Source organism: Phodopus roborovskii, unplaced genomic scaffold (assembly GCF_943737965.1).
Source record: "Phodopus roborovskii unplaced genomic scaffold, PHOROB, whole genome shotgun sequence".
Lineage (NCBI taxonomy): Eukaryota > Metazoa > Chordata > Mammalia > Rodentia > Cricetidae > Phodopus > Phodopus roborovskii.
In genome coordinates this window covers 23,318,057-23,462,235 of record NW_026126469.1, presented here as the reverse complement: position 1 = coordinate 23,462,235, position 144,179 = coordinate 23,318,057, and the positions used below count along the sequence as shown (strand labels likewise).

At 41.2% G+C, this 144,179-nt stretch overlaps 1 protein-coding gene and 1 non-coding gene across 3 annotated transcripts; both read right to left on the bottom strand.

Moving 5' to 3' along the window:
- Positions 1-29,128: 29,128 nt before the first annotated feature.
- Igsf11 (immunoglobulin superfamily member 11) lies at positions 29,129-141,531 on the bottom strand. Of its 2 annotated transcripts, none has more exons than XM_051191470.1 (7): positions 141,264-141,531; positions 47,447-47,610; positions 45,719-45,926; positions 43,700-43,855; positions 32,307-32,429; positions 31,449-31,515; positions 29,129-29,786 (listed from the first exon to the last, which is right to left on the bottom strand). In XM_051191470.1, the coding sequence occupies exons 1-7, from the start codon at positions 141,313-141,315 to the stop codon at positions 29,354-29,356; spliced, it is 1,203 nt and encodes a 400-aa protein (XP_051047427.1). In that variant the 5' UTR covers positions 141,316-141,531; the 3' UTR covers positions 29,129-29,353. The 2 variants fall into 2 exon arrangements, with proteins under 2 accessions (XP_051047427.1, XP_051047425.1); XM_051191468.1 differs by having other exon boundaries at positions 31,449-31,599; positions 141,264-141,529.
- Positions 120,056-120,159, bottom strand: LOC127227283 (U6 spliceosomal RNA). Its single transcript, XR_007834968.1, has one exon. It is a non-coding gene; the product is annotated as a U6 spliceosomal RNA (small nuclear RNA).
- Positions 141,532-144,179: the final 2,648 nt, after the last annotated feature.

Here is a 144,179-nt window from a genome sequence, read left to right as displayed (position 1 = left end):
GCAATTGGAAGGGGGTAGATGGTTTAGGAGGCAGAACCTAGTAAAATGAGGTAGAACACTGGGAAAGAAGTGAGTTAGAAAAGCCTTGGAAGAGCGACTGAGAGCTAGACAGCACCCCATCCCACCCCACACTTCCCATTGATGTAAGCAGTTTCTCTCCACCACAAGCTCTCTACCATAATATTCTACCTTACCACAGCCCCAAAAGTGATGGAGCCCGTGAACTACACACAGAAACTATGAGCCAAAGTAAGTGTTCCATCTTCTCAAGTCAGTGGTTCTCAACCTATGGGTCATGACCCCTTTGAGGAACACATATCAGACATCCTGCATATTAGGTATTTACATTATGTTCCATAATAGTAGCAAAATTATAGTTACGAAGTAGCAATGAAAATAATCTTATAGTTGGGGGTCACCACAACATGAGGAACTGTATTAAAGGGTCACAGTGTGAGGAAGGTGGAGAACCACTGCTCTAAGTTATATTTTGGTACAGCAATAAAACAGGTGGTTGATAGAGACCTGGTAAGACTTTGCCTAGCAGCCACGTGTGTTGGCAGCAACCATACTGGTCAACATAGATCTAACTCACCAAAATGGGTGGAGCCAGGAATCAAACTGGGCAATGTGGATGCTCTCCCTTTGGTTTTATCTTTGTGTCTTGGGACCATCCTTTTGAAAAGAACAGATATAACTTCATTTGTCAGGGAATATGCCCCACCCCCATAATCTAAATTATATTGTGCTTATCATTCACAGTCAGAGGGAAAAGGGCTGGTGGCTGTAATTGGTCGTGATGATGTCACATGATCCCCTTGAGTCACACCCTCAGACTAGGAGAATGGTGTCAACCGCAACCCACACGTGTTCACTAGTGCTAATAAACAAAGTCCAGGTTTGGTCACGGGTTCTCTCTATATGTGGGAATTGATCAGTCCCAGCTGAGACACATGATCCAGGCAAGTGGTTTTCAAAGGAATAGATGCAGCAGGAATCACACATATTCATTTAACTACCACTTACAGGTGTAAACAGCCCCTGCACCCTGGACTCCACACAGCCCGGTGTCCTGCAGTTTAGAAAGGTCACTGTTAACAGCTGCCCACCCTGTCAGATCTCAAGCTGCCCACCACTCCTTTTCTGCCTACACTATCATCTTTGTGTTACAGGACTCAAACTCCCATTGGGTTTCCACTCTCGAATCTGCAAGGGCCAGGTCTCCCCAATACCGACAACCTGCTGGTGTAAGACCATCTAACACTCTGCTGCCACCAGGCCTCTTGGGTTTGACTCTGTTTTTGTTTGTTTGTTTGTTTGTGAGGGTTGTTTCCCATGCAGTCTAAAGCACATATATGCTGGAGGCTCGGGACCAGGACACTCTGACTCTGCAGTTCTGTTCCACTAGTATTTTCTTTGAGGAGTAATTTCAGTCTATAGCTTTCTCCTGATGTGAACCCCCAATAGCGATAGCATTGAAAGAGCAACCAGCAGAGAATACAGAGTCTAAGAGTAAAGGCTCTTGGGCCATCCTGAAGCCAGAGTTCAAATCCCACCTCTGCCACTTAGTCACTCTGATGCTAGGCAACTAAAAGGACCTTTCTATGTATTGATTTCAACATATTCAAACTATGGACCTATTTATCAGGCACACGGTATAAATTACACATATAAATATTTATAAAATACTTTGTGGGCTGGAGGGATAGCTCAGCTGTTAAAGGCTAGGCTCACAACCATAAATATAAAATACTTTGTGAGGTTTATATTATGGAAGGGAGGGATGGGGGAGGCAGAGCCATTACAACTATTATGGAATTAGATTTTCTATGCAGAGTCCAGACTTAAGCTATCTGTGCAGACCTTATGCAAGTGTGAGGAAGCTGGTAAGCACCAGTCTGCAAAGGGACACATAGTGCTAGAAAGGATGCTACTGATCAAGGACCACAAAGGAGAAGTGACTGAGAAGTACTTCCTCCATATCTGCTGGCAGCTGGAGTGCTGGGTCAGAAGAGCATGCAGTGGGAAGAGCAGCAAAGTGGCCCAAGGCAGAAAGCAAAGAAAACTGCAAGTCACAACAGTCTCTCCTGGTTTAACACCCATTGCTGGTGACCCCACAAAAGAAGCTAGGGTCTTCACAGAGAGGCACACATGCCTGACCCAAGATCTGAAGAGGTTGATGAGGTATAATGGGGTCAGAACAGATCGATGGTCTGGTAACTGCTGAACTCCCCCAAAGTCAAAGCAGATAAGCAGGCCTAAAGGTAATTGTAACCTCAGCACTCAGGAAGCTGAGACCCAAGGGTTGTGAGTTTGAGGTCAGCTTGGGTTACATGGTGGACCTATCTTTTTTAAAATATTAGAAAGAGATAACCAACAGCAGAAAACGCCATAGTGGCCCCAGAGTTCCACACACCAGCTTTCTGAGCAAAAGGAGTTTTGTTATTTTAACTAGATCCACCACCACAAAAAAAAAAAAAAAAGATAGAAGCCTGAAAGAAATAACCAGTTTAAAACCATTCTGGGTATTACTATTGCTAACACCATTTTGTGTGTGTGTGTGTGTGTGTGTGTGTGTGTGTGTTCTGAAGATATTATTTATTACTGATATTACACGCACTTAGCCAAGCTGCCTAAGGTCAAGAAAGTGTTATGAAGCTGCAGCTCAGTGCAGCTCAGTTGGTTCCCTGACTTATCCCACTTCATGGCACCGGATTCTGCTAAACCCCTCCTGTGCCACATGGTGGCAGCATAGTTAACCGTGTGGGCTGCTCAACAATAATTACTAACTAACTGGGTTTGTGTCAATAACAAGAATTGATGTTCTGTGGTTCTCATGGAAAGCCTGTGAGATCAGTCATTTATTAACAGCCACACTTCATTGGCCCATAAAAAAACAAATGAATTTTTAGAGCTACTCTAGAGCTACTGAATTAATGTAGTGACCAACATCTGAACAAAAGAGTAAAAATACAATATAATGTATATATTGTATATATTGTATATAATGTATATATTGTATATAACATCTTAACAATAGACAAAAAATACAAAAGGGAGAAATCCATTCCAGTACAGATAGCTGCTGTTAAAGTGTTTCTCTATATCATATATCTTTGACTGTCCATCAGTAAGGAAGTATATTTGGAGCAGCAGCTATATGGCAATCCCAGGGGAATGGCAGATCACTGATGGCAGGCACTGTTCTGTCCTATTTTAACAACTCCTTAGACCTTAAGAGTAATGCTGCTTACGATCATCCCAAGGCAATGTTGTCCGTCCCTAATAGCACACTCTCCTTTTCCTGCCTGCTTTGCTCTTCTCAGAATCGCAGGCACAGTGAGTCCAGTTTGGTTTGGATAAGTGACTTTTAGATCTCTACAGGAGAACATGCTACAGTCATTACATATTTGTCACTCGTCTGTTTCATAAAATTTTCCAAACATGTAACTCACTTGAAAGTGAGTAGAGCAGATGCCATCATGCTCACTCTAGAAGAGTGGAATAGGGGTAGCTCTGGCAATCCTCCAAGGTTACCTGCCTGATGGGTGGAAAGACTAAGTCGCTCGACTCTACACCTCTTGACTCTAGGCAGTAGACATCCAAAGCAGCATGCTCTTCCGTTGTGTTTATTGCATATGGCACATCTCATCGTCCCATTTTCTATTTCCAAGCTCTGTTGGGTTCTAGTTTTTAAACAACAAAACCTGAAATTTTAAGTTTGTGGAAAACCTTAGAATCCCAACCACAGACATCTTCTGAAGCTGTGCGTGCATCATGCTAACTGCCATTGCTCAAGGTAGTAAGTGTCTTCAAATCAGAATCCGCACACACTGGGCTTCCACCTGGAATATGCCTCCTTCTTCCAATGCCTGATGATATTTGTGAGCCAGAGCTCAATTCTGAAACTTCACCCTAGTGCACCACACAGTGCTGCTAGTGCTACACTCATTTAATCATGGCCAAAAAGAAATCTAGTACAGTGCTTCCCCAGAAAGATGGACTGTACCAAACAAAACTCCAAAAAAAAAAAAATTACACACAGAAGTCCACTACTGTGCCCCTTAGAACAGTAAAGACTGTATGGGACCTAATTGTCCTCCATGATGAGTTTCTAAAACAGCTTTTATTTAGTCAAAAAGAAATATAAAGTGTATTATAGCATAATCTACATACCAAACACACACAAGTGTGTTTAGATGATAGGTAAATAAAAGACTTGTAAAGCTTACCCCCCCTCTCTCTCACTCTGTGTGTGTGTGTGTGCACATGTGCAATGTGTGGATATATTCAAGTTCACAGTTGTCAACATATGTATTATGCAGATGAGTCAGTGTGTGTCAGAGGTGTACAAGTCTTCCACCATAACTCTATATCTTATTCCTTGAGGCAGGGTCTCTCAGTTGAACCCTGAGCTCACTGATATGGCTAGCTTGCTCTAGCAATCCTGTCTCTACCTTCTGACCTCTGGAATTACAAGTGGACTGCAGTTGCCACCCAGCATGTCTGTAGGTCCTGGAAATCTGAACTCGGTTATTGTACCTGGGTAGTAAAGCTTACTCATTAAGTCACTTCACAAGCCCCATTTTATTTTTTAAAGTAGTGACTTGTCACCCACTAAAACCCTCCTATGTAGTAGTAAAAACCACTAGATAACTCTTGTAAGCCACAATTTGGGGGAGAAAGCCAATTTAAGCTATAGTTACAATACAATGAAATATTCCTTAGCTATAAAAATATTTGTAATAGTAATTCCATGGAATATTTATGTATAATTGTAATAACCAAGATACTAATTATCTCTAAAGCCTGCTTTTAGTGCTCTTTAAATTGGGATAGCATTCTGAGGTCATTCTAAATAGTTGTTTCCGTGTACATATATATATGTGTGTGTGTGTGTGTGTGTGTGTGTGTGTGTGTGTGTGTGTGTGTATGTGTGTGTGTATGTATGTATATATATTACATCTGGGGCCTCAGTACCCCCCACTCCTCTCAATCCCTCCCTTTCACCTCTGTTCCCACCCCCAATCCACTCCTCCTCCATTTCTGTTTAGAAAAGGGTAGGTAACCCATGAGTATCAATAAACCATTTTATTACAGGGAGCAGATGAGAAAGAGGCTAAGATGTAGACAGTCTAAGAGTCCTATGTAGTCTTAGATTGATTGTATATTCACTTATACATTGATTGGCAATAAATACTATGTTCTCAGTGCTCAACACACAAAAAAAGTGACCCCAACTTATCAGGAGAAGGCAAGCAGCTTAACAAAGTAATATACCCACCTTGCAGATGATGGGACACAGGATGTACTATGGGATGAGATGGGAGGGGAGAAAGTTCTGCTAGAAGGGGGATTTCCCAAACTGAGATTAGGAATGTGTTCACTCAAGATGTCAAGGAGGGAAAGAACTTTCCTGATGGGAATGGTGGGGCACAGGCAAGGAGTGATGAGTGCAGGGCCAAGTAGAAGGTCCTGGTAGATTGGAATAAAGGGCAGGGTGGTGGTGGGGTTGAGCAGTGAGGCTGGAAGACTGAGCATGGGTGAAATCATAGAGGGCTTCTTGTTCATGCCCAAAAGCCTAAACTCTGGGTCCAGATTCTTAAGACACATTGTGCAGCTCTAAAAGTTACAATGTCCATCACCCATACATCCCACCCAGTAACACTGATTAGTTAGCCTTTGGCAAGAACCACTACATTTATTTATTTATTTATTTATTTATTTATTTATTTATTTATTTATTCGTTCATTCATTCATTCATTTATTTTACCCAACTTCTTTTTGTAGGCACCAGGGGCCAGTTATAAAGCGCAATAAGCAAAGGTGTAATAACATGTCTTCAATCAGTGTGTGTGGAGTGGAAGAGATTAAAGGTAGGGAGTGCAATTGAAGAGCACACAGAGATTGTGCAGGTGAAGAGGGCAGATGCAAAAGCCAAAAGGAAAGCAGCCAGGATGGAGGAAGGAAGCTACCAAAATGTCAGCACAGTACAGCTGGCATCTATATGTGTTGATAGGCAGTGTTGATAAATAAACAGGTGAAGTAAAAGTACAGATTTCTGTACTAATGGAATCCCAATGGATGGATAATAATACTCCATCCTCCCTGGTCCTATTCCAGGAGATGACTTCTCAGTAATTTCTCCTTCTGGACCCACAATCATATATGGGCACAAAAAAGTAACATGGAGTTGGAGGTTATCTAAGAGTGGCTGCCAGTCCCACACCTTATGGATGCAAAGCAGGAGGAAGTAGATGATGTATGGACCACCTAGCACAGGGCAGGTCCTGGAGTACTCATTTCCTTTTGAAGCAAGGGAAGACTGAAGCCAAACCCTTCCTACTTGCTTCTGTCCCCTTTCATAAACATATTCATAAGCACTCTAGTAAAAGATTAATATGGCAGGTTTGCACTTTCTTTTATGGACAAGATAAAGGAATTTTTCCTCCTCATGTAGGATAATTAAGGTCAGTGCTGGGTGAAGAATTTCTCCCTTTGGGCTGTGTTCCATTAACTGAGAAGAAACTCACTTGCCTGCTAATCTTCCCTGAAATTTAACTTTCTTTTCAACCTTAATGGAGGGTAGTGGTAAGTGCTAACAGCAACACATCTGAAGATTCCTTGGACCCATCTAAAAGTTAATTCCTCTTCAGTGCCTTGCAAGGAACTGAAAACACTAGACTTTACAGAAAGGAAAAGGCTGCCGAGGCCTCCATTAAAGCTGTTCTTTTTAGAAAAGTGCAGTCACAGATCAATGGGTTGTTAATGAGTTTCCCTCCACCAGCATTGGGAGCAATGCTGGGACTTGAGATGCCCTCATGACTTCGGGGCTAACAAAGGGGGCTTTCAGCTTCAGCTCCCTCCTTCAGAAGGGCCTTGTGAAGCAGCCAGATGAGTGAACCAGCCTTCCCTCTTGTTAGGAAGGGTGAGCATAGAGCCAGATTGTTCCCAGACACATCTAAATCTTAAGCTGATCAGAATTGCACCTTTCCCTCTTCTGGAAGCTCATCCAGCAAGGAGCATGGCACTGCATGAGGAAAAGACCCATGCTGTCTCTACCTGAATCTGCATCCTACCTTTGTCTCCACTAGTTTAATTTAAGTTCTTGAAACTGTGTCCTTGTCTATAAATCACAGAATCATAGCATCTTCCACAGAGTTGGCAGACTGACTTTAGACAGAAAGTTCTTTCAACAGTGCCCCAGCACACAGCATACAATGCTAAGAGAAAAGCTTCTGGCTAGATCAATAGAAAGAGCTCTGTGCTATAAAATCATCTTTAAAAACTGGTTCACAGGCCAAGGAAAGCATAGATACACATACACAATTATTGCTAAGAAAAGTGAGCTTGTTTATTTTAGCTCATTTCCTACACAAGCAATTTATGAAATATTCAAATCAGTATCTTCAGTTTCTCTCAGATTCAAGGGACCTGACCATACTGGACCACATTGGCCCATACTAGATATACTGGACCATACTGAAACATATGGCAGCAGCTAAGTAGCTACTGAATTCTTTGAAGGAAGCATACTGCCTACCCAGCCCAGTTCTCTCACTTTACCTCTCTAAATTCTGAGGGCTGTGACTTTGACACCAATGGGGACTCAGAAAGTTACAGTTTATTGCTACATCTGTGTAAAGGAATGGCACTGGCCAAGTATGGCGGCATGTGGCTGTAACTTAAGCACTCAGGAGGCTAAGGCAATAGGATTTTGACGTCAAGTCCAGCCTGGGATACATAGAGAGACTCTTTTTCCAACAAACAAAATATAATAGTTCTTTGAAGTTGGCAAGGTGACCTGGTCCTTGACTTCTGACTTCCTGGGGTATGGAGAAGTGGAAAGATTCAAGACTGATTAAACGAAACTAGAGATTGTTTTTCCCAATAAAATTTAAACATATAAGGTAAGTAAATTACAGCTATAGGCGATAACAGCTACTGCTACTTATGTTCCTTTGTGTCAGTAAAAAGCAAATTTAAAAGGGAGGTTGGCCAGTGAGGTGGCTCTGCCTGAAGACCTAAGTTTGATTCCCAGCCCCCATCTGATGGCAGAAGAGAAACAACAGCCACAAGTTGTTCCAACCATACTTACCCCATCCCTACCTCTGGACACAATAAGTAAAATAAGGCTTTTAATGAGTGATTCTAAGAAAGGCCACAAGAGTTTGGTTCAGAAATGCACCAATTGCTTCTCTGTCTTTTGTGTAAGATTGAGGGCACAAGGGTAGCAAGGTGGAAAACAGACGCAACACCAGACTAGATCAGATCTCTAAGGTCTGGCTTGGAAGAAGACAGCTCAGGCAGGGTTCTGTTGCAAAAGTAACAGCAAAAACAAAGGCATGCTCTGGTGAGAACAGACACTGATGGAGTGTTGGGAGAATCCCCAAAAATTCATCCAGGAATAATAATTACCTTTGCTGTCATTGAGAAGAAGTGAGGAAAGGCAGACCTACTAGTTATCTCAAGAAGGTTAAGTAACAGACACTACCTTCTGTGTCACACAATAGCTATGTCGTATGCTATGATGTGTGTAATTCATCTGATCTCATACTCCAGAATTCAGATCACGAATGACCAATAGAACTCTTAGGTGGATAGTCCTGTTTTAAATAAGACTGACCTATAACTAATAATGATATTTTTTTTAAAAAAAAATAGCAACTTACATTCAGTAAATAAATCAATTTTCACTTTCTAAAGATATTATTGGGTTTAGTAATGCCCCATCATTTTCAAAGACATAGAAAGGCATTTCAAAATAGGAGATTGGTTTTATAGATCTGGTTATATTGAAGTCTGTCTTAGGGTTTCTGTTCTATGAAGAGAAACCATGACCACAGAAACTCTTATAAAGGAAACATTTCATTGGGGTTGGCTTACAATTCAGAGGTTCAATCCATTGTCATCACAGTGGCAAGCATAGCATCATGCAGACAGACAAGGTGCTGGAGAGGTGGTTGAGAGTTCTACAGCCAGATCAGTGGGCAGCAGGAAGAGACAGTCAGCCTCTAGGTCTGGATCGAACATCTGAGACCTCAAATCCCACCTTCAGTGACATACTTCCTCCAACAAAGCCACACCTACTCCAACCTTCTAAACGTGCCACTCCCTGTGGAATGATGCAGTTCATTTTCATTCAAACCACAAGGTCCTAGGGAAAAATGCTTTCTCTGCCTCAGAATCAAGCAAGACATGGCTATGTTTCTATTAGTATTCATGAGGCAATGCATAAAGAAAGTAAATCTATTTTATGATTTTGGTTTGGAATGTGGCAATTTAACTAGAATTCCCTGTATGCAAAATGCTGCCATTTACTTGTAGAAAAGTGTTTCCATGTGGTTTATGTCTAGCATCAAATAAATATCTCTGAGTTCATATGCTTTCAAAAGCTACTGTGATGGATTTAATAGAAAGCTACACCTTACTTTTGGGTTAGTTACTGAAGAAGCCAGACTAAGTTATTCATTTAAGGTTGTCTCTAATCAGTTTTTCAGAGCACACACAACAGTGGAACTATTGCAGGTGTAGTTGGTAATGGTGGTTTTGTTAGCTACTAAGTAGAACTAAAATAGAGGAGAGGACATGTAAACTATAGGACCAGAAGAGTTAAAAAATATCTAGAGATAAAGAATAAAAAATTAGGCCATTTTACATCTATGATATAGATATCATTCCCCCATTATCAAGCTTTGGAGAGTTCTGAAAAGCTTGCCTATCAGGGAGTAGGAATTGATGGATTTGGCACTAATGCTTGGGTCCAGCCTCCATCAAGGGAGCACTTTCTTTCCCACTTGCCACAAGCATTTGCAGACCTTTTCCCTCTAAAACTCCCTGCCTAGGTGAACATGCAAATTCACCCTCCTGGGTCTCTATTTCTGACTACAGTTCTGTGGACACAGCTCTCTGCAGAGCTGAAGATGGGGAGGGGATTTAGTGTTTTATGTAAATTGCAGATGCCCTGAGAAAGAATTAAAAGGCTGTGAGACTCCCTAATGTGTGCAACCTTAAAAAGACAGACTCAAAATGCTTGAGTGCATGGGAAAAAAATTACTCCAATGGTCTAGTTGGAAATGGAAATTTTCTTCAATCATTTTTTTTAAGTGGGTAAAGAATAACTAGAATGAATCACAGTTCTGCCCATGCCATGCCTTTAATGTTAGCTTTCTTAAAGTAGTGCTTGCTTCTGATGTCAGAGGGCCATTAGATACCTGGCTTTATAACCTACAAACTCTGTGAGCTTTACTTGAGCCAATTTAAGCCTGTTTTCTCATATGTAAAGTTAGCATATTGAATTTGGATGCCATAAGGATTAAATATTTTGCACACAGTGATGGCTATGCCTTCTGCCATTTAGTGGGTCTATGTAAATATCAGTGTTCTTCTACCCTCAAACTCTCCTTAGTGATTTAAAGTAGTCGTGATCAGAATATGAATGTGCTATCCTGAAATAAAATGTGAATGGGAAAAAGATAACAAAGGACTATTTGGGCAGACAGATAATTACCAAGTCCTCTCTCTTCTTAACAGAGTCCCAAAGTGCTCCTTATATGCAGTAGCAGTCAAATAGTACCTCTGGCCAGAATGCTGAATAGGCATAAATGATTTGGCAACTGCCTGGGAGTTTAGTTTCTCAGTGATTACTAACAATAAAGAATGGCCACACAACAAGTTCTTCATTTTGTATGCAGTATTTTATTTAGTCTGCATAGCCCCAATGGTATCTACCATTGCCTTTATTTGTAAATGGCAGTAAGAGGTAAAGAAGTGTGCAATCTAGCCACTCTGCTTAGAAAGCCTTGAAACTCTGGCAATAACTAGTGAGTTCTCGCTGGCTCTTGAGAACTTCGTAACTTGTCCAATACAACAGGGCTATGAGATCCAATATAATGTAAATGAAAGTGATGTTTTTCCTAAGTTTCCAATGCAGACGCAATATCTCTTGAACTTGGGGACCAACTGATGAATGGAAAGGAATGTGAACTCATGAGAAATTACTTCAGGGAAATGACCTAGCCTTCACAACTGGCCACTTTAACATTGCTTGATGATTGCCTCTTGTGATACTGTCTTCTGATGAAGCCAGAATTCTGTGCCCTGCCTTTACCTAGCACAGAGCAGTAATATTCCCTTGAAAAGGGAGATGTGAGAAACTATAAACAGTCAAATACACACAGAAGCTACAAGTCACTTTCTCTCTGCATTGTGTTTAGCATCTTGACTATGCTGGGGACTATGTGACATAAGTTAAATGCAGTGTCCAAAAGAGTGCTATTAGAAGGTAAAACAGCAAGGATCCCAGAGCTTTATTTTGAGTGATTTTTCAGTCTGGTAGGAATGGCTATTGGGCAAAAACCATCAGTAAGCTTACTAGTTTAGGCAAATCATCTCACTGTTCAGTTTTGTAAAATTTAAGTGATTACACTTTCAGGTAGGAATCTGAAAAGGTTAAATGAGTTAGTACCTGACACATTCTCTTAAAAATGTCTTTCATGTAAGCACAAAATGATATATACTATTTTTAAATAAAACACTTCATAATTACTTAACACAGGATTCTTCTGAACCACTGTACTCAGTATGTTATCCCTATAGATTTCCCAAAGGGTACTAACTAATGTCACACCAAGGGCCATCAAGAGAACTGACACCATTACTGGACACCTGTGTAAACAATTCTAATGTGGCCTTGCTTTGAAAATTTTCTCATATTTTAATCCTATTTAACACACATTTATGACATATTTCACTTTCGAGAATTTAGCACAGCCTTTAAGTCCTTTCCTTGAATTAAACAGTATGTGAAGTGTCACAGCCATAACCAAGATATAGAGTCTGTCTTGTCTCCTCCAACATCTGCCTGTATAATGACTTACAGTAACTGCTCACAGGTCTGTCGCCCTCTTGCAATATGAACTTGGTGACAAAGATCACAGATCATGCTCCAGTTTTATCTCCTAGAATGGTATTTCTTTCACAAGAGTTAGACAATTTTTTTTTTTTTGCAGAATAACTCAACCTACAGTTCAATAGTGTACACGAGAGACAGGGATGTAACAGACACTGTGATGATTCCCTCAGAGGTGTTACATGCTAGAGACGGTAAGCGGCAGCAGTCACTTCTTGCTCCAATGGAAAGGCCCAGACTCACAGAGGACATATTATTTGGATTTGACTTTTAGATGGTGATGACATGTGGGAGGTACAGGAAAAAGAGAAGGTGAAGAGGGCATGGAAAGAGATGGAAGGGAAACAGGTTTTAGGGAGAAGTCAGTTCCAAGGAGGTGGAGTTGTTTTCATTTAGAGTATTGGAAGTCAAAAGTGGAAAGCCGCCATTTATGGAAGGAACTGAGCAAGTCCAGCCAGGAGGAAGATGTTTATTTAACATACATATCTACAAACTTCCAGATAGAATCCTACCAGATTTGTGTCACTGATGCTAACTTTGTAGCAATGATCGTGAAGTTCTAGCTTCAACAAAGATGTAATAGTTCCATCGCAGACTCCATTGTAAGACAGTCTTCTCACAGGGAGAAAAAAAAAAAAAATCAATGAACAAACAACAAAAGTTCTGGACATCACATAGTAAGAAATCATAGGAAGACCCTAACAAGGGAAAGAAGGTAGTTTTACTGGGACCCTGGGATTCTCTCATTGGGGAGCTGAGCTCCCATTCAAGGTCAATGAGGCAGGAAAAGGTAGTGCCTGCAGGATTGCTAGCATAGTGCTTCTCTCTTCCCTTTGTTAAGAAGATAAACATCCATTCTCTCCTAATGTCAACAAGCCTCAATGAGGTAGGACTCCACCTCTTCCCCCAGCTCTCTCTGATGTCAATAGAGAAGCTGGGAACTAAGTTTCTAGACCAAACAAGTGTCATCACAACACAGCTGATTTCACACTTGGAAGCAAGGTGGTGCAAAGTGGTACTGCACATCTACCAAAAAGGTGCAAGCAAGTACCAGGGTGATGAGCACTCCTTCACTCTACTCCTTCACAGAAGGCAGTGTGAAGACGACTTTCCACAGGGAACTACCAGTGAGGCCCAGTGCAAAACTACATATATACCCACCTGGCTCTAATGTCATACCTTATGAAGGGGGTACTTATGTATCATACAAATAATAATTTGAGCAACTGGTAGATGGCTCAATAGTCAAGGGCACATATCAGTCTTGCAGAGGACTTGAGTTTAGCTCTTAGCAACTACTTTGGGTACCTCAGAAATGCCTGTGACTCTAACTGAAGGGGATCCGGTGCCCTTCATGAGTCCCTTAGCTCATTTGCACATATTCCCACACACATATTTTTAAAAATATAAAACATAATATATTTGAAAAATAATTTGAGAAAATACAGTTTCATAATACTCAAAATGTCCAAGTGAAATAGTAACTCACTCATTACTCAACATCCTAAGAACCAGGAAAACTACCACTTAAATGGGAAAAGACAGTACATGTCAACACTAAGATGAATTCAATGCTACAAATACCTGAAAGTATTTTTAAACATCCATACTTTAAAAAAAAACAGCTTCAAAAGCACTTACCAATTCTCTTAAAAATAATTTAAAAACTAGAAAACATTAGGAAACAGAAATAAATAATACATGACATGTATGAACCTAAAAATCATTGCAAGAAAACTAATCTACTTATACATAAAACCCCACAGATTATGTGTGATAAAGCATTTAAAGGAAATTCTAGAAGAAAAATGTCTATAAAAACAGACTATACTGATTGGGGCTAAAGATGGGGTAAAGTAAGAATGACTGTCAGTGTAGGCTTCTCTTCCAGATAATAAAAAATCTAAAAGTATACAATAGTGATGTTTATTCAACTCCAAAAGCATATCAAAATTAATGCACACTTAACATGAGTAAACTTCTGTCCTGCAAACTGTATCTCAGGATACCTGACTCTGTATTACCTGAAATTTGTTTGTTTTGGTTTTAAAAAAATATGTATTTACTTTTTTCAAGACAGGATTTCTCTGTGTAGCCCTGACTGTTCTGGAACTTGAACTCATGGAGATCCACCTACTTCTGCCTCCCAAGCACCGGGATTAAGGGCTTGTTTTAAAAAATGAATCAAAATTAAAAAATAATACAATAGACCCCCATCGCCAAACCTCTGCTAAAGAGGCCTCAGCTGGAGAGTATCAGGCCCCAGCTAGATCCACAGCCTAGTCTTTGACCCCCATCATCTTTGACCCCCATTGCCAGGCCTCTGCTAGAGGTGAGTCTGGAACCAATTCAGGTGGAATCCCCCCACACCCTTCCCTGGGAACTCCCTGGATTGGCCCCTGATCTTGCTCCCCTGTGTCCTGTCCCCATTCAGAACGCTCCTGGTGCTGATACACACCCACCCACCCTTACCAAGAGCCTTCCCTCCCCCTACCCTGTGCCCTACCCTGCCCACTGTCCCACTGCTCTGGTTGAGCACTGGGACAGAGGGTGGAGCCAACAATCCTACCACCTTCGTGGAACTTCCTGGAGCTGTTCTGAGCACACTAGACCTGCCTATCCATGCAGAACCACCCGAAATCCCCACCTGCTTGGTCTCTGACCCACACCGCCAGTCCTCTACTGGAGTTCTGGGCCCCTCCCAGAGTTCTGCCTATCCACATAAGGCCAGTCTCAGTCCCTGCTGGCTAGATCATTGACCCCCATCACCTGGCCTCTGCTAAAGAGGCCTCAGCTGGAGAGTGCCAGGCCCAGGCTAGATCTGCCCAGGCTAGATGATGGGAGATGCCATTATGTATATATGTTTCTCATACTGTTTAATAATAAAGCACTGTTGGCCAATAGGAAAGGAAGATAGGAGGGACTAGGAGACAAGGAAATAGGAAGGAGGAAGGAGGAGTCAAGATGGAGGGTCTGGAGAGAGCAGTACGCAGCAGCCGGCTCCGGGTAAGAAGACCACATGGAAATACATAGATTAACACAAATGGGTTAATACTTAAGACAGAGCTAGCCGATAAGAAAGTAGTAACTAGCCAACAGTATAATATCAAATACAGAGTCTCTGTGTGTTATTTGGGGCTGGCGCGGCAGCAGGACAAGTTACTGGGGAAAAGGATTTCTATTTTTGTTTCCACAGAAAATAAAAAGCTGTGGATTCCTTCCAGACTAATGTGATTTGAGCAAGCCAGACCCCCTAAAACAATGTTCCTGGTGATCCAACATTCAAAACAGCTAGAACAAGGCAGCCTTATAGACTACAGCCAGGATTTCTGCATCTTCTTAGGATCCCCAATGATAGCGTCCCCTGTCAGCAGGAAGTAGTTTGAAAAGAACGACGCCCAAATTCCAAAATATTGTTTATAAATGTTTGTTTTCATTTAAATGGGGTTAGTTATAAATGGTTAATGACTACAACCAATCTCTTTTTAAAGGTAAAAAGGAAATTATGGTATAGCTATGAATACTTTATTTTGGAATGGATTTTCATTTATTGATATAAATTTAAGGTCAATTTTGTAATTAAGTATATGTCTCCTCTTGTTTAGGTATTGTGTTTATATAACTCATTTAGAAATGTAATGTATAATGTAGTACAGATTTTAGTTACCTATAATAGTAAAAACTTATAGCTAGGTGAGTTAGGTTTTCTAGATATGCAGAGATGTATTTGAGATAGATAGGCATTCTTCAAACCTTTCAAAGACCTACAGAATATGGCATTTAAAATGGTTTAGGGTTTTTCTCGACAATGAGACATAAATGCTCCTGACAACACCACCTGAGTCAGAAAGAAAGATGAAGATGAACATTGAAGAAACTCGTTATGGAGTTTACTTCCAATATGGCAAGACTAGCCATTTGGACAAGATACTGCTCTTGTCTGAACTGTTTGACTTTATGCTATATAAACTGGACATGCAGGGCCCACAGAAAAGTGACTGCTGATTCAAGATGGACATTGCTACAGAGTTCCTGCTTCATGAAAGAGTCTGCCAGACAGTCTTCAGGACACAGAGAAAAGTGACTGACAAACTGCCAATACAAGAAGACAGTTTAAAGTTTCCTGCTTTGCTGAAGAGTCTGCCAGACACACTATGGCCTATGGACTGAATATGGAAGATTACAGAAGAACTTCAGGTGACTGACAAGGCAAGATGTCTCTGTCATTTCTAGAGTTTATATATTAACCTTTTGTGGTCTTTGATGGAGTTGAAGACAAATAGTCATGGTTATAGTTTTCCTTAGTTAGGTTTAAAGATAAGTTACATATAGGACTTTAGATTTACAATATAGGATAGATGATAGAATAGTTTCTTTTAGTCTTGCTAAATGTTAATGGACTAAATATTGTTAACTGTGATTCTTACTTGATAACTGTTATGTGATATATTCTGCTATGTTAAGGTTAAAACCCTTCTTTTTATTAAAGACAGAAAAGAGGAGATGATGGGAGATGTCATTCTGTATATGTTTCTCATACTGGTTAATGAATAAAGCACTGTTGGCCAATAGGAAAGGAAGATAGGAGGGACTAGGAGAGAAGGAGGAAATAGGAAGGAGGAAGGAGGAGTCAGGATGGAGAGTCTGGAGAGAGCAGTATGCAGCAGCCAGCTCCGGGTAAGAAGACCACATGGAAATACATAGATTAACACAAATGGGTTAATACTTAAGACAGAGCTAGCCGATAAGAAAGTAGTAACTAGCCAACAGTATAATATCAAATACAGAGTCTCTGTGTGTTATTTGGGGCTGGCACGGCGGCAGGACAAGACCAGGAGGCGGGTGGAAAAACCATACTTTTTACAGCTAGATCTGCCTAATCAGCTCACAGAACATCCTGAGTCCTAGCCTTTAGGATCTTTGACCCCCATCGAGGGTCTTCTGCTGGAGCCTGATCTTTGAATTCCATTGCTGGCCCCTACCTGAGGAGAGACCTCCTAGAGAGCTTGGGCCACCCAGAGCTACAGACATTCAACCTCTGACCCACCTAAGCCCACCTGGGGAAATACCATAGAGAGGGAGAGACCCCCCCCCACCTACATCTACTGGAAGAAGCGATGGGAAGACTACAATACAAGAAAACACCTAACAATAGAAAGGTAAGCATAACACCACCAGAATCTACACCAACTAGACCTGAACACTCCAAAGCAGATGAAGCAGAAGAGAACTACTTAAAAATTATCATCATAAAAATGATACAGGCCCTCAAAGACTATGTGAGAAAATCCCTTAAAGAAATGGAAGAAAAACCAGATGAAAAAATTGGAAGAAATGAGCAAATTTCTTAAAGAAAGTACAGGAAAAAAAAAAAAAAAAAGTAAATGGGTGAAGGACTCTATTTCAAGACTTGAAAACTGAAATAGAGAAAATAAAAATAAAACACAAACTTAAATAGAGAAGTGGGCAAAAGATCGGGAACTACAGACATAAGGATAACTAACAGAATATAAGAGATGGAAAACAGAATCTCAGGCACTGAAGGTAAACTAGAGGAGATAGACTCATCGACCAAAAAAAATCGTAAATCCAACAAATCCTTAACACAAAACATCCAGGAAATATGGGACACCGTGAAGAGGCAAAACCTAAGAATAATAGGCATAGAGGAAGGTGAGGAAGCCCAGCTCAAAGGTGCAGAAAACATATTCAACAAAATCATTGAGTAAAACTTTCCCAATATGAAGAAGGACATGCCCATGAAAGTACAAAAGCATACCAAACACCAAATGGACTGGACCAAAGAAAAAAGACCCCTCGACACATAATTATCAAAACACCTAACATACAGAATAAAGAAAGAACATTAAGAACAGTGAAGGAAAAAGGCCAGGTAACATATAAAGGCAGACCTATCAAAATTACACCTGACTTCTCCATGGAAACTCTCAAGGCCAGAAGGTCCTGGATAGATGTTCTACAAGTACTAAGAGTTCACAAATGCCATCCCAGGCTACTATAGCCAGCAAAATGCTCAATCACTATAGACAGAGAAAACAAGATATTTAATGACAAAGCCAGATTTTCACAATACTTATCTACAAATCCAGCCCTACAGAAAGTTCTGGAAGGAAAACTCCAACCCAAGGAAGTTAACTATGCTCACAAAGACATAGGCAATAGATAATCCCACTTCTCCAGAACCCAAAAGTAAAGCAGGACAAATATATTCACAATACCACTGCCAACAACAAATCTAAACAAGTATTAACAATCAATGGTCCTTACTCTCCCTCAACATTAATGGTCTTAACTTGCCTATAAAAAGACACAGGCTAACAGAATGGATATGAAGAGAGAATCCATCCTTCTGCTGCATATAAGAAACACATCTAAGCTTCAAAGATAGACATTACCTCAGGGTAAAGGGCTGGGAAAAGATTTTCCAATCAAATGGACCCAAGAAGCAAGCAGGTATGGCTATCCTAATATCTAACAAGTTAGACTTCAAGCCAAAATCAATCAAAAGAGATGAAGACAGTCATTTTGGATTCATCATAGGAGAAACCCATCAGCACAAAGTCTCAATTCTGAACATCTATGCCCCAAATTCAAAGGCACACACATTCGTAGAAGAAATGCTATTAAAATTCAAAGCTCACATAAAACCTCACACACTTATAGTAGGAAACTTCAACACGCCACTCTCACCACTAGACAGGACCACCAGTCAGAAGCTTAAGAAACAAAAAACAAAAAACAAAAAACAAAAAAAAAAAAAAAACTAACAGAAGTTATGTCTCAAGTGGGTCTCACAGACATCTATAGAACATTTCATCCGAACACCTTCTCGAAAATCGACCACATACTAAGCAACATAACAAACCTCAACAGATACAAAAAAAAAAAAAAAAAAAAAAAAAAAAAAACCTGGAATAGTCCCCTGTATCTTATCAGACCACCATGCTTTAAAATTGGAATTCAACCCTACAAACTCATGGAACCTGAAAAATGTGCAATTGCACCATACCTGGGTCAAAGAAGAAAGAAAGAAAGAAATTAAGGACTTCCTAAAATTCAACGAGAATGAGGACACAACATATCCAAACTTATGGGACACCTTGAAAGCAGTGTTAGAAGGGAAGTTCATTGCATTATGCACCCATATGAAGAAAACAGAGGATAATCACCTTAGAGAATTAACACCACAACCGAAAGCCTAAGGACAAAAAGAAGTAAACTCACCCCAGAGGAGTAGACGACAGGAAATGATCAATTTGAGGGCTGAAATCAACAAAATAGGAAAACAATACACAAAAAAAATCAATGCAACAAAGAGTTGGTTTTTCGAGAAAATCAACAAGATAGACAAATCTTTATCTAAACTAACTAAAAAGCAGAGAAAGAGCATGCAAATAAAATCAGAAACGAAAAGGGGGACATAACAATGGACACAAAGGAAATGCAGACAATTTTCAGGTCACACTTTGAAAACCTATACTCCACAAATTTGAAAATTCAAAGGAAATGGACAAATTTCTAGATAACTATCACTTACCAAAATTAAATCAAGAACAGACAAACAACTTAAATAGACCTATAACCCCCTAACAAAATAGAAACAGTCATCGAAAGCCTCCCAACCAAAAAAGCCCAGGGCCAGGTGGCTTCAGTGCAGAATTCTACCAGAAAATCAAGGAAGAACTAATACCAATACTCCTCAAACTGTTCCACACAACAGAAACAGAAGGTTCATTACTAAACTCTTTTTACAAGGCCACAATCACCTTGGTACCAAAGACACACAAAGACACAACTAAGAAAGAAAACTATAAACCAATATCCCTGAATGAATATTGATGCAAAAAATACTCAATAAAATACTGGCAAATTGAACCCAAGAATACATCAGAGAAATCATCCGCTATGACCAAGTAGGCTTCATTCCTGGATTGCAGGGATGGTTTAACATACGAAAATCTATCAACGTGGTCCACTATATAAATAACCTGAAAAAGAAAAACCATATGATCATCTCCCTAGATGCTGAAAAAGCCTTCGACAAAATTCAACACCCTTTCATGATAAAGGTCTTGGAGAGATCAGGTATAATGGAACATACCTAAACATAATCAGAACAATATACAGTAAACCAACAGCCAAAATCAAATTGAATGGAGAGAAGCTTAAGGTGATTCCTCTAAAATCAGGAACAAGACAAGGCTGCCCTCTCTCTCCATATCTCTTCAATATTGTACTTGAAGTTCTAGCTAAAGTAATAATACAACAAAAGGAGATCGAGGGGATCCAAACTGGAAAGGAAGAAGTCAAACTTTCTCTATTTGCAGATGATATGATAGTTTACATAAGTGACCCAAAAACCTCTACCAGGGAATTCCTACAACTGATAAACACCTTCAGCAAACTAGCAAGATACAAGGTAAACTCAAAAAAATCAGTAGCCCTACTTTATTGAGATGACAAAGGGGCGGAGAAAGAAATCAGAGAAACAGCACCTTTTACAATAGCCACAAACAACATAAAGTATCTAGGGGCAACACTTACCAAACAAGTGAAAAACCTATATAATAAGAACTGTGTGTCTTTAAAGAAAGAAATTAAAGAAGATACCAGAAAATGGAAAGATCTTCCATGCTCTCAGATAGGTAGGATAAACATAGTAAAAATGGCATTCTTGCCAAAAGCAATCTACAGATTCAGTGCAATCCCCATTAAAATCCCACCACAATTCTTCACTGACCTTGAAAGGATAATACTCAACTTTATATGGAAAAACAAAAGACCCAGGATAGCCAAAACAACCTTGTACAATCAAAGAACTTCAGGAGGCATCACCATTCCCGACTTTAAACTCTACTACAGAGCTATAGTCCTGAAAATAGCCTGGTATTGGCACAAAAATAGACAAGTAGGCCAGTGGAATTGAATCGAAAATCCTGATATTAACCCACACACCTATGAACACCTGATTTTTGACAAAACAGCTAAAAGTATACAATGGGGGAAAAAGCATCTTCAACAAATGGTGCTGGCACAACTGGATGATGGTGTGTAGAAGACTGCATATCGACCCATGTCTATCACCACACACAAAACTCAAGTCCAAATGGATCAAAGACCTGAACATAAATCCAGCCACACTGAACCTCTTAGAAAAGAAAATGGGAGGTACCCTTGAATAAATTGTTATAGGAGATCACTTTCTGAACATAACTCCAGTAGCACAAACACTGAGATCGACAATTAATAAATGGGACCTCCTCAAACTTAGAAGTTCTGTAAGGCAAAGGACACAGTCAACAAGACAAAATGGCAGCCCACAGACTGGGAAAAGATTTTTCACTAATCCTATACCCGACAAAGGGCTGATCTCCAAAATATACAAAGAACTCAAGAAACTAGTCAACAAAACACCAACTAACCACATTAAAAAATGGGGTACAGAAATGAAGAAAGAATTATCAATATAGGAAATCAAAAAGGCTGAAAGGCACTTAAGTGCTCCACATCTTTAGCTAACAGGGAAATGCAAATCAAAACAACTTTGAGATACCATATTACCCCTGCCAGAATGGCTAAAATTAGAAACACCAATGACTACTTGTGCTGGAGAGGATGTGGAGAAAGGGGAACACTCCTCCACTGCTGGTGGGAGTGCAAACTTGTACAGCCATTTTGGAGATCAGATGGCAGTTTCTCAGGAAAATGGGAATTAGTTTACCACAGAACCCAGTAATCCCCCTCCTGGGCATATACCCAAATGATCCACATCCATGCAACAAAGACATCTGCTCAACTATATTCATAGCAGCATTATTTGTAATAGCAAGAACCTGGAAGGAACCTAGATGCCCCTCAACTGAAGAATGGATAAAGAAGATGTGGCACATCTACACTATGGAATACTACTCTGCAGAAAAAAAAAATGGAATCTTGAAATTCACAGGCAAGTGGATGGCACTTGAAGAAACCATCCTGAATAAGATAACCAGGTCACAAAAAGAGGAACATGGTATGTACTTGCTCATATATGGTTTTTAGACCTAGAGCAAAGGGTTACCAGCCTATAATTCACACCGCCAGAAGAACTAGGATACAAAGTGGATTCTAAGATATTCATATAAGGTCCCTCACAGAAGGGGGAAGGGACAAGTTCTTCAGAGCACATGGGGAGTGGGGGGCAGTGAGTGTAGATGGAAGTAGGAGAAAGAGAAGGGGAAGAGAGGAAAGCATGTGGGACTAGGAATATTGAGTCAGGGGAGGAATAGAAGACAGAAAATAGAGATGGAGAGAGAGAGATGGAGAGAGAGAGAAGATTGAGTCAGGGAGGAATAGAAGACAGAAAAGAGAGATGGAGAGAGAGATAGAGAGAGAGAGAGGTGGAGAGAGAGAACATAAAAAGGGGGCCATTATAGGAATGAAGAGAAAACTGTACCTAAAGAAATGTCCAGAGACCTACAAGACTGACTCCAACTAACAATTTGAGCAAAAGTGGAAAAGCTACCATAAATGCCCTTCCCTGGTAATGAGATCGACGACTAACTTATCCACCATCATGGAGCCATCACCTATTACCTGTTGGAAACAGAAACAAACACCCAAAACTAAACACTGAGTCAAACTAGAATCCAGATGCAGAGAGAGGACAAGACCAGGCTGCAGAAACACAGAGACAGCAGATCTGAACAAGGAGGACCTAACGGGCCCCCAGACTGATAGCTGGGAATCCAGCATAGGACTGACTCAGACCCCCTGAACATGGATCTCAGCTAGAAAGCCTGAGCAGTCTAAGGGACCTCAGACAGTGGAACCAGGATGCATTCCTGGTGCACAAAAGGACCTTGCAGGCACATCTGCCATGGAGGGATACTCCCTTAACCTAAAGACACGAGAGAAGTCCTAGTCCCTACTTCAAATGACTTGACAGATTTAGATGACCCCTCCTGGATGGGATCACGCTATATGTGGAGTGGGGTCAGGGTGCATGTGGGGGGGGGAAGAGAGAAAGAGAAAGGGAAGGAGGGAGAAAGAGAGGAAGAGGGAACTGGGATTGATATGTAAAATAAAAAGAAATAAAGAAAAAAAGTAATACAATAACTGAAAGCAAAGCTTGCTGCAGAACTGCAATCATGGAGAACTGTCCAAGACAACAAAGATCAGAAAACCAGATCAGCAGGATTTATACAGACAGGAAAATCCATCAGGATCAACTGCAGTTCTCGTCCTCTGAGTTCGAGGAAGACACAGGAGAGAGGATAAGTTAAGAATGATTCTGAGAGTCAATGGCTCAACACTTCTGACATTTTTCAGGTGTAGAATTGTCAATGTGACATCGAGTGGGGATTGGATGGAGAACAAAGACATTTTAGACAAAGAAAACCTAATAAGAATTTGGTCATACTTTAAGATATAATCTGAAGACTAGCTAAGGGAGTTTTTCAAAGAAATGAAATTATTTTTAAAAGTAACTTGGACCATGCAAGGAAGAAATTACCAAAAAGGAAAAAGAAAAAAAAAAAAAAAAAAAAAAAAAGCAATAGTATGAGCATGTACAATGACTTTTCCTGAGTTTTATAAATCATTTTTAATTTTTCATTATTGAAACTAGTATACAACAATCACACCCAAGAGGAGATAAGTAGATATAAATAAAATAGTTTCTATAATCAAATTGCTAAAATGTTGGTATAAATAGATTGTGGTATGTTTTATATTAAGTATTTAACACCTAAAGCAAGAAAACTATACAAAGCATTATACTGGGAAGCACTGCAAATAAGTGAAGATGAGACACTTTTTAAAAAGCATAAGGAAAAAAAAAGCAAGAAGGGGAAAACAAATTATAAGAAACTGAGAGTGGGGTGATAGTGAAAATAAAACTAGCAATTCGTCAATTACCTTAAATGTCAGTGCTCAAAAATGTAGCAATTAGTAGATAATAACAGGGTAGATATAAAATGTTGTCACACAGTATGCTGCCTACAAGAAACTCATTCAAAATATGGTAAGAATAAGAAGGCAAAGATAATAATGATAATAAATTATCATCCAACTTCAGTGGTGTCAAAGTTGGAAAATTAGCATCAGGTAAATTAGACTCCAGTGCCCTTATTAATAGAAATAGCAACATTATATTATAATGAAGGGATCCATCTGCCAGGATGCCAGGAAGACAGACAGACAGACAGACAGACACACACACACACACACACACACACACACACACACACACACATTCTCAAGGTACTCAAAGCAAAAACTGAAAGATAAAGAACAAATCTAAAATTATGAATTGGGGTTCAGTACCCCAGTTCCTGCAGTTGAATTACTAGATAGAAAAGTGTTAAAAGACCGGACACCATCTAACATGTCTCTCTAAGATGATATACTTAGCATCTACGCATGACAGCAGCAGAAACTGTCCCTCCCTCCCTCCCTCTCTCCCACCCTTCCTTCCCCCTCTCTCTCCACTCTCTCATTTTTGTTTTTGTAGCTTTGGAGTCTATCCTGGAATTGGCTCTGTAGACCAGGCTGGACTAGAACACACAGAGATCTGCCTGTCTCCGTCTCCCAAGTGTTGGGATTAAAAGAGTGTGTCACCAACACCTGGCTCAGAATCAAGTTCACAGAACATGGACTAACACAGACCTTTTCCCAGAACAGCCATGAACAATCACTTAAAATCATAGAGTGTGCTTTATCATCACAGTTACACCAACCTAAACAGGGTGGAGAACCAACATAGCCACCAATCTAACCAAAGGGGACATTTCAAGTGAAATGCACACCAATGTATGGAAACTAAAACAGTGCATGCCAAAATATGTGCCGAGCAGTGAAAACAGTTCTAAGGGAGAAATTACAGCTATAGATACACATTAGATAACAACTAAAGTTTCACATCAATAATCTGTTTCCTCACTCCCAAAACAATAATGAAAATGAGATCAATGTAAATTCAATGCAATCTGAAGGGAATAAATAACAAAGACTGTCCAACAAACTAAAACACCATTCTTGTAGAAAAAAAAAAAAAAAGGTCAGAAAAACCAACAAATTCCTAGTAAGACAAACAAATATGTGAAAGCATAAAGCAATTTAGGAAAAAAAATGCTAAAAGTATTTAGGACCTGGATCTAAACATTGAGTTTAGATATAATGCAAAAAGCAGACCATAAAAGGAAAAACATGCCAGCGTGATAGCTCAGCTGGGAAAGTGCTTGCCACCAACCCTGATGACCTGAGTTCAATTCTTATAGGCCCTGTCACATGTATGTATTGCATACACACACACACACACACACACACACACACTAAATAAAACAATATTTTAAAAAGGAAAAACTGGTGATCATTTGGACTTCATCTAATCTGGGTTTCAGAAGGTTCTTACATCTCTTGAATCACTTCTCTGAATTTTGACTAAGGAAGAATAAGAGTATGACTGTCCTACCTGGCCTGAGAGCTTGCAATACTCTTGCCTCAGACATTGGAGTAGCTGGCATTACAGGGCATAGGGACTGCACCCAGTAAGACCCTATTATAGTTAAAACTTGTTCTGGGAAAAGATTCCATGCAGAAAATTTAAAAGTAACCGACAGATTAGAGAAACTCCGCAAATATCAACAAAAACTTTATATATACAATAGAGAGCTCTCTAGAGCCAACAATAAAAACAACAAAAAGCACCCCCAAAACAGACAGAACACTGGAACAGACATTTCCCTGAAGAAAATATAGGAATAACAAACACATGGAAATAAATTCACCATCAGGATCATTAGCTACTGAAATGTGCAGGTTAAAAGCAAGAATCACTGTGAGATATGACTAAATACCTGCAATCATGGCTAGCATTAAAGTGTCAATAACACCCAGACATGTAGTAGATGCAGAGAAATTGGATTACCCAATATGCTAGAAGAAATGTGTAACTGTTTAGTTACTCTGAAAGAATAGTATGCACTCTTTTTTTTTCCAAATCCGAGCATGTGTTTACCACATGTAAACCAGAAATTGCTCTTGCCATTTTCTTCAGAGGTAAAACTTAGGTTCACATGAAAGTTTATACATAAATATTTGCAGATTTATTCATGATAGACAAGAGTGGAAACAACCCAGATGTCTTTCCTATCTTTCAATGGATAAGTGGTTAACTGAACTGGGGTGTGTTCATCATAGAACGCTACTCAGCAGTCAAATGGATCAAACTATTCATATATGTAACAACATGGATGGGTCTCATGTATATGACCTTGAGAAAAAGCCAATTGTTAAAAATTGCATACTTTATTCCATTTATACAGCATTATCAAAATGACTAAATGTTAGAGATGGAACATAAAACATTAGTTTCAATATCGGGGGGCTGGTGAATGGGGAAATGGCTATGACTATGAAAGAGTAGCACATGGAATCTTGTCTCTCCACTGTTGTGATGGTCAAATGAATCTATACATGATAATAAACTTGTGTATAACTACAGCCAGGTATGATGGGGCATGTCTGTAATCCCAACACTTGAGACGCAGACATAGAAAGACCACAAGTTCATGACCAGCCTGGAAATACATTGAGACCAGCCTCACAAATTAAAAGTACATGAGTATAAACTAACACCCGAGTGAAAGTACAGGTTTTGAATTCTGAATAAGACTAGTAAATTTATTAATGTTCATTTGTGGTATATTATAGCCACTCAAGAAGTCTCTGGGTCTCTATGTTTCTTACATCTGCCTGTAAATGCACTGTTGTTATCTCAATATAAAAATAGGAAATCATAGTCTCATATTTATTTCAGAAAAATATATTCCAATATGTATATTAGAAACTACTACTCAATCATGCCCCTAATTTGATTTTGCAATTTCACCACAGAAATCCTCAGTCATTACTTATGCAATGCTCACTATGGTGGGTAATGGGGGATTTAGTAGTGAGAACAGCCTGAATCCTGTGTTAATCTAAAATTTGCCAGGACAAAAAAACAAAACAAAAACAAAACAAAACAAAAAACAGTTCTAGCATTTTTGGCTGAATTTATGCAAGCTTTTATTTAAAATATTAAGTACTGACCAAGATGGAATTTTGGTCAGGACCATCACTTGGAAATTTTCCCGATGAGTGTCCTCCAGACAAGTGTTGTTGGAGTTTATATAGGCAAAACCCATAGGCTACTACCATGCTTTCCCATGAGGTGTTATTTTCCAAGACCACCAACTCCAAAAATCCCAAGAAGTTACCTGGTCTTTGGGCAGGTGGGGATTATAGATTAACTAATACCTATTTTCAGGAACTTTTGGATTAATGACATGGAAATAGATGTTTCAAAGGGTCATTACATATACAGTCCTATGAGTGACAACTGTAATCCACTTAAAAGTCAGATGCAAGCAAAGTCATTTTAAAAATATCATACGTCCATTAAAAAATTATGAATATTATTTTACAGAATACAGTGCTGCATATAACACCAAGGGAACATTAAAGGTCACGCATCACTACTACTATGACAATTAATGACAACACATTTTATATGAATAAACTTTTATTGAATTTTAGGTAATTAGAAAGAATAAAGAAATGCAAGATAAATGCTTTCTAAACAGCATCTGATATTATTATCTCCTCTGTGGCATGGTATTTTCACTTTTCTTTAAAAAGTATAGACATTCATTTATTTAAATTTTTACAAAGTCAAGAACCATCAAATTGGGGGGGTGGTAACACTATGGTAAATTCTTCTTATCAACACTGAATGGTTACAATAGTGAAGTTCTGAGTGTGGTCCTCTAGAAAAACAGTTTAGGCAATCACTGGTAGTTTCCATTCACTCAAACAACTGAAGTCAGGAGGCCACTCCCTGTGAAGACTATGCCCATAGGCAAAGAAGGCAAGAAGGTTGGTGAAAGGGAGATAGAGGGAACAGAATGGAGGGGGAAAGAGGGGGAGATGTTCTTTGAAAATTGTGGGATAAGTACAAACAACTTAAAAAACAAATCTTGGAAGAAATCACCATGAGTTGCCCTAAAGTGTGATTAAGGCAAGATAGTCAACAATACAAGTACAGCCAAACACACAGAGCACAATATAGAGCAGAGAGCCTGTAAATGAATCTGGTGAATTGCAAGGCTAGCAAGCCAAGTAATCAGCCAAAAAAAAAAAAAAAAAAAAAAAAAGGGGGGGTAGGGGAGTCTTTTTACACTGGTATGCAATAAATCAGAAAAAAAATTGCACACACACATTTTCAGATGCTGAGCAAACCCCCAAGAGCACAATGGAAGATTATCCATTTGTCTAATCCTTATTATCCTTTTGCAAAAGAAGAGAATTATTTGAAAGAAACAAAACCAAAACAACTCCTGCCCTTTCTGTAACAACCTACTAACCTCTACTTGTCAAACAATGGGGAATTTTCCTCCTCAGTACAAAAGACATCAGGCACTATCATCATTAAAAGTGACCTGTGTGACAGCAGGGTTGCCATATACAACCTTGCTTCTTTGGGGCCCTGCCAACAAGGCAAATGCCCCTCCCCCTGCCTCTGATTTGTTTTACAGCCCACTCGATCCCCTGAACTGTGAGGGGCTTCCGCTGAGTTGCTCGGTACAATCACTGGACCAAGGTGTTTAGTTCACACTTTCCCAGTCCACTGTCTCTCAAGTATTTAAAAAAAATAAGTTTTCTTTTAAAAAAATATTTATTTTCAGGAAATCATGAACAGTAATTGCCATGGACCTGTAAGAGATCCCAGAGTAACACAGACAAGAATCTGTCAAGATAGCAAAATCTTCACGGTTCAGGAAGAGGTAAATAAATAAGTGTGTGGGGTGTTCACAAGAAGTTTCCCTGTTCTTCCCCATTTCTAGCCAAATTGTGTCCTGTACAAAGTTTTGCCTCTGTGATAAAAGCCAGCCCAGTTGGAATGCATCCCTAGTGCCATTAAACCCTCACCATTAAAGGGGAGTAGGTGACAGAACAGGCCACAAGCTTCCTCCTGTTTGTTTTGTTTTGTAAAGACACATTTTTTTGTTAAAAAAAAGAATTTTAATATTTGAATTCCACCTGGCACTTACAGTCTCCTGAAAATTATTAAGTTAGGCAGGAATTAAAGAACAGGTCCTCCTGGACCACTGTTTGGGTTTTAAGTGCTAGTCTGCTTCTGGCATTCTCCTTGGCTTGGCACATCATTTGAGATGACTCCCAGGATAACTGTGGTGGGGAAACAGTCTTCTTGAGTCTTCATGACAGAATATTCCAGGCCACATCACAGTGGCCAGGTGATAGCACCACCTTCTTGATGCTTTTTACTAATGTAATCGTACAAAGGCATATCTTTCCAGCACTCACCCACCCCCACTCTCCCCCTTGTTCGGAGGTATTCCATTTATTCTCTTCTGAACACAGCATCCTCAAACATCCTACACCAGGGATCCTGCCCGACTCTGGGCAGGCACCATGACAGGCACTGCACCCATGCGCTCCAGGGTCACTTGGCTGACAGTATAGGAGTGCATGTGCTGAGGCCAAGGCTTCCTGCTGACTGAACCATTGTTCCTGGGCATGACCTGGGGTGATGACCCTCTGTTGGTTGTCACTACCAGAGTCTTATGTGGACCAGAGACCAGATGGTTCCCATTTGCATAGATGGATGGGATAACAGCATTGCCAGAGAAAGACTGGCGTAAGTCACTGAAGCGGCTGAATGACTCTGTGTTTCTATGGGTTTTGGGATTGTTGTTCCAGTATCGACTGTTGTAGGTATTGGAAGAAGTCAACGTGTTATTCTCTGAGGAGGATATCTCTGTGTGAAATGCTTTGGCAGAAGAGCATTTAGGTGGAAGATCATCCTCTCTGAAATGAAACAAGAATTTAATTATGTACAATTGAAATATATATACATATATACATATATAAACATCTTTTTTAACTATAAAGAAGACAACCCTCAAAGAAACCCACTTAATTAGCTGTCATAAAGCACCTAAGAAAGCAAACTAAGCATGTAAAGAATGAAAGTCATTCATGATATTTAGACTCTTTTACTGTAATTCTTGCCATTTACTCTTTTTACCTCACTGGCAATAGGTCTTAAGTGTGCATGTTCTTAATTTTCCCTTTCCTAAACCATACTTGATATTTACTGTCTTTGTATATAGTTTTGAATCACGCCTCAATCTTTTCTTTAGACTAAAAGGGGAATTGTAGTGAGATATCCACCCTGCCTGTGCCTATTGCATTGACCACACCCATTGGGGCATGGGGACAGGTGCGGGCATGACATGGGGGTACTAGGCCTGGGGTCCAGGACCCCAGCTCGATCTTACTTCCTTGTTGGAGACAGAGAGCATTCGGAGGCATCCTTGGGATGGGAACCTGTGACGGTCATCTGTTTCTGGTGTAAGTGATTTCTCTCGAATAAACATCCATCAGCCTATCATGTCCCAGATTCTTATTTACTACGCTTTAGTGTGCTGATGATAGGCTAAAGGATGCAGAAGAGAAGGCCAGAGATGGAAGGGGAACCAAATTCCGAAAGCTGAGTATGTTATGCTGAGAAGACTGGAGTTATTAAAGCATATCAACAAGGATATGACACAGTCAAGGGTGAGACACTCTGGGCCCTCACATCCCATGAGCTATTTCCCTTTAAAGAACATCTTGACATTTTTCCCCCTTAAAACATTTGTGTTACTTTACAAAGTGCCTGCTATATTTTTTATGTCTTGGAAAGTCCATTAAGGGATTAGGATTAAGGGCTGGAAACTGATCTCCATTGAGGGGAGGGTGTAATGTAATCAAGTATAGCATTGGGAAGCAGGAGCTCTGGGTGGTGTTTATACTAGATAATGTCATCAGGATAGGACACAATGACTGGATCCCAGCTGCTTTGTAAGAAAAGAAAGATCGGACAGATACACATACCCTGTCTCTCGCTGTGTGATGTTATGTGCTGTCTTGTGACTCAGAGAGGAAGCAGCCACCAGGTGACAACCTCCTCCTCCCCCCCCCCGTCATAGTTCCTCCAGAAGCATCAACCAAAAGTATGTTATACAAAGTATGATGCCAGGCATATATTATTATTGTGTTGAAATATGATTAATATGCTCCTTCATACCAAGACACAGTTCAGGTGTGTAAGTAGGAAGAGAAACTGGTATGTTTGTGAGGTAATCCCTTTTGCTGCTGCATGTTCTATTATAATAGCCAATATAAAACACAGGTTTTAAGGCTAACTGTTCTGGTGCGACAGTCACTATCTACCCTGTAGGTGTGGAGGTGCAGGGGAGCTCTTTGTCCTACTTAGATTCATGAAGGATCTTTGTGAATAAAAATAAGTATGACTGTGAGAGAAAGTGATATATACATAGTGATAAAATGACATTTGGACATTTCCGTTACCTTGATCATAAGAGTAATAAGACTGGTCAAAAAAAAAAAAAAAAAAAAAAAACCTTCACTCTAAAATGGACAGAAATACACACTGAAGGTCAGTAATCTATCTGACAGACTAACCTGATTTCATTAGGAATGTCTTCCTCCTCCTCCTCCTTATTTTTGCTTCTCCAGTAAAAGAATGCCCCTGAAATTAGTGCAATGCAAATAATGATAAGAACCGCACCAGTGCCAACAGCTCCAGCTATCACTCCAACACTTCGGGGCTGGGCTGCAAAACATATTTAAGGTAGATTTAAAGAAACCAGAGAGAAATAGCACATGCCATGCAACAATATTCACACAAATAAGTCTGTTTAAAATGTACAAAACTGCCTAAAGCATCCGATGCTCCTCATGAAGTCAGATCTTGCCCCAACTTTGACATTCCCAGTAGGCTTTCAGCAATTGATGAATTAGTGAGTGAACTACCCAAATCTCCCAAGGCCCCAGAAGAGCAGCAACTGGAGAGGGCAAGAGCCAGTGCCTTCTCAACATGCCTTAGTGCCCCAAGAGAGCCTTGGAGCTCAGACTTTCTTTTATGGCCTTATCCCAGTCACATGACTCCCTTCTACAACCAGAATAAAAATAATATAGATTTCTCAACAAAAAATAAAATCCAAGGGATTGGGGGGGAAAACCAAGAGTGTTATGAGACTGTATACTACCATGAGTGACGATTATGTCATGTCCACAGCGCCAGGACATGAAGATTAGTTTGGTTCTGATGGTCCTGAGAAGACACTCTGTCACAAGGATTGGCATATCAAGTAGGCTTAAGTAGTAAAATTTTTATAACATGTCTTCAACAATGATTAAAAGAATTTGTTTACTCTTTACACAATCTCCAAACAATTATGTAGAACCCTGCATTTTATGACTTAACAAAAGTCTTTGACTTCTGCACCCTGAGTTGAACTTCTAATTCTATATACTTACGTGAGATAACCTGGAGATCCAGGAGACAGGTGCTCGTCCCGATGGCATTAGAAGCCACACACTGGTACAGACCTGAAGACAGGGCGCTGATATTCCGGATGGTGACTGTTCCCTGGACCTGGTCTGTCACAAAGACAATAATCAAGTGACAGCTTGATGGAATGAGGAAGGAAAACAAAAAGAAATCAGCCCAAAATGACATTTACACACACTGGAGAGCTGCCAATTTTCTTCCTTTTTTATGGAAGGAGAAACTGTTGGTTAACAAATGTTAAAGAAAATCGGTGGACCCCAGTGCACTTGGAATATAAAAGACCTCATGCTTTTGCATAAAAAAAAGAAAGAAAAGAAAAAGAAAAAGAAAAAGAAAATCATGACAGCATATTAAAGCCAGAATTATTAAGGATTGTCCCTTGAAAGTGGAGATCCAGACTAGTGTTAGCAGTCTTCCCTGACGAGGGATGTTTGGCTTGTCCTTGAGAGTCTGTGATCAGAAGCATCACACTGTAACTCTAGAGAAACACAGTAACAGGTTAAGAGTCTATGCAGTTGATTTTACACATGGCAGAGAAAGAATCAATGCTATGGTCCAATTCTAAGTATCACAGAATATTGGAAAGGGAGTGGAAGGGAGTCTGGAAAAGTGGAGCCTCACACCACAGCACCATTTCACAGAATTTCCCACCATGCATATGGAGCATCCTTGAGCCAAAGTCATCTACTGAAGACACATCACGCCATTGCAGGAATGTTCCTACATTAATGGTTCCTTGTGCCCCTTAACCCTCTAAGGGCAGCTAGGGAAAATTTGTGAAGCAGTGTTGGATCCAAACTAGAAAAAGGCAGAGTAGCCAGTGTTACTACCTGTATAAGGAGGATGGTTCTGTTCTCTTTTACTTTCAAAGCCACTACACTGGCATATTGAGAAATGCTCTAACTGGTAACACTTGGACAACTCAACAGTACCAACAAAGTCTAGTCATTTATTCCTACAAAATTTAAACGACTTACAACGGTAACAAAAAATATGCCAAGCATGAGGCAAATTTTTATGTGTAGCTATTTTTCCAATGACCCTTTGAGGTATTTTTATTAGTCTACTGAACAAATAAAGACACTGAAATGTTAGATAGCTGGCCAATAAGAGTACATATCTTGTGGCTAGAAACTGCAATTGTATAGATGGTCATTTAATATCTTCACTCTGGGCCTCATTGTCTCCCTTTAGCTGGAAAGAAAACATACCTGTAATTAGAACCATCCCCCAAAAAATGCAAACTTAGAAGCCAACATGGAAAGCTCTTAATGGCACATGTGAAAAGAACCAGACACAAAGTCCAAGAATTCCTGAGTCTATGCTGAGAACTGCCCCCACCCTAGCTTGACTTTTGTATGGGACTAAGTTTTAGTTATTTGCTAGTGGTTTTCATTTTTATCTACAACAAAGCCAGAAGGGTCTGGTCTTATCAGTTCCTTCATTTACTACATAAATAATGAAGACCCAGTGTTTATGTATGGGTGTTTGCTCCTGTTTCCAACAGGCATTAGTTGAGGGCTCCATGGACAAGTTAGTTGTTGATCTCACTCTCTGGGAGGGGCATTTATGATAGCCTTTCCATGGAAGCTCAAATTGTTAGTTGGCGGCAGTCTTGTAGTTCTCTAGACCTTTCTTTGTGTTCAATTTTATCTTCAAACCAATATTGGCTCCCTCTTTTATGTTCTCTCTCTCCTCTCTCTCTCTCTCTCTCTCTCTCTCTCTCTCTCTCTCTCTCTCTCTCTCTCTCTCTCTCTCTCTCTCTCTCTCTCTCTCTCTCTCTCGTCTTCTATTCTTAACCGGGCTCAATCTTCTTGGTCGCACATGTTTTCCTTTCCTCCCCCTCATTTTCTCCTGCTTCTCTCTCCATTCGCTGCCCCCCCCCACTTCACCTGTGCTCTGGGGGACTTGTCCCCAGTTCTGTGAGGGAGTTTATATTAATCTCTTAGAATACACCTTGTATCCTAGTTCCTCTGGTGGTATGAATTATAGGCTGGTGATCCTTTGTTCTAGGTCTAAAACTCAGGCCCCCCTGAATATGGGTCTCAGCCAGAAGGACTGAGCAGTCTAAGGGACCTCAGACAGTGGAGCCAGGATGTATCCCTGGTGCACAAAAGGACCTTGCGAACACATTCCCCCATGGAGAGATAACTGCCTTAATCTAGAGACAGGAGAGAAGCCCTAGTCCCTACTTCACATGACCTGTCAGATCTATATGATCCCAACTGGATGGCATTCCCCTACATATGGAATTTGGGTGGGGGGATGGAAGGGGAGGGGAGGGTGGTTAGAGTGCATGCAAGAGGGCAGAGAGGGAGGGAGGGAGGGAGAGGGAACTGGGATCAACATGTAGAATAATAAATTAAATAAAAAAAATAATGAAGACCCTCTCTCTGTGCTGGACAATCCAGAGAATAGTGTCAGGAATATCAACAGGACAGACCTTAATGAGGCAAGGAGTCTCAGTAAGTGGGTTAAAGGCCACCCAGGGCTATAGACCTCCAGTTGCTTTGGATGCACAAGGGAGGGCCACCTAATGAGCACCCGGAAATTGAACAGAATACAGGCAAGGAAGAAACCACAGCCACTGGCCCCCATATTGTTGTCAAGGTCATCTAAGCCTTCAAACACAATACAGTGGGATGTGTTTATAAATGATGGAATCATCAAACTTACTTGAAGTAACATTAATATCACAGGCCAGACAAAGGCGAGAAACTTGGCATTTGCTCTTTCTAAGGAATAAAAGGTTATATCTGTATTACATGGACATTTTATATGGATTGGACTGTATGTACCAAAGTCAATATACTTAATGGTTACTTGGTTTGCCTGCATTTCCTTTTCTAGTGTGGGTATGAGTGAGTGGGGGGAGGTGTGTGTGTGTGTTGTATGTGTGTGTGTGTGCATGCACATGCAAGAGAGAGAGAGAGAGAGCTTTAAGAAGGCCTGATTTAATCTTCACAACATGCTTAGGTTCTACGTTCCCTGCTTTCTGAAACTGGGAAATCTCAGAGTAGCCTTGACATTGTATGTACACAAGTCACAGTAGTCTGTCCAGTCAGACTTGTCCAGGCCCAAAGACCATAACCCTCACAAGTACACTTGCCTTCCAGCAAGACATTTAGAGCTATGTCAATACATGGATGCATCTCTACACAGCACCTATCCATACAAAGGGCATAACAAACCAACTATCTCCAGAACTCCTTCTTCAACCACCCCAAAGCTTCCAGAAAACAAAGGCACCAATTCTGGGGCAACCAACCCTACAATCCTTCATACTTCTACTGGTTTTCTTTCATTTTTCCCCTTAAGCCTCAAAACTCTAAATTCATTCAGTTCACATCAACCCACTAATTTTGTTGACATCCCTAGAGACAACTAGGGAAAATTTTAAACAGCTGCTCTAAGCAGCACTCGGACATCACCAAAGCAGTCTACTCACAGGGATACTGCTGCTGTAAAGAGTTACTTTAAAAGCTGAGGCCAGGGATTTTACTACTTTTTGTTTGTTCATTCGTTTGTTTGTTTGTTTCTGTTGTTTTTTTGTTTTTGTTTTTGTTTTTTTTTTTTTTATCCAGATGCAGACACCGTGAGCATGTGCCATTAGAAAATGTGAAATCGTGGCTCAAGTAGGCCGACATGCCATGGTACAGCTTACTCAAGTGTAATCAGTGACAGATGACACACACTTTGATAAGGAGGGATGAAGAAGAAACAAATCAGGAAAGCTGAGCTAGGAGCAAACCCTCAGCAAACACCAGGAAGCCACAGAAAAGCACACATCCCACCCTGAAACCAGTCAGGCCTGCCTGTGTTGGAACAGGAGCAATTTGCTGACATGATGGATAAGGGGAACTGTCCCTTTGATTTTCCTTCTCCCAAACAGAGACATGGAGTTTGAGGAACTACAGAGGAGGAAGGTGAAAAGACAGAAAAACCCACTGTTTGGCTTTGTGTAAACACGAATCCCACATAGGCTCTAGAGGTGGCTTAACAGGCCCTTTGGACTCAGAGAAACAAATACTAATGATTCTTTCCAATTCTGTTTTCTCAGTTCCCGAGCCCACATCTGGCTGGGTCAAACAGTACATTAGCTAAGAGCATGTGTTTGGGAGCCAGACAGCTTGCGTTCAAGTCTGCTCTGCCTCCTACTAGCTACATGGACCTGAAGGTGCTATCTGCTTCAGGATGTGAGGTTTAGCTTCCTCATCTATAACTGTGAGCAAGGAATTAGAAAAGCCCCTACACCCATGAGAACCAAATGAGATACTGCATGTTAACATGACCAGGATATGCTGTCTGGTGCCATATCCACACAAGTATACCTTGTAGATATATCTACATATCTACATACATACATACATATACATACATACATACATACTATGCCTCTAGTGTCTTAAATTATCAATTGATGTCAATATTTGGGATTTTTACAAGAGTAATAAGAATGCCTAATATCATAAATGTGTGCTTTCATGATTTATACATCTTAAAGAATGAATGATCACAGTAACAGTGAACAATTTCTTATTTAAAAGTATCAGGAGTTCTGTTTACAAGATAATAATAAATGAATGGTTTAATATTATTTAAGCCAACATGGTATAGTAAAATTATAGGCAAACATGATTATACCTCAAAACAAACACTTGATGGTAAATTTAAAACCAAAAGGAATAGCAACATAAAATAAATGTCAAATAGAAATCTGCTTTAAAACATGAATATGGGGCTGGAAGGGCAATATTACAGTTAAGAACAAAAACTGTTCTTGCAGGGAACCCAAGTTAGCTCCCCACCCCAGTGTCAGCAGCTCACAACTGCCTGAAACTCCAGGTCCAGAAATCTAACTCCTCGGGTAGCTTCATTGGGTATCCGCACTCAAGTACATCTAACCACACAGAGACACATATGACAAATCTTAATGAAAATTAAAGATGGTATTACAAATAGTATTGCAACTACGACTCTTAAAGGGAAAATTTAAATGCTCTGTGACATTTTGTATACTACTCAGGAAATTTTGTCTTCGCTCAGTAGACATATGAATTAATTATGTATCACTTTTATGTTGCTGTTGGCTAAGCTAAGAGGCTGATGATTGTATCTTCATTCGTCTTGAATGCTATTCTTCCCCATTTCTTCTCCACACCATCACCTGCTTCAAGCATTCTTCATCAAAGGCTCCAATTTCTTACCTGGATGCTTACTCTCATCCCGATTTCTAACGCTTCTACTAAATTGGACCTCTTGCTATCTTTTCTGGTTACCTATCAGCAAATACTCAGTGTCAGAGAGAACATCCAGACTCCTCAAATGTCACATAAAGCTTTTCACAATTTATGTGTGGTGCTTTAAGTTATAACCTCCAGGGTTTTTTGTTTGTTTGTTTGTTTTGTTTTGTTTTTAAAGAGGTTGTACTATTGAAGATTACATGGCTCTTGTGTCTTTTTTCCAGATTGTTTCCAGGAAGAATGGCATGTCATGAAGCAATGGGGTGAAAGTACCCAGTTATTCAACAATTTAAGTTCATGAAAACCTTTCTTCTTCCATGGGAGTCACATAAATAGTCAAACTGGGTAAGGAAATAGTTGTGATTCTTTTCTTGAAAATCTGTTTTTTTCACATACAACCCTGTCTTGTTTCTGATGTTAGTAGAATTGCCTTGAGTTTTTCTCTATTAAGTTGGTGTTGGCTAAGAACTGTCTGTAAACTGACTTTATTATGTTGAGGTATGTCCATTGTATCCCAAATGTCTTCAGGTATCATGAAGTGCTGGATTTTTGTCAAGGATCCTTTCTGCATCTAATGAGATAAAAACACTTTTTTTTTTTTTTTGTCTTTCAGTTTGTTTATATGGTGGATTACATTTATCAATTTACATATGTTAACCTTTCTTGAGTCTCTAGGATAAAGCCTGCTTGACCATGGTAGGGATCTTTTTGATATGTTCTTGGATTCAGTCTCCAAATATTTTATATGACAATTTTTACATCTAAGTTAATATTGAAAATTGGTGTATGCTGTCTTAACAGTGTCCTAAAAATTGAATATATTCCTGTAGGGAAGCTCTTTCAATGGGAAGGGAAACAACTCAAGACAGCTTTTGGAAGTCCCTGAAACTCGCCAGATTCACTAGGCCTTCACCAGTCAGAGTAAGTAAATAATACAAAGGAAGGAAGATGAGCTTCAAAGAATACTCTCAGAGGAGAAAAGCTGCAGGGAAGACTCTGGGACCAAAATAGCTGCCTGGAAGAAGTAGGGGCCAGTTGAGCTGCCTGGTGATGGGAGATGTCATTCTATAAATATGTTTCTCATACTGGTTAATGAATAAAGCACTGTTGGCCAATAGGAAAGCAAGATAGGTGGGACTAGGAGACAAGGAGTATTCAAGGAAGGAGTAGGGAGGAGTCAGCATGTAGAGACTGGAGAAAACAGAGGTCTGGGCCCACTCTCCGGTAAGATGAGACCACGTGGAAATACTTAGATTAATAGAAATGGGTTAATACCTAAGACACTAGTCTTAGGTATTATCTAAGAAACTAGTACCTGGCCAACAGCATAATATCAAATACAGAGACTCTGTGTGTTATTTGGGGCTGGTGTGGCGGTGAGACCAGGCAGGCAGAAAACCTTACTCCGCAACAGCCTGGAAGAGTTTAGACCAACTGGATCACCTGAAAAAGACACTCTCCAACCTGTTGAGCTGCCTTCAGGCTATAGAGTGTCCTCCAAGTTTCCAGTTATCACCCATGCTGGTGTAAGCCTTGAAGATACAGTTGCCTTTAAGTCATTTATTTTCCTGCAGTAAACCCTTGGCCCATGTACCTATAAGTAACTATAATCAAATCCACTGGCTCATCAAGTGGGACTTCAGCAGAATCCTTTGTTCTGTTGTGGGATCCCTATCTGGGGTGAGTAGATGTGCATTTTGTCTCCCTAGGAAAAGTACATAATTTTCTTTGCTGGGTCTTTGTGTGGTTTGGGTATCTGGGTTAACTGTGTTGTGAAGTGAATCAGGCCATGATCTGTTTCTATTTTATGGAATAATTTGAGGAGTATTAGCATTAACTCTTCTTTGAATTCTACCTGGGCCTTTTCTGGCTGGGAGGCTTTTAACAACTGCTTCCATTTCATTAGGAGTTATAGGTCTGTTTACATTGCTTATAGAACTATGATTTAACTTTGGTTAGTGGTATGTATGAAGAAAATTATCCACCTCTTTTAGATTTTTCCAAATTACTCCAATTTGGTGGACTACAGGTTATGATTCTCTAGAATTCCTTGGTGTGTATTGCTTACTGATGGCTGTTTTCATTTCTGACTTTGTTAATTTGGATTTCTCCCTTGTAATAAAACATCATTTGACTATGGTGATTTTTAAGATTTTCCTCTGTTCCAGGTGTGCTATTTCTAATAAAGCTCTGCACAGAGGTCTCAAGCAAACTGACAAGGACATTACATTCCTCCCATGTTCAATTATGAAAAAATGGGGCCAAACAAGTTGTTCCCAGAAATGTAAGAAAAGATGTGTAATTTAGTCTTGGGAACTGAACTGTTGACAAATAAAATTATAATTTTCCATTTTCCAAAGGAAAGAATATCAGAAATTACTTGTCATTATTTGCTCTAATATTTTTTAAGGTATTTTAAGTTCTGGATTTGTGAGAGGTTTTTTTTCCTCCCTCTTTGAGTTAGAACAAAGGAATGCAGTCATAATAATATCCCAGTTATATCCACAACTTATTTTGCTGAGTTCAAATTTTACTGAATCACTAAGAAGAGCCACCATGTTTACCAAAGCCCTTGACTACCAGGATGCTGAATAGAGAATAGGTGTCACTCTGAAATCAGTCACCCTGTGCATCCTCCTTGGTGTGTTAATGAGATGGTCAAGTGATTTTCTGGCTATATATTAGACATATTTATTTCAAGCATCATTGCTAGACTCTACTCTAGACCAGCTAAATCCAAATATTTGGAGAAGTTCATGGAAATCAATATGCAGTAAAGACTGACAGGTGATGTTTAATATGTTCTACAAATCACAGTGTCTGGCAAATTATGTACATTTTTTTTTAAAAATGTCTTAAATTGGATTTAAAAGTTTTCCAGGAACTTTCAGCTTGTGGCATATGATCAGAAATAGCTATGAATGTTGCCTGCCCAACACAAAATCATAAAATTACCTAAGACATTATGAGATTTTCCCCCCATATTAACTTTGGCAATATCATGTCACAAAAGTCAAAAGGTTGGACATGCCAGGCAGAACAATAACAGCAATTATAAAACTATTTCCCAAAATATACTGGTCCAAAAATAAAATCACAATTGCAAAGAAGTTTAAGCATGTAGTAATGGGAAATTAAAATCTATAATGCAATCTTAATAAGAATTTTGAGAAATGAACATTTATTGTATGGAAAGTGATCATCATATATTCTTTCATTAAAAGAACTAGGTTACAAAACAATATTGACAGAAAACCAAAAGAACAAATACATTAACATACAGATAACACATTGGTTACAGTGAAACCCAATGCAGTGCTATGTTATCTACTTCCTTGCCCATATGATCCTATTCTAAGGCTTCTTGGCTTTCAGCTTCCCATGCCATGTTTCAGGTGCATCTCTAATCCATAATGTATTTGTGATTTAGTCTGCTTTTTAATCTGTAACCTAAGAGCCTCTAACCTTTGATTATCTGAATTAATTATCTTGGTCATTACTATGGGTATGTTTAGATCTATTTGGCTTTGTTCTAATTGCCAGGCTTTCTGTTTGCTGACTTAATGGGAGTATGTCTGTTGTTATACAGGATGTCATGTACTCCAGGCTGGCCCAGAACTTGTTATATAGCCTAGGAAGACTTTGACTTTCTGATTTTCTGTCTTAACTTCCTGAGTGCTGGGATTACACACCTGTGTCACTATATCTGGTTTTATGTAGTGCTGGGGGATGAGACCCAGAGCTCCATGCATGCTGGGAAAGCACTCTGAACTACAGGGCAAGCCCCCAAGTGTCCTTCGCAATCTTTCTTTTTTCTCCTCTACCTTGCAAGTTCTACTGTTGTTTCTTAGTGGTGACTCTTAAAATTCTTAATGATATTCACGTGAGGTGCAGTGGTTCAATCCTCTAATGGCATCACTTGAGGGACTAAGATAGTGAGTTCAGAGCTAGCCTGAGACACATAGTAACACCCTGTCTCAACTGCTCCAACTTTCTCCCCCTCCCTGCAAAATAAGAATGAAACTCTTAATAACTGATTTGTGGGGCCATAATATAGAACTATAAAGTTAGTCTGTTATTCAACAACCTTTTGCTTACAACTTAGGCACCAATCAATGTTGCTGTTAATGCATCATTTCTTCAATGTGCATTAGTCAGCATTCTACTGTAAGACAATGCTTTTCCACTGTCTTCACTTATACTTCTCACTTCACTCTATAGATAACGTGTTTACATTAAATCACCCCAGGTATGCCAGAGGGAACTCCTTCAAACCCTATGTAGAAAAGACACTACTTATTCCAAATTATAGTTACCCCATTGGTCAGACTCATAGGATGCCCCCCTTATACCAAATATTATTTCCTCAGAAAATGCATTAGGAGTTCAAATTTTTAAATATTATCCATATAACCAACAAGGGGAAATCTAGAAAAGTTATTTAAGTTGTTTTGGAGATGTATATTAAGATCTACTTTGCTAATATAGATATCAAGAGGTGAAACTGCAGAAAAAGACGGCGTTTGTAATTAGAGCAAATAAGATTATCTGAAGTACTTCTGATACCTTATCCAAAGACAGAGTTACACAAAGTTACAAAAAGAACATTTTCATAACTTACATTCAAGTTCATTCACCTTTATCCCTGAAATATCAAGAACTCCCAAGTTTCAAATACAGACTCATCAAAAACACAGAGCTACAGGAAGCCCTTGCTACACGTACCTTTCCACACACACACACACACACACACACACACACATATATACATATATATATATGTATATATATATATATATATATATATATATAAAACTGAAAGATGTTCGCCTGAATTTCACCCTTTATCCAGTGTTTCACAGAGATGATACAGCTATAAATCACAGAACTTTGATGTTGTTTCAGAGGTCCTAGATGATACTGTCAAGCCCTTCGTCTTACAAAAAGGTGAACACAGGTTTGGAGAAGTAAACTATTGTAGACAGAGTTACTGGAAAGGCTGAACTTCAAGCAGTTTTCAGCATTTCAACACGAGCTATTTTAAGTATGCCACTTACAATAGTGAGATTAACAAGTCAGTCCACAAGAACGCTATTCATCCCATGGTGTATCTGAAGCATTTAGCAATGAACAGGCAAGGGTCGGGGGCTGGGGGGGGGTAAACAATGGAACTGTAGCAGTCACTACAGAAGTGATCTAAAAGCTACTAAGCTGAAAATAAGGTTTTCAAACTAATGAATTTGGGGCTACATGAATTAAAAGGCAACAAGCAATTCCATCAGTGTTCCTCTAGATTCTATAGGGAGTTTACTCATGGGCTTTTTAGATGGAGGTAGCCATGGTTCTTAACTACATCTAATGTCACCCAGCAGCCCAGGACTTGCCTTTCTTCTGGCAGGCACAGATCATCGGTATGATTCAAACTGAGGCACAGCTAACACCATCTGGAGCCTTTTTTTTTTTTATTAAGGGCATTAATAAAGAGTTGGCCACCTACCCCAAGAATGAGATGAGGAAAACAGTCTATTTTAAAGATAGCACAGCACTCAAGGACACTCTATTGGATTTTCTTTAAACACAAGACTTTACACAAGCCTCTAACTTCATCTCATCTTATTTCCTAACATCTGAGATTTTACAGTCAAATCCAAATGTATGCATTTGCATATCCAGAAGCACCCATGGCATGCATGGCTCCTCACCTTTACCTATCTGGTGTGAGCTTAGGTCATGGGTCCCTTTTCTGTTCTTTTTCATCCTTTTCCGCTAAGTAGACTTGAGGCTGATAAAGAAGTAATCCTCTTATGTCTATGCAGATCTCTCTTGCACTAATATGGGCACCTGTGCCTCAAACAGAAAATGGGCTCACAAAGATGTCAAGAACTGTCCTGGTATTAACTCAAAGACACCCTGGTGTGCTATTTCAAATCTCCACCATTGAAATAAAAATTTCATGCTACTAAATACATTTCTTAAAGATCACACAGAGAAGAGAAAAAATGTAATATTCACCTTAAACTTGAAAGCACAATATTCCCAGTCGTTACAAACTATTAATGTTCATTGTTTTCCTCAAGTGTTAACCAAACAGGTTTCGTGGCACTCACTGTACGTACCCTGAGTGGCCGTTGGAGGTAGCTTGAGCGTATTATCTAACTTCTCCCAGAGGTAAGTGGGCCGAGGGATGCCTTCCTCTGAACTACACAAAAGGATGACGTCGCTGCCGATGTCCTTGGATCCTTGGATTTGGCAGTGTGGAGCAGAAGGGGGGACTGTCATGGGAAGAATGGGTAACACAAGTTCACTTTCACTGTAAGCCAATGAGACAGGAATGTTCATCACTGGGGAACTACAGGTAACAAGTGTGGATCACTTGGGGAGACAGCCCATGGCAGATGCCAGGGAGACCATGAAACATCGATTCCCAGGGCATGGAGATGGCACAAGGCTTGCAAGTGTCATGTCCAGGGAGGGAATCTACAAAGGGAGCCATGGCTTTTGGTTACATTTTCTGGTATCTTAGAGTCTTGATTGGAATACTCTCCCTAAAGGATTCATAGGAGGCTTTAGGTCCACACACTGCCTTTAAAGACAGTGCTGAAAAGACACATGCAAACCCATCGCAGGAGCGGAAGTCAACCCTAGCAGCTGTCCTCTGCCAAAGCCCACTTTAGTCAGGCCTTCTGCTATTTTTCAAAACTAGATGGGCCTGCTTTGTAGCTAATTCAGCTTTACCGTGCTGCAACTTACAGTGAAGATCAAGTTAGAGGAAGCTAACAGGAAGGTAGGGAACATATCAAGCTACAAAACATTTCATATTCGCTAATTACTTACAAAGACACAAGCAACAAGAATACAAAACTTACCAAAGCAACAACAAAGGGAGGGAATGATGGCTTACATTAGCACAAAAGGGGTGAACATATAAACAAAACCCATGGCGTGGAGCTCCAGATTGGTGAGGCAGGCACCACTGTTTTATGAACATGTGATGGTGTTCTTAATCCTAATGCCTTCTCAATAAATTAGTTCACCCCTTCAAAAACACACTAAACCAGAAGTGCCAAATGAGTTAGAGACATACAGAACAATCAGAAAGTGAGTGAGTGGAAGAAGAGGTAAGCAGAGGGTACAGGGTTCTGGGAAGGTGGCTCATTGGCAGAATGCTTGGCTCGAATGTGTAAGGCCCAGAGCTATACAAAAGCAGGGAGGGTTGTGGGCATATGAGCAATGGTCTGCTGTGCTGGGTGCGGTAAGCCAGCCTCCTGGACTCATTCCATTCAACACTACCTACCACTATGTTACCATGAAGTAAAGCCTAATATACTTATTTTGAGGTGACACTCACTATAAAGGATTCTGTTCTACCTTAAAAGTACTTTTAAGGTAGATACTATAGGAAGCCAGCTGCTCAACTGTCATATAAACATCAGAAGAGTATCGATTATTTTTAGTACTCTATATTGGACTCAGAGTACTTAGAACTCTATATAGTTTTAATATCATGAAGGTTATCTTCAGAAGATACGCCTCCAACCTGATCCTTAGTTTTCACAATTGTCTGAAGACTGGGAGAACAGGGAACCAAGGATTACAGCATATTCTCCCCTATAAAGGGCAAACATTTGTATCCTCACATAGCTCAGCAGGGGGAAGAGAGAAAAGGGGGTTAGATACAACTATGGAGATAGATGCTAGGAGCTGAGCAGGAGGAGGAAGCACCTTCTCTGAGTACTTCCTCTACTGCGCAAATGATGGATTCACCCCTTCTACCACAAGACTCTACTCGGCTGACACCTTTACTTTTTCCTGTTAACAAATTATTCATAATTGAGTTTTACCACAACAGAAAGCTTCTGTCCTACAGGACCTTAAAAAATTATTTTTATGTCACCCTTCATCCACTGTCAGGAAACAGCATTAGGTAAATTTAGAGACCATCTGGAGATTTAAGAATGGGAAGAGTATGTAAGAAGCATAGAAAATTTGAGAGGCATTGTGAATGAGAAGGCAGGCAGGGAAGAAACTAAGACCACAGGGAGAGAGCAGAGAAGCAAACATGAAGGACAGAAGTAAATGCTTTAGTGTAGATTTGTAAGTGAAGCCTAAGGTAATGGGTTTTGTCTGTCACTCACCTAACACTGTGAGGCCAGCGACCCCAATGTTCCTGCCCCCTCTATCTGGAAGGTTGTTCACTAAGCACTGGTAGGTGCCCGTGTCTGACAGCTGAGTGTTATTGATGAAGATGGAGACATTGGTAGCAGGCATGGTGCCTGTAAATCCTACCCTCCCTTGGAACCTGGGGGCACCATCAAACATCTGTCCACCCTGGTAGAGAATGACCTGCAGAAGGAAGCAATATATAAGTAAACCAATCATGGTACCCCCTCCTTGGGTTATAAACTAGTAGACAGAACCAAAAGGACCTGCAACAAAAAGTGGAAATTTTACTTTCTCAGCAACTTTTTGTGACAGCCCTATCGATAAACATCTTAGGACTCTAAATTCTCACATGCATCACTAGATTATCTTTTTTCCTTCCTTAATTTATCAGAATTAATCAGAAACTATCTTGAATGCTACCAGACTATTAACACATAAAGTTAATGGTGAGATGAAATCCAAAACGTATTAGCATTGCTGTTCTCATAGTAATTAGGCCATGGAATAACAGATTACTCACTCACAGGCTGAATATCAACATCATAAAAGGAAGGGAACATTGCAAGCCCATGACTACTGTGTCTGCCAACTTATCAGACCTAACAATTATCAGAGATAACTATCCTTGGGAGAAACACAGCATAACAGAAAGCTCTGTGCCCTGAAAATAAGAAGGAGGCTTTCAGGTCTTCCTGTGCCTGTGGGGAAACCTTGGGTAGTTCTTTTTTTAAACATTTTTAACCCCATCACTGCTGCTTAAAATAGTGCCATTTGACAAAATGACCCCCAAAGCTTAGCCTGCTGCAAAAGTTCTATAGTTTGAAGATACACTGTATCTATGTATGCAGTTTTCAAAGAATAAATTAAAAATTAATAAATTTTAACTTACTGAACTTTGTACTAAGTAGTAGGATGAAATCAGAAGAGCTTTAGAAAGAGAATGTCATCTTTGTAAATACATCATGATGATTACCACAACGGAGTAATTTTATAGTGGGTACCCAAGATTATTTTATTTATTAATGTATTATTAATGTTTATAATAATTATTATTAATTTATTTCCCACAACTGATAAAGATTTCTGGGGGCAACTTCCATTTGCACATGTGTCCTTCCACGTGGTATACTCTCATTTGTATGACAGTCTGGGTTGGCTGTTTTAAGATGCGTGTTGACTAGCAAACCTAGTGTGTTGTCTACTGACTTGTAAGTCTACTGTGTTTGGATGCATGTTGGCCTGGCAAGCCTACTGTGTCTGGATGCAAGTTGACTGGCAAGCCTACTGAGTGTGGATGCAGGTTGGCTGGTAAGCCTACTGTGTTAGGATGCATAAGTAACACTGCAAAGCAAACTGCAGTCTTCAGCTTCATATTATCATCACACTCTTTAGAGAACATTCAAGTCACCTAAGTTAGTGCCAATCTCTCCCTGAAAGGTAGACCTTGCCTTCTTAGTATTTGCCTCTCAGCAGGGTTTTCTTTTTAATCCAAAGTCTTGTACAAAACCCTGTCAGTGAGATAATGATGTCATCCTTGTAAAAAGAGGACAGCCTTATCAGAATATTAACTAACTATGCAACGGGGAGGGCACACTGACCATGTCACCTTACTCTGGAAATCAAACATATTCCCATGATGCTTCCTTCCCTCACCATCTCTTCTGCAAGGATCCACAGTTGTAGAAATAGAACAGAAGTACCTGCTCAGGCTGGTTTGCATTCGAAAGAGGAATGACCATCCAAATGACATTGAGGTTAATGAGAGCAGCATTGGTGGAGAAGGTGCATGGCAGGACTGCTGTCTGGCCCCGGGCTACCTGGATACTGCCAGGGCTCTCGGACACTTCCAGGGACACTGCAACACCTGTAGAGGAAGGAACGATTTGGTTCCAGGCTTGTCCTTTCCTAGCAGCTCTGTGGGTATCACAGTATCACATTACCTCCAACCTGGACCTGTGAATACACTGACAGAATGCTCGAACCAGCCAAAATAAGAAAGCGGCTTGCCACTTTACATCTTGAAGGTAATTTTAAAAGGTTAGGGACCATTTATTCTCTCTCATAAGGCAGTAACTCAGTATTTAGACAGATTCAGATACACCACTGCAGAGTCTGGGCAGAAGTTGATAAATCCTGAAAAAAGACATGAACTGAATTTTCAAAACATCATTACAACAGCACACCACACAACATAGTGCTGATCTGTAAATCTAACCAAGTATGTGCATGTCTTTAAGTTCAAACCCACATATAAAAAGTCAATGAAAGAAGTAATAAGATCAAATAAGTGGGAAGCTATACAGTGTTCATGAGATGAAAGATTCGATGTTAATAAGAGGTCAACTAATCTCCCAAAACTGATGAAAATCAGAGCAAATCCAATTAAAACTCCACCAGGCATTTTAAGTGCATGGCAATGAATTAATGTTAACACATTAAAAGGAAAGAACCACAAAGGGCTCAAGATGTGGCCCCAAGGAGCACTGGCTGCTCTTGCAGAGGACCTGGGTTTGATTTCCAGCACCCACATGTAGCTCACAACCTCCGGTAACTCCAGTTCCAAAGGGTCCAAAACCCCCTTCTGGTCTCTGCAGGCACAGCACACATGTACTGCAAATACATACATGTAGGCAATACACTCATACACTTAAAACAAAATAAATTATTTTTAAACGATATTCATACTATCTGATTTCACAATTTTCTATAAAGCTCTAACACTCACGACAATTTAGTGTTAGTATGCAAAGTGAGTGCCATACAATCAAACAGCACAGGATTGAGGGTACCTGGTATTCATGGCCAGACACTTTTCAGCAAGGTGCAAACTAAAGGAGAAAAGCCGGATTTTTGTCCCATGGTGTTGGGACAACATGGAAGTACTATGTGAACCAAAAAGAGAGAAACAGAATTTGAACCCATACCTCACACAGTATGCAAATACTGATTCCAAAATGTTCCTAAGCTTAAACTAAAAAGCTAAATATAAAATCCATCTACAATAAAAGAAAATTTAAATGTACTTTGCTATAATCATAGAAATCTTAGAAGTATCGTTAATACTATGAATCCTAAAAGAGAACAAAATAAAAAAAAAAACAGACTCATTAAAGTTAAAAATAAAAAAAAACAAAGTTAAAAATCTTGGGGTTGGAGAGATGGTTCCGTGGTTAAAAGCATGCAAATTGTTCTTGTGGAAGACATGAGTTGGATGTCTTGGTACCCATATGTGTATGAGTTGATCATGATGGCCTATAACTCCAGAGGGATATCCAATACCCTCTTCTGCTCTCTTCCGGCCCCTGTGCTCACATGCATGTGAACACGCACACACACACACACACACACACACACACACACACACTGTATAATAATTAAATCTAAAAATCTTTATTGCCACCAATAATTTAAGAAAATACAACAGTCAAGATATAGCATGATTGAAATATTATAAGTAACATATTTTATAAAGGGTTTATATCTAAAATACATAAAAATCTATGGCAATTCAATTTAAAAGTTAATCTAATTTTAAAGGGATATATACATCTGTGGTAGTTTAAATAAGAATGGCCCCCACAGATTAACATATTTGAATTCTTAGTCTCCAGAGAGTGGCACTATTTGGGAAGGATCAAGAGGTATGGTCTTGATTGAGTAGTATGACCTTGTTAGAGGAAGCAGTTCTTTCCTCTCCTCCCCCAGCCCATCTCTCTGTTTATGGATCAGAATGTAGTTCTCAGCTGCTTTTCCAGCATCATGCTAACCCCTCACTCCCTGTCATAAAGATAGTGGACTGACCATTTTAAACTTTATGTGAGCCCCCAGTTAAATTTTTTTAAAGAGTTCTGTGGCCGTGGTGTTTCTTCAGAGCAACAGAACGTTGACTAATGCCAGTGCACATCTGATGGAACAGCTACCATCAAAACCATACAAATATTAATGAAGACTCAAAAGAAAGCAGGGGCTCAGAGGCTCATGGATTGCTAGTAAGAACATAAACATCACAGATACTTTGGAAAATAAGTTCAGTTTCTTAAAAAGTTATACTTAAACATATTATAACATATCTTAGAACTCTATTCCAAGAAAAATGGGAATATAATAGTCACAGAACTTATGGATGAATCTCTTTCTCCCTCTTTCTCTCTCTCTCATATGTGTATAATATATATATATATATATATGTATATATATATATATATATATATATCAACTGCCAAGTAAAGCAAGATGCCATCATGGCTTTAATGTACTCCTTATGGTTTAGAAAAGCTGTTTTGAGGGTCTCTGTAACCTGATGTGAGAATATGATATATGCATACTATACATACATACAAACATACATACATATATGTATGTATACACAGAGATTAAAGATGTGTCCTCCTGCCTCACTTCAAGATCTGGACTAAAGGCATGTTGTCTTCCTGCCTCAAGATCCAGATCACAGGTGTAGCCTCTATTTCTGGATTATAGTTCATCCCAGACATAGTCAAGTAGACAACCATATATAGCCATCACACTCTCCATAAGTACTGGCAGCAATATCTTTCATATTGTGCCACCAAACATAAATAAAACAAGTGTCCAATATCTGGTGAACAGATGAATAAAATGTGGTACTAAATACAATGGAATGCTGTCCAGAAATACAGGCATCAAGCTGCCACCAGAGACTGTCAAGGTTAAGTGTTGAGGGTGGGCACAATGGTCTGTACTAATAGTTTCTCATCAACTGACAGCCTGCAAATAATGATACAGAAACCTTAATTATGATAGCTTGGCCTAGAGCTCAGGCTGATTTCTAACTAGTTTTTATAACTTAAATTTACCCATTTCTATTCATCATTGTCTTACCACGTACTGCCCACCCTGCCTCTTCTGTATCTCCTGGCTTCTCGTTTGCCCAGACTCATCTCCTACTTCCTTTTTCTCTGCCCAGAAGTCCTGCCTATACCTCCTGCCTAGCTATTGGCTGTTCATCTCTTTATTAAACGAGTCACAATGATATATCTTCATAGTGTACAAATATCCCACAAACGTGGTGTGCACCTACACAGGCAGGAGGAGCTCAAGTCTGAGGCCAGCTTGAACTACAGTGATACCCTTGCCTGGAAAGAAAGGAAGTCGGGAAAGGAGGGAGGAACTGCGAGAGAAGGAGCTGAGCACTATGACACAGACCTGTACTCCTCAAGTGGAGAGAAGAAGGCAGGAGGACTGTGAAATCAGGCGAGCCTGGGCTACACAGCAAGATCATGCCTCACAGAACAACAACAACAGAAGTAGCCACAGAAGCTTCACCATTGCTTACTTCAGACTTCTCCAATGCAGGAGAGAAAGCACATACCCCTGTTAACCTACTCACAGCAATGCTTATCACCCATCCATAAATGTACTAATTTCATACTGAACTCACATAATCTCTCTCTCTCTATCTCTCTCTCTCTCTCTCTCTCTCTCTCTCTTTCTCTCTCTCCCCTATCCCATCACTGCCTACTAGCAAGAGAAAGCCTCTGTGACATTCACTGTACTTCACTGTACGTATGTTATATTCTCACAGATCTGATTCTTGAATCTCACATTTTGGCACAGTGGCAGAAGAAACATTCTAGACAGCTTCTAAAACTTGCAAAGGGGCAGGTAAAGCTGAATGGGTCTAACTTGAAATCTGGTTCTTGCTTCTAATCAACTGTGGTACACCAAGCAAGTCACTTCAATCCCTGAAACTTGGTGGCTCATGTACACAAAGGACTTGTGCTCCTCCCCTCTCACCATGGGATAAGTGTTAGGGAGACGGTGGCTAATGCCATGACTATCCTTGCTGCGTAAGCAATGGAGCATGCAAACCATCCAAGCCTACAATCAATACTATATAGATACACCCCTTAAATTCTATAAACAATCAAGAACAGACTCCCACCTCTGGGACCCTTCAAATCCACTTGGGAGCTATTCCAAAAAAAAAAAAAATTCTGTCCCTTGGGGGGTGGGGGAGAGAGGGACCCAGATAAAAACCAAAAACCTGTTTGAAGTCACATAACCACAAGGATAGAAAGTATACACTCTGGACTCAAACCAGGCAGGCAGTTTATCCATGGAAAACATATACTAAAATGTCTCATAAACGTTTATTATCACTGCATTAAGCAATCACAAAACTTAAAGCTGTAATGGACTTTTACACAAAACCATTATATGAAAACCTCCTCACTTTCCTGACTGTAAACTTACAACTGCCTCGCCGCCCTCCCTCCACTGTTAGAGAAGTTTATTTAGAGCCACACCCACATCCCCACCATGAGAGCTTTGAATCCTTGCCCTTTGGTCTCCATAGTAACCTTGCCAGGGCTGCAGTCTCTCAAGTCTTCTCTAAGCAGAGGAACTCCCTAGCAGCATTTAAACATTCTCCAGTTATCCAATTTCAAACAATCCCCAGTCCCTCCCTCCCTCCCTGCAAGGCAGTAGTGTCATGTCCACCCACATCCCTAGGATGGCCGCCTCAGTTTCTTCATGTGACTCTTTCTGGAGAACTGTCTACACTGGCTGTCTACTGGCTACTCTCCCTCAGTCTTTGAGCCACTCCTGCTCCACCAGCTTCCCAGGGACTGTGTGGTTGCACAACCTTTTGTAATCTCTCTTGCACCCTCAAGGGCATCTCCCAGAGAGGAGCAGGCTTGCTGTTGGAATCCTTTCCCCCTCGGCTTTAGGGAGACAGTTCGAACACACTCACGCGCGCGCGCACACACACACACACACACTTTTTTATTGAAGATTTCTTGGTCTTGATGCAGTTTCACTCCTTGCTTCATGGCTTCAAGTGTTTGTATTCCTCAAAGCACTTACTGATCTCCACACTTTCCCTGCAGAATCACATCTCAATCTTGAACTGGTTTCTCATTTACACATCAATGGCATCTAAAAGTCTCTCTCAAATGCAAATCTTACTAAGTTCATCACCTCCTAGACACATCTACTTGATAGCTTTAAGGCATCTCAAGTCAATATCCATGACCACAGTCATCCCTCCTTACCAGGCTCCTTTCTTTTTAAAATGTTTTTATTCGTTTTTAGGTTGCTATACAAAATAACATGTTTAATTTTGGCATATTCATATGTGTAATTATATTTTGTTCATACTCATTACCCTCCCTGACTTCCCTCTCCTGTGTGGTGGTTTGAAAGAAAATGACTCCCAAAGAGAGTGGAAGTACTAGGAGGTATAACCTTGTTGGAATAGGTGTGGCCTTGTTGGAGGAAGTGTGTCATTGTGGGGGTGGGCTTTGAAGTCTCATTTGCTCAAGCTACACTTAGTGTGTTAAACAGTTCATTTCCTGTTGCCTGCAGATCAAGATATAGAGCTTTCAGCTCTTTCTCCAGCACTATGTTTGCCTGCATGCCACCATGTCCCACCATGATAATAATGGACAAAACCTCTGAAACTGTAAGCTACCCCCAATTAAATGTTTTCCTGTACAGGAGTTGCTGTGCTCAGTTGTGTCTTCAAAGCAATAGAAACCCTAATTGAGACACCCCACTCTGGCCAATTCTCTGCCTTTCCCCATACTCTCCTCTCTGCCCCATACTTTCATGACAAATGTATTCTATTGCCCTCTTCTTGCCCTTCTATAACCACCTTCATAGTTTCAGGAACTGTATGCTGTGCACACTCAGACAAACTCATATGCACGCACACACACACACACACTTAACAAATATACCCATATTTTTCATTTTAAATTTAAGGTTAAATAAAAGACAATACACAGTATTTGAGTCTAGCTTATTTCATTTAAACATAATGGTTTATAAGTGCATCCATTTTTCTGTCAATGTCAAGATTTCTTTCTTTCTTTTTTGTGGCTGAATAAAATTCCAAGATCTATATGTACCACATCTTTTCCTCCATTTATCTATTAATAGACATCTAGGCTGCTTGCATTTCCTGGCTATTGTACAAAGTGCAGCTATACACATGGGTGTGCAAGTATGTCTGAAGTATACTACCTTGAAATTTTTTGAGTACACACCTAAGAGTGGTATAGCTGGGATATAGAGTAGTTATATTTCTGACTTTGGGGAAAACCTCCACGCTGATTTTAATGGTGGCTTCACAAGTTAACACTGCAGCTCCTCTTTCCCCATGTCCTTGTCAGTATTTGTTGTCACTTTTTTTCTCAAAGCAACTTTAATCTGCCTTTCCCGAGTGGCCAAGGAACACTTTTTCAAACATGCATCAGCCATGTGTATTTATTCTTTTTTGGAACATTCAGGTTTTAGTCCACTGATAGACTAAATAATTGATTAATCGTTGTTGGGGGATTATATGGGGTGTTCAGGCTTTTTGTTGACATTTAGCTGACTTTTGTTTGTTTGCTTGGTCTTGGATATTATTCAGCTAATCCACCAGAGTGCAAATAATGCCTATACAAAACCAAATGTGTGTTACTATAACTTCTGCATCACTATAACTTCTGCATCACAAAATCCACAGCTTCAAAAACAAAAAACAAAACCACCACATTTGACTCCATCAAAACCTACTGCTTCAGAATCAACACCTTCTTCCTTCTTTAGCCATAAAAATGCTGAAATATGGTCAAGACTCAAATGCAGAAATTTGATTGAGAAGCCAATTAACTTCCTAACTTGTTCAAACAAAATTACAAAAAGGCAAACTTGTGGGATGTTTTGTTTTGTTTCATTCTCTGGGTTTCACTATAGTTGGGGGAATTGTTTCTATTATTTTCCCCCTTTCTCCCAAACTGTGTTTTTCAGATATTATAGTCTACTGAAATCACCAACACTGACTAACAGTTGAGAATAGTTACAATCCTGGGGCTGGGGATGGCTACCAGTTAAGAGCAAGTATTGCTCTTGCAGAAGATCTGAGTTTAGGTCCCAGTACCCATGTCAGTCAGCTCACAACTGCCTGTGATTCCAGCTCCAGAGCAGTAGGCATCCTCTTCAGGCCTTCACTCACATGAAAATAACTCCACACAGACATGTACTTTGTACATATAATTAAAAAGACTAAAAAGAAATCTTTATGGAGTTCTACAATAAGGAATATAGCTAGCTACTCTTCTGCTGCCCTTTCTTCCCAGAGCTTTATAGATGTGTGGGATGACACCAGTCGCAGCAACTCTGTAGCACTGAGGAGAGTAAAGCTCTTCATCTCCATGAAAATCGAGTTGCAAATGATGTGCAGTTAACACAGTTTAAGACTTCTGGTGTTTCCTGCCAGTTCAAGTAGATCTGCAGTGGGTTTTCCATGGCAGCCACATAAGTCTCTGCAGGACTAGACCCCACAAGTGTAGCTGCCCTAGATTTTAGTGTCACTAAACAGGCCCTACAAGCCAGATCACTACAGGTGTAAATCATCTTTGTCTTGGCCTTTTTAGAATTCTTTCCAGCCTTACCACCAGTTGTTTCAAATCCAGTTGACTCCCAGACAAGCAAGGCAGAGAAAAGCCTCGCTGAACACAGAGTGAGAGCCCACCCCATCCCTACTCCTTCACTGTACAACAATTCAAAACTGCACCCTGGTGCTTAGATTTTGCATTTCTTCAAATGTTCTAGATATTCACCTCCTATCTGATGTGTAGTTGAGAAAATCTTCCTCCCACTCTTTATTCTGTCTCTTCTCTCTTGTACTCATTTCTTTTGCTGTTCAAGAGTTTTTTGGCTTCATGTAATCCTATTTGTCAATTCTTGGGATTATTTCTGTACTATTGGATTTATTTTTTCCACAAAGTCCTTGTCTGGGTCTGTATGTTAAAGTGTTTCCCCTAAGTTTTTTTCTAATAGTTGCAAAGTTCCAGGTCTTGCATTCCATGTTTGATCTATTCTGAATTGCTTTTAGAACTGAGTGAGAGATAATGGTCTCCCTTCATTCTGCTGCATGTGGAAAATCCAGTTTCCCAAACACCACTCGTTATAGCATCTTGGCTGCCTTGTCTGTGATACATGTGTCTGACACCTTTGTCAAAATCAGGCAGCTGTAGCTGTGGAGAAGTAAAGAGGACAGGGTTCATTTGGCCTACCCTTTTGCACCACAGACCATCACTGAAAGAAGTCAGGACAGGAATTCAGACAGGGAAGGAACCTGGAGTCAGTAGCTGTTGCAGAAGCCATGGAGGGGTGCTAATTACTAGCTTGCTCCCCCTGGCTTGCTCAACCTGTTTTCTTGTAGAACCTAGGACCACCAGCTTAGTAATGACCCCAACTTCAATACGCTGGCCCCTTCCGATCAATTACTAACTAAGAAAATGCTCGACAGGCTTGCCTAAAGCCCACATTTATGGATGCATTTGTCAGTTGGGGCCCACTCCTCTAAAATGAACCAACCCCATGCCAAGTTGACATAAAGTTAGACAGCACATTTTGTTTTCTCAATGGAGCAGGAAGTTTGAAGTCACCTCAGATACTCTCCATTACCACAAACATCTTTACAAAGAAATGTAGGACTACTGGGGGAGGGTACAATAATCTTGAGAAAGAGCAGATAAAGGAGTCTTATGGAGATAATTATAAAATTATAATTGTGATACACTAAAGGACTCACCCTCAGAAAGGGCCTACACACCTAAAATCTGTGCTTCTCAACCTGTGGGTCATGAAGCCTTTGGGGGGTCAAAGGACCCTTTCACAGGGCTCAATTATCAGATATCCCACATATCAGATATTTACATTAAATTCATAACAGGAGCAAAATCACAGTTATGAAGTGGCAACAAAAATAATTTTATGGTTGGGGGTCACCACAACATGCAGAACTGTGTTGAAGTGTTAGGAAGGTTGAGAACCACTGCACTAAGTGTATGTGGGCAAAGGCAGCTGGGATTAAATGAACACACACATGAGCTAATGCACTGTCATCTTAAGTTCTGCACAAGAGGCCTTCCTGATTCCTGATTGGCTGCTGGGGATGGGGGGCACTTTTGATTCCTGATTGGCTGCCAGGGGTGGGGGGGGGGAGGAGTCCTAGGGAAAACACACCTGACAACCCATTTGGCAATGGCATGCATGTTCCTAGAAGTGAGCAGAGATTTTGTTGATTAATTTTTATCTAGAATAATCAAAAGAGTTGTATAACCTGCTTTCATTTTTTAACCTTTGGATTAAAAAGAACTTGCTCTTGAACAGATTCAAAGGGTGTGAAGGTAAAAATAAAATAAAATGCTGCTTTTTGACAGTGTTCCAGGATTGAAGCACATTCGATGCAGCAATTACAATTATTTTTTAAAAATCTTAGTATAAGGTAAAGGAGTGTTCCACATTTTAAATGTATAATTTTTATCCAACCTGTAAAACATCAACTAAAAACCCAGTTTTCTTTTAAAGTATATTTCCATGTTTAAAATTCTAGGCAAGGATTTAAACTTTAATGCTAAATATTAGACTAAAAATTCACATACAATATCCTACAATTTGCAATATTTACATGTAAAATGCATAATTCATGAGCTGAATTGGTAGCATTTTGCAGAGTTTAATCTTTTCTTAGTGTTTCCCTGCCCCCAAACTATAGTTCCCTCATGAATTCTGAATGGCTTGGCAATTAAATAAGAAAGGAATAAAGTACATAGCCATGTTTCCTCTGAGGAGCTGAAACCAAAAGTTAGTTTTCTTTTCTCTTTTGAAAGAGTAAAGACTCATTTTCTAAGATTTAAACGAAAAAGAAATTTATATCCTGTCTGTGGTGGTTTGAAAGAAAATGGCCCCCAACAAGAGTGGCACTATTAAGAGGTGTAGCCTTGTTGGAGGAAGTGTGTCACTGTGGGGTGGGCCTTGAGGTCTCTTTTCTCAAGTTTCACTCAGTGCAATAGTCAGCTGACTTCCTGTTGCCTCTGAGTTAAGATAAAGGGCTCTCAGCTCCAGCACATACCGCCCACATACCGCCATACCGCCATGCTCTCCATCCTGATGATTAATGGACCCTACCTCTGAAATTGTAAGCGAGCTACCTCAATTAGATGTTTTTATTTATAAGAGTTGCCGTGGTCATGGTGTTTCTTCACAGCAATAGAGACCCTAACTAAGACAGTGTCAGATCAAGATGTCTGATTCATCCAAAAGGAATCTATCAGTGAGGAATCCTGAAAAGTCCTAAGGATCATCTCTAGTCAACAGATGCGACTAAGAGTGTATTGTAACCATCTGCTCAGGGACAGATGCAAATGACATGAAGTCTTTAGCAAACCCATCACAGTAGAAATTCAGAATGGACACTGGCCCATTCAGCAACCCAACAGAGATTTCAAAATGGAGCACTGTCCGGTGTCAACGGAGCATGTACTCCTGCTTGGGGGTCAGCCACCCTGAAGAACACTTCCCCCAGAATAGAATCAGAGAAGCAAGCAGGACCTTGTGTTTGTGAAGCTTTGGGAAACCTACATTATCCTTTTGTCTAAAGTTCAGTAGCAGTCACAACAAAAGAATGCTCATTGGCTTACATTATCCACACACGGCCTTACATATGTTGTCTAGTACATTCACAACATAATATAAACCTATTTCTTCTAGTCTTTTGGTTTTTATAATTCTATCAGAGTGAAATAAGTTTAAACACATTAAGCTTCTAATCTACATTTTCTGAAGGAAACTGAAGAAATATTACAATTGTTTAATACTAGGATTTTTAAAAAGCGCATGACTTTCTGTATTTTAATTAAATTTAATTTGACAAAATAATTTTTAGTCTTATTATATGATCTTTAAAACTGTTATAAGAACTAAAAATATTTTTGTATTAGTTACAATTAAATTTTCACCATAAGCACTACAGTAAATGGTGATTAGTATCTGATTAATTTTATGAATGCAGACAGTTCTATTATACATTGGTTACCTTCATTAATCAATGTATGGAATCACTGCCAAATTTCCACTTTATGGCAGTTCACACAATGCATTTTATTGCTGGTATACAGAAGCAGCTACCACAAAATTTCCTATCCTTATAGGGCACACTTAATATACAGACTACTTCACATGAGATTATATTTTAATACTATGACAATTATTTTGGTGCCTTCCCACTGACTTCACCTCTTTAACCACCAGCCCATTCCAGGGCAAACAGAACAGCAGGAGACGTGGGCATAGGAAGTAAAGAGTAAGTCTAGAAATGAGGTCAAGAAATCCAGGGGAATTTCAATGCCTGTACTGAGTGACGAGGCACAGGCACAGGGAGCTTGTAACCACTCCTCTTTGTCACCTTTCAAAGTATGTACATACATCCTCATAACATGGCACATATATCCTGGGAACATTCACTCAGCACTGTCTCCTAATACCTGTCATCAACTTCAGAACCATCCTCAAATGTCACAATATTGTCACCCTCTCCTGAGGTCCTGTCTGGCTATGGGTTGAGGCATTCTGTTCCACTTAAAAATGCCCTTTCAGTATGACTACAGTCTGGTAAGATGGATGCAGAGGAGTGCCTAAGAGTAATTATAGAAAACCTAGTCACTGCAGTACCCCAGACCAGCAACGTAATTTATATACATACTTTGCTTCATCAATATTACACGACTCACTGAGTTTTTTTAATAACTTTGAATTATTTATAACTTAATAAAACAGGTCTAGATTACCAAATTAATCTCGAAGAACTAGTAGCACTGGGCCTCTATCTGGCATGGCAGCTCACAAGAGTTGAACCTTTAGACACAGCAAGCCCGCCCCATCACTTCCTGCCCCGCCACAGTACAGCACTTTAGTCAGTCATATTGCTGCCTAACTCCCATGGGCATTTGCATTTGTGAAACATTTTTTAAGGCTTACATACTGTGTGTGGCCATAATTAACTATAATGTAGCAAGGCAGGAAAGGAGAGCCAAGCTATGTTTTCCGAGAAAACAGAAGGGAATTCCTGTTGGTCACCAGCGTTTAGACACAGGTTCTCAAGCACTCACATCCTGGGTAACCGTAATTGTACCAGGAATCAGAACTTGACCGAAATTTAAAACAAACAAACACAAACAAAAGAGTCATCTGCAGACTAGACAGTTATTATGAAATGGGTCTTATCTCAAGATACACCAAATGTAGGCCCAGGGGTGTAGGTCGGTGATAGAGCACTCGCTTAGCATTTTTAAGGTCTAACTCAATCTCCAACACCAGAGAGAAAAAGAGACATATCAAGTAGAATTGTGTCTGGCAAACCCAAGTATCACCTTCCCTGTTGCCAGGAACCGGAGGAAATCAGCAGTATGTGAACACAGAAGAGCTAGATCACCTCAGTGAGGCTAAGAAGGGAAGCTGCGTGAGAAAAGGGCAACCCATCACTAATGTGGGCATTTGTGCCACAGACACACAGCTATCTTCATTCCTAGAGAGGGCTTCAGAGTACAAGAAGCAAAAACTGACAGAAATGAAACATAAAAAGCAAATAAATACTGTTAGAGTCTGCCAGGCTTTTCTCACATCAATTCATAGAATAGTCAAATATAAGTTAAAATACAGAAAGACCTGAATATAGATAAATTTCAGGTGGGAATAAGTTGATGGGGGATGTTCTTCTGTATATATGTTTCTCTTATTGGTTGATGAATAAAACACTGTTTGGACTATAGCCAGTAGAGGCAAGAAGATAGGCAGGACTAGGAGATGAGGAGAATTCTGGGAAAGGTAGGCAGAGAGAGACTGTAAGGAGATGACATGTAGCTGCCAAAAGGAGATTCAGGTTCGGGCATTCTCCGGTAAGCTAAGACCACATGGAAATACATAGATTTATAGAAATGAGTTAATAATTAGGAGAGAGCTAGCCAATAAAAAGCCCTACCCACCAACCAACAGTTTAATAATATAGCATCTGTGTATTTATTTGGGGCTAAGAAGGGCGGTGGGACCTGGCGGGATAAGAAAACCCAGCAACAGTGTTTTAGAAAATGCAGTCAGAGGCATGATCAAAGAAATGAGTTAAAGACAAATTTGCCAGGAAAGCGGCTAAAGCTGTCACAAAGAAACTAGCTTGAAAAAGAAACACTGCAGTGGCCTTTATAACTAGAGGCTAAGTGCTGGGACCTCCTGTCCTCTTGCAAAGACTAATGGTGTCAGTTCTCTAACCAGTGACAGTGACAGGAGCATGCTGCGAAGCCACAGTGCTCTGTGGCCATCTCTGCTGACTGTAGAGACCACACAGCACATTGCTTCCTGTGGATCGTGTCTCTGTGACATTTCACCTACGGGGTTCTGACTGGAAGACCCACATCAATTACTGAGGCAGAGGCCAGTGGATCCGTGAGTTCCAGGCCAGCCAGGACTGGTATACAGAGAAACCCTGTCTTGAAAAACAAAAAACAAAACAAAAAATGAAGTCTCACCTCAGGGTCCTGCATTGTAAAAGACCTTGTAGCATACAGAAGAAGCCTCAATAATTGATACTACATTCCATACCATACTGGCAAAAGAGAGTTTTGGATTTTAAGTTAAAACAACTTAAAAAAAATTTTTTTTCTCCTAATCATTGTCAGCCTATGAATGATGAATTATTACTTCAAAGTAAATATTAATGCACCAATGACTAGATGAAGCCTTTATATGTCTGTCTTCAAATCTCAGAAACTGCGATTTATATCCAGGGCAGGGATGGTTAAGAAAACTGACAGTGCCCAGGGGCTATGTTTCTGGGTGTTTGGGAACATCTCTTCATTCCAGGGATAACTCTCCAGCCAAATGTGAACCAGTAAGAGACTTGCCTTAGAGGGGTGGGAGTGAGGATGGAAATTCTTGCTGCTTAATTTTCTAGGAACTTTTGAAAGGCACAGTCTTCTAAGCACGTCTAAGGAGAAAGTGCTTTTTCTTTCTTGGGTTATATTTCCTTACTGACAGAATAATATACATGTTGGAGACTGGCATACTGTACTTGACAGTCCCTATTCATGAGGTTACTGGATTGACGGTTTATTTCTATTGGGAAACGCTATCCCGAGTGTCCAGGTGGCAAAAGGCCAGAGCAGTGGCCTTTGCTGGTAGGCACAAGCGGTCTCTCAACCTCAGCACCCAGTGGAGCATGCACACTTGGCAGCAGGGAGCAAGTTCCATTTGTTCAACGAGGCATTCGTGTGACAGAAGTGGCTGGACCAACAAGTGGAGTTATTGAGAACCAATAAAGCCATCTGAGACCATCAGAAGGATGCTACGTCCCGAGACCCACGGCTTTTTCTAAGCACGGCTCAACTGTGCCTCTTCCAAATGGAACTCTAGCTTTCATTTTTTTTTTCTTGGTATTCTTGATGTGTTTGTGTCAGCTGCAGCTTAACTTGTGAGCAGTTGATACGTTCTTTAGGGGATACAAGACAGGAGAGAATAGTGCTTGGGGTGCGGGGGAAAACCTGTTATCAATTCTTTCAGATACTCTCAGAAATCTAGGAATGCAGACAGAACCAAGTCCTGATGATGAGTCCAAATACTTCCACAACCTCCCAGGCCCTGCTTTGCTTTGGCCTTTGCCTATCTTTTCAGTACATTTACTCAGGTTCAGCAACACACCCACCTCTCCCAGCTCTCTAGATGGTCAATATTCTTGGCTTGAATCTGAGAAGCAGGTGGGGGCACTGCTGTTCCCCAGCATCTGATACACCGATTAGTGCTACGTCTAAGCAGATTAACCAAATCCCAACTGTTCTACATCAGGTCCCTGTCTCTAAGCTGTCCCTCCCTCATATCCATATTTTAAAAAATTAAAAATGTCAATACACAAATAAAACAGAAGGAACAAAACACCCACACAAACAAAAAAAATGGCTCAGATTGGAAGTTCATTCTTGTATCTCTCCATCCTGTGATAGTGATGGTGGTCAGGCTTAAGAGAAACAAAATGAAGAGGACTGGCTCCTCTAAGTGAGCTTTAAATGCAACATCGAGCATCTTCCCTAGGCAGACAGCCCAGCAGGGCTGCAGGCTGATCCTCCTGTGAGGGCACAGAGCATGGAGTTGGTGCAGCATGCAGGAGGGGTTGTTACTTCTATCTCACTTGCAGAGAACTTGTAACCCCATTATGACCTCCCTTCCCCATAGCAACAGAGGCAAGACACAGGTAGAAAGGAAAAAAATGCATATGCCACATGCATTTACATAATAGATATGCAAGATGTCTAGATTTTTATATTTCCTGCTAACGTTTTTGTAATGTTTCTTTTTTCTATTTATTTTTCTTTGCACTTAAATTTTGAATACACTCAATTCCTTTCAGGTCCAGGGAGGGAGGGGACTGTTGCCTAAGCTTGTAGTGGTGAAGACCCTTACAAAACTGAATTCAGACAGTGGATTAAAAGAAATCACACATTTCCGGGGAGATTCCCCTATACTGCAAAGACAAACCACTGAAACTTGAGTTAAGCTAGCACAGTAGAGTCAATTCACCCCTGAGGATCACAGACTCTGTGATCCCAGTCTGGAGCCTGTGGGCTCACATGCTAGTTATGGAGCCCTGCAAACACTGTCTCAGCTACACAGGGGATTCCAGACTGCTGCAGAGAGCTGGTGGGGAGATATTTCCTTTGGCAGGACAAAAATACACATGTAAGAAAAAGAACTGGAGACAGTAGGCTGGACAGCTAGAACTTTCTACATAGCTGCCATTTATTTTTCTCAGAAATTCAGTAGCAATATAGGTGATAATTTCAGAGTAAAAATTATCCAAAAATTGTGAATTATCCAATTTGCAATGAAAAGGAACATTGCATTAAAAATAATTTCAGCAACTATCAGGAAAATGGTAGAGTGCTACCAGTCCCAACATGCCATGATGGCTTAGCATGTTCTTTTTCCTCCCCTCCACAGCTATTTTCTAGTTGGACTGGACATAGTGGCTGCCTCAGACAGCAACCGCACCTTTCCTCAGCATGTGCACATCACCAGATACCCTGAGCCAACTCGGGACAGTATCACAACACTCCAGTGCAATCCTCCCCCAACTCCACAGCTCTTCAGAACTGTCTGAAGTTTAATAGGTTTAGCCAGAAGAGAAGACTGGGTGCAAAAATCTTACAATTTGAGGGGGAAGCAAAAGTATGAACAAAGGAGTCAAGATCATGACAGGGAAACCCACAGAATCAGCTGACCCAAGCTAGTGAGAAGTGACTGACTCAGGTCTGACAAATGGGGAATCTGTGTAAGACTGAACTAGACTTCCTTAATATAGGTGACAATGGTGTGACTGGGACAATATATGAGGCCACTGGTAGTGGGTCCAAGATCTAACACTAATGCACAAACCGACTTAGTAAAGCCCATTCTATATGGAAAGATGCCTTGCCCAACCTAGACACATGGATGTGGGGGTGGAGAGGTGCCTTGGTCCTGCCTCAACTAGATGATGGGACAGACTTAGCAGACTTCCTATGGGAGGCCTTACCCTCTCTGTGGAGCAGATGGGAGGAGGGGGAGTAGAGGGAGTGGGAGGAAAGGAGGAAGGGGGAACTGGGAACTGGGATTGCAATGTAAAAAATAAATTAACAAAAAATCTTGCAATTAACAATCATATACAGACGTGCAATCTGAGAATGCAGAAAATAACCAGACACTCGGGTTAGATACCAACAGAACAGGAGCAGAGTTCAGATCCCAGTACCCAGACAACAAGTAGAGAACACAAACACCCATAACACCAGCTCCAAGAGTCCCGATGTCCTCGTCTGGCCTCTGCACATGCACAGGCACAAACACCTAAACAGATCTGAACATTCACTTGTAAGGTCACATACACAAACACAGAAATGAAAATTAATCCTCAGAGGGAGGATTATGAAAATACTAACAATGAAAACACTTGAAGAACATTAGCTAGGCTGTTAAGTCACTCGTTTTAAAATTTAGCAGTTGTTTCTTTAAAAATAGTCACTTCCGATGTTTTAATTAGTATTTGATAAAAATAGCCTTCACTGGATGGTCACACGTCAATATCTAATGGCAAGTACCATTAAGCAAACTGTGTATCTGGGCAGGATCTGTAATGGAGAGGGGAATGTTATGGAGAGGGGTGTGGATAAACAGAATAAACCACCAACTGGGGCATCATCCACCAGTGTTAGCAGAAATAAAAAGTGGTATTTCATCACCGGTGTAGGACTAGGGGGTGTTTCTATTTCAGTGAGTTAGTTTTCAAGCAAAACAAGTTAAAAGATAAAAGAGAACCCTTTAACTACCCTGCTTCTCAACCTTACAGACTGAAATGTTTATAAAGAATACACCATCTATTGACTGTTCAAATCTTACCTTAATCAGAGATTTCATTGCCAAGATAAATCCACTTCAGCATACCCTGAGATCAGTGTCTCTGCCTCCGGTAGGAGACTATTCACAAAGGGATCAGTTGCCCAACTCTTCAGAGTCCAAGCCAGTGGCCAGATGGCAGGTTAGTAGTTACTCTCCTGCCCACTTCCATCAACTTCAAAGTTGTGAAGGCTTCTTTGAAAGTATTTGTTTGGGATGGTTTTATGTATCACCCTTCAGTTTCCTTGCAGAAGCAATTCTATATTCTTTCAATTTTCATGTAAAAACAAATATTTAAGGTAAACCCTATGTGTTAGGTATCCTGTGTGTGTGTGTGTGTGTGTTAAATTTTCAACTCTCAGAATATAAAAAGGAAAACATCCTACTCTTATCTATTTTGATCATTTTAAAATTAAAACCCTGAACACACAAAGGAAGTCATTTGTGTGAAATGTCAGTGCAGTGCCCAGTGCCCTGCTTTTCCATCGAGTGTTATTTCCATACTATCAGATTTACCGCACTGAGGACAGAAACTTAGACACACAGGCACAAAGCCCAAGAACTTAATAGGAAAGGTGAGATCTCTGCCTCTCTCTCTCTGTCCTACCGCGATTTATGCACTACTCATCTGGTCATTCACCCGATGGGAGTAAAGACATTGACTCAGAAATCAATCTGTCTGATGATTTCTAGAAAGTCCAGTTGTTCTAAAGCCTGGGTGTGAAGCAGGGTTACAACTCTATGGGAGAAATCGAAGTTGGGGAATTTTACAAATGCCTGGTTTTCTGTTTCATGTTCTCTCTACTTTCTAACACACTAGGGCACAGTCCCCATGGAAACTCAGCAAATATCACCTGGTCAGAAAACCAAACATTATTGTCAGTGTTTCTGCATGAACTCAAACAAAATACAAGAGCTTCAAATGGCACACCTTTCCCCAACCCCTGCTCCATAGAAAGTATCTAAGGGTATCTGGCTTCAACCACAGTGGCTGATATCTGGTAATCTAGTTATATGATACAAGTCTCATATATGGTTTTTAACTAGTGAAATTATTATATAGTTGAATTAAATAAGTAAAAATGCATGAAATATGCGTATGTGCTACACCCACAGACAAAGCTGGTAGCATTAAGTATGAACTGTTTAGAAAACATAAAATGACTTCACAACTATTTAAGAAATGGAAATTAGAATATGATCATGATACAATAATTATTCTAGAGTATATAAAGGAATATAAGCCTAAGGTACTATTAAAGTCCATAACTGAGTAAGGCTGACATTAGAATTGCCACTAAATATTAGTAAAAAGTATATTATAATGTCTGCCACCAGGCATAAAAGACTGAATGATTTCAATCTACCCCTACCATTGCAAATGGCTACACAACTGAGCAAAATACACAAAGCAGCTAAAGACAGAAAAGACTAACTAGTACCACTGAGTGAACTGAAGCTCTGCCCCAGCCCTCGACCCTGAGGCATGCTTTATTCCTGGAGTACAAGGGGAGAAATCAAAGCAGAGAACGGCAGGCTATGGGAGCAAAGATGGCATGGATTCCATTTTACGGCGACTGAAATACATTGACTGTGTGGAGTGCATTATAAAGTATTCAAGCAGCAAGAGCAAAAAGTTGTTTCAGAAATGACATAAAGCTCCCTTTAGGTCTGACTGGAGACTCTGGGGCATGTGCAAAGGACAAGACTTCTTAGGGCTCAATGCAGAGGAGCTACTAGGGAGATAGGTCTGGGGATTCCTAGTGCTAGGAGAAAAGGAGCTGGTAGAATGGAGGGTCCTCACTAGAAACTCTAAAAGTTCAATTAAGCCCCAGTCTAAGTGATCGTGTCTGTAGCCCTGGAGTAAAGGCAACCCTGGGCACCACCAGAATATAACCTAAAACCACCAGATTCCAAATCCTAACATAACCTAAAACTACCAAGTTTCAAATCAATCAAGTTTATACTCCAGCTAAATGTCTTTCTGATGGAATGAAACACAGCACTCTGACATTTAAATCTGGGCTCCCAGGGACAGCATCACTGGTGTCTGCATTTAATGAAAACTACCAGACATAAAAAGACAAGCAAATGCGACCTCACTTGTGGGTGGGAGGAGATCAATAGATGCCAGTGCACAGATGACAAATGTATTAGAGCTAACAGTCAGGCACTCCGCAACAGTTATTTCAAATATGCTGAAGGAGTCAATGGGGGGGGGGGAACTGGACTTAATGAGTGAAATGATTTTTAACATACTAAAAACATGTATGCTGTTCCCATACAAAAGGAATGAGCTAGAAAGATTAACCAAATAAAAAAGTATGAAACCGTTAATAATAATAATAATAATAATAATAATAATAATAATAATAATAATAATAAATCCCTGCATAGGCTTATGGGAAGGTTTCACATTGCAGAAGAAAAAAATTAAAGACAATGAACATCAAGACAACGGAAGCCATATAAACTGGTGCTTAAAGGAGGGGGCAGGAGGAGGGAGGGGAGGGGAGAGAAGAAGGGAGGGGAGAGGACTGGTAGAGAGAGAAGAAAGATTAAAGCCAGCTGAAGCAGAGAGCAACAACTGGAGAATGGGAATAGTGCCTGGGCCTCATTGACCTGTAGAACTGTGGAACAGTATCAGGCAGTTTAAATGTTGGGCCTGGTGTCACAGGATGAAAACAAATAAAAAAAGACAACAGAATAATGACCAGCATTTTCCCCCAACCAAATAGACCACAGATCAAAGGAGACCCGCATAAACAAAGAGGCAATATCCATACACATCAATGCCAGTCTGCTAACTCCCAAAATAAAGAGAAAGCCTTAAGAGGAAGCAGGCAGTCTTCAACAACTGAAACCACTGGAACCGAAAATTGACCAGAGTTTAGGAAGATCGGAAACAGAAGTGGGTAACTGCAAAGGACTCAACAGAGACATTGGGTGGTGGAACTCTTCCAAAACTTGACTGTGGCGGTTACACATCTATGCATGTTGTAAAAACTAGAACTGTGCACCCAATCGAATGAGTTTTGCCATGTAACGTATAAATCATGCATCCTTATAAAATGTAAAATACGTTCTGTAAGGCCAGCTTGAAACAGTATAAACTGGCTTAAGTAAAACTCCATGACTTACCCGCCCCCGCCGTGTGTGTGTGTGTGTGTGTGTGTGTGTGTGTGTGTGTGTGTGTGTGAGCATGTGTGTGTGTGTGTGTGTCTACATTATATTTACATATATGGGAATATATAAAATCTCAAAATTCAACCACCCAGACCAAACCTGCTGTAACATATGCTGCTGCTGCTGGAAGGGCTATTAGCTGTTTATTGACAGCTTCTGGACGCAATGGCGTTCTGCTTAGCAAATAATTTTCAGTGATTTAGCAAAAGCAGCAAGGTCCCGCATCGATGCACTGGGTGATGATTCCTGACCTTTGTGAGCATTGGCACATCCTGGACAGACAAGTAGGTCAAATGAAGATGATGTCAACAAAGTGGTGCCATATCTTACTTCTGGAAGTCAGGTGTGGTTAAGACCATGCAGCAGAGATCTGGTTATGGTTGACCAGCAAGTCTGGTGAAGCCCACCCTGGGCAGGTGGATAGGTGTATATTATGTTTCTTTAAAGACATTACTGGAGCTGGCAGACTGATGAAAATGGCATGGAATAAATCATACTGGCTCAATCTATATTGGCAGATGCCATCCAGTTGTTGATTAAATGGAGCAAGGATTTTCATTAATACTAAAAACATGGGCCTTAAAAATTGGAACACATTAAGATCATGATCATCAAGCTGGTTGTGATGAGAAAACCTGCAATCTCAGCACTTGAGAAGCAGAAAACTGGGAGTTCGAGGTCATCCCCAGCTACAGATGAGCTACAAGTTTAAAGCCAGCCTGCGTTATGTAAGATGCTGTACCAGAAAAACAAAGGAAAAACAGTAATTATAATAATACTACAGTAATTGTGAAACCTGCTCATTCTTTAAAACTTAGAGACTAAGTAAAATAGAGCTGTTAACTATATCATCTCTTCTCTAACTAGGTCTTACAAGGGTGTCAATTCCTGATGACTCTACTTAGAGCAGCATTAACTCGTGTAAGCAGGAGAGCATGCACATCAACTGTAGATGCCAAATATCTAATCTGATGTTAATTTACTGTTCATGGGTCAGAGGTCTTGTGCTGACTGTGGACTGTGGGGTATTCCAGAGTGATGGATACTGTAAGTGTTTGAGAGATTTAACCAAAAGAATAATTCCATTGGTTTAGGGAGACATATTTATTTGAGTTCTATATTACAATAGGCTAATTTCCTTTAAATTTAGTTTATTCCTTATTAAAAATTTAGTTGGATTTCTATGGATTGGGTTGCTTTTTAAATTATTATGTGGATCTGTAATTTGGGCCTCAGCATCAATTAAGCTAACAATCTCCAACACAAAGTGAAGTTAATTAAGGGTCTACATCATAGGTGCACAAAAGTTAATAAGAGTCTCATCATTTTGTTATACAAACTCCCTTAGTAAATCTGAATTTCCAATTGAGCATTTGGTGTATTTCCCAAATCCCTTAAATATCCAAGATGCAGCTAAAGTAATACTTAAAGGGAATTTTATAGCTCTAAATACTTGTATTAGAAAAAAATCACAATAAAGTAACTACAATTTTAATGGTCATTACTATAATCAGGAGATGCAATTAAAGAATAAATGTTTTCAAAGTGGTTTATTATCAAGAAAGACTATCAACACAAATAAATATATTTCAAACTTATTACATTTTCATTTTTAATGTAAAGCATTTGAAGTATAACAGACATGACTAAAGGTACACATATTTCATACAGGTGTTTCAATAATATTTTATGAAGAGCACACATGGGCAACCAATGCACAGCATCATCCCATGAGCCCCCAGGAACCCCTTCTAATCACCACCTTCTCCCAATACAGGTTGCTACTATTCTGACTTTTACAGTCACATTTTTGTTGTTGTTTTTTCGAGACAGGGTTTCTCTGTATTGCTTTGGAGCCTGTCCTGGAACTAACTTTGTAGACCAGGCTGACCTCAAACTCACAGAGATCCACCTACCTCGGTCTCCTGAGTGCTGGAATTAAAGGTATGTGCTACCAACACCAGGCAAAAGTCACATTTTTTAACTTAAACTAAATAGAATCAAACTACATCGTTTTCAGTGTACTGGCTGCATTGGATCTAAGATTTTGTTAGCAAGACTTCTCAAGTACTGAATAAGATGAAGTTCCCATTATTTCTATTGCTATAGACTATTCTGTTATTTATTTAGCTACTTTGTTGTTGGCAAGCATTTGGGTTACAAAGAGCAACAACTGCTTTTTTTAAAAAGGAGTTTAATAATTTTTGTGTCTGTATGTTTATGTGTTGGATTTCTTGCCAGTGGTGTGAACTGTAACACCACCCAATGGGCTTTTGGGCTCTGAGGAAGCTCTAAGGCAAGGGTACCTTCTTCTCTAAAACATGTATATGGTTTGAAAATATCCAAATCCTTTCAAGCAGCAAATCCTTTGAAGGCACTTGTGTGTGTGTGTGTGTGTGTGTGTGTGTGTGTGTGTGTGTGTGTATAAACAAAGGAAACTCCTGTGTATGGGACATGCACTGGTGTGTTGTCAACCTACCCAGCCCATACCCTTAATGATAATTTTCTCATCCTCTCAGTTATTCATAGCTCCTTAGTCATGGGTTAGGGCTCATGAGCCCCCTTTTCCCTTGACGCTAGAATGTTGACTAGCTTGATCTTGAATTGGTCTTGTGTAGCTGCTATGGATTAATGAGTTCAGTGGTCCTGCCATGTCCAAGAGATAGTGCTTAGCGCCCATCCTCTTCGACAACTGACTCTTCTAATTCTTCTGTCCTTCACTAATGGTCCCTAGCCTTGAATAGTAGCTGTCCCATGCGTGGTGTCCACTGACACTTATTCTATGAACTTTGGAGGTGATCTCTTTCTTGCAATAGAGTTTTGGACAAAGGTCCTACTTCACCAAGTTTCTACTTGGAAGCAGCATCTACTTGTCAGGGCAACCTGTGGTGGAAGGCGCTTCTTCTACAGGCTAAACCAAGGAAACATCTACCTGGTTTTGTTCCCAATTTGACAGCAGAGTAAGCAGAATTCCCTTATTTCCCTCCAAGAAAGGGCACTTCCATCGCCAAGCTTCAATCTTTCCTACTTTCTCTGGGCTCCTCAGCCTGTTACATATTTTCAGTTTTATTGGATGTACATCAATTACCTTTCTAGTCACTGTGATAGAATCTGTGAGAGAAGCAATTTAAAAGGGAAAGGATTTATTCTGGCTAAGGGGATAAGAGGGAGCAGACCACTGTGGCAGGGAGGGCATAGTGGCTGGGGCATGTCCTGGGGCAATAGCAGTTGAGGAGCAGAAAACTAGACCAAAAGGGGGACCCACCTATAATCCTCAAAGCCTGCTCCCCCAGAGGCCATCTAAAGGTTTGAGCAGGCATGACCAGCTTGGGAGCCAGTGTCCCAACACACCACCTATTGGCAACCTTTTCATATTCAAACTATAGCAGGAAGCATTAGCAACCTACTAGGTTGCAAAACCTACAGGAGCCTTCCTCCTAAATTCAGGAGTGCCAAACACAGAAGAGGAATCTCAGAAGGTAAACCATTTGTGAGGCTTATTCTGCAATCGCTCACAGACACTCGTTTTCATATTTCTCAGAATCGCCATTACTCCTTCGATCTTCTCCATAACATCTCATAGGAAATTGGGACATTCACATCCAGCATCGAGGGAAAGGTTAAAGTTCACAATGAACCTTGCTACTAATGAGCATCACTACTGCTCCTCTGTGAAGAACAGGCATAAATGAGGGCTCACAAATGTGGGAACGAAATGGAGAGCATGGTTACTGTTTCCTGCCACTCAGGCTTCGGAGGGAAGGGGGAGGGGAACTGCTGGCGTTTTTCTAGTGATCCTTGACAGTTGAATGTGCCCCTTTCCCTACTTTCTCACATCAAGATGGCTTACATGCAAACTGTGGTCCAGGATCCTTCACACGTGTTTCATTCATCTCCAACTTTCTCCAGGCGGTAGGATAAACAAGGGTGGCAAAATGATGCATGTGTGTTCACCGTAGTAACTTGGAACGTCTAAACATTTGACAGCTAACAAACTATGCTTGTCTCAGCTGCTGGAATGAACTCAACTGAAGCACGATGATTCTAACTGCAGTGAGTAAAAGGCTGAGATAATGGCAAGGTCGGCCTGTAACATGAAGGATTACTCTGCACATTTCCTAATGGATGTTCTCCAACATTTAATTATCACCGAAGGCATTATTACAATAATAACAGAACAGGAGTGCAGATGAACAGAGGACAGTCACTAAGGGCACATTTTGTCCACAGCCCCGAGTTAAGCATCACATGGAACGAAAAAGCAGCAAAGGAAATTATGGACTTTATAATCAAAGCTAACAGAACTGTTAATTTTTTTTGTTTTTGTTTTTGTTTTTGTGTGTGTGTAGGTGGATGCATGTGCCACAGTACACTGTGGCATTCAAAGGACAAGTAAAAGGCTTCTTCCTCCTACCATTCTAACTCAAGTCATCAGGCTAGGAGACAAGTGCCCTTATCCACTGAGCCATCCTGCCTGCTGAGACAGCATCTTATTTAATTAATTCCAAGTGGCAGAAATTTTACAGATGCTTAATTTAATGTACTCCAGGCATCTCGCAAGCAGTAGGTAGAAAATATAGTTTTGCTAAAACTGAAGTTGGACATGTTTTAGTAGATGTTAAGGATAGTACTGGAGGTATTATTTAGACTACGCAAGGAGCACTAACATGATCCCTACCCTCCTGTAAGTAGATTTTCTTTAAAGAAGGAGTTAACTATAATGTTTCTTTAAATGAATGAACTGTGAGTTTAACTTTTTGATTAGAAAAGATGGACACTTATAAGTAAGATGCCTAACTCTGATTACATAGGTTGCTGGGTATCGGAGAGGAAGGAGCCTGACATACTTGGCTCAAAGGCAAGACTGTAGAAGATAAGAGGTTGGGGAAAGACCTGGAGAACCAAGGAGAATAATAATTAAACTGCAAGGACATAGAACCACACTCCTGACGGAAGGGTCAGCAATGAATCTAGGAAGAAACATCAATGCTACAGGCTGAAGTCAATGCCAGATGTCTCTTCACTCTATCAGTATCTACTTTAATTCTTGAGGCAGCATCTCTTACTGAACCGGAAACCTGCTATTTCTACTAGGCTGGCTGGCCAACAAGACCGCAGGACCTACCTATCTCTATTCTGCCAGTATTGGGGATCATTGTGCTCTGCCCCACCTGGCACCTTATGTGGGTGTTTGGGATTGAAACTCAGGTCCCCACACTTTGAAAGGCAAACACTGAGTCATTTGCCTGGCATTGCTATTGTTTTTGAGAAATGAAAAACTGTAGAATGGAGAGACTAATACCAGATAATATACTTCAGTCCTTAGTCAAGGCTCCTAAAGGATCACTAAAATTAAAAGAACATTGGAAATATCCCAGTAATATTTTTATGAGGCCCACAGCAACTTGGTAGACATTTGCTGTTTGGCTACATTGCAGCCATGCCAAGGCTCAAGGTCTCTGGAGACCAACCAAAAAGTAGGCTTGAAATTTCAGTTTACTCTAAGGCAATACCTGGCTCAGAGGGACCACCCAAGCACCATCCAGGAACAGACCATCCAAGGGGGGAAATACCTAACATTCCAATCACTGTAGATAGAATCCCAAGATGACCCTTGCCCAACACACACCTATCCTCTTTCACCAGGACACCTAGACAAATGTCAGCCAGTCAGAGGTCCTGAACCTTAAAATTCCCTCAGCCCAACCTCTGCAAACCCCACCCAAACTGAGCCCAAGGCTCTCTGGTTGTACCAATGCATTGGACACACGGAGAGTCCAAATTCAATCTTGAATAAAGATGCCTTACTTTTACATAGAGGATTCTGTCTCCGTTTTAGTTGGGGGGAACTCCTCAATCTGGGCATAACAATTTGTTCCAAGAAAAATTTTCAAATATGTCAGGATTACACACACACACACACACACACACACACACACACACAATTTTTCAAAATGAAAAATTTTAGATGACCTAACAGTAACAGAAAAAGTATTCAACAAATTACCACACAACTATTATTTTACTGATTTTAAAGAACATTTAGGGAAAATGGCAACTGATCATGTTGTAAAATAGTTGATAAAACTAGAATATAAAACCCTACAGCAATGTTGTATCAAATGTGTATGTGTAAAATGTGTGTGATAGGAATGTAATTATGTACAATAAGAGTTGTGGCTGTTTCTTCTAGTTACAATTTATTTCAGACAACTTAAGGGTAGGGACAGACTAATAGAAAAGCACAAAATTTCATCTCCTTGGTACTTGAATGGAGGTGGTTGTAATAAATATATATATAATTTTCCCCATGAATGTATTATATTGATTTTATAATAACACAGTAAGGTACTATCTTGGTTACTTCTCTGTTGCTGGTGACAAAACATTGGTCAAGGCAGCTTTTTTTAAAAAAGGGTTTAATCAGGCTTATAGCTTCTGAGGGTCTGAGTCTATAATGGCAAAACAAAGTCATGGTGGCAGAAACACCTAGCTCACATCTTGATTCAAGGGCAGAGGCAGAGGGAGCTAACTGGGAGTGGTATCTTTTGAACCCTCAGAGTCTGCTCCCAGTGATACATTTCCTCCAAAAAAGGCCACACCCTTAATCCTTCCCAAACAGTTCCACCAAATGGGGCCAAGTGTTCAAACATATGAGCTAATGGGAACAATTCTCATTTAAATCACTGTAGTTAACGATACATTTTGGACAGGGATTACCTATTCTACAAGGAACTATTGCACCCTCATCTATATAAGTAAAGCACAGCTTCTTTAGTTTCTACACCCACTGAGCATCCTTATTAGGGGCCTTATCCTAACAGATAATAAGAAAATCAGACATTCTCATCAGCAAAATTTCAATCTTTTTTATTTTAAACAATTCTTTGGTTTAAATATGTATTTAAAACCAGATTTGCCAAAGCAGCTAGTTTAAAGGGTCTCTTTGGATTGACGAACTCAGGACAATCTCCTAGAGCTCACTCTGACCCTGCCCTTTTTGAGGAAGACTGAGAGACAGTGAAGGTGGCTCTGTCATGCTGAAGCTGGGTTCTATGATGATGTCCATGGCCCATGCTGCCACGGCAGGTCATAGGAACCATGCATGTTGAAATCAGAGGACTGTGCCCCTTGTTGGACATTACAGCAGGAGAGATGGCCCCACCCAACACCATGGGTGTGGGAGAGTTGGCACCTATGGCATGGGCCTAGGAGAGCTGGCTCCACACCTGGCCTGAGGGGGACAGTACCAGTGGCCCAGACTGACCAGCTCAGCTATCATCCAGACCTACATCCTGGGCCTTCAATTGACCCACCCAACATCTACCACATCTGTGACCTGCTGGAGCATGTAAAGGGGGTTCGGCACAATGATAACTGCAGGATCTCCATGACTCGGGGCAACATCAGAATGTCTGACAAGAGTTTCAGTGAGGGTCCAGTGATGATGGTGTACCAGAGGACTTGAACCAGACCAATGACTGATTACAATGAACATTTTGTGGATGGGGCTGCTTGGACAAAATGGTATACTGCATGACATACCACAGCACCAAATCCACTGAGATGAATGAAAAAGTATTGGAAAGACCAAAGAGCAAAGGAGCATGTGTGTGTGTGTGTGTGTGTTGTTGTTGTTGTTGTGGTGGTGGTGGTGGTGGTGGTGGTGATGGTGGTGGTGGTTGTTGTTTTCCATTGATTTTGGGGGTTCTTTGGGGAATGCTGCAGGATGAGGGGAGGATATGGAGGGACAGGGAAGTATGAGGGATTTGGGTGCATGATGTAAAATTCCCAAGAAATCAAAAAAGAATTTTGTTTTGTTAAAAAAAAAAAAAAAAAAAAAAAAAGCCTAACAAGGGGTAAAGGGATCCTTGACGTCACTGCTACACTAGTGACACCAGGGATGTCACTAATTCTATCAGCTACAAAGCAGCTCTTCTTGGCTGGTTTCTGTGGAGACATGCCACAGAAGGACCTTTGAAGAGCTTTGCTGACCCTGACTGAGTCGTGAGGGTGGGTGCTGCCATGAAGACTCTGTGTCCAGTGCTAGTACTGGCTGCCCTCAGACTCTCACATTTCCATATCACAATTTGAGATCACATTTGAAAGAAGCCACATGTTTCAAAAGTAATGAAGGGTATTTAGCAAAATAGCCACATGATCAGAGAAAACTTGAATTTAAGGAAATAATGAAAAAGTTAAGGCTGAACACCCCAAAAACATTCAACCAAAAACATTTTGAAAATGAATCAAAGGCTCCTGGCCTGAGGTAAATGTAGGATCCAGTGAATGCTAAGGAAACAGGGCTCCCACCCAAGTGCTAATCAATCTTGAGCATGCTTAGCTTCCAAGGTCAAACTAGATCACAAGGAGTCCAGACAATTACAGACATACTGTTCTACTGTTCGTGATCAACTTAAAATAATATTTAACATCAAATAACAGTTTTTCTTCTTACTGTCATCATGAATTAGCAATTCTAAATGATATCATTAAAAGGCAAATTCACCCCTGAGAAAATGCACTCGCCTAAGTTCTGAATAACTGCCATTGTTAGTTACCATTAAGTTCCAGTAACTTATTATATATGTAAATGTTGCATAAACACATCCTCATTACTGTCCCTTGGTAATAATTAAGATTGCATTTGCTGTGTGTAATTATGCAGCCTGGCCCCAACACTTGCTCACTGGAAAGGACTGAGCCCACTACAGGCCTAAGTCCTTCCTATTTCCCACCCATGAGTACATGCCTGGCCTGAAGAATAACTTCAAAATGAGCACCAACAGAAAGAAATACAACTTGTCTGATCTCACCTCTGTCCTCACTTTACACTTCAGACTCTCACAAGTACGTTCCTATGAACCCTCCCACCCCAGCTCTTGACGCCAAATATTATACAGTTTTTAAGGTTTCATTTTTATATTACAGAATGTCTATTTTCTTCCCGATGTTATTATATTTCAATATGAATGATATTTTCTTTACCATTATTGCTTTATGACTATCAATGAAAAATTCACTATATAGAAAGAGAAGAAAGGCATTAAAATCAATTTCTCTGACCAGGCATGTTAGCTCATGCCTTTAGCTCTAGCACTCAGTATGTGGGGGACCTCTGTGAGTATGATGTCAGCTTGATCTACATAATGAGTTCCACAACAGCCTTGACTACATAGCAAAACCCTGTCTCAATACACAAATAACTTTGTCAAGTGCTCTTGTAGATTACTGGCGAGTCCATTTATTAAATAAAACACATAAGTAAAAGAGGGTGTGGAGAAAATTACTTTGGGTTTAATGTTAGGTACTAAATTACAGATTCTACAGACAAACACATTAAAAATTTCCAGTAAATAACCAGAAATTCAAGTAAACAAGGTCTGGAAATCACAAGCACATTGGCCACTGAGGTCATGGGACTATATAAGAAATGATTACAAAAGTTAACTATCCAGGACTATGTAAGCACACCCATACTAGGCAGAGAAGGGAGCTGGACAAACAGAAAAAGTAGAGAAGGCTGGACAGATAGACAGGGTCTGGAGAAGGGAGAAATACAGAAGAGGAAAAATAGCAAACGTAAAAATTCATAAAACCCAAAAAGCCAGCTGGTGTGTTTAAGGTCATTTTTCATGAGGCCTGAAAGTTAGCCCTTAAAGGATTTCACAAGCAGATGACACTTAGGCCTGTAGCACTGGTGGTCCAGTGCCTCTGCCAGGTCTCCCTGCTGGGAATCCCTGGGCTTGGTGACCATAAGAATGTGATCCCTGAACCACACACATCAGCATCAAGAGGGCAGCTGTCACCGACTCTACTATACACTGAAATTAGAGTCTGAGAGGGTAAAAAGGTGACTATGTATCTTCAGCAAGCTCCCAGGCTTTGCTTGGACACACACACACACACACACACACACACACACACACACACACACACACACACTCTAGATGGACCCAATGAACTACATGCTTTTCAACACCTTGTTCTTCAGTCAGTTGTCTCTCGGAAAAAAGAACTGCAAGATCCCCTCAATCTCCCCAGAATGTAGAGATCACTGGGATCTGCTCCAAAGATCAGGCAGACAGAGATGGTTTGAATTCCTGTTATTCATTTTGATCATGCGGTACCTTCATTCTGCTGAGGGCTATGGAGCTGTACCTCTGGGGACCACTGCATTCACAGGTAAATAGGAGACTCAGGGGTACAGGGCAGTGGCCAGGTACACTGTGTAAAATGAGGTGAAAAGGAAAGCACTGTAATGGGTGTGCAGTTACAGTGCACTGTAAAAAATAAATAAATAAATAAATAAATAGGACATCAATTCCAAAGCACTAGAACTACTAGGTTGCAATTAGCAGACACACTCTAAAAACACTCAGTTTTGTCTTCTTCTTGTTTGGAAAATATATATATATATATATATATATATATATATATATACACACACACACACACACACACACACACACACACATATAATCAATGATTTATAGGGAGACAGAGAATCAATGTTTTTTTTTACAGTTTTAATTAATACCCCCTAATTGAAATCGACTCTAATTGACTAATGACAGTCGTATTATGGGCTCTGCCAAGCTCAGTGGGTAACCACCCTATGAACTCAACCATGCAGAATAGCCTTTTGTTTGTACTGGCCTCTGTCAAGGTAATGCTTTTTAACTCTTAAAACACTAAAGCCAGAAAGAGCCTTGGGTTGTCAATTATTTCAACCGTCTATAGGATTTTCTAACAGCAAGACAATAGCCCCACCTTCTACCCTACCTTCTATAGGACCTGCTCATCAAATAAGTCCTTCCCGTCATGTCCTTCTTGACTCATCTGCAGCATTCTTACACAAGAATGTGCAAGCACCCACCCACAACCACACCACAAAAGTGGGGGATGCATCTGTCAAGCCGTATTTATGCAATAGCAACACAAGTGTTGCAGAATTGCAGAAGGATGGGTGGCTGAGCTTTGAGGAGTGGAGATACTTGTGTTCAGGAAAGAGCAGATATAAAGATTAAAGTGAGATAACAAGGAACAAAACAGAAAGAACAGTAAGAAAAACTGCATGGACAAAGCAAGTGCAGCATTATCACAGGAACACAGTGATACAAGTGCAATCAGACCTAACTGTAGGCGCAGGGATGCTGTCTCCCTTCTTGCACAAATGCACAGCAAGTGAAACAAAATCCATACGACTTATGTGCCCACTTTGGTAACCCTGTCCTCACCACACACCCACCAGTCCATCACAGTTTGTCTGAAGCCATCTGTGCCTGTTAACTTTGCTCTGATCCCAGCATTCTTTTCATAACCATGGAGGTTTTCTTCTCCCGTCCAGTTTCTGAGACTGACCCCTGTTGTGCTCCATCAGCCAAGGCAGCAGCCAAAGCAGACTACTCTTCCCCACGCATAGGCCCATACACTTTGCTTCCCTGTCATGTGGGAAACTTGCCACAGGATCCTGTAGCTACCAAGCTGGTCTCTGAATCAAGACACAAATGGCACTAATAATGTTTTTCAGACAGAATAGCAAGTAACTGTAAATGACTCCAGCCTCCGCTGCTAAACTGTAAAATGTTTAAAGACAAGGCTGAGATATTTTATTCTACCTAATCTTCCACATCATATGGACTCAGCAACTACTGATCTAAATTAACGGTTATGCATTCCTATGCTGATCACCCATACAATCTGTGACCTTCACAGGCGACCTATGTAAATATTGCTATTATGTGAAGAAACAGCACAGAAAGGCTGGTGTTTTTAAATCTGAAGTCACATGGCCATTTTGTGGCAGAGGAGAGGTGTTAGAAGGCCTGACTCTCCCTATAGCACATCTCTCTTGCAAGCCTGACTTATTTGGCTAATTATAACTATACTCAGGCTAAAAGTCAGAAATGACGTAAAGGTTTCCAAAAAGCATCTAACCTTTCTGGTTTCTGTTACCAAGCACTTGGCAAGGGGCTTCCTAGGCAGCAGCAATTAAAGCAGCAACTCTCACCTCCGTATCACATCTCTCCGAGGTGGTGGATACAAGGATTTACAAGTTCAGGTTAGCACAAAGGCAGGATGAAGAAAGCCTACTGACAGATGATAGAGGAGAGTGGTAAGCATCCCCTGCTGTCATCCGGGAGACCCCAGTCAGATTGCCTGGTGAGGAGGGGACAGGCATGTTTATTCTTGGCAGCTAGAGAGATGGCTCAGTGGTTAAGAACAGGCTCTTGCAGAGGACCTGCGTTCAGTTCCTAGCACCCATGCCAGGCAGCTCACAATTAACTGCCTGTGACTCCAATTCAGGGGGAATCTGACACCATTTTCTGATCTCTATGAGCACCCACTTATAGGGGCACGCACGCACACACACACACACACACACACACACCTTTAAAAAAAAAAAAGAGCATAGAAAGAGTTATATATTTAAGCCAAAAGATAAGAAGATAAATAGAGAAAAATTGTCCAGGTGACCTGTTAAGGGGTCAGAATTACATTAAAGAGTTAAGTACTCCAGGTTATGATGACACAGGCCTTTATCCTCAGCCCTGGAGAGGCAAAGACCAGTGGACCTCTATAAGTTTTTTGAGGTCAGACCATTCTACACACAGAGTTCCAAGACCATCCAAGGCCACAAAGCAAAACTCTGCCTCAAGATAGATAAATAATAGTTGAGCAGAAATCCAGCCATCATTTCCTACCCCTCATACCCACTCTATCCTTTCATAAACTGAGCATTTGTGCAGCTAATCACATCAATCAAATTCCCTTTCCTTTTGTCTATTTTCTGTTCCCAGGATGTCTCTGGAACACACAGAACTCTACCCGCACAGGAATGGGTAACACAGTGCCACATTTAGAAGAGACAACTACGCCCACTGGCTTCTGTAATCCTACCTCGGAGATAAGCTAATAAAGGGAGAGAGGTTAGCAACAGGAAAACTACTTTCCACTCTTGACTTCAGATGTTGGGGGTGTGACTCAATGAGAAATATTCTAAAATGTTCCTAAACATACAGAAATGCTAAACAGCCAATCGTCAAGAATACCCAACACATTAAACTAAAAGACAAATGAGCATACATTTACATTCCATGTAAATGCCCAAGTATTTACCTCGCTACCTGAAAGAGAAAACAAAGTTCATCAAAGCCATGATTAACAGCATCATCTATGTGAAACCTTTTCTCTTGTCTTCCTATGTATTCTCCGAATATCTGAATACAACTTCACAGGAGTCTCCTGCTTTGGCAAATTCATTCGCTACAAACAAGCCACTTCTCTCTCAGAGCTTATTTGCTAATTTCACAAATTAAATATAAGCACTTGCCAGCAAGGCTGCCTCCAACTTCTGCCATCAACCACCCTCTGACGTATATGATGTCTCCAAGCTGGCATCCAATGGCAAGTAATCACTCATTTAACACCTTTGTCCTTTACTCTTTATTTGCTCTGTAGATCTCAGTAGATGATGGCTTTAAAGACCCTCTCCCAGACTTCCTTCTGCCCAGCCATTGTTTCCCACAGCACCCTGGGCACTTGCTCCTCAGAAACAGTTCTAACAGATGAACAAGAAGACAAGTAAAGAATCACCATTGTCTCTTTCTTTTCTCTGTGTAAGACTGTTCCTGTTTTCTTTCTTTCGTGCATCAGCAAGCAGAGCCTTAGGTAAGGCAGAGTCACTCACTGAATATTCTCTTTTGGTCTTCAGGACACACTGCAACACGCTTACTATGGCATTGGGTGAATTCCAAGCTATTCTCAGGGTTACGGGGGAGTGTGGAATCTATTTTGCTCCAGGAAAATTTCTTAACCAGAAAGTTCGAAGGTGCTGATAATTATGTTGAGTTGCATGGTACTGGATGGTTTAAAATGCAAATTATTTGTAAAGGCCATTGAAGATTATTTTTTAATTGATAAATTATATACTTTTACATGCAAAAAAATACACATTTCACAGGTTATCCTTTAAGAAGAGTTCATAGCCTACTTTTACAAAATGGGTTTAGTGTTGTTCTCGGGGCCTGAAGAAAACCAATGAGTAAGTGGGAGAGCTGGAAAAGAAAAACAGAATGAGACTCCTGTGTGCTTGAAGCCTCTCAAGTTTCTGATCCTTCCTTCCTTCCTCTCTTCCCCTCCTCTGCTGCCTGCTTTAAGTCCTCTGGGAATTAAACCTGCCAGAGAAGAAACACAGGAACAGAAGACCCAGCCTCCCCCCAGGTCTACAGAGAAGGACCTGTCTGTGGGAACAACCCTAAGCCTGAATAAACAGTAAGTTCCCCAGGCAGGCACAAAACTGCAGCACAGAACTAACATCTGTAACCAAAGGAAGTCATCCTGTGGATATGTCAAAGCACTGCCCTAATACTGGAAGATTTTCACAATAAAAGAAATGACATGGCTCACAGAAACAACCTCACCCCTTCAATCATGGAGGCAGTGCTGACTAGGGATGTCAAGCCTCTGATGCCTGGATTCCCAAGCTCTGTCTTCACCAGCAGAGGCCATTGCATTAAACAGAGTATGTATTCAGCTACCTATTTTTAAGTGACACTTGAAAAATTAACACCATCAAGTTTTCTAAAAATAGGGCGAATGTGCTTGGCTTTGCTTGTTTGGAGATGCACACAGCGCATCCACCCACTGCCTGCTCCTGTCACTGCAGGAGTCATGGAGACGAAGTTACATAAAGGATGAAACAAAGAAAAATCCACCTCATACACATATTGTAAACCGCAATGGCTTCTACCCTATTAATGGATACGTTTTCAGTTCTTACTCTGAAGCTACAAGCCACCATTCAAGAGGAAACAATAAATATGGGTTGTGGCCCATCTACCGAAGAAGCTTACCATCTACTTAGAGGAGAAATAGGGCCCATGAAACAAATCAGGGTACAAAAGGCACTATATTAAATATTAAAATTAAGAGAATTGGCAGGACTTAGACTGCTAATAAGAAGGATGAGGGTGGCTCCTAACTGAAGATGAAGTGAGAAATAAAACCAGCAGAAGAAAGTTTGGGTGGGTGCTGTATTTCTTGGTTTCCCATTACTGTTAGCAAATGCCCGAAGTAACCAACTTCGAAAGAAAAAATTTTGACTTCAACTTTTGGAGATTTGGTTTTGTAATTGGTTGGTGGGCCCATCTCATTGGGTCTATAAAACAAGTGTATGCAAAACAGCTCAGCTCATCACTAGCAAGAAGGAGGAGAGGAGAGGGGAGGGGAGGGAGAGGGGAGGGGAAGGGAAGGGAAGGAGAGGTAGAGGGAGGGAAGGGAGGCAGATGAAGAGGGAAGGGAAAGGGAAGGGAGGAGGACAAAGAGGATGGGAGGGGAAGGGAAGGGAGGGGGAGGGGACGATGGGGAGAGGGAGGGAAGGAAAGAGGAGAGAGGACAAGGGAGGGGAGGGGAAGAAATCCAGGGGAGGGGAAGGGAGGGGAGAGGAGGGGCTGAAGGGAAGAGGGGAAGAGGAAGGGAGGGGAAGGGAAGGGGGAGGAAGAGGAGGGGAGGGGGAGGAAGAGGAGGGGCGGTGAAGGAAAAGGAGGAGAAGGGGGAAGGAGAGGAGGGGAGAGAAAAAGGCCAGGATCCCACTCTTCCTTCACAACAAATGACAGGAAGACCTGACACTCAGTCTCTCAATGGTTCTCCCACCTCCCAAAGTGCCACACTGGAGACGAAGCCTGAAGCACACAGGCCTTTGGGGGCATCCAGATCTGAGCTACATCAGCAGCCATCTGGTGACAGGAGACTACTGAAGGTACTGCCCACCCCTGAAGGAGAGTGTCCAGTAGAAGAGTGGGTACCGGTGGGTGGCACCAGACGGAAGACGACAGCCAGGTGTGTCCTGCAACAGCTTATGGGGGAAGGTTTGGAAGAAGAACAGCCGTGCCCAGGACTGTTTCCTCGGGCCCGCCACAAAGCACACACACACACACACACACACACACACACACACACACACACACACGCTATGAAACTGAACTTCAGATCTGTCTTGAGCTCCCATTCTGCTGACTGATTAAAAACTAACCAAGGTCATTTCAGTGCTTGTCCCCGAGCGAGGCTTGCTTTCATACTCTGCATCTGGAGATAGGGAAGGGAAACGGAGGCTTCCTTGGCCTATAACCTGTTGGGGGGGGGGGTGCATGTAGTTCTTGCAACATCAAATCCACCTAGATCCTGCTGTCACCCTGAAGCAAGACTTCTGTGAAGCCGGCTTTCTCAGGGCTACACACGTGTACATGTACATGTCCTTGTAACCATACAGACACCTTCTCAATGGTTCTGCCACCAGAGGAACCTGCAAAGCTGAGGCTGGTCTCTCTAGCCATACAGCCACCTCTGCTGCTCTCTAGCTATGCTGGGTGGAGCGTAGACCTCTGTGTTAGCAACCCAAGATCGACTTTTCTGAGGAAAAGAAAAACTGACTTAGTCCCTCTTGGATCCATTCCTTTCACACATGGAATGACACATAAAGTTTTAGAGACAAGAAATTAACTCTTATTATATGGGTCATATTGTTTACCTTTTCCCGGAAAAAAATGTTAAAATTTCAAACAAGAACAAATATAAGCCGTGGCAGGGAAGAGCACTGGTTAGCTCTTCCAATTGTTGCCACCTTAAACCAAGCAGGCTACAAACACAACTAGGGAAAGACCAGGAGTGATGAGTCAATGCATAAATTTAGTTATTAAAAGGAAACCTGGTAATGAGAGAGGACGTTAAATCAGTCCACGGCTTCCCACCCATAAGATTAGCAAGTGTAGCACTGTCAAAGAATAGTATGCTTAAGCTAATATATTTCCAATATCATATTTAGATCTATTCAAGATATTTAATCAAAATCACCTAAATCTTATAATATACACAAAGGCAAATAGTAGGGAATTCCCAAGACCATCAAACAGAAAAGAAACTCTGGTATTTTGCTGTAGAGCATGTCCTCAATAAAGATGGAGTCAGGCTTGCTACTTGGAGTTTATTTCTGGGCATCCCATATGGCCAGAAATAACTAATGATTTTGGTGGCATCTAAATATTAGGATCTGAACTTGAATTCCTCATGCTCCCATGGAAAGACACAGTCTCTTCAACCCATCTGTTAGAATATAAAGGTTAAATTTATCCAAATTGAAAATATTCAACTATTTTCTCTCCTTCCAGTCTTGTGGACACCCTCCCTCATCACTTTCTGACGTGCTTCTCACCTGCTAGAACACTTATTAGGACTGTATATACTTAGGTTTACTGTCTCCCTGCCTTGCTAAAAGGTGTGTTTTATGAGGGAAAGAACTGAATGACTATTTTGTACATCAGCAGATGCTATTCAATAGCTGGTTGCTGAGCAGGATGCGTACTATGGCTGATGTAATAGCAACTCCAGCTTAATGCTTGGGAGACAAGCATAAGTCAGAACACTTTCAGATATGGAGCCCAGAGCCTCACTGTCATTAAAAAGATGAAGTACTCCCTATGGGAGGAAAGTATTGGCCTTTTAATAAAGAACTAGCATCTGTTAAAATAGTTTACAATGAAGTCCACACCATAAACAGTCATGAGTTAGAAGCCATGACCTTCAGGGAACTCCACACATTTGAGGATGTACAACATTAAAAATATGTCCAGAGCCTGGAGAGATGGTTCAGCACTTTAAGAATACTTCTTGCTCTTCCAAAGTACCAGGTTTGGTTCCTAGCACACACTTGGCATCTAACATCCATTATTCCAATTCCAAAGAATCTGATGGCCTTTTCTGACCTTCCAAAGGGTACTGAACACATAGGGTGCTCAGACATACATGCAGGGAATTACACCAAATAAAAATAAATAGATCTTTAAAAAAAGAAATGGAAATGTATCCAAAAGAGCAAGATGGCTCTTGCTGTATGTGCTAACTTATTTTATGTCAACTCGTATGTGGTGTTATCTTGCTTCTACAAATAAAGCCTGTCTGAAGGTCAGAGAATGGAGCTTGCCACCTCCATAAAGGTCTGGAGGTCTGTACAGACAGACAGGAAGTAGATGGATGGGCTGAGAGGGGATATAAGCAGGCAGAAACAGGAATTTGCTCTCTTGTCTGCTGAGAGGCTAAGGTGGGTTAAGGTGAGGCTATGGCTTGCTCCTTCTTCTCTCTGATCTCTCAGCATTTTCCTCTATAACTGGCTCTGGGTTTTTATTAATTAGGCTAACTAAGAACTCCATTTATAAGAATCATTCCGGAAAAAAGGCACCTCAATTGGGAAAATGGACCTATTGGATTGGGGGGAGGGGTAGTGAATTTTCTTGTCTGATGGTTGATGATCAATGTGGGAGCACCTAGCTCACTGTGGGCAGTGCTACCCCCTAGGCTGGTGGTCCTGCATGCTATTAGAAAGCTGACTGAGCAAGCCTTGAGGAGCAGCCAGTAAGTAGGACTGCTGTATGACTGGTCTCTGTTGTAGCTCCTGACGTGATGTGCCTATATGATGGGACGTCAGGTCAGGATGAAAGATGAAATAAAGCCTTTCCTCCCCAAGTTGCTTTTGGTAATGGTATTTTATTACAGCGATAGAAATACTGGCTAAGACACTGGCTAATCCTAGTGACTTCTGTTTGATCCCCAGAACTCATGGAAAGCTGGAAGGGAAGGACCAACTCCACAAAGTTGTTCCCTGATGCACACAGCACACCACACCCACATACACACACACGCACGCACTCATACACACTCACACATTTTCTTTTAAAAGTTATTCCTAATGAAATAATTAAGAATACAGACAACATGATTTGTAAATAAAAGAAGGAAAGAAAGAAGGCATTTGGAAGGCACTCCACCAGGCTCTTTCCACTGACAATATGGATTTCAGTTCCCGCTATTTTTAGTGTATCCTTTTATTTCTGTCATGGTTGCTCGCTCCCAGTCTCTCATCCCGGGTGATATTCTCTCTGCTCCTCACACGGAGCCAACTCTCACCCAGGCACTTGCCCCTCCCAGCAGAGAGCAGAGCTTGTCATATGCAGAGAGAGAGGCCAGGCCTCTCCTGCTCACCAACATATGCCAAGCCCAGCAGTGGCCTGGCATACATAAATGAGTCCTGATCTGAATAGAGTGGGGCATGGCCAGCCCAGAATTAACCGTTCTGTGTATAAGGCCTGGGCACCCACCCAGTAGTGAAAGGCATTCAACACATTCAGGATAATTTCCCATAAAACAACAAAAAATGCTTTCTCTGTTAAGAGCCTGAGTCAGGAATGTGGTGCCTTGGTGCCTTGGAATTGGTGACACCAAGGCTTTGACAGAAGGTGAAACAGAGGGGGTAAAATAAAGGACCCCACTCATTGCATTAAGCTGACTTGTCTCAGTTCCCAAAACCCTGGTGCCAGGGCAACTTGATATCCAAAGCAGGCAGGCCATCTTGGCGTCCAAGGCTCCTCTTTCTACAGACCTGTGTGCTTCAGTCACTAACATCAATTCTCCTGCCAACCACTCTGCTGCACCCTGAAGAACTTTTGAATAAGACAGTGAGAGATGATAAGTGGAAGGTATAACTCCAACAGAGATGCTCAGTTGGGTCACACAACAGATACAGACCACTGAGAATCAAGGGCAAAGGGGTAGGCAAGATCAATGACAAATGTAGACAAGCAAGAATGGATGTAGTCCATTTGAAAGGCAGGGGTCACTAGACTAGCTGGAAACAGATCCCATTCTCCATGGCAGATAACGTGTGTTGGCCTCCTTCCAGGTCATCTTAATGTCAGAGTAAAAGTCTGGAACAGTATGAGCCTTCAATAAAAGCATCTGAGTGGAGGACACAAGGATAGTAGCATTTCTCAGAAGCACATTTGGTGGCCATGGCTACACTGACTTGGAGAATATAACAATCTGAGAAAAGTCAGCTGGACAAACAGCACAATGATGGTTCAATATTCACAGTGAAGATTACTATTGGTGTACTGGCAACCACAATGAAGAAAAGTGAGAAGAGAAAAAGGGACAACTTTCATTCCTCACGGGAAGCCCCTCCCAGGATGCAGAATGGTCCTTGCTTCTCAGAAGAGCTTGGAGTGGTTTTGAAATCTAGTCTGGGGACCCCACAGTGTTTTGGGGGACCTGACCTTGTCCTTCTTTGCTGGGAAAACCACACACCACCTGCCTTCCCCAGAAAATTTTGCACACCTCTAATTTTGCCATTTCCTTTGATTTCTCCTTCTGACATTTTTTTCCCAATCTGGAGGTGTCCAGCCTTCAGCCAGGTTTCTACCACAAAGACTACACCAACATTGCCATTTTCTTTCTCTTTTCCTCTCCAACCTTTCCTCTGAAGTTCACTGAAATACATTTGCCAAGACGCATAGTTACCACCATGATACAGAAGAAGAAGAAGAAAAAAAAAACTATAGCACTGTATAACAAAATCAATTACCCTCTTTTCTCAGCTTCTATCAGTTTACCTAAACGATTAGCCATTAATCTCTGGTGTCTCAAAGCAGCCTTGAAATAGCTCAACCCCCTTTCCAAGACCAATATATGGCACAAGCCTCACCCTAATTACTCTAATTACACGAAGAACATAATGAGATCCAGCAGCAGATGGCTACAGATTAACTTCCACAGAAAAGAAAATCTCCCCCTCTTATTGAAGAAACGCTGCCTTGAAAAGAAAAATCAAAATCAAATCATTTGTTCACAAAGCCAAATATAACTCTAAATGTTACTCTGCCTTTCTACTTCCTTCAATAGTACCTCTCCTTAAAAATTAGTTTCCTCATTAATGCAGGTTATGTTGCAAATGAAAACAGCCTTGTTTAATGATACAAAGCAAAAACTAAATGCTCACACAAAGTTTGGAGTTTATACTACAGAGCATGTGTTTCTACAAGCCTGTCCTATTATCTCAACAATGTGTCCAACAAAATATGGAATTAGGGAAGGAATTTGAGTCTAACAACAGAAAAGTATGGAAAACACTGCTAATCCCAGCTTTGCACACACACATAACTGGAGTGTGCAACTTCAATTCAGCATTTTCATAGCCATCACTTCAATCTCCAAAAGTGCTCCAATATTTTTTCCTTAGAAATGATCTTACCAGGGGCTGGAGAGATGGCTCAGCAGTTAATTGTACTTACTGTTCTTCCAGGAGCCTAGATTCAGTTCCCAGCACCAACGGGAGCTCACAACTACCTCTAACTCTGGTGTTGGCCTCCTCTGGTACTCGGTACAAAGACAAACATACAGACAAAACACCCACACACATAAAATAAGAAATAAATCATTTTGAAAATGAGTTTGTTTGTTGGGCATGACAGTGCAGTGCACATCTCAAACTGAGGCACTTGGGAGGTTGAAGCAGCAGGGTCAGGAATTTGCAGCCAGCCTTAGCTATGTAGAGAAATCCTGGCCAAAAAAAAAAAAAAAAAAAAAAAAAGAAAGAAAGAAAGAAAGAAAGAAGGAAGGAAGAAAATTTTTCTTTCCTAACTTTAGCTTTTTGTGCTCACGGCAATAGGCTTAAATAGTGAAACTAACTTTTGCCATGATTTTAATACTATTGTGTCTATTCTTCCAGATAAAATAACACAGGCAGGACCCCAAAACTGTCACCATCACATGCCCAGGACCCTCTGCCACGGCCTCCTAATGCCACAAAGGAGAAGGAGGGACCAGAGCTTCCCTGATCTGCAGTGTGGATGAACATCCTCTGCCATTGCAGGTGTGGGTGGGAGAGAAGATCCCGACTCCTGCCTTGGGGTAGATGAGAGATGGAAAGTCACTCTTAACCCTAAGAACCTATTCTAGGCAAACCCTCTTCCCAATGCTATGCATTTGCATCATTGCTAATGGGATCTCCAACTAAGTTACCAAAGTACCACTGTACTCCAGCAGTCCCCGAGGCTCTGTCCTTCCTCCCTCCCCATCCCCGCCCTAGGCAATACTCCAAGTTCATCATCAGAAATCACCAGTCCTAATAGTCTCAAACAGCCAGGCACTCTCTAAGAAGCAAACTTCCTGTGTCCCACCACTGCAGGAAGAAACAATCACTGAATTTTATTTGCTTCTCCTATGCAGAAGTGCACTATTAATCATCCAAATTAAACTTGGGAAATCTTTCCTTGCTGACATTTTTTTTAAAGCAGGCATTAGGGGAACAAGAAGAAATGTGACCCATGCTGCAGATGCCGTGGATTGAGTTTTTATTTTATTTTTATTTTATGTTCATTGGTGTTTTTTGCCTGCATGTATGTCTATGGGACGATGTCAGACCCCCTGGAACTGGAATAACAGATCAATGTGAGCTGACACATGGATGCTGGGAAGCAAATCAAGGTTCTCTGGAAGAGCAGCCAGTGCTCTTAACCACTGAGCCATCTCTCTGGCCAGATAATTCTTTATTCAACCTGAGAAGTGTGCAAGAAATTGAAAACTAAAAAAATAGAAAAATGACAGTAAGAACATTTGCAGAAGGCAGATTTTCCTGTCACACGCTGTTTCCCAAAAATGGGAAGCTCACTGATTCACATCATATGTTGGAAGAGGGAATGGGACAGTGACAGCATTCTTTGTGACTCACCATGGATGGCCCTCGAGGCCCATATGACTGTGTCCCTGGGAGAGGGTGGGGAGGTAGTAGGGACCTGCTTACCTTCTTCTCTGCTCTCCCGAAGGCTAAGGGTTTTATGGCATCTCTGCAGCTCTCTCGAACATGTCATAACTCCCACGGCAAAGCAAGGGATGGTCTCTTGGCATATGTTCTGATTCTCTGTGTCCCCCTGGCTGCCCCTGTCATTAATCTAGATTTCTACCTTATACATCTTCCTCCTGGCATTGCCAGATATAACCACTTAACATGGCCCATGATCTCACTGCCCATACAACTCCTGCTGAGAAGACAATCAGTCTTCCCTGTGACTCTGCATCTCAACATGTGTTCTTCATGGTACACACAGCAGCACTCTGCCCATGAATGACAACCCCCTTCCCTTACCTCCATTTACAGTCCAGATAGAACAGATGCACGGTCCCAGTATAACCACAAAGAAACCAGGAAGATATGGCTGCCATGCTGCCCTAAGAGGAAAACGAGACTAAAAGAGCACGTACACCATCTCTGACCCACCCCGGTACTCTGTCCTTGGGTGCACAGCAAGCTTTATAAGCACTGACATCTTTCCGGCAACTACTCCATAAGATAAGTGTTATTGCCATCTTCATTTCACAAATAAAGAAATTGAGGCCCAAACTCTCCTAAGTGATTAAGTGGCCTCGCTGAGAGTCAACTCAAGCAGATGGCACGCTGCTTCCCAAGCACGGAAGGTACACGGGCTCACACACTGGTAAGGAAGCCGGCACTCAAGTGCCTAGAGGATTTTCCTAACAGAGAAAGATGTCAATAAACACAAAATCAGAGATGAGATAGAAAACTCAAAACGAAGAAAAGGATGTTTAGTGAGCCTGGTCCTGCTGGATATTACTACTCTAGGGAAAGAAATCAGAAAGCAGACTTACAGGGAAGAAATAGCCCCACACAACTGGGATTTAAACCCAAGTCTATTCAGCCTCAGTCTCCCAGCAAGTATTAACTGTGGCTTCTGTTGCTCCATCGAAATAGAGCAGACACAAACCCAAAGCTAACTTCATTTTCCTCATTTATTTGTTTGGTGACTAAGCTTAGATGGGGTTGCGAGTTTCCAGGCAGAGCTGAGATGCATAAACTATCTGTTCTTTTTAACAATCAACGCTGCTGAAAAATAAGACATAACTATGAACAGGATGGCTGATTGTACCGCAAGGACAATACACAGACATTCCAAATGTAATTGGGTTTTATGGGGAGTGGTGATTAGACCTAAAATACTTTTTTAACCTAGCAGACACAAGAGATCAAAAGGAGGGGCTGGAGAGATAGCTTCACAGATAAAGGCACTTGCTGCCAAGCTTGACAGCCCAAATCTGAACCCTGGAGTCAACATGGCGAAGGAGAGAACCAGTTCTCATACATGCACACAGTGGCGCCACACACACACACACACACACACACACACACACACACACACACACACACACTTTTAAAGAACTAAAAAAAATAAAAAGTGAGGGGAAGAAGAAAGCAAAGGAAAAGAAAGAGGAAAAGCAAGAAACAGAGAGATAGAATGAATGAATGACAGATGAAGTAACAGCTTAAATGGAGCCAGGTCAAGTGGGCTGAATTTCCCATCTATTCTCAAACAAAAAATGCTAGGAAGGGAATAGCTGCTAAAATCCTTGATGCTGATAAGAACATATTTTTTAAATGCATGTGTAGACTATAAAGCATTAGAATGTGCACTATGATTTACTAAGCTTCTCTGAGATAAGGGCTGGGGGAGGAATGATGAAGACGCGAAAGGTGATTTAAAAACCGCTGAGCCACATGGGCACTGAGTGATTGAAGGCTGTCACTCGAAACCTCCAGGAGAGCATTAATGAGCCGCTGAGGGCACAAGGTCTGGGGTGCTTACAGTTATCACCATGTGGAGAAGGCCCCCTTGCCTGGCTATTAATTTTCTCTAAACTTTTATCTAGGGACTAATGACAAAACTGATGATGATGACGATGATGATATGATGATGATGACAGCTGCTTTGAAGGACTCCTGAAATCATTGGAAGATGCCAAGCTACATTAAAATGCAGCTTCAAGTTATGTAAAATCACATTCAAATGTAACACCTTTCAAAACTCCATCTTAATTCATTTCAAAACTGCATATCAACCAGAAAGCACAATGGGGATTGTGAGAAGAGGGAGAGAAGAGGGAGGCAGTGATGCTCCTTCTCCACTAAAGAAAGAACTCGGGTGGGAGGCAGGAGAGCTCTACTGGACAATTTCCAACAAAGCTTCATTTGTGATAAATTATATATTTATTTATCACTCTGTCACGGTGTAGGGACAAAAGCCCCTTTCACTTGACTCTAACATTGTTTTCAATTAAGACTAAAGCAAAGGCTCAGTTTCAAGCCCAGACCTTCACTAAGCCTTCAGCCCATGTATCAAACTTGGCTGCTGGTATTCATCTCCTATCTTGTTCTTTTGTTTTTCTTTCTCCTGTTGAAGTGATAAAACACCCTGGCAAAAGAAACTTCAGGAACGAAGGGTTTTTTTCTAGCCTACAGTTCAAGATACATTACCAAGTGAAGGCAGTCAGAGCCTGAAGAAGCAACCATCCCCTTGTGTGGCCCCTTTACTGAATGGTGCCACTTCCCATTTCAATGGGTGTGATGACTAATTCTCCATAGGCATAGCCAGAGGCTCATCTTTCAGATAATTCTAGATCTTTTCATACTGACAAATGAGATTAACTCCTACAATCTCCTAGAATCTATCCCAGAAGTCATCACCTTTGCCAATCCCATCTTTTACCAATTCAAGTAGCAACACCCAAAACAAGAACCCAAAAGCTCCATCCTTGCTGCTCTGACCCCTTACAGTGGCACTGTCATGGAGATAACCTAAATGACTTCCAGTTAGTCTCCTCCTCATCCCTGCGGCCACTCAGTGCCTCATGCCAGGCCCTCATCACCCTCCTCACCCCTGCACAAGCTTATCATGCCTTTCCCCCAAAGTGCCTCCCTCCGACACACTCTGTGCTCCTCACCACAGTAATTCTTATTAAATGCAAATTAGATCCTGTCACAACCCAGTACAGGGGCTTGGAATGAATAGTGTCCATTCTCCAGAGGACATAAACCAAGTTTCTCAGCATGACAAAGAGGCCTTCCATGCCCAAGTGCCCATCTGTCACTTACAGCTTCATCTCCCACCTCTTGCCACCTCACTCCCTATGGTTAAGCTGATGGACTCTGGGCAGCACTGGTTGATGACTTTATGATCTTTTCTCTTCCCTCATGTGCTCCCCTGTGCTAGAACGTGCTCCCTCTTCAACAAGCCAGGCTTCAGAGGAACCCCCTTCCAGGACTCTTCCCTCAACCCCGCTCTCAGCTCACTTAGTTCTTTTACCACTTCACACCGGCAAGTTTTTCCCCACGGTGACTACAGCAGAAAGCGGCCATGCCTACTCAGCACCCAGTCCTCCCACATAAACATCTACTGGTCAATCTGCATTATTCATCAGATCGCTAACTGGGCAGGCAACTCACCTTCTGTGTCCACAGTGCCTGGTGTGCAATAAATGCCATTGGCCTAAGCTGAACTGTGTTCATTGACAACCTCAGATTCCCCTTGGCAGGGTTTTTCTATGAAGACACAGCTGAGAGATGCATAGCCAATGACATTTTGTATGGTCAGCAGGAAAATGAATGGGGCCTTTACCTGGATCTCTCCAAACTAGCAGTGCATTGTGCCACGTGCACATTCCCATCATTCTAATTAGTGCTTATAGTAACCACTAAGTTAAGATGTGGCTGCATCCCAGACAGAGGAAGCTGCAGCATCAGGGGGCAATAAACCCTCTCAAGGTGCGTAGCTGGAAAGTGAATGGGTCAGTATTGAAGCATGAGTTCATATGCTTCCCACTTGAGAAAAAGAGGAATATATAAAAATGCACAGAAAGAATAAAAAGGCAACACAAATAAAGAGATATCTTTTCAGATTTTTTTCCTGTCCTCAGTTTTCTCTTTTCTCCACATTCACCAGCAAAGTGGATAACTCTGGGTAATGGGGTGGCCTAAGACTGTTGCTGTTGCTAGAGCACAGTCTAAAGGTGAGCTGAGGTTAGTTAAATACATTAAGCATTAATTAGTTTCATTCCATCAGACTGCCACCCACTAAACTCTCACAAGTCACTTCGTAAACACAGGAGTCAGCAAATGTGAAGAAGCTAATTTTGCATCCCTTGCCATCATCCTTGTAAGCAACTGAACTTCCTACTGATCCAGAACATTGGCGTATATGAGATATTACAAAGAGGGACAAGGCGAGACTGCAAATGAAATCCAAGACAGAATGTGGGCCCAAAAAGGCAAGGTCAGCTAAGTGTGAGAACTATTTCATGTGCTCATTCCAGAGGAAGAAGACCCTTCCTCCAGGGTCTCAAACGCCATTCATCTCCCCTTTGCTCCCCTCCCTGCTCCTCCCTCTCTGTAAGTTTGGAACATCAGAGGGCAATTGCAAGTACTGGGGACCATAAGCTGGTATTAATTATGGCACAAGTTTGGGAGCAACGCTACAAGCATAATAGGTACATGCCACCCCAAGAAGATCAGTCCGTTACCACAGAGCCATTAAGAGTATGCCTGGATTCTTTAATGAAGGCAATTCAAACCCCATAAACATTGCTTCAGCTGCTCAACAATGCTCGGAGTTCATCACTCAAAGAACCAATAGGGCTATAACTCAGGGACACCAGGCAGAAAGACCAACAACAGTAGCCTTGAGAAATACAAAGGAGGAAGAAGAATGTGGCATCGACTCAGCAGGCATGTGACTCCTGGCAGTCAGCCTTGCAGGGCGGACAGTCTGTGGGCAGAACTCACATCCTTTACTCTGCTGCCAAAGGCCAAGAAGGCACTATCCTCCATCGAGCTAATAATTAATGAGACCTATCTAAGAACAATGAATGAACAAAAACAATACCCTTCTGTTTTGCATGAGCATATGACTATTTACATCACTCTAACTAGGCCCTGGAACTTTTATAAGCTTAAACAGCTTATAAAACACAACCCATGTATGTCTGTTTCTCACCTGCTAGAGGCAGACTGCCAAGCCAAAGTTGGAAGCAAAAGCCTAGGGTGGTTCAGTTTAACAAATCAGCCAACATTAATGGCCCAGGGACTGATGAAGCTCCAACATAGTGGGAGAAGGAGTAAGGACCAAAGATAAGGTTAATACGGCATACCAAGGGCTAGCACTCTATATAAATGGTAGTATATGAAGATCACTACCCAGCATTAGGTGACTAAAGAAAGGCAATGTAAGGGACCCAGAGTCCTGGAGCAAGGGAGAAGTTTAAAACAACAGAACCAATTTAGTCAGGATTTCAAATAAGAGTGTGAGGGAGTGAGTCTGCTAGTGGCAAACCCTGGGCCAAATTCCCTTTCCCCAAGCTTCCCACCATAGCAGAACACTGTTCTTAAATCAGAGGAAAGGACAAAAAATTATAGGCTCCTGAATCTGGGAGTTCAGCTTTCAAAACATGAAGATCACAGGCCTTCAGGGATGGCCCAACAGTTATAAGCATTTGCTGCTCTTGCAAAGGACCCAGGTTCAGTTCCCAGCATCCACATTACACACCCCATGACTGCTGTAACTCCAGTGCCAAGAGATCTAATGCACCTCTCTGTCCTCAGCATATACAGCATAAGGTGCACATACAGACAAGCTGGCACACAACACACAACACACACACGCACACACACACACACACACACACACACAAACTAATACAGATTCTAACAACATTTGAACCAGTGAGGTCTGGCTGTCCCAGGGTGAAAAAACTGGAGGATGCACAGCAACTGCCTATGTTTTGTCAGTGAAACCAGAAATACAAAAAGCATTTCGTTTATAATTGTCAGGAGGCATTTTTCTTAAGTGACTATCTGCTACGAGCTTACTTCAAAGGGGCTCTGCTTCTAACTTCAGCAAACAAGCGTTTCATCACTGTGCTAAGATCTAATGATGTCACTTACCTTATGAACTCCAACCGTTAAAGGTCACTAAAGCCAAAGTGTTTTCAAACCAAACTGCCTCGGCTGCAGACCAAGTTAGGAAGGCCTTTCCTTAACCACACAGCATCAGGAAGTTTGAAGCAATATTCATATAAACTAAAGTTTGATCCAAGACACTGGACAACTAACATGCGAGGCAACTGGGATGGTCATGCCACACTCAACTCAGTCAACTGACATTTACTGATTCACTGTGCAGAAGACTGTTTTAAGTCCCAACACTTTGAGGGGAAGACTGTTTTAAGTCCCAACACTTTGAGGGGAAGAAACTAAAGGTGGGAAGTAATGTAACACACGATCAAGACACAGTCTCTGTCTGGGGAATAAAAGTAAATAATAGGAAAACTGATTGCTCATCATTAATCAGCAGTTCTGGACTAGGCTGGCCTGTGAACTGCTACTAGCCTACAAGCACATTGTTAAAGTAGAAAAATTGACATTAAGCATGTGAAAATTTGTATGGCACTATATCGGTAGGTTCGGGTCTGTTGAAGCTAAAATTTTTGAATGAGCCTTCTATTGTGTCTATTTTACATTTCACATTTTTCTTATCTAATTTTTATTGCACTTTACAAAATCACCAGCCCACGGGAACTGAGTAGTTATGCAACAAGTGATGTAGCAGAAGTGTCTTTTGAGCTTCCTTCACAACACCAGCACACACACACACAAACACACACACACACACACACACACACACAAAATGCCTACAAGACTAGTAAGGCTCCATGGAAAATATGAACTTTTAGGGGCAGAGGAAGAGCAGAGATTTTCAAGGACAGCTTGGATGAGAGAGGGTGAAAATCTGACAAGACTTAGGGTCAGACAAGTAGAGAGGACATTTACAGATAAGCATCAAAGGAGCACGAAGCTAAGTAAAAGACATTGCTCTGACTGCACAGTGTAGGATCTTGGCTCTCTCAAAACACAACAGGAAGCTACTCAAGATTTCTACAAGCAGGAGGGGAATGTGTGTGTGTGTGTGTGTGTGTGTGTGTGTGTGTGTGTGTGTGTGTGTGTGTTGGAGTTACTGTGGCAGATCTGAAGGAAAGAGGGGAACAAGAGGCACAGATCAATCATAAATATACCAAAATAATCGAGTTACAGAGATTCCTGTGTTGTATTAAGGAAAACAGATGCAAGAAAATGACTAGAAGAAATGTTTGTATAATATGCATCCCCGCCTTCTTATCAATATGGATCAGATTTGCAAATGAACAGGTTGCTCACTAAATTCAGTGTGTGAGTGTGTGGCCTGATCCTGTACACTCGGGGGGGGGGGGGGGAGGATCGGAATAATTAATGGAGGAGGATAAGCATGTTCTGAGACAACAAGAGATATGACTGTCAGTGAAAAGCAAACTCTAAATGAAAACATCAAAGTTCAGAAACTATAAGAATTGTCACGAGAACTGTGACATATAAGTGGTAAAATACAAAGTCTAAAAGTCATCTTGGGCTTTAATTATCTTAAAATGGCAAACAGAAACAGAATAGGTGAAGGGTTTACAGCTAACACATTTATTTTGCACATTCTATAAACACATGAAAGGTTTGGGAAACTATGAATAGCTTTCACTGGTGTCATCCTCTAGAAGTCACCTGTGGACCTACCCAGACTTCAGGTGGCTGCTGGAGTTCATAACAAATCGAGACTCATTTTCGACACAGGAAAGTTCTGTGGGCTCTGGTAATCTCTACAGATGGGGGTGGGGTGAGAAAGAAGGGTGCTTCTGAAGGAAATGGGTGTTTCCTGAATGCCCTCATAGACAACATAATTCACACAAACAAAGCCAACAACTCTGGAACACCTCCCCACCCCATGCCCACCATGCCTTCTGAGAATGGAGGACACTGGTGTAGAAGGTCCCTGAAACAAAGCAGAACCAGGGAATGTAGGGCAAGCAGATTCCCATTTTCATGGAATAATTCTTTAAAATGAAACAGATGGTTAGAAGGGGGGAGCTATTAACTGCTCAGTCATTAATACTGTACCATTGCTCACACAACTCTACCCTCACCCACGGCCATCACACGGGGAATGGCACTGTCATGGCCCAGATGTGTAGCCAGCAATATCACTCAGAGAAAGTGCCTGACATACTTCAGGGTACATGATTTTTACAAAGGCTTAGTTTGGTAACTTCTACAGCATTCTGGACAGGAAGTAGAATAAGCCCTTCTGTACTCCTACAGCTGTATTCGTGAAAGCAAAATTTTGCAGTTAACCTGTGTGTTAACTCAACGTTCAAGACATGTGGCAAAACTAAATGATGAAAATAATTTGCTTAAAACCACATAATCTAAGGTCATCAATGGCCACTTCGTTGTTTAAAAAACATGCTATTACCTACATCTTATAAAACCGCAGTGTGATATAAATGTTCACATATAAGAGAACAGAACAAAATTATCTCCCAACAACTTAATTGACCTTTTTTTAATATAGAAAATGAACAAATTCTCAACCATTGCCTGGCATCTGCAAAATGCTATTGGGAATCAAGCAAAAACAAAAGATCTAATTATACACAAAGTCTAGAAAAGATATAGAACAAAATCACTTAATGCCAAAAGTGTATGGGGTGGGGTGGGGGCGGGGGTTGCTGCATTCTAAGTCTCCCAGTCCCTCTGCAAGGCCCGTACAATGCACTAGCGCAGAAAGTGATGAATAAGCTTCATTGATAATAGTGGCTACGTCACGGCTGGCTGAACATTCAGTCCACAAACAGAAGGCTTCTGTCTTTGCTCGAATCAACCATAGGAAAGTTTTAGTAAAAAGACTGTTATATTCAAATGGAAATCAGTACTTTCCAGCAAGAATGGACAATTAGCAATTCCTTAAACGGGCACTAAGAGGAACAGCAGGAAAAATGTGCCCCTAAACATCCCAAATATCTAATATTCCAAAATGTGAAATAAGGAAGATTACTGATTGCCATTTGAAACTTTTACTGGGCAAAGGCTGGATGTTAAAAGATCCCCCAGCTACCAAACACCCCGAGTTTCACCCACTTCTTCCAAAGATATCTACTACATGCAAGATTAAATCACAGTTCAAAACTCTAAGTACAAGTTAATTTACATGGTGTTCCTTGAACATGAGCAAAAAAGTACAAAGTCTATAAGAATCTGCAATGGGCAGATGAAGGCAAAGTCTTTTTTAATAGAGCTCCACAAATACCTCACCAAGGTCGGCAGTGCATGTAGGCATCATTGCCCTCACCCTCCTTCCAAGCTTCCAAGCACACATACAGCACTGGCCCATTTGACCCAAGCACCCTGTTTTGTAAGTCTGACCCTGGCACTGTACAAGTGTGGTTACAGTGATTTCATGGCTACCTAGAATTGAAAAGTAAAAGGTCAAGGAAAGAAGACAAACATTTTTTGCTGGAGTTAAGCAATGGTTTCTTAGATGTCATGCCAAGGATACAAGGAATAGAAAATAAAATGATAAACTAAAGCCAACTTTAAAAAAAAAAAGTATGCTTCAAATACTAAAGAAGGTAAAGGCAACCAAAAGAGTGCAAGGAAAGACCTGTGATGTGTGTATCTGATAGGGAGCTTGTGTTGAGCCTATTAATTTATTTGGCTCACTTGGGTGGTCCCATTCCAAGGCTGGACGGGCCTACAGCTTCAGGCATGTGAACATGCTGGATGGCAATGGTAGGAAACAAAGAACAAACTGCTTACCTCATGAGCAGGGATAATAAGAGGTGAGTGAAGATCTCAAGTCCCACAGATTCCCTTCAAGAGTACAACTCCAGGGGACACAATAATCTATTACTAAACACCACCCCTTCAAGTTTCCATTACTTCCCAATACCATCTTTAACACATGAACATTTAGGGGACACTTACCCACAACAATGGGTTTGGGGAATTAAGCTCAGACTATAAATAAGATGCAAATTTCAAACCTTATCCTGGAAAATGAGTCATTGAATAGTGTTCAAAAGATGAAAAACAGAGCATATTTCTTTTAGGAAAATTGTAGTAATTGTTTGCAATGTGAAGATTCACTGGGACCAAGGATTCTCCATCCTTTATCTCAACAGGGTAAATATTATTTTCATCACCCTTCCAATGAAATGGCACACAGTAACCCACAACATGGAAAGAAAAGCTCTGTGGTTGAAGCACCAGTGTAAGTACAAGGGCCCCATCTAGGCAAAGTCACTGTCTCTGCCACCACTGAGGAATTCCTCATGCTCTGCAGAAGACATTTGAGAAACTCTGGAGTACAGAGAGTTATTATCAATAATAATGGACTAGATGTTAATGATGATGATAATAATAATAATAATAGACAACAGATTAAGAAGCTGATGCAAGGGGAAAGGGGGAGAAAAGGATCTAGAAAGTTCTAAAATGGTACAAAATTCAGACAAAAAAATTATCACTTATAATGTGTAGAAAGTAAGAAAAAAAAACAAGATGAAGGAGGATGACTGTTGCTAAAAATGAAATGTGGTAGGGCTTTCCTAAAAGCATCTCAAAACCAAGCAACTCTCAAAACTCAGCCCTCCTCCAAACATGCTCCCAGTATGAACACTTTCATCCCCTCAGTTCACTGCACTGGACTCATGCTGGTGCTTGAGCAAGATACCCATGAATCATCTTTCATATCTGCATCCCTTACGCTATGTCCATCATCAAGTACCCCACCTCCATTATGATGTCAAAACATTTCATCTATCCATCACTTCTCTCTCCTGCTACTATGACCAGGCTGGTTCTTGTCACTATCAGTTCTGTTATGCTTGACTCATTCTACTTTACTCTGCACATGAGAATAACCCTTTGAAACTGTACAGCCTTTCAGTGGACTCCCTGATTTAAAGTCTAAACACAACGAAGGTATATTATACTTTAGATACAGGGCCAAATATCTGTAGACAAATGGTTTTTAAACAAATGAGCAAGGAATCAAGTCTGGGTGAGAGGACAAACTTTGGTTCTGGAGCTGTTGAGAATGGGGTGTGTATGGATGTTAAAGTACATTCCCCACTGGCAACTAGCAGTATTGCCATCACAATGCCTTGACTAGTGTCATACAAGGACAATAGGATTAAGTTTATTTCAAGTAATCATGAACTAAGTTAACTTGCTGGAAGCAGGCTCAACTTCTTGGAAAAGATTAAAATGTCACTCTAACCTGCAAGCCTGCAGCTCTGGTATTAGTCTTAGGTCAGCATTTGAGCCTCCAATCCAGTGCTGCCTCTATGGTGCTATTGTCAGCAGGATAAGTTGACGGCAAAGCCTGTCATGTGGCCACCTTCTTCCCACTATTTTTCCCATACTTCTGCTTGGTTGACCTGTGAGTTCCTTATTAGTCAGTCACAAGCTTTACCTGATTCTCATCTAGCTCATCTTCAAGTCTGTATTCTGACAAATACACCAGGAATTTCTCAGTATTGGTAAAAAGTAATGCAAAAATCACCTTCAGTCTCCTCTTCTATGGACTCTTCTCCCTAAGTTGTCTTTGGATGTGGCTACTATATGGATTTTCAAGCAATAATAAAATTATAATTTACTGTGCCTCCTGACAGTACTGTGCAAAACATTTACTATAAAGTATTTGACAAATATCCAGTGCTCTCAGGATATGTCTAATAAGCAAAAGTTACTTTTTCAAAGACAGATATGAGACAGAAATTCTAATTCTCAATACCACATCTTTTTTCCTCTTCAACTTTTCCCAATATTAGGGTTCCTTAACTACTGTATGTAAATTCAATTTCCATAAACTGGCTACAGTATCTGTATTTGTTTTGATATTTAAGTCCCTATATAAAACAATTATATAAATGTTTTCTGTTAAAGCAGAGCAAAGAACCTCCACCCACAGTGAGGAGAATGCATGAGAGTTACAGAACTTAAGGTGAGTCAGCTTACAACATTAGTATTTGGATTATCATTCTAGTAATCAGAAACAATAGCCTGGATGGTAATTTTAGATATCTAACATATTAACACAACTTATCATTTATAATATAACTGGACAGGACCATTGATTAAACCAGCACACGTTGGAACTATTGACCTACAAGTCAATATATAACATAAACAAGTATGCTACCACCAGAATGCAATGGGTCATTAAATGACCATCTTAGTGCCAGGCACATGTTACCTCTTACAAGACACTGGTCAGGGAAGCCTAGATGCCCTCAAATCAGTCATAGCTCATGCTTGTCCAACATAACTAATGGTAATAGCCTACAGCTAAAGACACAACATATTGTGGTTGCAGGGCATAAAGAAATTGATCTTGAACTCAATAAAAAATTCTCTACCGGCTGTCTGTCTAGCTTTTATAGTACTAGAAGATGCTTTGCAGGCTTCTGTGGACAAAAGACATCAATAGTTTTACCCAGCCCTGGACCCTGCATGCTTCAATACTACCCTACCATGAAAGTATATATACCTTGTTGCAATCATGTCAGGACAGTTTACTGGAGCAACCGATTACTCTCTTGATTGGATTTGGGGCATGCTCTACAAGAAGGAATTCATACCTAGTACTGTATCTTAGTTAGGGTTACCATTGCTTTGATCAAACAGCTTGCCCAAATGCAACTTGAGAGGAAAGGGTTTATTTGACTTACATATTCTCAGTCACCACCTAATAAGAGATACTAAGGCAGAAACTCAAACCAAGAAGGGATACAAAGGCCATGAAGGAATATGGCTTATTGGTTTGCTCCCCAATGGCTTCCTCTTCCCACTTTCTTACAGAACCCAGAACCACCAATCCATGGATGCACTACCCACAATAGCCCGAGATTACCAACAGCAATCGATAATTAATAAAATACCCCACAGGCTTGCCTACAGCCTGATCTTATGGAGGCATTTTCTCAACTGAGTCTCCTTCCTCTCATATGACTATAATGTTTGTCAAATTGATATAAAACCAGGCAGAATAATGGAAAACACAGTCAAAATCCAAGGCTGGTGAAGTCACAGGCCCAAGGTGAGGTGGTATGTTATTTATGATTTATTAAAGCTTGCCTGAGGATTCAGACAGCAAAGACAACCACAAGCTATAGAAGTCAGGCAGCAGTGATACACACCTTTAATTCCAGCAGCCACACTAGCCAGCCAGGCATTAGTGACATACACCTTTCATCTCAGGCCTTAGGAGACAGGCAGATGGATCTCTCTGATTTAAAGGTCACCATGGCCTACACAAGAATGAAGAGTAACAGAGCTCACACCTTACATTCCAGAACTATGGAGGTAGAGACAGGAGTGATATGGCTGGGTAGAGAAAGTAATATAAAGAAGAGGAGACAGGAACTGAGAGCTTTTGCCTGTGAGGAATCATGGAGACAGGACTGCCATTTTAGCTTGGTAGAAGTAAGATCTTCTGGCTCGGCTGCTTTGCTTCTCTGGTCTTCAGCTTGAATCTTGAACCCCAATATCTGCTCTGGGTCTTTTATTATTTGTGTTACACAAGGGAAGAACTTTCTGGTATTATTCTGCTCAATGGCCATACTGTCAAACTGCCTTATAAATACCTATTTATAGTCATAGATTTGTGCTGCTCCCAACCTTGGCTGGAAAAGCTTTTTATTGTGGTGGGAAGTGATTAATGCTGAGCATAACCAACTGTGAGTGCTGAGACACAGGCAGGACATCTGTACCCACCCTCCATGCCAAGGTTCAAAGACTGTCCTGGAAGGGGCTGAAGAATTGTAAGAGCCAGAGGATGAGGGGGCCTGCTGTGAAAGATTACCCTTTGGACATGGCATGGCTATTGCACACAAGAACTCACAGCAGCTATAGTTAACCTGCATAAAACCTGCACAAGATCAAGCCAGTTAAAATTTAGGATGGCAGGGGGTGGGGGGGGCAAGGTCACACTTTTGAGGGTAAACTGGCTACTGATGGCTCCTGGGAGAAGAAGAACAATTTTGTCTTTGGTGGATGGCTACTGGTAGACTGTCCATTCCCCAGTGGATGCTTCTTCAACCATGTACACATGGGCACCATGAACTAGAAGCAAAGGGCTATGAAAAGAGAGAGGAGGGGGAATTGGAAAGGGGGTGCAATGGAAGGGTGGGAGAAGGTGGAAGGAGGGAGAAAGGAGTGGGCATAATCTAGATAGACACAAAATTTTCAAAGGTTCCTGCCCGACTACTCCAGTCCATGCTTGAAAGGAGGAGTGAAAGGAGGAGGAGAAATGGCAGGTAGAAAATTAAAGATACTAAAGAAAAGACAGAGACACAGGATAATCAGGAGGCATTCCAGTGAATACTCAATCTGTCCCAAATTTATTTCTCAAAGACCTTTCAGACTCCAAGCCAAAGGGGAGGGCAAAAGACTGTTTTTTCATGATACAAAGAACAACACTCAAAACATCCCATAGCTATGCCCAAAGCCAAGCACCCTGTTATCTAAGGGAGACACACAGCAACTACACCTTAGGTCAAACATCCTGTTGTTTGACCCTGAAGAAGTGAAAAGAAGCCTGAAGTCTCTAACCTTAAGTCAAGAATGAATCAAGGCACAAAATGGAGTCACTTTGGGCTCCCATAGTAAACATTACATTTTGCAACTTCAGCTCAAAGTTTTTACCCAGCTCATTGTATCACATTATCTGGTGGAATTTCTTACACCTTGAAACAGAATGTCTCCATTATTTCAAAATCCAAGAGAGGAGAAGAAAGATACGTAACAGCAAACTAACCTTTCATTGACAGTGAATAATGTAAGACCATCTACTCTATTCTAATGGTAATCACAGCGCAAAATCCAAAGTGTCTCTTACTGTATTTAAGGAAGTCTCAGAGGCCAGAGAGAACAGAAGACGCAATATGTTCACCTGGGGCTAGCATTCCAGGCAGTTATCTGTGACCTGCCTAACATGTGCACTGGGAACCCAACCCCAGTCCTCTGCCAAAGCGTGGCAAGCACCCTCAACTCCTGAGTCCCCAGCTTCAGGCCCCCAACCTCAACTTCTAAAATGAGCAGAAAATGTAAGTCTTTCAGGCTGGGTATGCATACAGCCCAAATGTCAAAGAGCATGCCTAGACAGTGAGATATGAGCATACATTGAGAAGAAAGAAAATGAAGAGGAGGCTTTCAACCACTGAGTGAGTGATTCCTTAGGTTTCCATTTCTTTTCCAGGTCTTCCCTACAACCTCAAGTTTCAGTCTGCACATGTGTAGTCAGCTTTTTGTTTCTGTGACAACACAACCTAATATAAACAACCCACTGCAGGACAGACTGACTCACGGTTTCAGAGTTTTCACTCTGTATGTAACCATTCTTTTTCTGCCCAGGTTGCACAAATTTAAAACTCAAATGCATTGGTACCTCCCTTCATCAGCAAATGTACACTTGATTTTTTAACCCTCTACTTAAAATAGCATTACTGAGGTTTCTTCATCCTTCCTAACCACTGAATCAAGAGGAACCTCTCAGTTTTTCTGTCCTACCTACATTATGAGCAAGAGTCTGAGGATTAAAGGAATGACTGTGACCTGTGTTAAAAATGAATCAGGATAGTCCTAAATCTCAACGACCTTTCTTCTACCAGAATAAGCCCTTCTTGGTTAAAAAAAAAAATAAAGCAAATAAATGCAACTGCAAGATTATTATTATTGCTAACTTCAACATCTCAGGTATCCTCACAAAGGAGAAAGGAAAACCTCATTGGTAATCTGCAATGGAGGTCAATACAAATATGCCAACAGCTTGCACAAACCCCATTGCAGCTGGCTTTGGAATGTGGCCTTGAGCTCATGAATGCTAAAACCTCTGATAAAAGTTCTACTGTGAAGGCTTTCCAGGAAAAATTTCCCTCTGTTTTCTCCCCCTCACTCTGCCATGGACTACAGCACAAGGACTAGATCCAAGTGTTAAGAGCTCTTGCCGAGAAATCTGTGGTTAAAGGAGAATCATGGGGAAATAGGAAGGGAAGTGATTCCAGGATACCCATTTATCCTCTCCCCTGATAGGATACACATTCATCCTCTCCTCTGATAGGATACACATTCATCCTCTCCTCTGATAGGATACACATCCATCCTCTCCTCTGATAGGATACACATTCATCCTCTCCCCTGATAGGATACACATTCATCCTCTCCCCTGATAGGATACACATTCATCTTCTCCCCTGAGGACATCCGTGACACTTTTGACCACTCCATGTACATCCTTAAGAATTCTAAAGTTAGGGCTTTACTTTTATTTATTTATTTATTTATTTATTTATTTATTTACATTTAATAGCTTGGTTTATTTTATTTTATTATTGTTTTATTTTACATGTCGATCCCAGTTCCCTTTCCCTCCCTCCCTCCCTCTTATCCTCTTTCCTCCCTCACATGCACCCTAACCACCCTCCCCACCCATCCCCTCACCCCCATTCCACAGATAGGGCTATGCCATCCAGGTGGGGTCATGTAAATATGTCACGTCATTTGGAGTAGGGACTACGACTTCTCTCCTGTCTCTAGGTCAAGGGAGCTTCCCTCCATGGGGGATGTGTCCACAAGGTCCTTTTGTACATCAGGAATACATCCTGGTTCCACTGTCTGAGGTCCCTTAGACTGGTCAGTCCTTCTAGCTGAGAGCCATATTCAGGGGGTCTGAGTCCTACCCTGACTAAACCTTCCTAGTCGAACATGCATTCCTCTCCTCCCCTTCTCTTTCTCCTAGTTGTCTCTCCATTCACTGTTCCCCTACTTCCCATGTGCTCTGGGGGACTTGTCCCTTCCCCCTTTTATGAGGGACCTTATATGAATCTCTTAGAATACACCTTGTATTCTAATCCCTCTGGTGATGTGAATTATAGGCTGGTGATCCTTTGCTCTAGGTCTAAAATCCGTATATGAGCAAGTACATACCATGTTCCTCTTTTTGTGACTGGGAACATAAATCCAATAGCACAGACACTGAGATTGACAATTAATAAATGGGACCTCTTCAAACTTAGAAGCTTCTGTAAGGCACAGGACACAGTGAACAAAACCAAACGGCAGCCCACAGACTGGAAAAACATTTTTACCAGTCCTACATCTGACAAAGGGCTGATCTCCAAAATATACAAAGAACTCAAGAAACTAGCCAACAAAATATCAAATAACTCTATTAAAAAGGGGGTACAGAACTGAAGAAAGAATTCTCAATAGCGGAAATCAAAAAGGCTGAAAGACACTTAAGAAAGTGCTCAATATCCTTAGCTATCAGGGAAATGCAAATCAAAACAACTTTGAGATACCATCTTACTCTTGCCAGAATGGCTAAAATTAGAAACACCAATGACAACTTATGCTGGAGAGGATGTGGAGAAAGAGAAACAGTCCTCCACTGCTGGTGGGAGTGCAAACTTGTACAGCCATTTTGGAGATCAGTAAGGCGGTTCCTCAGGAAATTGGGAATTAGTTTACCACAGGACCCAGTAATCCCCCTCCTGGGCATATACCCAAATGATCCACATCCATGCAACAAAGACATGTGCTCAACTATGTTCATAACAGCATTATTTGTAATAGCAAGAACCTGGAAGCAACCTAGATGCCCCTCAACTGAAGAATGGATAAAGAAGATGTGGCACATCTACACAATGGAATACTACTCTGCAGAAAAAAAAAATAATGGAATCTTGAAATTCTCAGGAAAGTGGATAGAACTTGAAGAAATCATCCTGAATGAGGTAACCCAGTCACAAAAAAGAGGAACATTTATTTTTTTTTTTTTACAAATAAGTATGTTTGTTTGTGAGAATTCATCTTAATTGTTGCCTCAATGAACTATGAGGAATGCCCAAATGTATGGTCAAACATTTTTCTGGATGTTTCTATAAAGGTGTTTTTTGATATATTTAAATTAGCTGGATGAGGAAAGGAAATTGGCATCTACTTGTGGTCAGGTCTCATACAATCAGGTGACAGAGCAAGAGCAAATCCTGCCTGGTACTCTAAACTGGACATCTACTTTTTCTGGCTCCACAGTGGCTTCTGCCTGGATCTAACCTGGGATGTCAGCTCTGAAGAATTTGCTACCCCCTAATCACAGAGGCCAATTCCTTATAAGACACTTCTCTGAATACATGAACACGTGTGTGTGTGCACTTCATCCTTTGAAGAACCCTAATATACCATCTGAAGATACAAACTATACACTGTTTAATGCATGCACTGGCTCCAGTGTGCAGCCTTCTAGACTGTAAATTCTAGAGGCCAACTAACATATCCAAAATGCTATTATTCAATCTTTCTCTTTTCCCACAAAGCCAAAGTCCTCTGCAAAACCCATCATTACAAAAAAATGAAAAGAGGCAACTATTAATAAATTCAAGATTATTTTGCATTTTCTCTATGCCTTTCCAGTGGGAGGCTTTTTGTTTCACTTATCACTGGGTTACCATACAATTACCACACAAACTGAGAAAGTTAAATGCACTACAAGGGACTGCATTTCTAGCTTCAATTATGTGATAACCAGATTACAAATTAAGCATGAAAAGTCAAATCATGACACCGAACATAATACTTTGGTGTTAATGGTGTATATTTGGTAAAATTAAGCCAAATGAGAATAGCAGTAACAGTAAGCAAATCGAGGAAGAGAAACAAAGGGATGATGATACACAAACACATGGAGAAAGGTTTGCAGAGGACCTTTCCTATTGGCGTCCTACCAGCATCCTATCGGCGTCTTGTCTGCAACCCACGGAAAGCATCCTCTCACAAGCCTCTTCTTTATGGGCCTGTTTCAGAGCTAGGACAACCATTGTAGGTGGCAAAGGATACACCATGGACAAGAAACCAGTCTAACAAAACAGTATTCATGCGGTCCAGATTGTACAACTATCTTCCAATTATAATGTTGCCTACAAGTTACTGAAAATCAAACACACACACACACACACACACACACACACACACACACACACACACACACACAAAGAGAAACAGGAAAAGTCAGGAGCCCCTATGTAGTTAACCCTATGTGTCAACTTTACTGTACTGAGGAAAACCCAGATGGGTGGTAAAAAGTTGTTTCTGCTGTGTCTCTGAGGATATTTCTGAAGTTGACTTGCATTGAGTTGGTAGATGAGTTATGAAAACCCACCCTCTCAAATGTGTGTGTGTAGGAAGTCCAAACTGCCCAAGTGCCTGGCCTACACGACTTTCAAGTGTTTGCAGCTTTGTCTTAAGGATGACTTCATGATGGTGATGGCTCTCAACAATAAGTTCCCACTGAGAAAAAAAATCCATCATCACAATTATCCCTGTGAAGCAGAGGAAGCAGCTCAAAGGTCCAGAGCCAACATAGAACACAGGAGACTGTTGAAGATGACTGAGAAGAGTGTCAAATTTTATATGAAAAATTCCACCCAGTGTTCTGGAAGATACTTGAACACATATACATGAAGCATGGAACAGACCAAAATTACTGTGAACTGGTGTCAACAGCCTATCATCTAGCATGATCATTGCATATAGAAACCATATGCCAGAACACCTGCCATCTAACAGACAGAAGAACCCAGCGAGGTCAAGGCAACTGGAAAATATGGGAGGAACCTGAGGTCAGAAGGTGGAAACGTGGACATATATTTTCATAGAAATATTGAATGGGTCTCTTGCTGAACAATGAACCACAGATGTACAGAGGTCTGAGCCACCATTCACCATGAGTGTGACACGGTTTACATGCTGTCTGATCAACTGAAATGGCTGCTTACTTGCTAGAGACACAAGGTAGAAGAAAGCAGACTCCACTAAAACACACTTGATTCGATATAATGATGACATGATTTAAAATTGCACCTCATAAAGGCTAAGAAAAAAATCTAATTTTAAAAGAAAATGACAATTGATAGCTGCTATATTAAACAGTCTCTCTCTAGCTCTCTCTTAATACTCTCTCCTCACCTTTCTCCTCTCTCCTCTCTCCTTTCTTCCCTCCCCTCCCCCTGTATACATATACACAGACACTTCTATAGACAGATTTATAACAAGGTACTGTGGCATATATGATTCTTGGGGGTGGAGAAGCCCCATTATCATGCAGCTGTGAGCTAGAGACACAAGAAAGCTGATGTAGTAAGCTCTGATGGCCATAGGGGGAAAGGATGTTATTCCTGTCTGGCTCTGAAGACCTGAGAAGCAGAAGCACAAAGGCTAGGAGATTCACACCCCAGCTTCTTCAGCCTGGCACCTTCCAGAACCCAGCCTTTCTCTTCCCGTTCTCTTCAGACTCTCAACATTATCATGCTTGCCCACATGGGTGAGGCCCTTTCACAGAAGACTAGTTTAAATGCTAATCTCATCAAGAAATACCTCACAGGCACACTCAGAATGGTATTTAACCAGCTTGTTGCATCCAAGGACCCAAGCAATAGGACACATTAAATTAACCTTCAAGGATGCCAGTCTCAAGATGAGTCAGATGCTGTAATTATCAGACATGGATTTTAAATTATCACAATTATGTTCGACAAAGAAAATGGGCATCTATAATAAATAGAAAGAAAGTCTTAGTTTTAAAGAATAGGAGCTATAATAAGAAATAAAATGAAAGGCTAGAAAATTTAAATGTCTGCACTTTAAAATTCATTTGGACAAGCTTAAAAGCAGAATAGAAAATAAAGAAAAAAAATGAATTCCAAGATATAATAATAGAAATGGGGAACTTTTCAAAGTTAAGAACATGTACTCAATAGCAAGAAAACAAAGACACTTAAAAAAAAAAAAAAAAGAAGGAAAGAAGCAAGCAAGATATTTGAACAAACAGTTCACCAATAAAATGGTACAATTACTTTGTAAAACAATTTGAAAGTTTCCAAGAAATACAAACACCAACCATTTTGCAAACATTTATTAATGCCTACCCCAACAAAAAAATGAAATGTGCCCACAGTTATATTTTATGGTAACCTCCAAGCTAGAAACAACTCCAACGTTCCCCAGCAGAAGAATGGAAAAACTAGGTATATCCACATAAAGTTCTTGACAACAAAGCTCACATGAGCTTCAAAATTTTTTATGACAAGGCTGGAGAGATCTCAGAGGTTAAGAGCTCATGCTGCCCTTGCAGAGGACCCAGGTTCGAACCCACATGGTAGTTCACAACCACCCATAGTTCCTGGTAATTCAATGCCCTCTTCTGACCTCCCAATGTGGTACATACATGGAGGTCAAACATCCCCACACATAAAATAAATCTTTAAAAAAAAAAAGGAAAATGACTTAGAATTGATAGTAATTATTTTTTAAACCACATACTAGGTTTAAAAATGTAGGTACTTTAGGATTCTTGAGGAGTCACAATGTAGGATGTAAGAGAAGAGGTCCAGAATCTAAGTGGAAACTCTTGGATTGATAGAAATGGGTTAATATTTAAGACATGCTAGTAACCAGCCAACAGTTTCATAATTAATACTGTGTCTCTTGTGTGTTATTTTGGGGTTGACACAGCTGTGGGACCAGGATGGCAGAAAAGTGCACATAACAAAATGACACCTACAACATGCATACTAAGAACTTCCACTTAAAATTTGACAAAAGCTTAGCAATGCTGCTAAATTAATCCAACTTATATATTTTAAAATTGCTTTGACTTCAAACTTTAAGTCTAAGGACAGGTTACTGGAGAAAAGAATGTGGATTCCTTCCAGACTAATATAGTTTGATGAAGCAAGACCCCCCCCCTTGAAGCAGTGGCCCAGGTGATCCAACATTCAAAACAGCTGGGACAAGGCAGGCTTGCGGACCACTACAGCCAGGATTTCTGGGTCTTCTTGGGATCCCAAAAAACAGCACCCCCTAACAGCAGGAAGTAGTTTGGAGAGAACAACACTCACATTCCCAAATTGTTTATAAATGTTTGTTTTCATTTATATGAGGTTAGTTATAAATGGAAATGATCACAGTCATCTCTCTCTCTTTTTTTTTTAAGGAAATGGAGGAAAATGATATGGAATGAATATTTTGCATTGGTATGGATTTTCAAATTCTGTGATATATAAATTTCTCCTCTTGTTTAGGTATTTTGTTTATACAGATCTTTTAAAATGTAATGCATAATTAAGTACAGATTGTATATAATCAATAGTTATGTTAGTTAGGATTTCTAAATATACAAAAATATATTTGAGATGGATAGTCTTCAAACCTTTCAAAGACCTTTAGAAAATGGCATTTAAAATGGTTTAGGGTTTTTCGTGACTATGAGACACAACTCCTGGCAAAACCAATTACGACTGAGAGGAAAATGGGCATTAAAGAAACTTGTTACAAAGTTTGCTTTTGATATAGTAAGACTAGCCATTTTGGCAAGAAACTGCTAAAAAGTGACTGCAAACCTTGCCTAGACTTTTTGACTGTTGCTGTATAAACTAGACATGCAGGACCCACAGGAAAGTGACTGCTGAACTCGCAAAACAAGATGGACAGTCCTGAAGGGTTCCTGCTTTGTGGAGGAGTCTGCCAGACATTCTGCAGGACACAGAGAAAAATGACTGACAAACTACCAATACAGGCAGACAGTTTAAAATTCTGTCAGACACACTCTGGCCTATGGGTGCCCCAACATTACAGAAGAACTTTGGGTGACTGACCAGGCAGCAAGTTGTCTCTGTCATTTCTAGAGTTTATATAATATCCTTCTGTGATCTTTGATGGAAGACAGATAGTTATGATTATAGTTTTCCTTAGTTAGGATTAAAGATAAGTTACATATAAGACTTTAGAATCACAAGGACAGAATAGATGGTAGAATATTTTCTTTAATTCTTGATAATGTCAATGGACTAAGTATTGTAATTATAGTTCTTGTTTTGTTGTATGTAATTTTACTATGTTACAGTTAAAACTCATTTTATTTAGACAGAAAAGAGGAGATGATGGGAGATTCATTCTGTAAATATGTTTCTCTTATTGGTTAATTAATAAAGCACTGTTGGCAAATAAGGAGGCAAGATAGGTGGGACCAGGAGACAAGGAAAATTCTGGGATATATAGTAGAGAGGAGTCAAGATGTAGGCTGTGAGAGGAATAAAAGTTCCAGACTCTCTCTCTCTTCCTCTCTCTCTCTCCCTCTCTCTCTCTCTCTCTCTCTCTCTCTCTCTCTCTCTCTCTCTCTAGTAATACCACGTGGAAACACTTAGATTGATAGAAATGAGTTAATAGCTAAGACAGAGCTAGCCAAGCCATTGGCCAACAGCTTTATATCTAAAAAAATAATTAATTAGTTAATTAATTAAAAAATAAAATGTAGGTACTATAGGATTCTATCTAAGCAAGTGTACCAAACATAAACTAATACATAATCTCAACAAATACACCAGCAGCTGTTTAAGCCTGCTACAGGTGATCTGTAAGCACAAAAAAAAAAAAAAAAAAAAAAAAAAAACGCCTTGTATCTTTACTGAAATGGCACTCACTGGATATACCCAGCCATTTCAAAACCATTCTCTTTATATAGTTAAAAGTGTTTCAACTCAAACTGAACCTCAATGAAGTTAACTGGGGGAAAAAAACACAGTCGGTGACCACTTAGGGGTCCTTTCTCAGGCATGATTAGTGACTTTAAAAGAAAACCCTTCTGGATTCTCATCTAAGTTCCCATAGCCCTGACAACCAAGGAACAGCTTAATCACACCACAGAGCCCCTCTGTATTTCTAAAATTAGGATAATTGCTTGTCTTACATTATAGTTGACAAGAAAATGTGGTTATGCCTGAGAGAGACTGGCACTGTTCCGTAGATAGCAGCACTGAGCACTGGTGTGCACAACAATTCAGGAATCTGTGTTTGTCAAACTTTTTGATTTTGTTGTTTTTTGAGACAGGGTGTCTCTTTGTAGCCCTGACTATCATTGAACTCACTCTGTAGACCATGATGACCTTGAACTCACAGAGATTCAATTGCCTCTGTCTCCCAGATTAAAGGGATAGACCACCACCGTGGCTATTTGTCAAACTTTTAAATCCAGCATACAGTACTTAGGAAACCTGAGTTAGCAGAGGAGATGCATCCTCGGATGTCATTCTGGCAATCTGGGACACCAGTGGAGAAAAGGAAAGACACAAAAACACATGGCATATTTTGCCTGGATAGGGACCATGCCCGGCATGTAAATTAGCTTGCTCAAACCTCTCACTAATGCATCAGGGAAGAATGATTTATAGTCACCATTTTACATGGACCTGTAATGGTGATGACAAAGGCTATAACATATGGATCAGAAACTTAAAATAGGGCATGATTTAATTCCACACTAAAATTATACTAAAATAATAACTTAGATGGGTGAGAAGATGCAATAGTCGATAAGTATTGCTAATTTAGCTTCATATATGACTATTAGGGAAGGGAGAGGAGGAGAAGAGGGAAGGACTTGAACATAGTGTGTCCCAGGCCCAGGGTCTGTCCGTTCCCAGAAGACAGACAAGTGATAGACATGCAATTTAGAGAAAAAAAAATCCCTGGAGAGAAGAGATGGATAGGACATCTTGAAGACCTCTGAGAAACAGGAAAACTGGCAGGCTCAATGATGAGTCTTCCCAGACAAATTCAGGAAGAGGAAAACTGCTGGAGTCTGCTATTCTCAAAATTATGCATTGTATTTTCCAAGCCTTTCATGAGATTCCAAAGTTCCAAACTATGATTTTTGCAGACTTCAATCTATTTATAATTCACATCATCCTGCCCCCATAAAAAGATCCCTTCGCTCAGTTTCTGTTCAGGAAAGTACTATTCAGTGGGATCCAAGTGAGTATTTCCATCAGTCTAGATTTCTGAGGTCTGGCCTGCTCACTAACACTAGAACCAGACAGTGCACACTAAAGGCTGGATTCAATTCCCCATGAACAAACATACTTTGATTTTACATTCCTTACCTACTAATTGAAACTCCATCAAATTCTACATGTTTTTCCCCATGCTAAGATGGAAATAGTCTCTTTACAATTTTATTCATGAATGGTATTTCATTTATTCAGTGAAATCTCAGAAATTTCCTCATTTAAAAAACTAAACAAAACAACAAAATAAAAAGAAATCCATACTGAGAGACACATTTGTACAAAATCCACACAGTATCCCATCCCTCTCAGAATTGAATGGATGTTATTACAGAAATGTAACCCGTTATGAACACAGAAAGAGAGCTGTAGGTTACCAGTGTTTGAAAACACATACATCTTGTTTGATTTTCTGGGTCTGGGTTATCTCACTTAGGATGTTTTTTTTTTTTTTTTTTTTTAGTTCCATCCATTTGCCTTCAAATTTCATGATGTCATTTTTTTTTATAGCTGAGTAATAGTCCATTGTACAAATGTACCAAATTTTCTTTATCCATTCTTCGGTTGAGGGGCATCTAGGTTGTTTCTGGGTTGTGGCTATGACAAATAATGCTGCTATTAGCATAGTTGAGCAACTGCCCTTGTGGTATGATTGAGCATCCTTTGGGTATATGCCCAAGAGCGGTAATACTGGATCTTGAGGTAGATTGATTCCCAATTTTCTGAGAAACTGCCAAATGATTTCCAAAGTGGCTGGGCAAGTTTGCACTCTACAAACATGGCATATACTAACTCATAAGTGAAGCAGATATAAGATGTAAAGCAATCCACAGCCCAGAGAAACTAGGTAACAAGGAGAACCCTAAAAGGGACACATGGATCACCCTAGAAAGGAGAAATAGATGAGATCTCTTGGGTAAACTGGGGGGGTGGGGTGGTAGAGAAGAGGAGATGGGAGATGAGAACATGAGGAAAGAGGATGGTCAAGTTGAGGGGAGGGATGAAGTGGGAGAGCAATGAAGGAGATATCTTGATAGAGGGAGCCATTGTGGCGTGAGGGAGAAACATGGTGCTAGGAAAATTCCCAGGGGTCCACAAGGATGACCCCAGCTAAGACTCCTAGTCAATAGTGGAGAGGGTTTGAGAACTGTCTTGCTCTGTAATCAGATTGGTAACTATCCTGTCACCATAGAGCCTTCATCCAGTAATGGATGAAAGCAGATGGAGAGATGCACAGCCAAGCATCAGGTCAAGCTCAGGGAGCCCAATCAAAGAGTGGAGGGATTATAGGATCAAGCATGATGGAGAAATCCACAGAGACAGTTGACCCAAACTGACAAGGACTCTAGACCAATAGCTGGGGAGGCCTGCATTGAAACAAACTAGGCCTTCTGCATGTGGGCCACAGTTGTGTAGCTTGACCTGTTTGTAGGACCCCTGAAAGTGACCAGTATCCATCCCTGGTGCATGAGCTGGCTTTTTAGAACCAATTCCCTATGGTAGAATGCCTTGCTCAACCTCGATACGGGGGTGGTGGGGAAGGGCTAGGTTCTGCCTCAACTTAATGTGCCAGGCTTTCTTGACTCCCCATGGGAGGCCTAACTCTTTCTGATGACTGGATTGGGAATGGTTTTGAGGGAGGTGTTGTGGGAACAGCAGGAGGGGGAGAAGGGGAATCTATTGTTGACATGTAAAATTAATTTAAAATTTTAAATATATATCTATACTTGTATCTTTCAAAATGCAATGCAATCTCGTTAAAGGTTACAAAGGACTACAGTATGAATCAGTATCCCAGTCTTCTTCAAGGACTCCAGGGGGGAAAGGTGAGCATTTGGAGTGACTTTTCTTTGGAAGAGAATGGGGGCAAGAGGGGAACACCAGGGCCATTGTCAAAAGGGACTGGGATCTGTAACAAGCTCACTCCCATTTCTACTCCAAGAACACACACAAGAAAGGAATGAGATTACCTTAGCTAAAGTAACCAGGCACTCTGATGGTGACCAGGGCCCCCTGGCAAATCTCAACTGTGGATTTTTACATTCTGACATTAAGGGGAAAGTTCTCAAGTGTTACGTACACCTTCCTACAGCCTCTGCTATGTAGAGTTAAAACACATATTTTTTAAAAAGATGTGCATAAAATGTTCTACCTTGCATTATCAATAATGAATCTAACACTTAAAAAGTGAAACTTTGCCAACAACACCCACTTGCCACTCATGGAATGACAGAGGGATGGGAGGACAAACTGGAAAAACTATCAAATCATTTTGCCTTAAGTCAAAGCAGTGCCCTGGAAGAGTACCCACCCTCCCAGTGTGAGCACCCCAAACCTTAAAGCACAATTCTGTGGAGCAAAGCCAGGTCCTCGTCCCCTCAGTGCATTCTCCACAACCCAGAGAAGGGTTGAGAGCATGCTAACTGTGCCCCATGTCCCCACTCCCATTCTGAACCTCAGCACTGCTTCATGAAATCCCATTCACCTGGCTACTGCAGGAGGAGGGTTAGGGACTAAACTAACCCATCTACCTAACCAGGTTTCATGAGACAAAATAGCATCATCAATTTACCTATTTTAAAGTGTTTCTTTTCCCTTTATTATAGGAGGAAGGGTTTAGAAGACACATATAAAGTTAAGTTAGATTTGGGGTAGCAAGGGTAGAGGATGTGGTAGGAGATGGTCAGATAGGCCTCCTAAAGGTGTCCAGGCAGGGGCCTAGATGCCTTTAACGTTCCTGGCTAGTATGGAGACCTATGGGAATGCCTCCCCAAATTCCAACCTGTAAAGCTCACACTGCCCTTGGGAAAGCAAACTACCTAGTGAATATCTGCCCAGAAAACCAGAATGGTGAGGATGTACGGCCAGGGCTTGATCTAATGCTTGTGCTCTCCTCCACCATATACTTGGAACAGTTGTATGTTCTTCCAGGCAGGGTGCAGCCATTCATTGTCCTCACACAGGAACACAATCAACAAGGTACCTCCCCGGTCCCCACATCTTCTTGTTTGGGTGCATTCATGAGTGGCGAAAGTCTCAGAACAGGTAACTCCACTCCTAGCTCAGATAAGCAGAGGTAAGGTCACTTATAATGCCTCAGTGGTTCTCGACCTGTGGGTAATGATTCTCACAGGAGTCGCATATCAGATATTTACATTACAATTCACAACCGTAGCAAAATTACATTGTGAAAATAGGAGTGAGATGATTTTATGGTTAGAGGTCACCACAACTGTGAGGAACTGTGTTAAAGAGTCACAGGGTTAGGAAAGTTGAGAACCACTGCTTTAAGGTGTGTCCCTCTGTGGCTATCACCACTTTTTTTGGTTTCTATTAACTGGGGATGCTCTCCTTAAAACAAAATGGGGGAGGGGAGAGAAAGGATGGTAATTATATAGGATTGTCCACTGAAGCACAAGACAAAGCAAAGAGGGACATGGAATACAAATGCCAACAGGACTTTCAGACCAACTGTCAACACCTGACACATGGGACAGGGGAGACATGGGTTATTTTCCCAATGACCAGGGCACACTTGTCACACGGCCATCTTACTGAATATCAGTTAAGGACCTGACACAAGAAGTTATCAAGGAGTGGAGAGAAATGCTTGGGTCTCTGAAAAGGAAAATCCCAAGAGAAACCGAGGAAGCTGAGATGCAAGTCTTGCCATCCCAATTTCAACTTGTGTGTGTGAAGGCTCCCTGTATCGTCCAGGCTGAGGTTGGTAGGCCTGGAGCAGGAGATGGAGAGACCCCCACTTCCAAATGGAGGCAGCTAGCAGCTGCAGAGGAGGAGGAGGATAGATGCTGTTTGGTGCTGTGAGAGGTACCCGGGGTCCTAAGATGTTTCCAGGCATCGGAAGCATACCATGAGAAGCAGGGCAACCCCAGGTAGGTGGATGTGGGCTGCCACAATGGGAATCATGTAGCCAGATATCACTTCCCAGGCATCAGGCGTGTGCCCTGGCTGGGTGAGGAGGGCTGACAGCATCCGAGGGTAGAGAGGGAGCTGCTGATGAGGCATCATGCCAGGATGCCCTGTTGCTGGACCAGGTCCTTGAGTGCTGGTGTGCTTGCTGAAGGTTCTGGCCATGTTGCTGCTATTCTGTTTGTTGCCAGCCTCGTACCTCAGCATATTTCCATTGCTCCACATGGAAGTTCTGGTGTTCAGGAAGCAACTATTGTGGAAGTTCTGAAGTTCAGGAAGCAACTGTTGCCTCCCTTAATGGTTTCCAGCTCTTCAAAATATCAGAGTTTGATCTTTAGTTTCTTCATCTGTGTTTCAACCAGGGGAGCTGCCAGAGATTTCGTCTTTCATTCTTACACAGTGACCAGGTGCTTGGATTTGGTAGCAGCTGAGGCAGGAGCAGCTGCTGCGGCTGTGGTAGTGTTTTCCTTCAGAAAGTTCCTGTTCCGCTTTCTTCTTCCTTGTATCCCTGTATTCCTTCTTGTTTCATCTGATTAAAAAATATGGTACTCTTCACAAATATGCATGTCATCCTTGCACAGGGGTCATGCTAATCTCGGGATTGTTCCAATTTGTGTGCACGTGCTTTGGAAGCAAGTACTCTGAACACCTTAAACTAATAATCAACAGAGACTTGTGAACAGAGACTTGACAGCACAGCTTCAGAAGAAAAAAAAAACCATAAAACAGTAATAAAAGAAAGCAAACTTAAAGGAAACAGAACAGAGCAGGAGCTGTGGGAGCCGAGCATCGAGTCGGCAGATGACATCTATTTGCACTCGTTAGCACAGCCTGGCATGTGCTACGCCACCCCCTTGGGTAATTTACATTTTTTTTAAAGCATGTATTTCTAAATTTAGGAAGTCGGGATAATCAGGGTGGAAAAGCCCATCTGTTTGATGTTCTCTCCAGCTGCTGCAGATCCTCAAGTGAAACTGGAGTGCCTTCTCCTGTGTGTCGTCTTAGCCAGCCTGGACTGTGAGAGCTGAGGGCAGGGTCTCCGGTGTGGATTAGATTTGGTACTGGATGACCCACCCGCAGTGCTTAGGTCAATCTGCTGCCCGTGCTGAAGCTGGTGCATTTGTGCGAGCATGCGTGGTGAAGTCACCATAGGGTAGGACTACAGAGACAGGAAGACCCAGGTAAATACCATGCTTGACTCTTTAAGAGGTTAAAATGATGAAGGGACCAGAAATTTTACTTAGCTGCATGATTTTACTCTTGCCCCCCCCCCTTAGAGAAAGCATTTACCCAAATTCTGGTCCAAACTTCTACTTATATGCCACATTGTTTTGGAAAACACTAATTTTCTTCTTTGGGTTTTTTACTACATGACAAATGCAAGAGCAAAGGTAGGACAGGGGGAGGGAGGGGTTGAGCATAAAAAGAAACACAAATGTATGTGAAGAGTGCTTTCGGCATCTACAATTCTAGTATTATAGAGAGTTATACCAATTCCCACATGGAAGCTACCACACCTAGATGGACTCCTCCCCTTCTGGATGGCAACTGTGAACACTAAAATCAGGGGCAAACCAATAAATGTCTATTCATATACCTTTTTATGTCTATTGGGAAAGCGTGAGCCATATATCTCAGAAGTTTGGATTTATTTGGTAAATACTAAAAATTAAACATGTTTCTAAAGGGCCTATGACCTAAGTACAATTTTACTTCATCAACACCTGTCCCCAGAGTGTAAAAGCACCCTCTGAGAAATGTGCATTTTCTGGCCCCACAAGTGGTTTTTGCATTGTCTCCCCGTGTCAGACACTGAGGTGTAAGCAATACTGAAGGGCAGCAAAGTGATGACGGTTCCTGTTGGCGCTCTGAGCAAAAGGGAGTCATTTAACCAGAAACAACAACAACTGCTTGGATAAAATCCAGCTTGGTTAACATGACTACAAGGGTGTCTGTGACAAGGACTCTGAGACCAACATGACTGTGTCACGCCACCAAGGAATCCATGTTGTACCTAGAAGCATGAACATAAGCAAGCATCACACAGAGGTGAAGACACTTTCAAAACACTGAAAGAGCATTAAGCCACTAAAAGCATTTTTAAAGACATTAAAAGCATTTTAAAACATTTTTTTAAATTAAAAGCATTTAAAAAACATAAAAGAGCATTTAAAAAAAAAACATTAAAAGCACCTAAAAACCTTAAGGACACTTACATATGTAACTTCTCTTGTCATACTATTCTTAATCTACTAAAATTTGTAATGAGTGAATATTTAAGGAGTAGTCTGAAAGGGACATTTTAGTGTTGTCTTGTCCTTTTAGTGCCTTGGATGTTTTTTCATTAGTTTTCTATTTTGCCTCCAGTATATATCCTCACCCACTAAAACAAAGTCCAACATAAAACAGGCACTAAGTAAATACTTAGGGTAAACAGAAAGAAGAAATAAGAAACAAGGGGGCTGGAGAGATGGCTCAGCCGTTAAAGGCTAGGCTCACAACCAAAAACATAAGAAACAAGGGCAGGGGCTGGAGAGTGGTTCTGTGCTTCCGACTGCACAGTACTCTCACAGAGGACCTGTGTTCAGGTCCCAGCATCCATCTGGGGTGGCTTACAACCACTAACTCCAGCTCCTGGGATTTAACAACTTCTGGCTTCCACAAGCACTTGTATACACACAGACAGACAGACAGACAGACAGACAGACAGACAGATAATTAATATGTTTAAATAGTTGGGAGAGAGAGGGGGGAGAGAGAGAGAGAGATTTTTGGTGCTGTGGGAAGAGTGGAAAGCCCACTGGCCACCAGAAGTTGTAGGTCAGATTTTTTTCATCTAACCCAGCCACTTGGCAGGCAGGGGTCATCTGTCCTGCTTTCCATAAAAAGAAAGACTCAAGAGTTAAACAATACCCTGGCCACAGAAAGAGACATAGTCTATCTCAGAGAGCTAAGGTTCAGGCTCAAAAGTCCTCTAAATGAGGGAGGGCAAAACCAGTCAGAAGCCAGCCCCCACAGGGAGCTGTGCTGGGGAGTTGGTGGCAGGGTAGGAAGCAGCCCAGGGAAAGAAAAGCCATAGGTACAGAGGTAGGACTGGGTATAGCAGGGCCACACAACAGGCACACTGTCTCTGCACAAGGAAGGAAGATTTCTGAGCCACAGAGTGAGAGCATGGGGCCCCAGAGCTTGGAAGCTGGGCAACCAAGCTGGTATGTGCTAAGTGTTGAAAGTGTGAACTACCCATGATGCCCATGCAAGCAAAACACGGCACAAACACTACTGACAACGACAGTGGGAATTTCCTACAGTTCATTCTAGAATCATTCTGTATTCTGTACAGAATTGTCCTTACAAGTCTGCCGGGAAAGGCCAGTTTTCAACAGAGGGAAAGAAGGCACTGTAGTAAAGGATTTCTCGATGTGCAGGAAAATGTTTAGAATGTGGAGGCAAATAGCTCAATGTGTACAGATCGCATGCATGACAGAGCTTCAAATGTGTTGCCATAGCTACCAAAAGATAATTAATTTTGAGGAAACAAAAGAAGAGATACCATTAGGGGTAGTTTTGAAAGAACTGAGTAATAACCATGCAGTCCAAATTTAACTCATATTTCTTCCCAATAGGAGCAAGCAATACTACTTCCCACGTGACCACTTCTGACACCGGCTCCCTCTCTGTCCTGCCTACTCTGGTGTACTCGAGCTGTTGTGAGACTCACTGAGACCCTGCAAGACTCTATTAGCTCTGCAATGCTCCAGGAGCACATCTAAATTATCTCTACAATTACCTAGCAACTATCATTTTCTGTTTATGAAATGAGCATCTATTAAGCAACAGTAAACTGATCAGGGTTATGGTGTTAACACAGCACATAGACAGCGAGAAAGACAAAGCTAAGTCCGGGGAGGCTGTTCTGGGGGTGAAGTGACATCCCAACAGGGCACTGAAGCATCAGCATTGCCTTCAAATCCCAGGAGGAGGAGAGAAGAAGAAAGAGAAAAAGAGGGACTTCAAGGTGAGATAACATTTTATTACTGTTTTCCCAAGCAGGAAAATAAGTCTAAAATTTTTAAAGATTTTTTACACTTAATAAAAATTAAAGTCAGCAACATGATCCTATTTGACTTTTCATCACATTTCTTGTATACAAAATGAAGGTAAGGCCAGGATATGCTGGAGATGAATTAAATAATGCATATGAAAAGCCTAGAATCTACTATATATTCACAACCCCCCATAAGTAAGCTCTACACAACTTTCCTTTTATTCACCCCAAAACATATGAAGTAATTTTTAACAGTTCCTCTTCGACTTTGGCAACACGAGTCTTCCAACATTCCTTGATCATATAAATCTTTGAAAAGTAACTCTCATCGCCAGAGCTGAATTACCCAAAGGGCTACCCAAGACACTTGGTGAGGATCATTAATGTAGGAACAGAGGTGAGGGGAATGGAGTCTCCTAAGGGAAAGTGCAGAACTGCACAGGACTCACTCTTAGTGGATAGTAGAGTTTCCTTGGGCTTAAAGTTTGATGCTCTTCAGTTTTTAAGGCTCTTCAGGCCTATATAGGACCAGTTGCCACTTGTACCGATATTTCCTACATTCTTCAACAGTCAGGTCCTAGAATGGAGACATAACTGCCACAAAGGCCAGAGCTGAGAAGGCAAGATCTAATCCACTTATTGACATCTGAGCCTGACTCTTCTTGTGTTATCTTGTATGCTCTCCCAGACACTCAACTCAAGGTAATAAAATCCATCCCCCTCTGTAAGCACACCGCCACTTCCCCTCTGGGAGACAGACGATCACAGATCTCATAGGCTTATCTTCAGAACTAATGAGTAAATATATATAAAAGTGTATGTCAGTGCATGGCATATAGGAGGTGCCCAACATATATCAATGGCATCCAGACTAGCAACTTCAAAACCAAAAATAGAGGATGTGTGTGTGACTTTGGGAAGTGCTGGTGACTGCCTCTGAGCTGGCACTGGATGGAGGATAATTTGGCTGGCCACCACTTGACACATGTGGCCGGAGCTCATTCAGCTTGTGTTCCAAGCTGTTTACCCACACTGAGTTCACTGTGGGCACCTTGGTATCAGAAAGAAGCCTGCCAAATCCAAGTATTAAAAGAAAACATCCCAAGTGATCAAGAAAATAAAGAGGCTTTTCTTGAAAGAAAAGGTCATCTGCTGAGATTTGATAAATCAGTGTAGTCTGTGCAATTACAACAGGCTTGCTGCCATGTTGGTATAGCAGCTTAAACTAAAAACTAGGACAAAGTTCAAGATTTGGTGCATCTAGCTATATGAAGGCTCTAGATTCTAGCTGTGCATCTAAATAAACTATACCAGGAGGTGAGTAATGAATACATTTTCTCATTCCTTTGTTAGAATATATACAGATGGAAAGCAGAGCCTATTTTCTCTCAAACTTTCTGCCACTATGTATATATCTACGTGTGTGTGTGTGTGTGTGTGTGTGTGTGTGTGTGTGTGTGTGTATGTATATATATATATATATATATATATATATATATATATATATATATATATATGATTTACTAGAAAGACTTACAGGCCATGGTCCAGCTAATCCAACACTGACTGCCTATAAACAGAAGGTCCAAGTAATAGCTGTTTGGCCCATGAGACTGGCTGTCTCAGCTGGTCTTCAGTATATGCTGGAATCCTCATGCCAGTAGAGGAATGGACTTGCTAGTGAGGAAGAGTAAGCAGGCAAAGGGCAATAGCTTCCCTCTTCATGTCTTTATATAGGCTTCCAACAGAAGGTGTGGGCCAGATTAGAGTCAGGTCTTCCCAAGTGAAAAGATCTGAACTAAATGTGTGTCTTCCCACCTTAAAGATCCAGATTCAAGTACAGGAAAAAAATCCCTCACAGGTGTGCCCTATTTGGGGGTTTTAGTTAATTCCAGATGCAGTCAGGCTGACAATCAAGAATGGTCATCAGGCCCTGCTAACAATCTACTCACATCCTGGATAAACAGCAGGAGCCAGGTGGTTAACTAAGGTCCACCCAATCTGAACAGCTCAGGCTGACCCAACATGTCCAGTTTCTGGGGACAAACTTGGCTGCCTTGCTCTTAGATGGATCACATAAATAGTCTTTAGGATTTCTCCCCTTTCCCCTACTTTACTCAAGAAAAATACCTTTATGAATGAGGGGGGGAGCTACTCAAGCTATTCCAGGCCAGGGAAGAAAGGGGATGGCTCTCATATCCACGTGGAGGTCCCGGTTGCCTCTACTAGAGGATCTTGACAATGTTGTCACTCCTTCATAGAGAAATGGTAAATAGAACTTGTCCTATCTGGGGGCCCTTTTTGCCATTACTGCTGTTGCTGTTACGTAACTGAAAGTGTGATGGGCATGTGCAGGTTCCCAGCTTCATTCTGTGGTCCTTGACGTTCATGTATAACTGCTACAGCCTAAATGTTCACAGTCCCCTGAAAAAACAAATGTTGAACCTAATTTCCAAGGTGGTGGAAGGGGAGGGGGGCTCCTGAGACATAATTGAATCATGTTAGGACTCACTGTGAATGGAGTTAGCATCTTACAAAGAGATGTCTCTCTCATCACCTGGAGACACAGGAAAGTGGTTGTCTCCAAATTAAGAAGGATGAAGCGAGCTCTTCTAATACAGAGATCTCAGACTCCTAGCCTCTCAGTGAGAAACAGATTTCTGTTGTCTAGAAGCCCACTATGTCTATGGTAGCACACTGTTCTCAAAATCTGAGAATTCAAAAGCTCTCCTCTTTTACCTTCAGACCACTGTTGGCTCCTCAACTAAGCCTCTTGCATGCTTAGGTGGGTCCTGAAGAATGCAGCAATGCCTCTTGCCTGTTTCTGGCCACTACCTCATGCATGCTGAAGTGGATGGCTTAGCTGTCCCAAACCAACCAACACCCCACCCTGTGGTGGAATGCACTGTCAGAATAAGGATGAGCACTCATCAAGAGACAGCACTTCATTCAAAACATTAATGCCATGAGTGAGTTGCATCAGAACGAGCTGGACCACTTCCACTTGAAGACTGGACCCTCCCCATCTTTTCCACCTTTCTATCCCCCTGGGACCTAGAACATAATAAACTGTCTGGAATGAGGAAATTGTTAATTCTAAAATCTGCTGAGAACATAAGCAAAGGCCATGCCTCCCTGACTATGATAAAGATCACACAGGTGGCACACAACAGTGACTACCCGGCTTTATCTTCTGCTACCTGGCATTTTAGCTATGATGTATCTGTACTTCTGTTTCCTTACCTGATCCCAACGGCAAGTATTCTACAAGTTCTTCTTTTCTGAGTCACACAAGTCTGCAAATTAGAAGCGCAGTTATGATTCTAACTATAGTGACACATATGTTAAGCACCTAAAGCCCACATTAGCTCGTGCTGTATAAACCACAGAGGCATATGTAGAGTGGGTTCTTGACTATGTTGGAAAACTGAAGAACAAACAAACTTTAAAAGTTGATGAGACAGTTCGCTTAGGAAAATAAAAATGTAAAAGCAATCTAACACTAAGTTAGCCATAAAATTTCTGTGAACTCCATGAAAGCTATCTTTGGATCACAAATTAAACTCCCCTGTACAAAATAAACACTGGTGGCATTAGGATGCAAAGGGCTTAGTATGTAAAATTCTATTTACCACTAAACAGATCATTTGAAAAGAAAATGCTATTCAGTGAAAGAACGAGGATCCTAAGATAGAAAACCTCAGCTCCAAACAAAGATATTCTTGGAGAAGTCTGATGTAATAAAAATGGTGGTAGAACAGGCTAGCCTACTAGGCTCCAGGTTATAGTTCCAAACCATGGTCACACAGACAGCCCTGATTAAAACTCAATGGGCCACAAAACAAAATGGCAAGATATGAATGAAGGTAATTCCTGGGAAATGGTGGGAGCTGACAGGGCTGGTGTGAGAGAGGATGTAGGAGGAGAATGATAGGAATACATTTTGTACATGTCAAAAATACATTTAATTTAAAACATGGTGGTAGAAACAGACAGGGAGATGAGCAAATAGAAGGAAAAGAAAAAGATAATAAAAGGTTGCTACTTAAGAGCAAAGTCTACCTACTGTTCTATTTGAGCCTCTAGCTGCCCTCTGAGATCACAGTTATTATTAATTAGAATTTATTAGTCTCTCACCATGCAGCACCCAATACACATTTGCACATACCCACATACATACACTTAATATTTGAAATTAAATACATTAAAAAAAAAAACTTGAGGTAGCAAAGTAATACCACGTCTAACCAGAAAAAAAATCAACAATAACTACACACAAGGCACACCAACACAATGAATAGATTACAACTCATCAGAATGGGTGAAGTGAAGTGCCCTAGACTGACAGAACCTAGCACTCATAGGATGTCTGGAGAAGGCCTAGAGCCCTTGTATACTCTCTGTACACTAGCAGAAGCAAACATTGGCACAACCACTTTGGAAGGCAGCGGTACCTACTAAAAGGGACATGATCTGTGTCTGCAGAACATAGCCTGCCAAGTTATGCATGCCCAAGTGTGTGTAGCAGGAATAAAAGGGGTGTGGCCAGGTAAAGGGATCGGACTTGGGGAAAGCTGAGTGGGGTCAGTATTCAGGAGGAACCACATAACCAAGCAACCCCAGAACAAGCTCTTGGCCACTTGCTGCACCCTGAAAGCTTGAACTTTAGCCAGAACATGCCATAGAGCTGTTGTGTGGAGATCCAGTGCCCAGATCCCAGGGTGTGTGCTGAACACTAATATCCAGTACTAATACTAATGAAGGGCTATGGATGCCTTGCTGCCAAATGGAAAGTTAATTTTATCACTAGAAAAAGACGTGAAGAAACTACACCTCCATACCTAGCGGTGGCAGCATTGTGGCAGAAAAGAAATTAACCTCAGCTTTCCCTTTAGTCTAGATTCTGAAAGTGACACACAACAACTTGGTTCTTAGTAAGCCGCCACTAAAATGTTACTTTGGTTTGGCATCATGCTATATAGAAGAATTAATAATAATTGTGTTAGTCACCTTTTATCAATGAGACACACCCATCTTAGAAAACGCTTACTGAAAATAAAAGCTTGAGTTCATGGTTCCAGCGGTCTCCGTCTGGTCACGGCTGGCTCTACTGCACTGTGCCTAGGCTGAGGTTGAACACTGTGACCGTAAACATGCTGAATGATTGCTCACCTCACATCGAGGTGACCAGGAAGCAAAGCAGCTGTGCTACTCCAGTCATGCTCAGTCCTCTCTCCCTTAGTTCTCCCTAGAAATGCCCTCAGACACATCCATAAATTAAGTAAGCTTTGCTTATCTCCCAGCTATTTCTCAATCCAGTCCAGTTTATAATAAAGATTAACCATCAAGCCTTGGGGAAATCATACACTGAGTAAATTGCTTAAGATGCAAGCATGAAGAATTGAGTTTGGAACTCCCAGTACCAAGGCCAGATCTAAAGCAGTTAAGAGCACTGGCTGCTCTTCTAGAAGACCTAGTTTGATTTCTAGCACCCACACGGCAGCTCACAGCTGTCTACAACTCCAGTTCCAGGGGGGCCCAATGCTCTCTTTTTGCCTTCATGGGCACTAGGCATACACATGGTGCATACACATGCATGCAGATGAAAACACCCATATACATAAAAGAAACTTAAAAAAAAAAAAAAAGTCAGGCCTAAGGACAAACACCTGTAATCTTGGTGGAGAAAGGAAGAATCCCTGTGGCTAGCAAGCGATTGTCAAGCTCCAGATTCAGTGAGAGACTATGTCTCAAAAATAAGGTAGAGAGTGATTGAGAAAAACATCCAAAATCAAGTTCTGACCTCATATACATACACACAGATCACTCAAACCCAGGGGACCCATGTGGTTGGAAGGAGACAAATGATTCCCCAGAGCTCTAATCTATACATACATATGCGTGCGTGCGCGTGCGCGCGCGCGCACACGCACACACACACACACACACACACACACACACACACACGAGAGAGAGAGAGACAGACAGACAGACAGACAGATTGATGATTACTCATCAAGGCCAAGTGTGGTGATACAAGCCTGTAATGTCATCACTTCAGAAGTAGAGTCAAGAGGATTAGGAGTTCCAGGCCAGCCTCACCTACATAGAGTTTTCAAGGTCACCCTGACTACATGATATTCTGCTTCAAACAAACAAAACTTAAACCAGTTACTGCAAGTCGTCCTCTGACTTCCACACATGCACTGTGGCATATATACACATACACCAAATAAAATCAATAATTCAATATTTTTGTAAAATATTAATCTAAAGAAAAAGTCAGGAATGAGCTACAAGTTAAGAAGTGAATGGGGATGCGCTACAAGCTAAACAAACATGGATGAATCTTAAATCCACATGCTAAGCAAAAATAACCACAGTAGACTGGTAAGTTGTACAAGTTAAGGGCAAGAAGAGAGGTGAATAGGTGAAGCATGAGGAGTTTTTGGAAGCAGGGAAACATTGTAGGAAAACTACACTGTGGTGGTTGAAAGAAAATGGCCCCCAAAGTACACTATTATAAGTTGTGACCTGTGGCGGTGGACTTTGAGGTCTCCTATGCTCAAGCTATATCCAGTGACTCTCTTCACTTCCTGTGGCCTGAAGATCAAGATGTAGGGCTCTCAGTTCCTTCTCCAGGACCATGTCTGCCTGCATACTACCATGTTCCACCATGATGATAATGGACTGACCCTCTGAAACATAAGCCACACAGTTAAACACAGTTAAATGTTTTCCTTTGTTAAGAGTTACTGTGGTCATAGTGTCTCTACACAGCAACAGAAACCCCAACTAAGACATACACCATCTTAGATGGATGGCTGCAATAAACCCATGTTAGGCAGGCTATACACTTCAAAGGAATGGATGAGAAAACTTGAAAGGAGCCATAAAATATGTGTAGAAAGATGAAAACCTGTGCAGTGAGATGAGTTAATGGGTAAAAGTGCTTACTGCCAAGTCTTATGCCCTGAGTTCAATGCCAGGGGACCCATGTGGTTGGAAGGAGACAAATGACGTCCCAAAGCTCTAATCTATACATATACATGTGTGCGCGTGCATGCACACACACACACAGAGAGAGAGAGAGAGAGAGAGAGAGAGAGAGAGAGAGAGAATAATTTTATTTTGAAAATTAAAGACTAAAAACTACCATTTCTTTTCTATCATCTACCTTTCCATTTTTTTTTCAGAGACAGGGTCTCTCACTGGCCTGGAATTCACCAGGTAAACTAGCCTGACTGACCAGCAAGCCCCAGTGATCTGTCTGTTCCTGCCACCCCAGCACAGGGATTACAAATGTGTGTTCCAGATCCAGGCTTGTTTTGCCACTAGCTTTTTATGCCTAGGTTCTGAGGACTGAACTTGGGTCCCTGTGGACAGCAAGCACTCTGCCAACTGAGCTATACCTCCCAAGCCCCCCAAAACGTATCCTGTGGGTCTCTGTGACCCACCACAGCCAGCACAGCAATGATCCATGGGAGGCAGAAAGGTAGCTGGGTTCAACACAACTCAGTAGTCAGTTGGTTCCATATTTGGGAGTCTAAGCCCAGGTAGTTTATTTTAGGCATATTTAATCACAGTATAATCTGGTAAAATGATTTTCCTGATGATTAACTTAGTTCCTGTGTAAGACAAATCAAAACTCTTTATACAGACATTTTCCCATAAAGGTGAGTTCTATAGACTGTCTACACATGATGCTTTCCATAGAGATAGGGTCTATAGATTGACAAGCTCAAAAAGGGGCTTGGAGGGGGTGATCTGGTATCTTGTCAACCACACAGATAGCACCTAGGTCACACAAGCATATTTGCTTCTGTGTGGATAAAGGGCGATGCGCCCCTCCTCTGCAAGAACAAGCCTGTGTGTTTAACATTTGGATTCCCCTAGTGCTTATATTTGAGCACATGGACCTCTGTGCCCCCAACATTATCCTTTAAGACTTCTGGAGTTTGCCATCATTATTGACAGGACAGGAATTTAAAGAGGGCAACCCCTACAGGAAACTAACCCAGCAAAGAGTAAAGGATGGATTGAAGCGAAGCACAATTATTAGACAGAAAACTGAAACGATATAAACTTAATGTAGATAGAACTTGAGAAAGGAGTGGCTGAAAATAGCAAGAAGGTCACAGGGAAGAAAGATATTAAAGACTTGATGGTTTTCAGTTACCAACCACGAGAAGAAATGAATGAGCTTAGCTATGAACAGGTCATGAAATCTCACACAGGCTGGCACTTGGAGAGTATGCTACAGCCACAATCAACAGTGCTTATGATCTAGATAATATCAGAAACAGGGCCAAGAGCAAAAATCAGTCTACCTGGGCTTTAAACACACACACACACACACACACACACACACACACACACACACACCACCACAATATCTATGTAAAATGTCATATGTGAAATGTGATTTTTTTCCCCTTAATGTATTTGAAGGGTTCCCAAAGGTCAGACTGTGAAATCTGAATTGGTTTATGAGCCACTGTTGGGAAATAAAAGGCTGGGGAATGGCACGAGCATCCTCTGTTCCAGTCATAGAGAGCCGGGCTGCCAACTGCCACTACAGAAGAGGATCTGGGCGGAGAACTTGGGAGGAAGTGCTGAAGAGTGCAAATTATTTTTGTGTTCACGCACTTCATCATCATCAGTTTATAGAGTGTTTGTTAGACACTGAGGAGTAAGCAGATTTGATTTATTTTAATGCAGGCAGATGGCTTGGTCATGGAAATCGTGAAGAGATTTACCAAGTCCCTCCATCAGATCAAGGACATTACGGAATTAAAGGACTCTAAGGGACCCTACTGCTCGATAGCCCACGGTACACTTTCTCCTTAATGACAAAGACAATTTGAGCCTCTCATTCAAAACAAGCACAGGGTGTGGGGCAAGAACACAACTTATTTGTTCAAAGGACTGTGCATCATAAGAATGCACCTAGCAACACAAATTGACCAAGAGACAACTACATGTTTTGAAGCCACTGAAACTGCAAACTAAGAACAATTCATTCACAGTTCCAGGAAGTATTTTCAGGAAAATGACTCATGTTTAAGTTTCTGTGGTGGTCTTGGCTATCAAGCCTAAGAATCACTTCTTATTGGTATGGCTTAGCTTTGGGAATAATGTATTCACCTGAAGAAAAAAAAAAGGTTCTTTTAGCATGGTAACATATTAGGAGATAGGTGTCTGAATCACAAAGTTGTTTTGGCCCTATCAGCCTGACTGATTCTGCACATCTTAGAGACCGTCTGGCTTTGTATGCAAACATCATCTTCCACTAAAACACAAAAGAACAGCCTGGAAACACTACTAATGGCACAATGCCCATCAATAACACAACTGGCATCAAACAGTAGACTGGCCACACCCCTCAAAGCTTTCAGTTTAAGAACCAGTCGTCTTTTGGGTAGCTACAGCTTGAAGTTGTCTTAAAGCTTATGGCTTCTTATTTTTTAATCAATGTTCCAACAGGGAAAAGCTTCTCCATCCGGGCTACAAGGTAAAACTCAGACATCTGCCTGTCTTAAACAAACACAAATACCTTCAAGTCGAGCAAAAGCATCAGATGCAGCCACTTCAATAAAAAGATGCTCACCATATTCATGCCCTCTTCTGACAGAGAATCTGTGTAACATCTGAGGTTGGGGTGGGATGCAAAGGTACATCTTGCTAAACGAGCAGACATCAGTCTCAAAGTAAAAACAATATTATTTACATCTTAACTACTTTTTATAATCTTCACAACAGATGGAGATAGTCTAACCACCTAGAACTCACCAGGATATCTTACTATGGATGGAGGAGGGGGAAGGAAAAAATATCCAATAACTATTTTTGTGAAATTTTCCTTTCAAAACTAGCCATAAAAATATCTTCAGCTTGTTTTGATACTGATGACCTTACCACTAGAAACTAAAAGGATAGATTCCATAATCTAATTCCTCCATCCCCCATGTAGCTGCAAGCCTGGAGAAGACATGCCCAGGTTACTCCTCCAGTGTGTACTCTGCACAGACCACTCATCTCCCTGACCTAAAAGGGCCAAGCATTGCCCCTAAGCATCGGCTATATGCCAGGTGTTATGTTAGACCCCCCATTAATGCAGGGTATTGTCCAATTTAGTTTTCCTCAGCATAAGAAAGAAGTCCTTTTCCTTCACAAGATAAATTCAAGTCTGTGTGTTACATAACATCCATAAGGTCACAGGAAAAATAAATAGCAAGATGCTCATTTTAAACTCAGTTTGGCCGACTAGAAAAGTGCATGAACTTTTGAACAGTTCTCTTCCCCCCCCCAATAATTTAGCTAGATGTGCACATGCAAGTATTTCTACTCTGGGTAAGCTGACCTATAGAAATGTTACTTAGACACAGATGTACAGGCTGAACATGTTTGTATAGTGAACAATCATGTTCACTACAATATCACTGATATCAAAAACATACAGGCACTAGAAAGGCACAGCGATGAGGAATTAAACCATGGTGTTTATGTGCTATGAAGTCTAAAGTGCTACCTAAAGAAAGAAATGAATGCATATTACCGATGGGGAAGAGGGTCTAGCATTAACTTGCAGAGCTTTAAAAATAAATTACAAACCATTATGTCGCAGACAGATTTTTTTTAAGAAGAAACTCATCTGTGTGTGGGTTTGTTTTCTGCTAACAATAAAGTCTAGACCTATGCACAGAAAACCAAGGCATCCTGTGGGTGGAAGTCAGGATTGAATCATTGCTTATATACATGTACAATAAATGACGACGTTACCCTTGAAAATTTTTAACATAAAAATAAGCATATACATATAGCTTGATTAATGTCTCCAAAATAAAAGAATCCCATTGCCGCAATACTAGCAGACCGAGAGCAGACATGAGCCTCACAGCCTTTCAGAAAGTCTGTGGGATGAAAACAGACATTCTTAGTAACATTAGAGCACTGTTTCCCTCCCACCCTGTGCTGACATCTGCAGGGGTGGCGCATAGGATGCGGTGGGTGAAACTGCTGGTACCTTATCACTTGGGCCAAGGACGCTACAGAAAGTTGTACTGGCAGGCCCTGGCCTCCTCCCCATTACACACTCACCAGTGTGAGTGGAAGAAATCTAGTCTCATCCATGTCCTTGATGAAAACCAAACTGTAATTTAGCTAGCTCCTGACCCTTTCCTTTAATAGTATTCCATGTCACACATCAGTCACATACAGTACACACTAAGGAAAATGGCTGTCCCAAGGGAAAGCACACCATAACCATGTGTGCTCAGAATTCGGAGAATACACCATTCATTCTCTTATTCTCTTAGTTCAACACTAAGAACAGCTCACAGACAAAGGATAGTGGTTGAGATTCAAGACCCGACAGACGTTTTCTGGAAACTGGGCAAAGTAAAACCTTTCCAGTTGTCTGCTGCCGGTGTTATAAAACTGGAGCAAGTATTAAAACATCACAAAATTCCTATCTAGAGTGACAACTGTCTTCCTTAAAGTCTATAGTATAATATACATCAACAGTTAAGCCAATGAACTGGTATTTTCCAGTAGCTGGGGTATAATGTTATTAAAAAAAAAAAAAGATGTATGTGTGAATGACCTACTCAAAGTATAAGACTAACCAATAGATTTTGAGACAGTAAATGTGAAACAATTAAAGAGATGCCCAATTTCCACATTGCAACCAATCTTTAACAAACATACCACATTTTGGAAGGATAGTGAGAGCACCCAAAATTATATCACATTTTAGAATAATATAAAGAGTATCCAAAATTATATAAAAATACCGGGTCAGACAAGTTTCCTAACTTTGGCAAAACCAAAACAATGGACTATAATGCAGATAAGGCAGAAGCAGGTGCATGCTAATTAATCAGACTTTAAAGAAACTACTAAAACTATCAAAGAGAAACACTGGTGTTATTTGGTTTGGGTGGGAATAATTGTCAGGAAAATATGTTGTTTCTAAGTGAGTCTCTGGGTGATTTCATTTCTAATTTCCAGTGCAGGAAATACATAAACAAAGCACTCTGTGACCCTTTGCAATCTTTAAGGCCAGAAATATCTTTGCAATTGGGTATCACGTTTCACACACACCCTACTGTCTTAAGTCTTGACCAGCCTGGTATAGCAACCTATGTTTACACAAGGGTAACACTGTAAGTCAGCTACACTGCAAATTGTTTAACCAATGAAAGCCTAAAACAATAGCCCTACATGAAGATGCTGGCATCACAGGAGTTGTGTTAGTGTGCCTTGGCCTGTGTGTTGCTGTGTGTTTTGTACTGACAGATGATCTTGACCCAGGGACTGATGTGCCTAATTAACAGCGATGCTCCTAGTCCAAAGAAACAAGGGAGCTCTGTGATAGATGTTTGGTGTTGGCAGATAGTTAAACCACCTCAAGTACATTGTGAGAGGGCATAACCAACCCTGCAGATGGAGAAGATGTTAGCGTGTGAGTCACAACTAGTGTAAACTATGAATGAAGAGAAAGAATTAGGAGGGAATAATAAAATAATGCCCAATCCCAGGGGACAGATGACATAAAGCCCCCACCTGATTTAGTTAAGACACCATTTCTAAAATGAGCCTCCAGAGTTTTAGGTGCACTGATGGGAGGAGCACTGATGGGAGGAGCACTGATGGGGAGGAGGGACTATTAATGGGGTTACACATAAATGACTCTTGCTTTCTTAGAAAGTAAGTTCTAACCTAAGGGTTTGACAATGGACCAGGTATGGAAGTAGGAAGCTTCAGGTTACAATGAATTGCCAAAAGCCTGAGATTATTTTACTACAAGAGCAAACAGGGGGAAACATACTTCAAAAATCAACAAAATCACAGATAAGGTAAGAATCAGTCAAAAGCTGTAAGTCCTTATATTTTTAATATTTCCAAACAATTCACAGAATTTATTTGAAATTATGAAGGTAACTCTGTCACCTCTTCTACAAAATGTATGCAAAACCTTAGTATAATTTATAAATCATACATAATGTGTATTACATATGTATAATTATAATATAGACTGACAGGAGGCAAAAACCAATTCCTAAAATGACAACAGAGTCCACATTTCTTTTCAAAAAGAAAGCAATATTCTTTTCAGGTATTCCAAGAACATGCACAGAGTGACCTGCATAGAACAAGGAGGAAATAGCCCATGTAGTTCTCAGCCTCCCTCATATGCCCACCAATGCCCAGATGCCGAGACGCTCTCTGCATCTGTTTTTATGGTACCGGTTGTTGTTTTTTTATCACTACTTTAACTAGGTACAATGAATAACTAGATGCAGCCAAGAATGACTAACCTGTTTACCCTCGGAGAATTTGATGCTACCATCAGAAAGCCATGACATACTCCAAAACAGGCGAGAAGGGGGAGAAAAAACAAATGACAAGAGTGGACATTAGCAAGAAGACAGTAGAGAAAACTTGCATAATCAGGGATGTGAACCATGAGACTTTGGACAGGGATGTGGGGAGGGGGTATCCTCTACAGGAGAACCTTGTTTTGTTTCCAGTGGTGAGATTTCCAACACGCTTTTATTTTTTTCAAATTTTTAAAATTTTGAACTAGTGATTTTAGGACTAGCCAAGCTGTGGCTCCATTAAGATAACGTTATGCTCACTACGTCACCCTGTGTACCTGTCACCCTCAATGAAAACATGGCATCTATGTTCCTATTCACAAATATACTGTACTTGATCCCCAAATCCTGACCTACATCAGCCAAAGCCAATGTTAACCTAATTCTCTGAAAATTCTTCTAAAAAAAAAATGTACACTTATTTCCTGAGCTCAGTGCTTCCAGGATTTAAACTTACTTACTCTTCCCAAGAAAGTACACCATTAATATCAGTTTACCTACATCTTAAGATCCAAAAGTTTAGTCAATCAAAATGAGGGCCCTCTTCCAAAAGGAAAAAAAAAAAAAAGCAGCCTATATCCACACCTGCAAATATGTATTGGTTTCATCCTAACCTAATCATAAAAATTGAGGGATGATCATTACAATCCGCTTCTTCCTGTAATACAGGAGCAAGACAGAGCCACACAGCTTAGCAGCTACACAATCAATGATGCTGGCCGTGGTACGATGGGGCAGAGCGCTGGGGAAGGTCTCATCTGCAACTTAGAAAATGCATCTCTCCTTCTGATTTCTCATGTCTCCAACAAATGCAAGCCATGGCCATAGTCGCTCTTACACACGAAGTCCTACACAGGGGATGTCAACTACCCAGATGGCTTTGGAAGCCTACCCAGGGACTGGCGACCTCTCTTGAACCAGTTGTTCACAGACATATGATCAGGAGAGGACCTGACACCCTCCAGATGGTGGGGAGGGGTGCTCTTCTTGGAGTGCAGGCTGAGACCTGTTGGTGCCAGCTAGTCTTCATCAAGGGGGAAATTGTGGTGTGTGCTTACAGCAAGAGACAAGGCTAGAAATTCAGAATTCCTATTTCAAAATGTCAAACATAGGTAAAAGCTGAGGGAGGCAAAATAAATTATTGGCCCAGATAACAATAGACCTAGAACCTTTATTTTAAATAAAGTGCTTCTAGAGGAGATCGGTGGAAGAAAAGGGTGGAACGGAGACCATGCTTCATTGTATAGCGCAGATTTCGACCATAGAACTCATTATGTGGTTCAGACTAAGAGGGTCTAGAACTCGTCATCTTCCTGTCTTGGCCTCCCAAATGCTGGGATCACACACATGCACCATAGCAGGTTTAGAGAGAATTTGAAAGCCAAAGCAACAATTCCCCAGCTTTGTTCCAACTCCAGGGAACACTGCCCATCCCACATTTCCTGTTACTGGGAGGATACAGAATCTTGTGCCCCAACACATCACCTTGTCACTACTGAAGTGTGAAAACACATTTGAAAATGTGCCATTTACCGTTACCAGGGGCTAAGAGCCCAAACAAACGCCTTTGCCATTGCATCATCACCTAGGATCTGATGACACTTCTAAGCATGACATCATAAAGAACTCTGAATGACTTAACTTTAAACCACTTCCTAAGTACTGCAGACTGAGCAAGCTAAACTTCTCTAGCATCTTCACATGGTATCTCTCATCTTTCAAGAGGGTCAAACTACAGATCTGACTAAAAAGTGAAATCTTCCCAAAACAGTTACATACTTAAATTTAAAGCTGGGAAATGGGAATTTACAATCAACTTCTCAAAATGCCAACACTAAAAAATTCAAGGCGCTTTGATATGGCCTTTAAAACTATCTGCTATTATAAAGGAATCCCCGATAGAAGAAATAGTTCAGATATTTCTTATTCACTTGCAGATATCGAGTTTCACTATGTAGCCCTGGCTGGCCTGGTTAGCCTTGAACTCACAGAGATTCACCTGCTTCTGCCTCTGCCTCCTGAGCCCTGAGATTAAAGGTGTGCACCACCACCATACCTGGCTCGTATAAACTACTTCTAAGCCATTGATGGAATTACACCGAAGTAAACTTTTCTAACAAAATTCCCTATGAACTTAATTAACAAAATTAACAGCAATGTCATGACACCAGTTTTCCTTCTTTTACTGCAGAGGCCCTTCTATTAGTGGTGTGCTGTCCCTGTATCACCTAACCCTAACCCTAACCCTGCATCACTGCTGCCGGTCACTTATCCAGAGTCCACCTACCCAACCACCCCCCTTTATAACAGACACACCACAATTCACTCAAACCAATGTTGCCACTGCCTGGTTCAAGAGCTCAGTTGGGACACAATATTCTCCTGGACACCGGAAAAACAGCACCTCCCTCCCTCAGCACACCCTCCTGCCCTGGCACATAAGGAAACTGCCCTGAGGCCTTTCCCAAGCCCTAACTAGCACTTTACCTACCATCTCCACCCCTCCCTCTGCCCTTTCTCTGCTCCTCCAATTAGAAGTCTGCCCTCTCAAGAACATGCCCCTGAACTTCCCCTCCATATATGCTCTGCTCCCACTGTTCCTTCAGCTACGGAAGCCCAACCATTCTCAGTTTAGATCACCTAAATTCTGCACAACCCAAGTCCAGATCAAAAGTTAACTCCGCAGTGAATAAACAGTCCTTGATGTCACTACTCATCACTTATCTGTCACACCATACATGATTTGGGCATGCTGATAGCCCAATCTCATGAGGGCTGCAGACAAACTTGATATTCCCCCATTCTCCCCCCACCCACACACCAGATGCCCTCATGCACCCAGTGGCAGCAGAAAGTATCTGTTGAACAGAGGACATGTTTTTTTAAGGATGAAAGTGGCTCTACAGAATAGACTATCCGGAAGATGGAAACTACGCTGGAAGCCTTCAGAAGCACTCTAGTACTGAGTAGTGATAGTTCTACCCAAAGCAAAGGCATAAATCAGGTGACTGTGCCTGGCTGATTCTAGAAATGAAATTACCCCTTTAAAAGTACTGCCCAATAAATTCAAAATCAACCCATACCCAAACTCTATTGGCCAATGAGCCAAATTTAACAATAGATTTCCCTATCAAAAACATTTCAGCTGATAGGCACAGCATACAGAAGGACAATCCCCATCACAGCTGTCCTTAAAGCAACATTTATAACATTCCAGATGTGCTCAAGGGTTGTAAGAAGGGTAGAGAATTCTACAGGCCTGATGAGAGTGGTAACGGCAAATTCAATTTGGAAACCCAAGTGCATGAAAGTACATATTGGTGCATATGACTTATCTGTATATTGTCACTAGAAATATGGCTACTGAGCTCCAATAACTCAGAACTCTCATGTTTCCCTGGCATCTACCAAAAAAGGTATGCTTAATGTTTTGCTACGCTTTCTCCTCTACTAGGCAAACAGTCTAAAATTGGGTTACTTTAAGATTAGCCATTTTAAAAAATGACTGGAAACCTACAGAGATATCTAGAGAAAAATACAGTTAGTCACTGCACTCTACACCACTAAACTAGCTTGATAAATAAAAGCCTTCAGAACAAATTTCCGTAAACCTCGGCAACCAATTAGTTGAGACAGAAAACTTAACTCCATGAAACAATGCACACACAAAGGGGGCATTGTATAAAATGAAATTCAGAGCCTGCATATGATGGGGGGAGACAAAACACAAGAAATATTAAAGTAAATGTGAATAAGCAAATGCTTTTAAATTCTTCCTCATATTGCTACATTCTATGTACTTTCATGAGGCAACTTTGGTCCTTCAGTTATGAAAACTAAGAGTGTAAATAAACTTTGCTTTTCGGTTTAATCGAGTAGACTGATGCATTAAATAAATATATATGTGTGTGTGTGTATATATGTATATATGTGAATGGTTAATCTTGCATGTGTTTTAAATGTTATAATGAAGCTACATTTTTAAAAATTGCGAACATACTTTAATCAATTTAATTCTTTCTAAAAATCTCCATCTTCTAAAAGGCTGCGGAAAAGCTACAAAGTTTTCCAGGAGTCTTCTTAGTAAACGGCGAGCGATTCTAAACGCGATTTTCTAACTGGACCGGCGCGAGAGTTCCCTCTGGGAAGTGGCGGCCAGGAGCCTCTCAGGGGTTACTGCGCTGGCTCGCTCGGGGACACCTGGGTGACGCGGGCCTCCACCATCCACCACCGGCCGGGGCAGCCACTTCCCAGCCTCTGTGGGAGCCAACAGGCTGGGTCCCGGCCGGGCGCACGGGGCCGGGCTGGGCTACTCACCGAGCAGCGACAGGAGCAGCCAGGACTCCGGAGCGGAGCGCCGCCGAGTCATACCGGAGCCGCCGCGGGAGCCGCCGTCCACCGGGCTCCTAGGCGGCGGGGTGCAGCAGGGACCGAGCGGGACACGGGAGCACCCAGGCCGCTCCGCTCCGCCGAGGCTCGGGGCAGGCTCGGGCGTCCCGGGCTCGCCGGCCGCCGCGGCCACCACCAGCCGCCACAGCCACTCCCCCAGGCTCCCGCCAGCTATTCCCCAGCCAGGGGCTCAGCGCCCGCCTGCCCACTCGCTGAGCGGTCTCCAGGGCAACCGCGGCTCCAGCGCGACGCCTGGCGGCCACCCGCAAAACGCACAGCTAGCGGTGCTCGGGCCACCTGCTCTGCCCCCCAGAACTCTGTCAGGGCAGGATCTGAGCAGCCTCCCTCAAACCTAACGTGTCTTTTGGATGCAGTTTTTAGACAGTCCCTACTCTGTTTGGCCGTTTGTAACACCTCCTGAAACCCAACTAACCTAAAAAGACCTAATAACCAATATTGTCACTATTGAATCTTACAAGGAGAATTAGCCTCACCCCAGGGATGAGTTCCCTTATTGGTTGTCCAATGCAGAGTTGTCAGCCCTGAGTTGTCAGCCCTGAAACTATGCACAAACAACAAAAAAGCAAAATGAGCAGGTTATATCTCCAGGATGGATGGTTGGATGGATGGATGGATGGATGGATGGATGGATGGATGAATGGATGGATGGATATGGATGGACAGATATACAGATGATAGATATACATATACATTTATGTATATGCAGATATGCATAGACATGCATATGTACCTAATAACGAAAAAGAGACTATCAACTTGAGAGTGAGGACGACATGGGAGGGTTTTTATATAGGGTGCCTTAGGAGGAGCTAGAGAGAGACCAGATGGAGGGTGAAAGTGATTAATGTCATTTTAATTAAAAAATAGGGTGCATTCATCTCCCAAGTCCTGGGATTACAGGCCTGCCATCATGCTTGCCATTCCCCAGTGTTTTAAGAGGCCCCTTACATTGCTAAAGTCCCCGTAGACTGCCTTTAATACTGAGTGTAGAAGTGCCTGGACACTGGCGGCTGTTACTTTAGATGGGTTTTACCTTTTCCTCCTTGTTTGCTGTGATTACATTGGAGAGACTTTCATAACATTTGAAATTGCTTTACTTATTTGAGCTACATTACTGCCTTTCCTTTCCCATTTGGGTTTCTGTCTCGCTTTACAGCCCAGAGCCATTTTCTGCTTCCACATCCGCACTGGACCTTTTAAACTTGAGAACATGCTGTCCCGGAACTGCCCAGCCATGTGGCCAGCTTCTGAACAACATAGATTAGAATTCCTGGAGTCGTTCGGAATTCTGAGCCCCCTCACCTCAAACAGTCTTCCTAGGACAACTCAGAAACAATAACATGCTCAGAAGCAAGGCACCACAGAAAACATTCTTTAAAAAACTAATGCATTGGCACAAAGACTGAAAGCTATGTAGAAAACAAAAAAGATTAAGGAAGTAGAATTATAGATATGCTTTTCTGAAAACTGGAATGTTATATTTTGACGTTGAAACAAAGGAAAAGTAAAAATGCCAGTCACTCAGGGCTTCAGAGGGCTCAGTGGCTTAGAGCACTTGCTGTTGCAGGGGACATGGGTTCTGTTCCAGTACCCACATAGTGGCTCACAACCATCTGTAACTCCAATTCTAGGGGATTTAACGCCCTCTTCTGAGGGAACCAGGGACATAGGTGGTATATATACAAACATAAGGCAAAGCACCCATAGACATAAAAAGTAAATACTGTAAAACATGTCAATAATAGTAACAAGAGTACCATGAAAAGATAATTTGTTCTTGTGAGTTAGGGATGCTTCGGCTCCGCTTACACTCCTATTTATTATTTATATTAATAACAAGTTTAGCTTTTCAGTGCCGGTGTCCTCTCTAGCTTATTCATGTTTTTACCCTTCAGGGCAAGTACTAGATTTTATTTTCTCCAACCAGTCCTTTACTCTCTCTTGCATATAGTCTTACCCTGTCCTCAACAGGCCATGGAAACAATATGCGTAGAACAGAAAAGAAGTTGTGAAGTAGTCAGTGCTGCTCAAGAGCATTTACCATGCTCTGTCATCATCCCAAATTTAAGTGCTATATAATATTTAGTTTTCAGTTAAACAGATACTCTAAAAGCCTGTGTGAAAGTCCTAATAAAGCAAGTTGCTGCTACACTTATTACACAAATGCAGTAAATATTAACTAAGTGCAAACGCTGGTTTGAGGCACTGGGCAGAAGGTTAAACTAAAACCATGTGGTGTAACCCCTGTCCCCAGATAAATGCCACTTGTACCTGGACTACATCTATGCTATCACAAATCAGAGAAAGAATAGCCTCTTTGTCACCATACCAAATCACTGCCCACTGGACAGGACTCACTAGGACACAGTGGTATCGATTTGATGGAGGAGCTCTTGTAATAGGAAAGACCCGTGTGGCTTCAGAAGGAGGATCATGGACAATCAGAGTCTGGGAGACACAGAATCACTCCGGTCATCTGGTGCATGGTGAACTCAAGGGAACAGATGGGGAATTAGGAGCTCCAGCGCTGGACCCAAAGACTCTCAGCCGTTCACTCTCCCAGGAAACACAGGGAAGGTGTGATATTTAATTCACAGAAATACCACCTCCATGTGCTCTGAATGCATTATTAGTGAGGATGAATTTCGCCATGGTCTTTTATCCTAATCTGCCTATAACCACAGCGGGATTTCTTTAAATCCCTTAAGCATTCTGTGTGAAAAAGCAACAGACATTTGTATCATGCTTTATATTTCAAAGTGTTTTTGCATATGCTATCTGGTTTGATCTTCACTGCAATGCCAGAGGGTAGGGAAGGTCAGA

Bases quoted from the DNA above. Each gene is read 5' to 3' on its own strand.
- Igsf11 (XM_051191468.1), bottom strand. From the start codon at position 141,315: ATGACTCGGCGGCGCTCCGCTCCGGAGTCCTGGCTGCTCCTGTCGCTG. The intron at 47,611-141,263 runs GTGAGTAGCCCA...CTTCCTCTACAG, and splicing joins GCTGCTCCTGTCGCTGCTCG to GTGTTGCAGTGTCCCTGGAA. The intron at 29,787-31,448 runs GTTAGTCTGTCA...GTTTCATTTCAG, and splicing joins GACATTCCTAATGAAATCAG to AGAGGATGATCTTCCACCTA.